The 144,179-nt window shown below is 40.8% G+C and overlaps 1 protein-coding gene and 2 pseudogenes across 1 annotated transcript; 1 reads left to right on the forward strand and 2 right to left on the reverse strand.

Moving 5' to 3' along the window:
• Positions 1-26,064: 26,064 nt before the first annotated feature.
• Positions 26,065-42,039, forward strand: Ptpn20 (protein tyrosine phosphatase non-receptor type 20). Its single transcript, XM_027947913.3, has 4 exons — positions 26,065-26,259; positions 33,061-33,276; positions 40,598-40,660; positions 41,974-42,039. Exons 1-4 carry the CDS (start codon positions 26,065-26,067, stop codon positions 42,037-42,039), a joined length of 540 nt encoding a protein of 179 aa, XP_027803714.3.
• Positions 41,703-41,784, reverse strand: LOC114102475 (U4 spliceosomal RNA; annotated as a pseudogene).
• Positions 42,040-45,441: 3,402 nt separating the features above from the next.
• Positions 45,442-103,080, reverse strand: LOC114102443 (ribonucleoside-diphosphate reductase subunit M2-like; annotated as a pseudogene).
• Positions 103,081-144,179: the final 41,099 nt, after the last annotated feature.

Raw genomic sequence — 144,179 nt, forward strand, 5'->3', positions numbered from 1 at the left:
TACCTTTGGGGCTTATGTCCTGGTGAGGACAGCCCCTTTCTCTGCTTCCTGGTACCATGTCCTGAGCTGCTTTTCTCCACCACACTCTTCTGCCATGATTTTCGGTCTCACCTCACTCCCCAACAAATGGAACTAGACATTTGTGGACTAAGATCTCTGAGACTGTGAACTCAAAAATAATTTTTTTCTCCTCTAAAATTGTTCTTGTCAGGTCTTTTAGTCACAGTGAAAAAGTTGACTAACTTATAAATTGATACTGAGAAGTGGGGTAATTGGTGTGATTAACCTGACGATGTGGTTCTGAAGCCTTTGGAGATTTTTGGAATTTGTGGGAGAAATTTTTGGAAAGTTTAGCTATGTAAGCTTGAAAAACTTTAGAATGTTGTAAGCAGAGCTTAAGGTTTGATTCTGATGGAAGCGCAGAAGACCAGAATGTTTATCTGACTGTGGAAAGTAAAGAGTGGGCTCATGAGATTTCAGAGTGTGAGAAATAGTCTGATGGCCCATTTTCAGAATATAGTATTTATCTTTAATAGGGGTGTAAGATCCAATTGTAGCCATTTTAACTATAGCCCTTCCCTTTGCCTTCCCCAATTTTAAATGAGCCAGTTGCATAGATTGTGACCTTAAAAGCTCCTCCTATCAGAGAAAGGGGCAGTGTTGTGTTAGGGTTATCCCTAACACAGAATGGGCAGACTGCCTGCCCAAGGGTGCTTGTTTGCCAGAATTTGTTCAGTAACACCATGTTTGCAGAAGTAAAGTTTGCCTTGCTGAGCTACTTCTGAGCACATTTGATTTCCTTGTGGCACCCTGGTATTTCTAGCAATTTTGGCACTTAACATGAGGCTATGTGTCATCTAAGGGGTTTTGAGGACTCCCTCTGAGGAGGGAGTCCTCAAAACTTGTTGTGCCTTGTTGTGGTGGCTTAAGAATGAGGGAGGAAACTTGCTATCCTTGAGACCAAAAACAGACCCAAAATCAAAAGTGGATTGGCAACATGGGGAAAGCTCAGTGGCAACCAGGTAACTTTGTGCACAGACGACTAATGTAGGAAAATTTATTCTTGAGAAAGAAGTACTTCCTTGGTAGTTTTGTGTGACTGAGAATCTCTATTCAGAAACACAAGACCACACTCATGGTAGGTGTGAAAGAAATACTGAATAAGGGGAGTTGAGCACATGAAGAACCCAGGGTGTATAAGAAACCTTCAATATGGGGATAAATGAGTATTCATAAATTTAATGAATGGATCCAAATGTCTTTCAGTTCATGTGGCTTAAATAAAACTTTAACAAAAAGGGTCAATCTAAATTGGTAAGACTAAATGTGCTTTTGAAATTTTTAACCGCATGATTTTCCAGGTGACCTGCCAATCAAAAATCAGACTCTTGTTTTCTTTAAAACGTTTAAAGTATAATTTCCATTGCTTCTAAAGATTTTTCTTTGGCACAAATAACTGACTTAAAGTAATAACTAGGCTTATTTGATACCTTGGTTTTCATGAACCTAGGTTAGAAATGGGTATATTGGTTTTAACATTCATCTTCATAAATGTGTTGTTAGAAGAGACATCTGATTAATTTGCAAAATTAAAATACTAAAAAAATCAGCTGGGATGAATTCAAATACTCGTAGCTCCTTGAATTCTATGAGGTAACATATATTTGGGTCTAATAAATATGTCTTTATACATTAGTAAATGAAAAAAGGAAAAGATTTAAATTCCTTAAACTCAGTACCAGGAGTCCCAGCACTCTTTCTCAGCCTGGCCCCATGCAGTTGCAAATCATCTTGCTATGGGGCCAGGGATACCATCCCTGGGCTGGGGGAAAAAGTTCCAGGAAGGTTTCCTGGGCTATAAAGAAATGGGCAAAGAAGATCCAGTCTTGGCCCTGCCTTCCAGCCCCTTTTTGAGAACGGTTCTCAGTTCACCACTTTTGCTGGTGGGTGGGGTCCATATGGGCTATAAGCTTCATTGATTTCTTTCTGGGTTCCTGTCTCATGGGTTCATCCACAGTGCTAGAAGAGGACAAAAATGAAAGGAGTAATATTTATTTGAATGAGAGAAGTTAGAGATCCTGTGATGTGAGAGGGAACGTACAGAGGGCTTTGTCTACTTGGTATACTAGTCTCAGGTCTTATGGCTTCTGGATAATGCTAAATAGATATTGAAAAAAATATTGAGGCTATAAATATACAGGCATTGGGAGGTACCAAGGCTATTGGCTTGGCCCATGACTTTCTAATTGATTACTCCCTTTTAGTCTTTGAATTTGAATTTTTCTGTAACCTGCATTTGGGTCTACCCCCACTTCCATTTCCCTTTGCTGCTCTGGGACAAAGGAGTTGACTAGAATTTTTAACCTCTAGGGATGGTCTTTACATTTGAAAAAAGCCTTAATGGGGACCTTGAGTGCCTGGTGGTTAACTCTTCTATCTCATTCAGGGGGTGAAAGCTGCCAGTCATAAAGGATATAAAGGATATAGCAGTGGGTTCCAGTGCTATTAGATTATAACCTGAGGACAAACATGGTCTGCCCTTTTAATTCCTAATAGGGTACCCATTTGGTCAGGGGATACCCTTGGATGGAATCCTGCCTGTTGTCTACAAAGATAAAATGGGCCTCCTGGAGTTTGGCTTGGACATTATAATTTCTGTATAGAGAGGTCCCTAACAGTCTCTACAGACAATGTGACTTTCAATGGACAGAGGGAGAAAACTGACACAAACCCTCACAACTAGTTGATAGTGCATTTATGATGTATAATGCCTGGGAAGAACAGAAACAAAGACCAAACTATGTTTTGTTGGCAGCCTATGTAAAGGGATCTTTAAGGAAACCTAAAGAAAGGAATGGAAAGGGCCTCCTCCACTGAGTATCAGTATGCTTAGTGTAAGAAAAAAAGTCAAAAAAGACCTTCTGGATATAGTTGACAGGGGGAACTCACTTAAAGTTGATGGCATTATGATAATGATAAGGAATGCAGGTCAGGCTCAATAATATCCTGTGCTCCAACCCCTTGAATGCAACCTGGTAGGGAAAAGATTAAGGCACAGTATCTTTTTTTATATATGTCTGATTGTTCAGTCCCTCTCCTGAGATAAAATTTGTTGTGGTAAGTGTACAGATAACATTCCCACCCCAAAGGTAACAACTTCATTTGCAAGTTCCTCCCAGGAAAAGGAAACAAAGCCTGCTTTGCTGGAGTACAGGAGGTCTACTAAAAGTGAGTAAGGCCCTTTGGACCAAAGGGACCTTGAGAACAGTGGTCAGTGTTATTTTGACCAAGATTTTGTTTAAGGAGGAAAAAAAAAAGGGAGGCATTAGTGGGGATTCATTCTCTTCTGGATAAATTTATTATTATTATTATTTTAATTTTTTATTTGTTTTAATTAGTTATAAATGACACTAGAATACATTTATGCACTTTGATATATCATACATAGATGGGATATAAATTCTCATTTTTCTGAGTATACAGTTGTAGAATCACATTGGTCATGTAGTCTGTCTATATATATATAGTCTGTTTCATTCTGCTATCCTTCCTATTTCTACATCCCGTCCCCTGCCCTCCCTTCACTTCCCTCTACCTAATCTAAGGTGATACTATTCTTCTCTAGTGGCCCCCCATCTTATTGTGAATTAGCTTCTGCATATTAGAGAAAACATTCAGCCTTTGGTTTTTTTGAATTGGCTTATTTTGCTTAGCATGATATTCTACAACTCCATCAATTTACTGACAAATGCCATAATTTCATTTTCTTTAAACTGAGTAGTATTCATATATATATCACATTTTCTTTATCCATTCATCTATTGAAGGACACCTAGATTGGTTCCATCGTTTAGCTATTGTGAATTGAGCTGCTATAAACATTGATGTGGCTGCATCACTGTAGTATGCTGATTTGAAGTCCTCTGGGTATAAACTGAGGAGTGGGATAACTGGGTCAAATGGTGGTTCCATTCCCAATTTTTTGATGAATCTCCATACTGCTTTCCTTAGTGCTTGCACCAGTTTGCAGTCCTGTCAGCAATGTGTGAGTGTACCTTTTCCCCCAAATCTTCACCAGCATTTATTGTTGTCTGTGTTCTTGATGGTTACCATTATGACTGGAGTGAGATGAAATCTCAGTGTAGTTTTGGACAAATTTTTAAAACATGAATTGAGTCAGCTTTGCTAGGTACCCGAAATATATGTGACTAGAGAAATGTGTACATTATATATATATCTGAAAGCTTAGGAGAACAGTTTACCAACCTGGTGTTCTCCAAACTAAACTTGTCTTTAGTGGTAATCTCTTTTAGACTTATATAAAAATGGCAAATTTAATTAATTGGTGATTTATGTATATTATTATGTTCTATAATTGGATAAATCTGACCTTTATCTATAAGCTGTATATAGAATTATCTCTTTACACTAGAATTGGAAGTTAAATGTATTTTATGTATCAGGAGTGCTTATAAATATCACAAAAACTCTGTCACACGTTTGTTTTGAGTCAATTTGAGATCTATGTTTCTTCCCCACCCCCCTCCCTTCTGGTATGATTACTCTGAGCCAATGTTCAGACTCCTATTCTGGAGTTTTCAGTTCATCACTTGCAGCCTGGCAACTTGATTTTAATCAAGATCTGGAAAGAAGGCAAGCTTCAGCTGAACTGGAAAGGACCTTACCAAGTGGTCCTAATCACTGGGATGGCGATCGATTGTAAAAGGGGAGAACTCATTACCATGGGTTCCACCTCAAAAAGTTAATGTATCTAGGATGGTTGGGAATACCAAAGCATACAAGAACAAAAATGAAAATGACATCAAAATGTATAAAAAGAAAAAGGGGCAGGACTACTGAGAAATAGAAAGCCTGATGGTCCATTTTAGAAAATAGTATTTTGCCTTGAGATGTAAGATCCAATCGTAGCCACTTTCCCTTTGCTCTCACCAGTTTTAAAATTAGCCAGTTGGACCCTGAGCTCCTCCTATCAGATCAGTGCTGATTTAGGGATTAAAAACAGGTGGACTGCCTGCCCAAATGTGCTTGCTTATCAGACTTTGTTCAGTAGCACACATTTCTACAGAAATAAAGTTTTCCTTGCTGAGCTACTTCTGAACACATGTTTGATTCTTTGTGGTACCCTGGTATTGATAGACCCAACCTGATCTTTTCTTAAAATTGGGAGCCATCTCACCACAAAGCCATGAAAAGCTAATTTCGACTTTACTATAAATTACTGCAAATTCTGAACCTGCTTGGAATGCCTGCCTGTGCCTTGAACTCACCTATGCCTGGCTCTCTGACCAGATAGCAGCCCTCTCTGAAACCTTAGTGACGCCCCACAAATCTTGGCCTTCCCTGGCCAGATAACGACCCTCTCTGAGGCTCTAATGACCTTCATAAATTCTGATGTCGGGGCCAGCAAAAATGTAAACTACCATTTGTGGTTTGCTTGTCAGAGTTCTGTTATCTGTAACCCCCCTTTTTGTAACTTTCTGGGCTATAAACTGGGCTGCAGAAAGCTGCTGCTGCTGTCTTGTTCCCGAGGTTTTGGGAGTGAGAGGCAGCCCGGCCGGTCGAAATAATAAGCTTGCTTTAATTTGATTTTAATTAGAGTCAGTGGCTTTTCTTGCGTCCTGGTCTAACAGTATTTCTAACAAGAGGAGGAAGACTCTGTTGGAAATTGGACTAGAGGCCATTTGTGTTATAGTCTGGCCAAGAAGTTGTCTACATTTTGCCCATGTCTTGAGACTTTCAGTGAAGTTGAATTTAAAGGTGTTGAACTTCTTAATCTGGTAGAAGAAATTTCTAAGCAGCGTAGCATTCAGGCAGTGTCATGGGTATTGCTGCAGTTTAGCCGTTTATTGTGAAAATTGTGAACAAGAACCAAAGCAGAAAGATTTGAAAAATTAACAATTTGGCCAGAAAACTACGAGTATATTTGGGGCTAAGGAAAGTTGGTTGTTAAAACAATACAGCCACGAAAGACATGCTAAATACTTTCAACAGAGACTATAGGAAAGATAGCTTGAGGGCATCTCAGGAATTGGCAAGACCACTCCCACTTTAGGATTTAGGGTATAAAAGTAAAAAATTTCTTGAGAAGAGTTCAGTGGGATGTCCTGCTTGCATAGGGCACCTCAGAAGTTGTTTCACCATGCTTAGCCACCCAGGCACTCAAAGGCTGCTGGAGGCTTGATTACTTCTTGAGATGGGCGCAGACCTTGGCATCAAACACCAGGTGCTAGTTCTGCAGAAATGCAGAATGTTGGAATTAGGGGATCATGGATGCTTCCACTGATATTTCAAAGGAAGGCCTGGGAGGCCAGGCAAAGTGCAGCTTGTAGTTCCTGTGGGCAGCCCCTGACAGCGGGATGCATGGTGATATGAGAAGGAAGCCAAAGCTGTGTTGGAGACCCCCAAGATTAAGAAATGCCAGTACTGTGGACCTTTCTCTAAGGAAAGCTGCAATGAATGAGTATAGACAAGCCAACAGAAAGAAAGGCCATGTGGGCTGAAATCAGCAAGGCTACAGGGGTAGAGCCGCACAAGCCTTTTTTGGAGAAAACATCATGCCATATGCTCCAGATAGTTTATCCAGCTGGATTTCAGTCTTTCCTTGGTACCATCCCTTTTTTTCTGTGCCCCTGTTTCTTCCTTTTGGAATGGAAATGTTTACTTTGTGCTTTAATGTACTGGATATATATAAAACTTGCTTTTGATTTTAAAGGGGCTCACAACTGAGAGTTTGCCTTGAGTATCAGAAGAGACATTATATGTGGACTTTTGGGCAATCCAGGAACTATTAAGACTATAAGGACTATTGGAAATGAACTAAATGTATTTTGCATGTGAGATAATCCTGAGCTTTTGGGGGCTAGGGGCAGATTGTTATGGTTGAGATATGAGGTGTCCCCAAGTAGATCATGTGTGAGATAGTGCAAGAAAGTTTAGAGGTGAAATGATCAGGTTATGAGAGCCTTAACCTAATTAATGTATTAATCCTCTGATAGGGATTAACTGGGTGGTAACTATAGGTAGGTAGGTCGGATGTGGCTGGAGGAAATGTGTCATTGGGGGCATGCCTTTGGGTTTATATTCTGTCCTGGTGAGGAGAGCTCCCTCTGTTTGCTGGTGCCATATCCTGAGCTACTTTCATATACCACATTCTTCTGCCATATGTTCTGCTTCATTTTGGGCCTCAAACAATGGAGTTGGCTATCTATGGACTAAGACCTCTGAAACCATGTGCTCTAAATTTTTCTTCTAAAATTGTTCTTGTCAGATCTTTTGGTCACAGCAGTGAAAAATCTGACTAAAACATCTATTTATTCAAGCCAGAAAACTTATGTCACCTGTAATAACCAAAAAGTTGTTGCAAATTCCTTTTATTTTACTTCCTTAAGACCTCTATATTCTGCCTCTATCTCTTGATTCCAATTGCTGGCAATTTTAGATTGAGCCCATTTTATCTCTCATCTGCTTGTTTTATTGCCTCCCTTTCCCATCCATTCACAGTAGCTACTGAAGATGTTTGTCCAATGCAAATCAGAGTATGCTGCTCTTCTCATAAAGCTTTTTCTTGGCTCTTTGTTATTGTCATGGTAATGTTCTTTTGCATGGCACAATAATTTTAATTCTCATTGCCTCTGTAACCACTGCAATTCTTCAGAACTTCTTTTGGTTTCTGAAATTTATTTTTCTCTTTTTCTTACCTCCATATTTTTGAACCCATGGTTCATGCAAGAACCACCCATCCTCCCTTCTTTGCTGTGGTAATTCTTTCTTTCATAGCCTCTTCTTGCCCTTTTTTTCCCTCAAAGCTAAGTTTTGTGTTTTTCCAAGTTTCGAAGTATCTTGTAACCATCCCCCTCTAATTACCAAACTCTATTTTGATTTTTTTGTGTATGTGTTTTGCCCACTAGACTTGAGGTAGTTGTGTGGAACACAGTGACAGCCATCATTTTATAACTTCATATTTAGTTGGTTCATTCAGATTAAAAATAGATTTATGATTATAAAAACGAAGAGTACCTTCCCAAGATAGTTAATTTATTCTGCTACAATCAATGGGAGAGTGTGAAAAAGTGCATTGATGAGTAAAAATCTGGGTAATAAACCATTATGAGATATTTTAATAGTTAATGCCAACAATTTGGTACTCTTCTGAGAAGCAAAAGGTCTTTTGTTCAATTATGTAATTTCTATTCCTATGTGTGGTGGCTTGAACTCTTTTCTGGTACAAAGAATGAAAAGTAAAGAGATGCAAATATACAAAAATGTGAAATTAATTTATTGAAACTAAGGGAAATCAGGAAAAAAATTGAACCAAATTGTTTTAAGGGTCACTAATTTATCTTCTTAGTAACATAAAATAATCTATCCTGAAAATCTTTTTACTTAGTGGAAATCATCGAAAATTTTTTGATTTCTTCACACATTTTTTGAATTTATAGAGGTTCCTGAAGATTCCATCAAGGAAGCCAGAGAATTGGGCATAGTGACACATGCAATTCGGGAGGCTGAGGCAGGAGGATTGCAAATTCAAAGTCAACCTTAGCCACTTAGTGAGACCCTCAGCAGGTTAGCAAGACCTTGTCTCAAAATAAAAAAAATAAAAAGGGCTGGGAATGTAGCTCAGTAGTAAAGTGCCTTGGATTCAATTCCTAGTACCACAAATAAAAATAATAAAAGGAAAGAAAAGAAAGAAAGCCAGAAAAATAATTTATTTGCCCTCAACACATAGAGTCTTCACTTTGTGTGGCACAATATGGACAAATATATTGGTTACTGTATTCAATTAAAGAACAGCCATACTGCTTTAATTATCATGATATATTAAATAATTAGTTGCATAAAATAACAAACATCTTTGCTAGCTCCTTAGTCCACAAATCACTATTTAAATAAGAGATTTGCATCGTGACCATGGACTAATCATGTCCTTTCTTTCACAATCTATTGCCAGTTGGCCACCGTGTGTCTGTTATTCCATTTATGCACAGACAGCAAAGTGTATAGTTGTGTTACTTCCTTTTCTTTCAGTGATAAATCCACATGACATTTTGTAAAAATGTGTCATCAAAAGTTAATTGACTGACAAAGGTGAAGCTATAGTAAGAGCATGAAAATTGATAATTTTTGGAATGAAATTCATATTGTACATAAATGGAGTTATAGAAGAAATGGCTGATGAGGAACATGTAACACTGCCACTATTCAAGAGACCCTAGAGGCACAGTCAGAGGAAGTTTTTAAAGGAAGAATTATTAACATTAATGTCATAAAAAGTGTGAAAACCATGTAGGGAAAGCAATGCCAGCAAAAACTTTTATATTAAAGGGACGTAGCAGCTTTTTTACAAAAATGAAAGTACAAAGTCCAAAACGATAGAGAGAGAGATCCAAATTTTGAAGGGAGTATGACAACCGAAACATAGAAAAAATGCTCATTCTGTAAGTTACATGATGAAAGGAGAAAGCAAATACTGTTTCAGCTACTCATTGATAATTTAACAAATTAAATGCTTTAATTCTAAAGTTTTAAAGAGTTTGAGGTAAATATTAATGTTACTACTTTTTACTTTTCTCTATGTTTATAATCAGAAATAAAGGGGTTTTAAGTGTTTTGACAACAATTTTAGGCCTATGAAACAATCATAGGTTTGCCTACTGATTATTAAATATTAAATGTTAAAGTATTTTTGCATAGATTGAATTTGCACACTCATATTTATGGCTCTATACTACCAAATCAAGAAAGGATTTTGTTAAATAGCTCAGATATTTTCAGGACTACAGAAAGACAGGATTTTACATTTATTTAGCATTTTTTCAACCAACAAAGCATTTTAAAAGCTAATAAGGGAGTTAGCTACCCTATATGTAAGATATCTGGCTTTTAGCATGATACAATGTTTTGTTACTTGTCTCTGGATCAGGATCTACTAAACCAATAATTGTGGTGACTTAGATTTCTGTGATTGTTCTCTACAATATGAGGAGGGCAGGGAAGATGATAATATCTGAATTTACTGATGCAGGAAAATGAGGAAAGAATAATCTTTTAACAAATGGTTTGAACAATTGCATGTTTTTATACTAAAAATTAACTTTGATCCTTACCTTAAACCTTCTATAAAAATTTACTCAAAATGGATCATAGACAAAAATATAAAAACTTCTGGAAGAAAATCTAAGAAAAAAATTATAGCTTCATTGAGTTTTGCAAAGTTTTTCCTAATAGGCATGAAAGTTTTACTTTTAAAGTGCTAATTAAGATAAAACAAGATTCTTTGTATATGCCCTTATCCAATTCATCTGGTATCCATATAAGAAACTGACAATAAAACACAAAGAGATACTAGAAATTCAAAAGCATAGAGAAAAGACCATGTGAGGGTACAGCAAGAAAGTAGCTATCTGCCAGCCACAAAGAGTGACCTCAGCAGAAATCAAACCTGCTGCCACCTTTATCTTAGACTTTTAGTATTCCAGAACTATGAGAATAAATTTGCCTTATTTAAGCCACCCAGTTGATGGCATTTTATCGTACCATAACTAGAATACAAATAGCACTATGTGCTTCAATGTATATAAAATTTTAGCTAATCTGCATTGACATAAAGTATATGAGTGGTTGCCTTGTGACAGGATTGGAGTAAGAAGGCTAGATTATAATATGAGATTTTTTTTTGTAGTGATGGAAATATTCAATTATCTTTATTGTTGTGGTGAGTTCATGGGTGTACATGTATGACAATTATACCTCATTAAACTGTTAAAAAGTTGATTTGGAACTGAGTGCAAAGGGTATATTACACTTTTATAAATACTTTGTACAGTTTTCTACTATAGTTTAGATAGCTGGAAAAGCATTAGCTTTTTAAGACAGAGATTAAACCAGCATTTATACCTTAGTGTGGACACTGTATGTTTATTTCTACTACTAGCACTAGTAATATTAATAATAATAGCAGTATAGCAATGGTAGTAATACAGTTACTACTATTTTCTCTTACTGATATAAGTCCATCATATGATGTTGCTACTGTTGATATCCTTGTTTTACAAAAAGGCTAAACAAGATTAAATAAATTTTCTGTTGTCACATTGCAAATAGAAGACAGAGCTGGGATTCAAACTGAAGCTTAATGACCACTCTATCTTAGCATTTATCTTATTTCTTTTTCCAGACCATTCATAAGCTTTCCTGAATGATATATTTCCTTTTCCAGGAAATAATTTTTATCATTAAAAATGATAGATACTCCATCACTTTTTATTTAGGTATTTTGCCAGATGTGTTGCTCTGTTAATTTCATTTTTTTCTTTCTTAATTTAAGATCTCCATCCTAATTCATTAAAACTTCATAATAGTTTGGTTAGGTAAGTTATAAGCAGTTGGGTTTAAATAATCTCAAACTATACCTTCTGCAAAAGTGTCTTCTCTTATCCTTATAAATGAATGTTAATTTTAGGATTCTGGGATTTCATTCCTTTTCTCTAAGTTTTCTTTGACTGTTATTTCACTGACCCTAACTTCCTGGGTTTTAGATGAGAAATATGCTGGTCATATAACTCTTTTTCTTTATAAGAAATCTTTTTTTTTTTTACCTTAGAATTCAGGAATGTTGTCTGAGAACCTGTTAGTAGGTATTTCTTTAGCTGTAAGAAGCTTTTCATTTGTTAGTAATGGCTCTTTCTCAGTGTTTCTTGTCCCTTTTTCTGGAGCTCTTATGATTTGTAGAGTTGTACATGTATGACATGTACATGTATGATTTGTACATGTATGACAATTATACCCCAATAAACTGTTAAAAAGTTGATTTGGTTTTTATATTTCTTCTGATTATTTTTACCTCTGTAGTTTTTTTTATATGTGCTTTCTTTTTTCCTGTTTATGTGCTTTTTATCTTCTTGTTTCTTTCTTTCACTTGTATTATAGGGAATTTATTTAGTTTCAATAAAGACTTTCCTCCTTCATCTTGTCTACTAAAATTTTAGTTTTGTAATGGTTAATTTTATGTATCAAATTGGCTAGGCATGGTATCCAAATAATTTGGTCAAACTACTTAGATGTAGCTATGAAGACATTTTTTAAAAGTATTTTAGATCAGTAGACTTTGAGCAAAGTGGATTATTCCCTACAATGTGATCCTCATCCAATCAGCTGAAGGCATTGAGAGGGGAAAAAACAGGACTGAAGTCCACTGAGCAAGAAGTATTTCTCCCTCCAAATGGCCTTTGGATGCAAGGCTGCACATCAACTTTTCTCTCCAGATTTTGAATTTGCCAGCCCTGTCAATCACATGATCCAGTTCCCTTCAAACAAATCTCTCTTGCTGTATGTATAAACAGCTTATTGATTCTATTTCTCTATTTATAGAGTTTCATACTAAGAATGGTTCTAGAAGAACACAATCTTAAGCATTAGTTTCATATAAATTGGTCTCTAATCTGATAATATTTAAAGGCATTATTGACTTTACTAATAGTAAATAGAATCCTGATAATCCATGGTATGATATGGCAATGGAAATACATAAAATATCACCATTGTTTACTCTTATTCAAATGTTTACTTGTAGGAATCAAGGTTCTGAGTGACTATTTGATAAGTTAGAACATTTTTATTAAACTAATGAGTAGAATGAGATTGGCTAGTTATTCCTAACTGTACTATACAAAATAGAAAAGAAAAAGATGGTTTCTGGAATTCCTTTGCCAGCTCATATTGCACACAAATAATCTGCGGGTTTTATCTGGTCCCAAAGAAGCTATTTATGTCCTGTAATCATAAAGCTGAGATTGCTGAAAACCAAACTCAGCATCTCATCCTGCAGATGGCTGAATTACAATGCAAACTGAATTCCCAACCTTGCAGGTGTCTGCTGTTAAAGTGAGTGCACTGACTGAGAAGGAATGGGATCCTGAAAATTGGGTTGGGGACTTATGAGAAGAGCCTGATGAAGCTGGGCACATCAAGCCCTTTGACTCTAATGAGGCTTCTTTGCCGGTAGATGCACCCTTCCCACCACAAGTCTAAGGAGATTAACCCTACTTTGCCTGCGGAAACTTTTATGACCTCCTCCAAGATTGTTGCCTTGCAAGACAAAATTGATTCTCAGGACTCCAGACAACCACCTCTTCATTGCTTATAGATCTATAACTGGACTTAAGTAGACCCTGAAAAGTAATGTGAAAAGTGTGACTCATAAGGAGGTATACTCTACTCCAAAGGAGCTATGTAATTTTTCCAATTTATACATACAGAAATTAGGGGAATATTTGTGGGAATAGAGATTGAGGGTGTGGACAAAGATAGAAGGGACATAAAGTTGGGTCAGGCTGAATTTATTTTCTGAGTCCACTAAGAAGAGATTCTGAATTTAGTGTTATAGTAGTTTAGAGGATTAGAAAGGATTCTAACAGTTTATTTGGTTGGTGGTCTACTTTAATTGAGTTCTAAATACCAGTACATCCTTAATATAAAACGGAGGAGGGTGTCCAAAGGCTCAGAGAGATAGGAATGTTAGAGTGGATTTATCATGGAAGACATGCTTCACCTACTGTAGGAGGGCCTAGAGGACATAGCTTTCTCATTACTGTGAGAAATGTATTTGTAAGGCAAATTCTGCTATTACTCTTCTCTGTAGGTCAGAAATCACAGTAGAAATTGATGCCACTGCATTGGGAAACCTAAATACAGTGGGTATAATTGGATTCCAGACAGAATTACAGACCCTTAATCATTTCCCAGACTTGAGCCAGGACTCATTTAATGAATTGGAGGTCAGGATAGGTCTGTAAGGAGAGATGCCAGTATATTATCAAAATTATACTGTTAACCTTTCTTCCAACCTCTGAAAGGGACATATAACCTTTTACTAAGGTGACTGTGCATTGGGAAAACGCAAATGATTAGACCTTTTGGAGACTACTGAACTGACACTAATTCCGGGAGACCTAACACATTACTGTGATCTATCAGTCACAATAGGGTATTATGGAAATCTGTGTTCAATGATGTTTTAGTTTAGGTTCATTTCACAGTGGATTCAGTAGGACTTTGAATTCATATTTTGGTTATTTCATGATATATAATCCAAGTATTTGTTCTCTGACCTGTGGAGTGAGGGCTATTATAGTGGGAAAGACTTTTATAGTGAAAGAGTAAATTAAAACAATAGTGTATTTCTAGAAAGGTTGTAGATATTAGTGTCACCATCAAGGACCTAAAGGGTAAAGTGGTGGTGATTTCTACCACATCCCAATTTAACCCCACCCATTAGGCCTATACTAAAAACAGATGGATTTTGGAGATTGACAATGGGTTACTATACGCCTTCTCAGATAGTGACTCTGGTTGCAGCTGCCATACCAGTTGTAGTCTCATTGCTTTTAAAAATTGGCATTATCCTCTTATATCTGGTATGATCTGTCAAGTGCCCTTACCTGCATAGTAGTAAAGAGCATCAGAAATAGTTTGCTTTCAGCTAGAAAAGTCACAATTCACATTTACCATCACATTTGTATGTTAGAGGGTGGGAAGTAAATCCAACTGAAATCCAAAGATCTTATAGCTCAGTGAAGTTTCTAGGGATGCACTTGTGTAGGAAATGTTGAGATAATACCTTCTTAGGTGAATGATTTTATCGGTGAATTGCTATATCTGGCTTTTACAATGAAAAGGGAGGCACAATTCCTAGTGGACCTCTGAATTTTGTGGCAATGTATCACTCATTTTGGATGTGTTTCTCTGGCCCATTTACTAAGTCAATAGAAAATAGCTAGTTTTGAGGAGGTCCTAGAACAAGAGAAGGCTCCGCTGAACAAGTCTAGTATGCTGTGCAAGCTGCTCTGCATAGGACCCAGCAGATTCATCATGCCTAAAGTGGCAGTGGCAGGTGGTAGTGTATCCAGATCCTTTAACAGACCTCTATAGTTGTATCATAGCACAAGTCTTAGAATTTTTTTTTCTCTGCTTTCTTTTTTTTTTAAATTTATTTTTTTATTGGTTGTTCAAAACATTATAAAGCTATTGACATATCATATTTCATACAATAGATTCAAGTTGGTTATGAACTCCCAATTTTACCCCAAATACAGATTGCAGAATCACATCAGTTACACATCCACATTTTTACATAATGCCCTATTAGTAACTGTTGTATTCTGCTACCTTTACTATCCTCTACTATCCCCCCTCCCTCCCCTCCCATCTTCTCTCACTACCCCATCCACTGTAATTCATTTCTCTCCTTGTTTATTTTCCCATTCCCCTCACAACCTCTTATATGTAATTTTGTATAACAGTGAGGGTCTCCCTCCATTACCATGCAATTTCCCTTTCTCTCCCTTTCCATCCCACCTCATGTATCTGTTTAATGTTAATCTTTTCTTCCTGCTCTTCCTCCCTGCTCTGTTCTTAGTTGCTCTCATTATATCAAAGAAGACATTTGGTATTTGTTTTTTAGGGATTGGCTAGCTTCACTAAGCATGATCTGCTCTAGTGCCATCCATTTCCCTGCAAATTCTATGATTTTGTCATTTTTTAGTGCTGCGTAGTATTCCATGGTGTATAAATGCCACATTTTTTTTATCCATTCATCTATTGAAGGGCATCTGGGTTGGTTCCACAGTCTAGCAATTGTGAATTGTGCTGCTATGAACATCGATGTAGCAGTATCCCTGTAGTACGCTCTTTTAAGGTCTTCAGGGAATAGTCCAAGAAGGGCAATAGCTGGGTCAAATGGTGGTTCCATTCCCAGCTTTCCCAGGAATCTCCATACTGCTTTCCAGATTGGCTACACCAGTTTGCAGTCCCACCAGCAATGTACAAGAGTACCCTTTTCCCCACATCGTCTCCAGCACTTGTTGTTTGACTTCATAATGGCTGCCAATCTTACTGGAGTGAGATGGTATCTTAGGGTGGTTTTGATTTGCATTTCTCTGACTGCTAGAGATGGTGAGCATTTTTTCATGTACTTGTTGATTGATTGTATGTCCTCCTCTGAGAAGTGTCTGTTCAGGTCTTTGGCCCATTTGTTGATTGGGTTATTTGTTTTCTTATTGTTTAATTTTTTGAGTTCTTTGTATACTCTGGATATTAGGGCTCTATCTGAAGTGTGAGGAGTAAAAATTTGTTCCCATGATGTAGGCTCCCTATTTACCTCTTTTATTGTTTCTCTTGCTGAGAGAAAACTTTTCAGTTTAAGTAAGTCCCATTGTTGATTCTTGTTATCAACTTTTGTGCTATGGGTGTCCTATTAAGGAATTTGGAGCCCGACCCTACAATATGTAGATCGGCGCCAACTTTTTCTTCTATCAGACGCAGAGTCTCTGATTTGATATCTAGGTCCTTGATCCATTTTGAGTTAACTTTTGTGCATGGCGAGAGGAGGGGATTCAGTTTCATTTTGTTGCATATGGATTTCCAGTTTTCCCAGCACCATTTGTTGAAGATGCTATCCTCCCTCCATTGCATGCTTTTAGCTCCTTTATCAAATATAAGATAGTTGTAGTTTTGTGGATTAGTCTCTGTGTCCTCTATTCTGTACCATTGGTCCACCCTCCTGTTTTGGTACCAGTACCATGCTGTTTTTGTTACTATTGCTCTGTAATATAGTTTTAAGTCTGGTATCGCTATACTGCCTGATTCGCACTTCCTGCTTAGAATTGCTTTTGCTATTCTGGGTCTTTTATTTTTCCATATGAATTTCATGATTGCTTTATCCATTTCTACAAGAAATGCCGTTGGGATTTTGATTGGCATTGCATTAAACCTATAGAGAACTTTTGGTAATATCGCCATTTTGATGATGTTAGTTCTGCCTATCCAAGAACAGGGTACATTTTTCCACCTTCTAAGATCTTCTATCTCTCTCTTTAGGGTTTTGTAGTTTTCATTTTATAAATCTTTCACCTCTTTTGTTAGGTTGATTCCCAAGTATTTTATTTTTTTTGAGGATATTGTGAATGGAGTGTTTTTCCTCATTTCCATTTCAGAGGTTTTGTCGCTGATATACAGAAATGCCTTTGATTTATGCATGTTGATTTTATATCCTGCCACTTTGCTGAATTCATTTATTAGTTCTAGTAGTTTTTTTGTAAACCCTTTTGGGTCTTCTAGGTATAGAATCATGTCATCTGCAAATAGTGATAATTTAAGTTCTTCCTTTCCTATTTTTATGCCTTTAATTTATTTCGTCTGTCTAATTGCTCTGGCCAGTGTTTCGAGAACTATATTGAATAGAAGTGGTGATAGAGGGCATCCCTGTCTTGTTCCAGATTTTAGGGGGAATGCCTTCAATTTTTCTCCATTGAGAATGATGCTAGCCTGAGGCTTAGCATAGATAGCTTTTACAATGTCGAGGTAAGTTCCTGTTATCCCTAGTTTTTCTAATGTTTTGAACATAAAGGGATGCTGTACTTTGTCGAATGCTTTTTCTGCGTCTATTGAGATGATCATATGGTTCTTATTTTTAAGTCTATTGATGTGGTGAATAACATTTATTGATTTCCGTATATTGAACCATCCTTGCATCCCAGGGATGAATCCTACTTGATCATGGTGCACAATTTTTTTGATGTGCCTTTGTATCCGATTCGCCAGAATTTTATTGAGGATTTTTGCATCTAGGTTCATCAGATATTGGTCTGTAGTTTTCTTTCTTTGAGGTGTCTTTGTCTGGTTTCGGAATCAGGGTGATGTTGGCCTCATAGAATGAATTTGGCAGAGCTCCTTCTTTTTCTATTTCCTGAGATAACTTGAAAAGTATTGGTATTAATTCTTCCTTAAAGGTTTTGTAAAACTCCGCTGTATACCCATCCGGTCCTGGGCTTTTCTTGGTTGGAAGTCTTTTGATTGCTTCTTCTATTTCATCTATTGTTATTGGTCTGTTTAAGTTGTGAGTATCCTCCTGACTCAGTCTGGGCAAATCATATGACTTAAGGAATTTATCGATGTCTTCACTATCTTCTATTTTATTGGAATATAGGTTTTCAAAATAATTTCTAATTGTCTTCTGTATTTCTGTAGCATCTGTTGTGATATTGCCTTTTTCATCCCGTATGTTAGTAATTTGAGTTCTCTCTCTTCTTCTCTTCGTTAGCATGGCTAAGGGTCTGTCGATCTTATTTATTTTTTCAAAGAACCAACTTTTAGTTTTGTTAATTTTTTCAATAGTTTCTTTTGTTTCAATTTCGTTGATTTCCGCTCTGATTTTAATTATTTCTTGCCTTCTGCTACATTTGCTGTTGTTTTGCTCTTCCTTTTCTAAGGCTTTGAGATGAAGTGTGAGCTCATTTATTTGTTGGTTTTTCCTTTTTTTGAGGAATGACCTCCAAGCGATGAATTTCCCTCTTAAAACTGCTTTCATTGTGTCCCATAGATTCTGATATGTTGTGTCTGTATTTTCATTTATCTCTAAGAATTGTTTGATTTCCTCCTTTATGTCTTCTGTAACCCATTGGTCATTCAGTAACATATTGTTCATTTTCCATGTGATGTAGGATTTTTCCTTCCTTCTTTTATCATTGATTTCCAGTTTCATTCCATTATGATCAGATAAAATGCATGGTATTATCTCCACCCCTGTATATTTACTGAGGGTTGCCCTATGGCATAATATATGGTCTATTTTTGAGAAGGATCCATGTGCTGCTGAGAAAAAAGTATATCCACTTGATGATGGTTGATATATTCTATATATGTCAGTTAAATCTAGGTTGTTGATTGTGATATTGAGTTCTATAGTTTCTTTATTCAGCTTTTGTTTGGAGGATCTGTCCAATTGTGAGAGAGGTGTGTTGAAGTCACCCATAATTATTGTGTTGTGGTCTATTTGATTCTTGAACTTGAGGAGAATTTGTTTTATGAACGTCGCAGCACCATTAGTTGGTGCATAAATATTGATAATTGTTATGTCTTGTTGGTGAATGGTTCCTTTTAACAGTATATAATGTCCTTCCTTATCCCTTTTGATTAATTTAGTCTTGAAGTCAATTTTATTCGATATGAGGATGGCCACCTCTGCTTGCTTATGAGGACCGTGTGCGTGGTATATTTTTTCCCAACCTTTCACCTTCAGCCTGTGTATGTCTTTTCCAATCAGATGTGTCTCCTGGAGGCAGCATATTGTTGGATTTGTTTTTTTAATCCATGTTACCAGCCTATGTCGCTTTATTGGAGAGTTTAAGCCATTGACGTTTAGAGTTACTATTGATATATGGCTTGTACTTCCAGCCATGTTTGATTATTTATCTTCTTCTTTTTTTTTTTAATTTAGTTTGTTTCTCCATGGTTAGCTTTCCCCCGCCCTCTGTCTTTATAGAGGTACTTCCCACTGATGGTTTTGGTTATTGTTTTTCATTTCTTCCTCGTGTAGTGTTTTGCTCAAGATGCTTTGCAATGCTGGTTTTCTGGCTGCAAATTCTTTTAGCTTTTGTTTATCATGAAAGATTTTTATTTCGTTGTCATACCTGAAGCTTAATTTTGCTGGATACAGAATTCTTGGTTGGCATCCGTTGTCTTTCAGTGTTTGAAATACGTTGTTCCAGGATCTTCTCGCTTTCAGCGTCTGTGATGAAAACTCCGTTGTTAACCTTATTGGTTTACCCCTGAATGTAATCTGCCTCCTTTCTCTTGTAGCTTTTAATATTTTCTCTTTGTTCTGTATATTGGATATCTTCATAACAATGTGTCTTGGCGTTGGTCTACTGTGATTTTGTGTGCTCGGTGTCCTGTATGCATCTACAATTTGTATATCCGTTTCCTTTTTTATTTCTGGAAAGTTTTCTGTAATTATTTCATTCAGCAGGCTACTCATTCCCTTGGTTTGAATCTCTGTACCTTCTTCTATCCCAATGACTCGTAGGTTTGGTTTTTTTATGTTATCCCATATCTCTTGGATGTTTTTCTCGTGGTTTTTAACCAGCCTTTCTGAGTTGGCTAGGCTCTTTTCAAGATGATATATTTTGTCTTCATTATCTGATGTTCTGGCTTCTACTTGCTCCACTCTGTTGGTGATACTCTCAATTGAGTTTTTAATTTGGTTTATCGTTTCCTTCATTTCTAGAATTATTGTTTGGTTTTTTTTTTTATAATCTCTATCTCCTGATAAAGATGCTTAACTTCTTCTTTTATCTGTTTATGTAATTCATTTTCAAAGTGTTCTTTCACTCTTTGGATTTGCTGTCTCGTATCTTCATTAAGGTTCCATTCCATTTGTCTAAGGTATTCCATGAGTTCTTTATATGACCATTTTTCTGCTGACTCTAGGTCCTCCTGAATATTTAGGCTGTCCTTCATTGTTTGTACTCCTTTTCTTCCTTGCTTTTTTATGCTGCTCATGTTACTTCTTGTTCTGTTTGACTGCTGAGTTTCTGTTTACTCTTATAGATTTATTTGATGCTTGGGAGGAAAGATATTAGAAGGGAAGGGAAGAAGTCACTAAAGAGAGTGAGAGTAGGCAGGTAGAATTCAAGGAAGGGGGAATAAGAAAATTGAAAAGAAATGAAAAGACAAAAGGAACAAAAATAACAAAGATTAGATAATAAAGAAAGAAAGAAAAGACGAGAAAAAAAATTTAACAAAAATAATAATGATAATAAAAAAATGAAAATTAAAATTTAAAAAAATAATAATAATAAAATTAAAAAATTAAAAAAATAGAAACATTAAAAAAAGTAAAAGAACATCAACAAATAAAAATTGAAAATGAAAGAAAAAGAAGGAAAAAAAGAAAAAAAAATGATAATAATAATAATAATAATAATAATAATAATAATAATAAATGCAGTCCTAGAGTTCTATTAACTTCTCTTCCAGTTGGTGGAGCTGTGCCCACTGGGCCAAGCTTCTCCTCTCAATAGGTGGGAACCATTCACTGTGCAGCAGCTCTTTCTCCTAGACTGGGCTGGTCTCCAATCCTGAGTGTCTAGGGCCTTCTCTTGTGTTTCCTCAAGCCAGGCCGTGCTCACCTGTGGCGCTCACCACAATACTGTCTACACGCCAGGTCTGCTGCTCCTGGGAGCCCTGTTTTCATGAACACCTGGGCTCACTCTCCCTGTTTGCCTCCCTCAGACCCTAAGTTTGTAGAGCTTGGGGCTGAGATCCCCCAGCGAATTTGCTTGCCCTCCTGTAGCCACGCCCCCGGTAGCTGGTGCAAGAGCCCTCAGTTGTCAGCACTGGTGGGAGCGGTAGCCGGGAGTTCCGCGCCGCGAGTCCCGCACCACTCCTGATTCCCTCGGTCTGGTTATTGCGTTCACAGGAGAGCTGGGAGTGGCCCTTAAGGTTTCCCCGCTGTGTGGAGAGAGATGACTAGGGGATTACACACCTGTCGCGCTGGTTTCAATGCAGTTATCTTCTCCGCCCGTGACGCCATTTCTCTGCCATGGTGGTTTCCCATGCAAATGGTGACCGTTTGTTCCCTTTGCCGGGTGACCAATGCAACGGGTGGGTCCTGACTGTCTCTCCCAATCCCCGTTTCAGTCCTGTGGCCACTGCCTATGAAGGCTCGGTTGGCTTTTACCTCTGTAAGTTCCTAAGGGCCGACCAATTATTTCAGTGGGATCGTTAGTGCTGAGTCACACGAAGCAGGCGAACTGGAGCTTAATTGCCTCCGATTCGGGCTCTGTGTGTGTGCTCTGAGGGGCCCAGCCTGTACACCCCAGATCCACGTCAGCTCAGCATTGCCTAGTGATCCTGAGCAAACAGCATTTAGACAGTTTACGGCTCCCTATGCCCGCGCAGTTGAAGATGTCAGAGACTTGATCTCTCTGCGCCTGCCACCATGTTAGATCTCCTCAGTAATATTCATGTTGCCCTTACAGCTTCCTGGAATAAGCAAGTTCTTGGGATTATACAAACTGCTGCTTCTGTTTCCAGTCCAGATTTCTAGGAATGAAACCCTGCTGCCGTCGCCTCCGTCTCTGGGCCGCGCTCACGGTCGCTGCGCTCGTGTGCGACCGTAGCAGAGCTGCCCTGGCCTCCGCAGCTCTTCAGCCTGGTGCCCGGCCCTTGGGGCCCAAGCGGCTGCCGCCGCGGCTCTCCATCCCCCTCCTCCGGAGCACGGGTCCCCTGGCAGGGGGGTGCAGAACGACCCCAGAGCAGGCTCTGCCCGAAGGTGCAGCGGCGAACAGGCCACCGAGGCTCGAGGCTGCAGTCCAGCCTTCGGAGGACAGGGCTCGGCACGCAGCCCAGCTCCAACCTCTAGGTGCGGCTGCCGGACAATGTATACGGAGCCATCAAGACAGCAAGCAGAAAGCAAATGGCGGCTCCCGTGGAGTGGATTTTCGGCACAGAAACCACAGCCCCGCCAACAATCCCAATCCACAAACTCTCCCTGTATAAAAAATATTCAAAACAAAAAAAAAGAAAAAAAGGCGGGGCGCACTGAGCTTTCTTTGCCTCGGGTACTTACAATCCACTGCTGATTACACACTCAGCTTCTCTGCTCGGAGCGAAGCAAAAGAGGAAGCAGATGGGAGCAAAGCGCCCGCGGCTCTAAGTCTTAGAATTTTGGAGAAAAGTCCTGCCATCTTTTGTGGGTAATTACTCTTCTTTTGAAAAACGGCTTTTAGCCTGCTATTGGGCCTTTGGAGAGACTGCTTAATAGAGAACTAAGTTCCCCACTAAGTGAGGATTGCTTAACCATGACTTACCAAACTATAAAGTTGGTTACACGCACAATAGCACTTAACCATTAAATTAAGTTGGTAAATGTGAGATTTGGTTCACACAGGACTTGAAAGGCCCAAAAAAGTAAGTTATGTGATGAAGCTACCTGAATACCTATTGTCCCCATTCCTGCTACACTCTTTTCTCTCTGCCAGGGTGCGCCTATGGCTTCATGGAAAGTTCCGTATGATCAGTTGACAGAGGAAGTGAAGACATACACTAATTTTAAGATGGTTCTATATGATATGCAGGCACCACAAGAAATGGAAAGCTGCAGCATCACAGCTCCTGTTTTGCAAAATCTCTGAAGGATAATGGGGAAGGGAAATACTTCTAGTGGGCAGATCTTTGAGCAATGTAATTTGTTATTTATTTCAGAGAAATGGCCAGAAGTATAAGTCTATCACTATTCATAGGGTATGGCCAATACCTTACGTAGATGATCAGGGAATTTGAAGGAACATGACTAGAAAATTGGTGACAAGAAGGTCTGGGAAAGGTATGTAGAAAGACCTCTCTGGGCAAAAAACACAAAGATATTTATGTCTTCTGTGAATGCAAAAGTAAGAGAACTTTAATAATCAAGTGTGGTATTTGTTCTGTGGGTATTGATAGTCAGACTGTTTCCCTAGCCACCCTGTCATTGGACAATGGACTTACAAAGCAGGCTTGTCAGCAGGGATGAAGGTTATATATGCACTCAGCAATGTGTAGTTCCATTCACCAAGGCCAACCTGGCTATAGCCACTGCTGAGTTCTCAGTCTGCCAGCAACAGAGACCAACACTGAGTCTCCAGTATGGCACCATTCCCAGGGGTGATCAGCCATAGTGGCAGTTTGATTACAATGGGCTGCTTTTATTATGGAAGAAACAGTGCTTTTTTTCTTATTAAATAGAAAATTACTCTGGATATATATTTGTCTTCCCTGCACACAGTGCTTCAGTGCTTCTGGCAAATTTACCATCCATAGACCTACAAAATACCTTACATGATATTCCACACAGATTGCTTCTGGTTCGGGAACACATTTTTTGGCAAATGGTGTGTAGCAGTGGGTTCATGCTCATGAAATTCACTAGTGTTATATCCCCCACTGTCTTTCAGCTAGCTTGACAGAATGTTGTCCTTTTGAAGACTCAATCACAGTGCCATATTTATGGAAATACCTTGCTGGAATGGGCTGTATTCCCCAGGAAGCTGAATATGCCCCCAGATTAGTACAGTGCTGTTTCTGTCATAACTAATATTCAGGAATCAAGGAGTGGACACAGGAGTGGCACCACTCACCATTATCCTTAGTGATACATCCACTAGCACAATTTTTGTTTCATATCTCTGTGATCTTACACTCTGCTGACCTAGAATCTTAGAAACTCTCTTCATTAATGTTGCCTGACACTCAGTGAGGTCTTTCTTTCTGCATACTTGAGTGAGTCTTCCTTGAGAGTTAGAAAAGAGTGGAATTATTTTGAGACTGTGGATTCTAAAAGAATTGCTGCACAACATGGAACAAACTACTTAGAGTAGGTTCTTTCAAGAATGATAATAGCTCTTCTTCAAAGGATTGTTTGAAATTTATAAGGTGATATGTATAGCATAACTTCCTACTCAGACCCACTCAGCATGTTTGTACTATATTCTGTTTAGGGGACTTTTCTATGATCAGTTGGGTTATTTCCCACTGTGTCTTATAAAATTTTGTTTCTGAAATTTCTTTTATATATCCCCTTTGTTTGCTTGATGTCCTTTTAGCATATTAGTCATTATTGTCATCTTTATCACTTTTTTCTTCAAGTAAATTTTCTAAATTTCTTAATTTGTTTGCTGTTCAAATATAACTTATAAGCTTGAGTTATCATGTTTTTATCTAAAAGCAATCTTTTAATATTTTAGACTGTTTAATTTCAAACATATAATCTCCCTTTTTAAAATTATAAAAATGCATTCATACTATGAGTACATACTCTCTATTTGGATGATAAAATAACTACAGGTATTTTGATTTAATACTTGCTAGACTTCTCATTACATATGCATCATGCATGCATACACATACACATATACATATACACTATGATAAAAGATTTTATATAATGTTGTTACCTGCTATATGATATAATGTAACATTTGTTATTAAACATAGATGTATTTTATCCTTTTAAATAATAAGATAATGTACTCTTGAATTTCATTTGAAAAATAGTAACTTTTTTGAAAGAAGATTATTTACAGTGATTTCATAGAATGGTCTCTTTTTAAAAATACTGTCTATCCAGCAATTGTTTTTCCTATATATACATATTTATAAAAGAAGGATTCTGTGTGTTATGTTGCAGTTTGAGAATAGTCTGTCAGAAATCATGTTAAGTCCCTGTTCAGTTATTGTTGTCATTGCAATATTTGCTAGATCAATAGTCCACATCATTCTGAGGTGATTAATGAAAGCTCTGCATATAAGGAAGGGGCTTTGGTATTATGTACATTTCTACTTCTGTGCTGGAGCAGTAGTGGAATAAGAACTCCAAGTGTCTATGTCAAGTGAAGGAAGAGCTCTTGGGACAATGAAGTTTTATTAATGGGCCAAGCAACTAGGTTTTTACTTTCATATTTCCTACAAAAGACATGTTAGACAAGTCCCATGTTACTTGGAGCAAATGCTACAACATCCTTTTGCCACAAAAAGCTTTGATTAGCATGTTACTTTACCAGTTGAAGACTGAGGATGAATATAAAAGCTGGCTGCCTTTAGTGGAGGGCACAGTGGAATTCCATTAATCCTGTGATTATCTTAAGTCACCTGTCATATTTTCTGGCTCCTGCTGCTCTAGATTTTCAGGCTTCCCAGATTTGTAGGAGAATGTCATTCATTTACTGCTTCAGAGGGCTCCTCCTTTGCTGTGTTCAATTGCAAGCTAGTATATATTTTCTTTGGTCTGATCCTATCTTTACTATATCTAAGAGGAGTTTTTCAAAGTGTCTAGATGCTATAGACATTCTTCTTTGTATATTAAAAACTTAAAAAAATAAAACTCCACTAATTGTATGTTTCTTAGGTCATGCCAGTGTGTTTTATGGGGTAAAGAAAACTTATGAACTCAACCCTTTTGAGAAGAATCTTCTAGGCCATCTTCTCTGTTGGTTGAAGAGATACATGTGTGAAATGCTTTCATGAAGTCTAGGTGTATTGCATCTCCCATTTTTCCTTTATTTACCAAATGTTTCTCTTTCTGTAATAGATGATTCAACACGTGTTCCTCTTGGAGAAAGCATGGACTACATCAATGCTAGTTATATTAGAATAGTCAATCATGGAGAAGAGAATTTTTATATTGCTACCCAAGGACCACTGCCACACACTACAAATGACTTCTGGCAAATGGTTTTGGAAAATAATTCTGATGTTATTGCCATGATAACCAGAGATGTGGAGGATGGAGTTACGAAATGCCACAATTACTGGCCCATTTCACTGAAGACGCCTTTGGAGTTGAAACACCTTCGTATCTTCCAGGAGAAATACCAGATACTTAAATATTTCATCATTCGGATATTTCAAATTGTGGAGAAGTCTGTAAGTTTTTAAAAATAAATATGAAGTGTATGTTGTACTATACTACATAAGCAGATATATTAGGACTAAAAATTAGGATTAAGATGTAATATAGACTGAATAAATACTTTGATAAGTAACCTTTTACTTCCCTTTTGTAGAAGAAACTAACTACCATCACTTTTACTTCTGTATTAACCAAACTTTGAAAAGAAAAGAAAGTTTGAGAGGTGGGATGGAGAGAGTGAGTATTAGAAGTTGTCTGATCCTGGATATTCTTTGGCTGCTTCTGCTGAATGTGGCAGATATGTATTGAGTCTTTGAAGTGCTAACCACCCTGCCAGGCACTACTGATACTTATTAAATAGCACAAGATTAATATACTCACTGATTCTTGAATTATTATCTTCAGTGGTAATATCGAGATCTGTATGGAGGGTCAGAAAGAAGTGCTTAGATTTTCTTGAGGTTTAAGGGAAGATTTACTGGAGGAGGTGACATCTGGATGGAGAATTACCCATGATAAAGATAGAGGAAATAAATGACTCACATATAAAACTGCATGACATGTGTATGTAGAAATATAAATAGTTAAGTATTTCTGTAATGTAAGAGTTCAGTTTCAGGAAATAATGAAAGATAAAATGAAGAGATAGAAAGTAAGCAGGGACTATCCATCTAAAGCATGAAATGTCTTTTTTCACCAAAAGAGTATGAACTTTGTAATAAAAAAACAGTTGGGAGACATTGAAGAATTTTAGTGAGTTGTATGGTCAAATAATGCAGTTGAGTTGAATTGGTAGACTTAAGTGCTTTACGACTTGTGGCTTATAAATGATAAAAGGAAGGATTAGAAGTTAGATTGTTCAACACTGTAGACTGACTATTTAAGTTTAAATTTCTATAAAATGACAAATTCAGTTCCTCATTTGCAGTAGTTACATTTCTAGTGCTTATTAGTCATGTTACTAGTAGCTACTATATGGGGCAGCACAGAAGTAGAACATTTGCATTGTTATAGAATGTTCTGTTAAGAAACAATGGTATTGGGCTGGGGATGTGGCTCAAGCCGTAATGCACTCACCTGGCATGCACGGGGCTCTGGGTTCGATCCTCAGCACCACATAAAAAATAAAGATGTTGTATCCACCGAAAACTAAAAAAATAAATAAATAAATATTAAAAAATTCTCTCTCTCTCTCTCTCTCTCTCTCTCTCTCTCTTTAAAAAAATTAAAGAAACAATGGTGTAGAGTAATTCATGCTTTAATAGATTTGGAAAATAGAAATGGAATGGAGAAAGTGGTAAGTTACATTACTCAAATTGGTTGGATTAACAGGTTAGTGATGGTGTGTTCATCAGGAGTGAAAAGAAGTTGGAGTTGAACAGGAATCTTGAAAAGAACTGTTGAGATTTGGCATCATCACCAAATAAGTTGATTGAAACAGAGACAATGACCAAGAAAGGGTTGATAATGAGTGATGCTAGTGGGTGGACCCATAAATTTGCACAAGCAACAAAACATGCAACTGTGTGATTATTTTCTTCTTAGCTGCATAACTTTGGGATCCCTGAACACAGACTATAGGACTAATTCAGGGTGGAATGCTATCTAGTACATGTGGGAAGAATCAAAGAATTGACAGTTTGGTAAGAGATAATTCAGATAATACACTGTGAAGTGTAAGTTGCTTAGTGATATATGAGGGTTAATAAACAAGGAGTAAATGGAGGACATGAAGACCTCCATTTGGTCATTCAACATTGGAGTTGAAGTGGAGCATATTGAGATAGTAGTGTAGGAGCTTCTGGCCACAACTTGATGTTGGAATTGTAGAACTGCAAATATTCTATACCAGACATTATAGTTTTGGTGGTCATCAATGGGAGTAGAAGAAAGGAAGTGGTCTCCCCTGAAAGACAGAAATAAAAATATTGTGAGGTTATTGTGTTTGTTGTGAAGTTTAGAAATGAATTTACTCTGAATGATGATAGAAGTTATAGAAGGGATAAGATTAGGATTTTCAGTGAATGTGCAAGATTGTGAAATTAAGTCACTGGGTGATAACAATGAGAAGATAAAGCCAATATGTGTGAAACTCAAAAGGAAAAGCATTTTATACAAGGAGAAGGAATAAGGAATTGAGAAAAGAAGTAGACAGTAAGAATTGTTGTAAACACTTTTCCAACTTTCCTGGGTATAGAAGAGAGACACAGTCTTTATTCTTGGAACTTTTATAGTCTAGTGAGGAAGACACTAACAAATCAGTTCCAAATGGTGTATGTGCTTAGAGAAGATAGATCAAAATTCCATTGGGTATATATGCCAATTTTTTTTATCCATTCATCTACTGAAGGGCATCTAGGTTGGCTCCACAGTTTAGCTATTGTGAATTGTGCTGCTATAAACATTGATGTGGCTGTGTCTCTGTAGTATGCTGTTTTTAAGTCCTTTGGGTATAGACAGAGGAGAGGGATAGCTGGGTCAGATGGTGATTCCATTCCCAAATTTCCTTAGGAATCTCCATATTGCTTTCCATAATGGCAGTCCCACCAGCAAAGTTGGAGTATACATTTCCCCCCACATCCTTGCCAACACTTATTGTTGTTTGTCTTCATAATCGCTGCCATTCTGACTGGAGTAAGATAATATATTAGAGTAGTTTTGATTTGCATTTTTCTAATTGCTAGAGATGATGAACATTGTTTCATATATTTGTTGATTGATTGTATATCCGTTTCTGAGAAGTGTCTCTTCAGATCCTTGGCCCATTTATTGATTGGGTTATTTGGGTTTTTTTGTTGTTGTTGTTGCTTAGCTTTTTGAGTTCTTTATATACCCTAGAGATTAGTGCTCTATCTGATGTGTGAGGGGTAAAAATTTGCTCCCAGGATGTAGGCTCTCTGTTCACCTCACAGATTATTTCTTTTGCTGAGAAGAAACTTTTTAGTTTGAATCCATCCTATTTATTGATTGTTGGTTTTAATTATTAAACTCTAGGATAGTCTTATTAAGGAAGTTGGGGCCTAATCCCACATGATGAAGATTAGGGCCTACTTTTTCTTCTATTAGATACAGAGTCTCTGGTTTAATTCCTAGGTCCTTGATCCACTCTGAGTTGAGTTTTGTGCATGGTGAGAGATAGGGGTTTAATTTCATTTTGTTGCATATGGATTTCCAGTTTTCCCAACACCATTTGTTGAAAAGGCTATCTTTTCTCCAGTGCATGTTTTTGGCACCTTTGTCTAATATAGGATGATTGTAGTTTTGTGGTTTAGTCACTGTGTCCTCTATTCTGTACCATTGGTCTACCGGTCTGTTTTGGTGCCAATACCATGGTGTTTTTGTTACTATTGCTCTGTAGTATAGTTTCAGATCTGGTGTAGTGATGCTACCTGCTTCAGTCTTCCTGCTAAGAATTGCTTTAGCTATTCTGAGTCTCTTATTTTTCCAGATGAATTTCATGATTGCTTTTTCTATTTCTATGAGGAATGCCATTGGGATTTTGATCAGAATTGCATTAAATATGTATAGTTTTTTTGGTAGTATAGTCACTTCTGCCTATCCAAGAGCAAGGTAGATCTTTCCATCTTCTAAGGTCTTCTTTGATTTCTTTCTTTAGGGTCCTGTAGTTTTCAAAGATTGCACTATATATGTTTAATAAGAATTTTAATGCACCTCTTTCGTTGATTCCCAAGTATTTTATTTCATTTTTTGAGGTTATTGTAAAGGGGTAGTTTTTCTCATTTCCTTCTCAGAGGATTTGTCATTGATATACAGAAATGCCTTTGATTTATGGGAGTTAATTTTAAATCCTGCTACTTTGCTGAATTCATTTACTAGTTCTAGAAGTTTTCTGGTGGAGCTTTTTGGGTCTTCTAGGTATAGAATCATATCGTCAGCAAATAGTGCTAATTTAAGTTCTTCTTTTTCTATACATATCCCTTTAATTTCTTTTGTCTGTCTAATTGCTCTGGCCAGTGTTTCAAAAACTATGTTGAATAGAAGTGGTGAAAGAGGGCATCCCTCTTCACAGTTTTTAGAGGGAATGCCTTTAATTTTTCTCCATTTAGAATGATGTTGTCCTGAGGCTTAGCGTAGATAGCCTTTAAGATGTTGAGATATGTTCCTGTTATCCCTGAATTTAGTCTTTGTTCTCTAGTTTTTCTAGTGTTCTTAACATGTAAAGGTGCTGTATTTTGTCAAATGCATTTTCTGCATCTATTGAGATGATCATATGATTCTTATATTTGAGTCTATTGATGTGATGAATTACATTTATTAATTTCTGAATGTTGAACCAACCTTGCATCCCTGGGATGAATCCCACTTGATCATGGTACAAGATCTTTTTGATATGTTTTTTCGAATTTTACTCAGCAATAAAAGAGAATAAAATCATGGCATTTGCAGGTAAATGGATGGCATTGGAGATGATAATGCTCAGTGAAGTTAGCTAATCCAAAAAAAACAAATGTCAAGTGTTTTCTCTGATATAAGGAGGCTGATTCATAGTGGAGTAGGGAGGGGGAGCATGGGAGGAATAGACAAACTTTAGATAGGGCAGAGGGATGGGAAGGAAAAAGAGGGGGCAGGAGGTTAGCAAGGATGGTGGAATGTGATAGACATCATTACCCAAAGTACATGCATGAAGACACAAATTGATGTCAACATACTTTATATACAACCAGAGATATGAAAGATTGTGCTGTATATGTTTAATAAGAATTGTAATGCATTCTGCTGTCATTTATTTTTTTCAAAAAATCAATAAAAAATAAACTAGTACCTCAAAAAAGAAAAAAGAGAGAGAGAGAGAGAATATCAAGTGGGAGGCACAGAGTAATAGTCCATTGCAAGGATTCAAATGCTAAGGATATCCTATGAAGCCCTGGCAAGGGGGCCAATGCTTGTGGCCTTTAAGTTGAGGCCCATGGTCGGACAGTCTGCATCAGGAGTTCCATCTACATGGCATTGGATCAGGAAATTAGTGAGGTCCACCTTTGTGCAAGTTCTCAATAGTCAGTGGTACAGAAAAGATCTGATAATAGCAACTCTCAATTTGGTGCCTTCACAAGATTTTGAAGTATTGTTTACATCGTTCAATTTCATACACCAATGATTCAAATGAGTTTTCTATTCAGTATTAAGTTAAAAGTTGTTTTAAATATCATCTCATCTCACTGTCATTTCCAGATCTCAAGTTATTTCTGCCACTGTCAAGTGTTATGTAATATAGAACATATTAATAGTCAAAGTGACTTGGAGGTTTTCTAGATTTATGATTTCAGGTATAAAACTATATTAAATACGTTAATATAGAACATATAACACAGCATTCTTATTATAGTTAGGTTTATCTAGAGAAAGATAACCAACAGGATTTATATGTTTATGGAAAGAGAAAGAAGAGGGAAAAAATATTACTTTTAAGTAACGGGCTTGCATGATTGTGGAGGATTGACACATCTACATAATGGGACAGTAGACTGGAGACCCAGGAAAGAATTCCAGTTTGAGTCCAAAAGCAGTCTGCTGGTAGAATTCCTCTTGTTCATGGGAATTTAGTCTTTGTTCTCTTAATGTCTTCAGCTGACTGAGTGAAGCCTACCCATGTTCTAGAGAGTAATCTGCTTTACTCAAAGTCCACTGATTTAAATTATAATATACTATAATACAAAAATATCTTCACAGAAATATCTAGAATAATGTTTGACCAAATATCCAGGTACTGTGACCCAGCCAAGTAGACATGAAATTAACCATCCCAAATTAGAAGAGGGGTCTGAACATATTAGGGTAAACCAAAGAGGAGGAAAATGGGCTGGGGCTGGGGCTCAGTGGCAGAGCACTTGCCTTACATGTGTGAGGCACTGGGTTTAATCCTCAGCATCACATAAAAATAAACAAATAAAATGAAGGCATGCTGTTCATCTACAACTACCAAAAAAAAAAAAAAAAAGGCGGAGGGGGGGCAGAGAAACCCATTCTGAATTTTCCAAGAGGGACCCTGGTGAGGTAAGACAGTGTTCCCACACTGGGGAAAGAGTGATGATTCCTTTGGATTGAATATGGTAAACTCCAAGTGTTACCTATGTCAATCTTGAGAAGAATTTCATGAGTATACTTCAAGGGTGCTAAGAACAATAGTTGGGACTACAGTCTGCTCTCATGTTCATAAACAACCTGACAATATCACTAGAGGAGTTTGGTTAGGCCCCTGTCAGTTTTTATATTTAGTAATATAAAAGCTAAACTAGATTGCCTTTTATGGTTATATTCCTAATGTATTGGCATATCTTTTACCCTAAATATTTTGAAATCTTGATTTTTCTGCAACCTCATGCAGAATAAAAATAGTGAATTAGGGTTCAGGAGGCCTATGTTAAAGTCCCAATTTAAACATATGGGTCTTGTGACCTAGTATACACCTCCCAATCCCCCTAATCCTAATCTGTAAAAACAAAGGATAAAGTAGGGCTGACTCACAGGAATGTTGTGAAGATTAAATGGATTATTTCTTGGGAAGCCCTTGGTAAGCTCAATTTGTGTTGACTGTTAATATTCTTATTTTCATTGTTTTATTGTGTTCTCCTTTGTAAAATTGAGAAAAAATTCAAACCTGGCAACTTTCAGAATTTTTATAAATCAAGATTAGGTTTGAGTTCTCTTTGAAAGTTTTATATAATATTAGTATAATATGGTATGTCCACTATTATAATGATTGTATTATTATTGGTATATTAGAAATTGAAATTAAATCTCTTGTATAAGAAATCAATAAATCTATCTCTCTCTGTCTCGCTCTCTCTCTCTGACAGACAGGAACTAGCCACTCTGTAAAACACTTGCAGTTCACTAACTGGCCAGACCATGGCACTCCTACTTCAGCAGATGATTTCATAAAATATGTTCGTTATGTAAGGAAGAGCCACCTTACAGGACCTATAGTGGTTCATTGCAGTGCTGGTGTAGGCCGAACAGGGGTATTCATATGTGTGGATGCTGTGTTCTGTGCTATTGAAAAGAACTTTTCAGTAAGTATGTGAATCAAACAGATAAAACAATGCTGTTTATGTAACACTACTTTTAACAGCCTGATAATATTGGAAGACTAATATTTGGCCTTCAGGAGCAACTTACAAATTGAAAGTACATGAGATTTGGATACCTGCTTCTCACCTAACTTACTGCAGGTTCCGGGGGGAGGTGTGTGATTGTGAGGATCTAAGAAATAATATAAATCAATCACTTAGGAATAGTGTCTGAAAATATAGTAGATACACAGTTAATATGAGTTTATCTTCTTTTTTCTTTCCTCTGTAACCCACCATGGTTTTTTAGTATCTAGTATCTTGTAAATGAACTATGCCTGTTTTTAGTACATTTGAACACACTGAAAAAAATATAGACTTCAGAGCTAATGAGAGGTCCCTAGGTTTGACTGTCAATTTTACCACATCAGATTTTGGTGACTTTGTGTAACTTGCTCATTCTCTCTCAAACTCAGTACACTTATATAAAATAAGGGCAATAATATTGTTGGGTTTTAGTCAAGCATTAACAATCCTTTAATTTTCTCCTAAATTTGGAACTAGTAAGAGATAGATACCAGGATCTAATATATGGTGATTAAACTGTTATTGCCTTAACTGATTGGGAATGTGACTTGAGATCTGAGGCTAAAAGGGCTTACTTACTGAACTGTATTCCTATGCTGGAGGAGTGAGGAGAGGAAGACATCTGTTTCTCATTACCTATTTACTGAGCAAACACTAGGGGGAAAGTGGCTGATAGAATGATCACAAGAAATGTGAAAGTGCATACCTCAGCCATAAGGAAAAAGGTTTCTAAACATCTGCCCTGGCAAGCATATTCTGTAAAGTTACGTTTTTGTCAGAACCAGCGTCAAATCCTTGCCCTCTCAGACTTTGCAAAGTCATACTCTAACAGTGAAAGGTCTCCTTGGTAGCAGAAAAATGGCCGTTGTGGTTCCAGCACTCATTCTCAGATAATATCAAATAAGGAGTAAAAATCTAATTCCAATTATTCCTTGGAGGATGGAGGAACATCTGTTTTTCAGAAGTTCAGGCCAAAATCTCCTAGTATGTCCCTTTTCTGACTGAAAATTAGCTTCTTTTATGAAGTAATAACAGAGGGATGTAGTGGTCCATCTACCTCAGTTCATATGGTTGAGAATGAAAGAAATATAGTTTCCCAAAGCAAACTCAGAGTATCATTACCAAAAAGGACATAGACCCAGGCATATGGTACATACCTGTAATTCTAGCTACTTGGGAGGATCACAAGTTTGAGGCCAGCCTGAGCAATTTATCAAGTCTCTGTCTCAAAATAAAAAAGGGGTCAGTGTAAAGTGTGTTTGGGTTCAATCCCTAGTACTAAAAGAAAAGAAAATAATATATACGAGGCGGTCAAAAAATGAAAATGTCCTAAAAATGCTAATATTAGCAGAGTCTGTTATCTTATTTCTATAATTAATATTTTATACTTTTAGTAGAAAATACTTTAGCATGTTTCTTATTTATATATTATCCATTGTAATTTCTTAATTTTGTATTTACCCTTATTTTGTGTCCCTTGTGGCAACTGGAAAAGCTATAAATATTATCTTTCATCATCAAGTCTAAGTAGGGATCATTGCTTCCACTCCACATTATAGCTTCTTTAAACTTTAAAACTTAAAACGTATCTTATAATTAATTTCATGTCATTTACTTGTTAGTATTTTTCTTTCTTAGTGATATATATAAATAATGGTGCATCTTACAATTAAAGATGCTCTGATCTGGTGAAATATATAATGGTTCAAAAATAGGAAATCCATTTATTGTTTCTTTATTGACTTTCCATAGATCATGGAGCTGTTACTTAACATAAATGTTCTTACTGATGCCCTCCTCTACTCTCCTCAGAAATTTTATTCATCAGAGCATGTTTGTTATCTGCAGCAAGTTTAGTATGTAAAAATTAGGAGTAAGCATTTAGAAACTTTCAAAGCAGTTTAAGATATTGATGTGACATCCAAGATTGTGATTAGTGTGTTAGATATGTATTAATCTAATGTTCTGTTGATATAATAGAATACCTAAGACACAGGGTATTTTGTAAAACAAAGGTTTATTATATAAAAGTTCATTTTGTATCATACTTCTGGAACCAGAAACGTTCCAGATCAGACAGTGCATCTTGCAAGGGTCTTGTATTGCTTTAACTCATGGTGGAAATAGTAAGAGAAGCAAGTGTGTACAGAAGAGAATAAACATGAGGGGTGGCCTGTCCAGTGGTAACTAATCCAGTCCCATGAGAGCATGAATTTAATCAAGAAAGTTATTAATCTATTCTCTCTCTCTCTCTCTCTTTTTTTTGTACCAGAGATTGAACCCAGGGTGCTTAATGATTGAGCAACATCCCCAGCCCATTGTTTTATTTTTTGAGAAAGGGTCTTGCTAAGTTGCTACAACCTTACTAAATTGATGTAACTGGCTTTGAACTTAGAATCTTCCTGCCTCAGCCTCCTGAGATGCTGGGTGGGATTACAGGTGTGTGCCATTGCACATAGCACAAACTAGTTCTTGACTTGCAGGATTTCAGATATTCTCAGCAGAACTTTTCCCTTCTTTAACCATCTTCAGCATGCAATAATAATTGTTAATTTTCAGCTAACATAGAGAATGATCATGTAATAAGGAGAATAATCCCAAATTTAACACATTGCCCTATATATAATATATATAATAAAAATTTGTAGTATGGTACTAAGCACACTTTAGTTCATCTGGCAGGTGTTGGTTTTTGCTTTTGTTTTTTTGTTAGCAAGAATCTTTTTGAAGCAGCCTATTGATTTTTCTTCTGGCACAAATTTCTTCATCTGTGTAACTACCTCAACCAACTACATTTATTTTGGTTATTTCATCTTTCCTATCATAATATCATACTACACAAAAAGCGATCTTCAAGTCACTCAAATTTGTTGAAAATATAGTGCTTTGAATTTTTATACAGTTTTAAGCTAGTAGAGTTTATCTGTAATCAAGCTGAGAAAAAATCAGTATATGTTCATGTCACACATATACTGAAAGAATCACTATGTTATCCATATCAGTGACTTCAGAAAATTTCAATAATAAATACTTTTCTACTTATTTTTGTTCCATAAGTTGATACCACTCCCTATCATTAGCCAGTCCCCAAATTTATCTAACTCTGTGATATAATAAGAAAATGATATCTTTTTGACAGGCTTTCCAAGAAAACATCTTTCAAATAGTCTCTTACCATTGTTTTGACAAATGTGTGTGTGTATATTAATCTTAGTAATTCAAATTATTCCTTTATATAGTCTCTAGAACATTAATATGTATGAAACATTCACCATCAGCTTCTGTTAGCTTTTTATCTAATATTCTATAAAATAATTCTTTGTCTTTGGATTCTTTTTTAGTTATTATTATAAATGACAAGTAAGGCTGGGTGTGGTGACACACACTTATAATACCAGCTACTCAGGAGGCTGAGGCAAGAGGATTGCAAATTCAAGGCCAGCCTCAGCAACTTACTGAGACCCTTAGTAATTGAGTGTGACCCTGTCTCAAAAAAAAAAAAAAAAAAAATAGGACTAGGGATGTCACTCAGTGGTATAGCACCCTGGTCTGCTCAATCACCAGTACCTAAATAAATAAATAAATAAATAATAAAAACGAATAAAAAGGACAAGTAAATTAATGATTATTTTGTGAAATAGTATAGTTATAGTCAGTATATCTTTGCAAATAAACACATATGGTCTTAGCACTTCACAATTAATTCTACATAATTCAATTCATGAGGAGTCATAATTCAAGATAAAATTAGTATGAAAACTCTTTTGGTGTTAATTTCTTTTCAGTCACCTCTATTGCCATTTATTTTGACCATTATGGCCTCATTGAGAAAGTTGTGTCTTTTCTTGACCAAAATCCATGTTTATTTCATCATCAGTAAATTAAGGTTAAAGACTGATAATACAGATTTATTTCAATAATTTAGAAATATTAATAAATATAATATGAAGTCACAATTTAAAGCTTTCAAAGAAATAAATTTTTCATTTCAATGAGACCTAAAAATTTTCTTTGTGTGTTGTACTTTTGATGTTAAGTCAAAAAAGTCATTACCTATTTGTATCCTAAAGAATTATTCCCTGTTGTTTTTGAAAAATTCTGTATTTTTATGTTTTAGATTTAAGTCCATTTGAGTTAATTTTTATGTACAGTGTGAGATTTAGGTCAAGGTTCAGTTTTTAAATTTTTAAAAAATTTTCTATTTTTGCCTGGGTGCAGTGATGCATACCTGTAGTCCCAGAGATTTAGGAGACTGAGGAAGGAGGATCACAAATTCGAGGAGGCCAGCCTCAGCAACTTAGGACCTAAGCAGTTTAGTGAGAGACTCTATCTCAAAATAAAAAGGGCTAGGGATATAACTCAGTAGTAAAGCACCCGTGGGTTTAATCCCCAGTACCAAAAAAAAAAAAAAAAAAAAAAAATTCTAGGCTTAAAAGCAATACTGTTGTTCCAGCACTATTTGTGGAAAAGGCTGCTCTTCCTCTATTGATTGCTGTTATACTTTTGTCAAAAATTGTTGGGCATATTTATATGGCTCTATTTATGGTTTTATATTATATTCCTTGGATCTGTATATATGTCCTGCCAATATTACTCTTTGGATTTCTATAGTTATGTACTAAGTTTTAACATCAGATAGAATGATTCCTTCCACTTTTATTATTTGTTTTCAAAGTTGTTTGAGCAGTATAGGGTCTGTGTTTTCTGATACAAATTTTAGAATTAGCTGGATATGTTTACAAAAAGAACTTGATGTGATTTTGTTAGAAATTGCCTTAAATTTATAGATTAATTTGGAAGAATTGACATATTTGCTATGATAAATCATCTAATCCATGAGTGTGGTGATATATCTTTCCTTTCATTTAGGTGGTCTTTGTATTTTTTCATCATTTTGTAATTTTCCGACCCTGTAGATGTTTTGTTAGATTTATCCTATTTCATTTTCTTTAGAGCAAATGTAAATGGTATTGTTTTTCTTTCAATTTCCACATTCCTACTGTATTGAACATGAAATGTAGAAATACAGTTGGTTTTGTATGTTGATCTCATATCCTGTGACCTTTCTTTTTGAATTTTGAATTCACTTATTAATTCTGAAAGATTTTTATTTATTTTTTGTTTCTTTGAAATTTTCTACATATGTGATTTTTGCTATCTGCAAATAGATTTATCTTTTCCTGGCCTAATTTGTTTTGTAATGTACCCTAATAAGATATGAAAAAACAGGTTAAAAATTGGAAGAACTATTTGTAAGCCAAGAAAAGTCTTGCATTTAAAATATATAAAGGATCCTCAAAAATCAGTAGTGAAACAACAACAATAAACAAACCAGTTAGAGATGGGTAAAAGATATGACCAGAGTTTTTAGCAGAGTATACAGATGACAAGTACATGAAAAGATTGTCAGCTTCATTATCTTTTGGGAATCAAATTAAACCTTGATGTGTGTACTACTGTCAGAATAGCTAATATAAAAATAGTGACACCATAAAATACTGGTGCAGATTTGGAGAAATGCTGGCAAAGATTCAGAGAAGCTGGATTACCCTTATATTACCTATACTCATATATTGGGAACTTACAATGGTACAGCTACTCTAGAAAATACTTTTGTAGTTTCCTTAAAGAAACTAAACTTACCATATAATCCATCAGTAGGATTCTTGGGCATTTATCCCATAAATGAAAATTTCATACAAGAATTTGTACAAAGATGTTCCTAGCACATTTATTCATAACATTTCCATACTGGAAACCAGTACACATCCATACCATGGATTACTATTTAGCAATAAAAACAGGAATGAGACCACTAATAAATGGAATAACTTGGATGCATCTCAAGGCAGTTACCCTGAGAGAAAAAAATCAACCTCAAAAAGTTAGATATTGTCATTCAATTCAGTAACTTTCTTGAAATAACACTACTATAAAGATGAAGAAGAGATCACTGGTTGTCAGGGGTTTATGATTGGGTCGCTGGCTGTGAAGGAATAGCACAAGGAAATCTTGTGGTATAAAGGATCAGCTCTGTATTATGATAGTGGTTGTGGTTACATGAATCATCATATGTAATAAAATTGTATAGAAATCCACATAAGTACACGTACATGACTGTATAAAACTAGTGAAATCTGAATAAGCTCTGTGAATTGACCCAGTGACAGCTTCCTGTTTTTTATATTGCACTATAATTATGCTGGATAGTAGTATCATTGAGGGAAGTTGGAAGAAAGAAGGACCTTCCTGTACAACTTCCTGTTTACCTTTGTTACAAAAATAAAAAATATTTAGAAAGCCTTAATTATTATTTTTATTATGAAAATGATAAGAATGACATGTTATAAATATAAAGGAATGCCTATTTTTAATATTTTTTTCAATGTTGGGGATTGAACCAGGGCCTTATACATGCTTGGCAAGTGCTCAGTTCTGCCACTGAGCCACATCCCCTGCACTAAAAAAAAAAAAAAAAAAAAAAACTTTATATTCTTTTGGATTAAAATATTTCACGTTGACATGGCCTTGCAATACATGACTATAATGAGCTTTTATCACATAGGACTCTTCAGGCAAGATCAGCAACTCCTAAGGTGGTCTGCGACTTGTTCAGCTGGTCATACTCCTAATGCTGCTCCAAGATTAGATTGCTATAAGTTTCTAAATACCTCCCAGAAAGTATCTGCTGTCGCTGTGGACTAGCACCCAATGCTTGCAACCTGCACCCACTCAGTAAACACCCCAGGTTGTACCAGTCTCTGCATAAAGCTGCAGAATCTGGTGTTGAACCAACTTTTGTTCAAGTTTCCATTTGAGTTGACAGGGCTGCTTATAGGAGAAACAGTTATGCCACTCTTGAAGGTAGAGAAAATCTTCTGTTTTCCCAGACTTACATTGCTGCTTTCAGTTCTCCCTTTGGATAACACAAAGGTGTATGCAAGGGCAAATATGTTGTTATTTCTTTTGAAGATCATTTGTTTGTTTATTGGAGAACATTTTTTATAATAAATGATTGCTTCCTGCATTTTCCTGAAAACCTATTACAATAAGTCTTTCTTATTTATTGGAGTAAGTTTAAAAAGGCACATTTTCTAGTGACTGGAAATGAGAAATTTCTGGTTATATGTCGACATCTCTTTTGCTAAAAAGAGGTATGTAGTACTCATTTGACAATCCCTGGGGTTGTGCTTTTCCCCCTACATGAATAATACAAAATACTGTCATCTTATTACAGTTCAGCTTTGAGAATATAGTGACCCAAATGAGAGAACAACGTTCTGGCATGATTCAAACGAAGGTAAGTTTTTCGCCATGTAAATTCTAATAAGAATAGTGAACACAAAGGTTAACATTGTATAGCACTTGGTAATTTATAAAGCTCTTTTATACACCTGGTATAACTGAATCCTTACTATTTGAGGTAGACATTAGTAAATATCATTTTGCTATGATACTCTTATGAAGAACTTAAGGCAATGAAGCAATGAAGTCTTCTCCGCTGGGTCACTCAGATAGCAAGGGAAGGAGCTGCCAACATTGTAACTGAAGTCTGATGCCTAAACACATGCCTTTTCCATAATGCCATGCCATTTAAGACTAGTATCAAAAGTTATTTGATTTCTGGATAGCAATTTGAGATACCTACTTGCCAGTAAATATTGTTATTGGCATGTCATAAAAAGAGAAAGTTTTATGTCATAGATTAGTTATTCACTAGGAGAAGAGAGTATTTAAAATGAAAATAATTACCCACAAATTTTTATATATATGGAATTTAGATTTTATATATATAAAGATTAATATAAGAGGCTGTTTAGAATTTTATATAGGATTAGCTCTGTGGATTATCTCAGTAGCAATTTCCTGGTTTTGATATTGTACTAAAATTATGCAGGGTATTATCATTGGGGGGAAGTTGGGAGAAGGACCTTTCTGTACAACTTCCAATTTACTACCTATGCTACAAAATAAAAAATATTTAAAAAGACAATTAAATTTTTTCTTGTAAAGATGCAAAAATGACAAGGTATAAAACAAAAAATTGTGAACCTTTTTTTTTTTAATACTTCTTCTGATACCACTCCATTCTCAGAAAGTATTTGTGGGTGCTGGAAGATATCTCAAATTGCTATCCCTAAGTTTATTAACAAATAATTTTAGATAAGTCACTTAAACAGCATGGCATTATGGAAAAGCCACGTTTTTAGGCATCAGACTTCAGTTTATAAGAACTTCAGATATAAGGAAAATGAGATAGTTTCCCCTTAGTGTAGTTAAGACTTCAACAAACTACGTCTAGACTGAGAACTGTATTATGATCATTTAACTATCTTCCTCATGTTTTGTTAATTTTTTTTCAATTAGCAATAATTACATCTCAGATAAACCTCATTGATTATGACACTACCACTATGAAAAGCTATCTTCTTCATAGTTTAAAATATATACTTGGATAAAGATGTTCTTAAGTTACTTATTTGTAGTTAAGTGTTTGCTCTTTCGGGGAGTTATCCTATGTGGTTGAAAAATTACAAATGTGTTCTCCAAAAGTGGCTATTAGTGTTAATTACTTATTATTGTGTTGTTTTTCATACATATGTATGTATATAGGAGCAGTATCAATTTTGCCATGTAATTGTGCTTGAAGTTCTTCGGAAACTTCTGAGTTTGAATTGAGAAAGACTTCTGTTCCTCTCACTTGAAATTACCAAGTGTCTTGGAGTTCGCGCTGCAGTGAAGAGAGTTGTTAAACATACAATATGCATTTCTGGTATATCAGTCGATTTTTTTTCATTTCCCAGATCTCCCTGAAGGCAGCATCATTTGTTGTGGGGTTAACAGTGTTTACTCATCGACCTTACTGGACATTATCAGGACATTCTTCCATGTTTTTCAGTGAAACAAAAGTTACATAAAAACAACTACAGCTTGGCTATTTGGTTGAAGGGATTACAATGCCCAGTAAACGATAATTAGCCCATATTAATTATGGATTGATGGGTTTTATTGTATACTATTCAAACATATATAAAATATAATTTGATTAATTTTGCTCCCCAATTTCAAGACAAATGTGTATCCATATTCTTTAGCTAGAGTCTGTACTTCCAGCTGGTCTTTGAATGACTCAATTTAAAAGGAGTCCAATGAGGATGGATTAACTTTGACATCAATTACTTCCATTTCCTATACTTCTGTTAGGCTCTAGGATTTGAGAAGGCACTGTTTTTCTAGAGCAGCAAGACAAGGCCTTCTTGCTCTGGGAAGCACCTCATAGGTAGGCAGAGTCCCTCTTCTCTATTACATGGATGCATGGTGAACAGTTCAAATGTAAAATAGATGATTATATAGAAAGCCCAAGAGGAAATGTTTGCCCAGCCCAATTTCTTTCCAATCCCCCTCTAACACTTAACATATTACTCAGGTTGCTTTGTTAAAAAGCAAATCTTACATTTTACTTAGTTCTTACCATTTACTTGACCAACAAACTTTGATATAAGCATCATTATGTAATTCTGAGGCATTCATTATATCTTTTATATAAGATGTATTTTTCAAACTAAGATTTACAATAGTTTTTTTTTTTTCATTCCAGAGGCCCATTCAGTCATTTCTTTCCATTGTTGCCCTACTCTGCTAAAATATTTAGATATTGGATCTTGGAATTAATTTTGGAAAACCAAATTTATTTGTGTTCATAAACCAAATTTATGGACAGAAAATATCCACACTCTAGTTTCAAAAATATTCTGGTCATTATTTCATTAACTTTATTATAGGACTTTGCTTTATACAATTATAATGATATTTTTTTTTGGTCAAGAAGTTTTGGTGACCACATTATAAGCCACAGAACAACTGATAATTGTCTTTGTATAGTATAATTCAGTCGAGATCAAAATATTCTATCATTATATTGAAAAATTTCTAATATTAATCTTTAAGTACTAAATTTCTAAGAGGCTTATTGTTTTGGCTGAATGAAAACAAATTGGCTGGGGGCTGGAGATGTGGCTCAAGTGGTAGCGCGCTCGCCTGGCATGCGCGCGGTGCTGGGTTCGATCCTCAGCACCACATACAAATAAAGATGTTGTGTCCTCCAAAAACTAAAAAATAAACATTAAAAAAATTCTCTCTCTCTCTCTCTCTCTCTTAAAAAAAAGAAAACAAATTGGCTGAATTAAAATTTATAATTCTTATTTTAAAAATAATTCTATAGAAATGTATTTGATATTAAATCAAATTGATGATTCTAGCCATCTACATTGTTTATATAAATAAGTCTATGCTCATCATTAATTTCATTTTAAAAATATTTGAATATGTAATAATTATATCTATAATTTCATTTTCATTGTTAACTGTAGAATAATAGGTATAATGTATAACAGTTTCTGAGAAGGACTCTATGCTGTTATTTAAATGAAAATGTTTACTATGTATTGCCTGAAGTATTTTTATTTTATTTATCTCAGCCTTCAAATGTTTTTGTAAAGAAAAATCTTCTCATCTTGATTTTAAACATGTCCCTTCTTTAATATGTGCCTCATAGTTTTACAGCTGGACTATTTTTAGTTTTGCAGGGAAATTTAATAATTAAATATGGAAATACTGATTACATTTGTTTTCATTTCCTTCTTGGAAGGTGAATTCAAATTAAAAAATTTTGATGAATTGAAATACTAAGTTTTATACTAATAATGAATCATTTTCTGCCTAGGAGATGAATATGAAACTTTCATTGACACCTCTGTGAGTATATGAAAGCCAATTTAAAGGAGGTTTTAAAATATTTAAGTATAAGCATATTATACATTTATTAGCTTTCAACTTGAAATACATATTTTTAATGATGCTTAGGTGTTCAATCAAAGCTTTTCAGAACTGAACATTATAGAATTTACTCTCATATCAGTTTAAATCATTTATTTTTCTTTGGTCTGTTTACTTCTGAATCTTCATAGAATATTATTGAACTTTCAGTAAAGTTTACATTTATTACTCAAAAGTCATTTCAGTGATTTATTTCTATTGAAAAATCTGAAAAGAAAATACCTTGAAAAACTCTAAAACAAGAAAGTTCTGTTTCCTACTTAATTTTTCCAGTCCTTAATAAGAATTAACTTTCTTTTAAGTTGTTTCAAGGTTTGAGTAATTGAACCAGAAGATTTGGAAAGTATCCATTAAGAAAACAGGGCAGTGGAATTCAATGGAGGTGATGGATTGCTTAATGTAGCCCTCATTGGTCTATAGCTATAATCCAAATGTACTAGTAAATGGTGCTTCTATAAATACTGAAATGCATATATACTATAACTATAATGGGCTAATAAAAACATTTTAAAAAAAGTAATAGTAATTACCTCATCATGAATTACAAAGTATCTTAAAAGATATCTAATATAAGTCAGGCACAGTGGTGCTTGGCTGTAACTCAGAAGGCTGGGGTAGGAGGTCAGCCTCAGTAGTTTAGATGGGACCTAAGCAACTTAGTGAGACCCTATCTCAAAATAAAACATGAAAAAACAACTGGAGATATGGCTCAGTTCCCCCTGTACTAAAAAATAAAACACGATGAAGCACATGTTTTAGAAACCAACCACAACATCAGATTTGAGGGTACAAAAATACAGCCTTCCGTTTAACAAAACAGTAGCTCCTGTTAGCACTATAGCTGAGGATTGCTCCAAAGTTATTTTACCAATGCAGTAATGGTACAAAAGAGGAATGATTGGGATAAATATTGAAAAAATAGACCAAAATGATCATTTGTTTATTTGTTAACATAATAATAATAGACTACTGCAAAAATTGGAAAATTCATAAGAAGTCAAGATACATGATAACTATTTAAAATTAATCTTTCTGTACATCTGTTAGTCACTCTGTAGTTAGCACACTATGACTTCTTAGCCATATCTGAGCTGCTGCCTTTTTTTAAAAGTATTTTTTAGAAATTTAAAATTCTTTTTTTAGATATACATGACGGTAAAGTGTTGAATTCATTTTAGCCGATTTTTTTGTGGGGGTAATAAGGGAGGAAAAAATCAGCAAAATAAGATCCCATCTTCTGTTCATTTAGAAATCAGCATCCAAGGTAAAAGAATTCCCTGTTGGATTTGACATCTCTCCCATCCTCTGATACTCACCTACTTTCTTCTCAAAGAAGTTAATCTTGTCTTCTGTGAAATATTCTCCATAAAGTCAGATGGATTTTCTACTCTGAAAACCTTGCTAAAGCCCAGCTTCATCATAAGCCTGTCTGCCACGAATTCAATATACTGCTTCATCAAAGTGCAGTTCATCCCAGTGAACTTCACAGGCAAGGCCTCCATGAGGAACTCCTGTTCTAAGCTGACAGCATTGATAAATATTTCTTTAACTCTCTGCTCCAATGGTTTGTGTAGCAGGTGTTTGAACATCAGGCAGGCAGAGTCACAAAGTAAACCCTCATCTCTGCTAATAAGTTCACTGGAAACTTAGGCCAGGCATCAATCCCCATTTCTTGAACTAGAATATTGATTCAAAAGAAACATAGAAGAAGTTTCCTTCCACAGCGGCAAAGGCTACAACACATTCTCTGTAGGTAGCTTCTTTGTCCCCAATCCAATGCAAGACCTAATTTACTTTCTTCTTTACATAAGGTATTGTTTCAATGGCATTGAAGAGAAATTCCCTTTCTTTGAAATCTTTAAGTGTCAATAAGGAGACTATACATTTCACAATGTAGTTTTCCATGGCAATTTGGAAGTCATAGAAACAGTGAACTTCTGTAATTTGAACTTCCTGGCTTAATCATTCCACCAAATTTTCATTTACTATGCCATCACTTGCTGCAAAGAAATTAATAATTATGAGACATAAAATATCATACCTCAGATTTCAGGGCTTCCTAGTATAGAATGTCCTTGGAAATAGCTACCACCTCTTCTGTCAAAAAGGAACCTTCAGCCTTCTTAGAAATCTGCCAAATATCATGGTATCTGATAGGAAAGAAGACAAAGCAGTGAGGGTTCTCTCTCAGTATAGTGGTTCATCCTCCATGCTGGGTGCGGTACTTTAGTTTTCAGCTCCATGGGCTCCTAGAAGATACTCCTTGCAGTCTTACTGATTAGGATTCAGGTCCCACTGAGGGCTGGGGGCGTATTCTTCTTGTCTGTCAGGCTGAGCCCCTTCAGTGGTAAGAGCTGCAGCTACTGCTGGTCTGAGATGTTGGCGAGTGGTGGCAGTTGCAGACATGGAGGTGACAGTGGACAAAGTGGCTAAGTGGGACCTGCAGCACTCGATATCTGTAATGTTAATTGTCACAATAAACAGAAATGATGAGATCAGTTATTGCGCATCATAAAAACTGCACATTTGCAAAAGGGTTTACAATTTCGAATAGTGAACAGGGAAAGAACAGAAGTGATGTATGATTATGAGGCAGGAGGAGAGAAAATAGAAGTAAAAAGTTAAAGGAAGAGTGAAAGAAAGAACAATAAAGATTGGCTGTTAGCAAAAGAAAAGAGAGAATCTAGGAATCAAGTGAAATAAAAAATATGTATAGTAAAAACGAAAAAAGAATACAAAATAAAACTGATATATACTAATAAACATTCTAGTCCTCAAAATACTGATTCATGAAAAATGCTAGAAATGAGAAAAAAAGAAACAAATATGAATATGTATAAGTGTCCAAAAACCATTTAGGTTACAATTAAACAGAGAAAAGAAAAAAAAAATTAAAAGGGGAAAAAAAAAGAGATCTCAATGAAAGTTGAAGAATTGTTTCTGTTGGAGTTCAAAATATTCTTGACTCCCCTCCTCAGCAGTGTAGGTTGGGTGGACTGGAGTGTGATATCAGCCCCAACCTCAGGGTGGGGTCACTGGTATGTTCTGTGAGTGGAAATCCTGTAGATGGAGCTCCTGGAGGCAGGATTTAGGCTTCGGTATGCTCTAGGTTCCTCATTGAATAGCTGTTGGTCTGAAGATTTTAAATCAGCGCACCTCCAGGGCTTAGCAGTTGCTGGTCCACATTTAGGAGACTCCACCCTAAGGATCTCACCTTGGTTCCACTTGTGCAGTGGAAGAGCTAATTCTTAGTTCCCTCTGACACCTGCAGACCCTATGTTTTGTGGTCTTTGTGGTTCTTGGGTTCAGTCTCTGAACTTAATCAATCCTGCCCCTGCCCTTTCAAATTCCCAACAGGGCCTGTCTCTTCCAGTTGGTCATGCAAGTGGCTGGATTGGAGGGGGAGGGAGAAAACCAAGTGGGTTTCCAAGATCTGTATTCCCCTGTGTAAACCGCTCTCTGTGTTTGATTTTCTCCTGGTCACTTAGGCACACTCTATGTTTGGTGTGGGTTTGCCAGGGCTGTATTTCTGGCTAAGTTTTGGTTTGCCAGGAATCAGCTCCCCCCAGCAGCTGGACCCCATGCAGAGGCTGCAGAATGGTTCCTTCCCTTGTACTCTCCAGGGGGAGAGTATCCCACACAAGGATACTGTGCAAAACACCTTTCAGTTTAGTGGAGCCATGTCTTTGATCTCTGATCTCTCAGTACCCAGACATGCCTCAGGCCTCCCAAAAATATGGGTTCCATTAATTCCCTTATCCCTCCATTTTGCATGGGGGACTACTCTGCCTGCCACCATGGTGGCACTAGGGATTTCTTCCTTATTTTATTATATCCAATCTCCTGTGTCCCGGATCTGCTTTGAATGTCTGGTACTAATTCCCAATAAAGTCCCTTTTTTGTTTTTTTTTCACCCATCTTGCTGAGAAGCTACTTATCTGCTTTCTTGGTTTCATGCCACAGAGCAGCCAGGAAAGCAACTTCCTCTATTCTGCCATCTTGAAAAACACCCTTTTTGGTAAAGTTTAATGCCCATTTGCTGACATTTGTTTCTGGCTGTTTTTGTGTTCTGTTACAGCAGTGGCTGAGTTCATTGCATTGTCAGGGATAATATATCCCAGAAAACCTAAAATACTTAACCACCTGACTCACTAAAGAGAAAATTTGCCAAACCCTGCTCTATATCTTCAATAGGAAACTATGTTTGAGCAACAGGGATATATAAAATACATATATTGTACAAAATATATAAAAGACGTAAAATTAAACATAACAAGAATTGACCAATTGATGCTTACATTCTTCATGAACAATAAATGCATTAAAAGTCCAGTAGATTATACATATACATATATATGGTTAGGGATTGCACCCAGGTGTGCTTAACCACTGAGCAACACCCCCAGTTCTTTTTATTTTTTTATTTTAAGCCAGGATCTTGCTAAGTTGCTGAAACCGGCCTCAAGTTTACAAAAAATGAGCAATAGAAAAGTATACTCAAATCCCATACAAGTTACCACAAGAAAAAATTAAAATTTAGGGAACTTTATAGCATCTCTGTGCACATTGAAGTTACACCAAAAAGATGACACTCAAAAAATAGATAAACTATAACCTATTATTTCAAAGTACATTTAAATACATTAGGAAAGTCAATTGTAAGACATGAAAGAACAGCAATCAAAATTAGAAAAATTCAAAATGGGATGATGAGAAAGAATTAAAAACAAAAAATTTTGAAATGAAAATTACAGAGGGAAAACAAATTCAATAACTGATGAAACACCTTAGGAGGAGGAACTTATAGGAGTTTAGGGTATAAGCATCAAAAATAGGCAAAGTATATAATAGAATTTTTAAAGAAAATCAAAGCAAGTGTTCAGAACAAATAGTGATTCTAGAACAATTTTTAATAATTCAAAGAATATTCCTGAAGTAATTTAAAATTGCATATTGATATAGTATGTCCCTAAGAGTTAAATTAGTATGGCTAATACTTATTCTCTAGTAGAGTTATTGAAGTTTGAAGAAAAAAGTACTTCAGGCATTTCTTCAAAAAGAATACGAGGAAAATAAATTATTAACAGATTTTTTGATGTTAAATACTTTAAGACAAAAAAATAGAATAATATATATATTTACAAAGAAAAATTTTGTGAGCCAAGAATTTTTTATCTAGCAAAACTGACCTTGTTGTACAAAGGGTGCAAATTGAAGAGCTCAGAGAATATTGTTGCCAAAATTGCTCCCTCTGGAAAACTCAACAATGCAGAAAAAATTCTAATCACATGTGTTAGCCATTCTTAATTTTTTGAAAGGAACTGGATATTGAAATGGGGCAAATTATATTCCATGCATCTTTGAACATGTCACAATGAACCCATTCTTATGTATAACTATAATGCACTAATAAAAAATGTGCTGTACTAGTGTTGAAGTATTTATTTACCAGGAATTCTGCCTATCTGAAGCACAACATTAAAGCAATTGGCAACAAAGGGCCACGACATTCTGAGAGATATGGCATTCTCAGAGTCTAAAGCACTACTGGCCTTACAAAGCAAATTGGTGTGGGTTCCCTTAGTGACTCTCCAAACTAACTGCCACTGAGAATGGAGCCATGTTGGGGCCTACCCAGGCTGTAGAGTGTGAATTGTAGGAGCAGCTTGTTTTGATGAGACTTCCAGGGGTCTCTCTGAGAAGACAATGCCTAAGCCTCCTGGCACTGCCATCTCCAGAACCAAGTAGCACCCTACTAGGCCTGACATTTGAGCACAGTGGCCACCAGCATCTCAGGTCAAGTTCTGTTGGGGAGACTGCTCCAAGTGGTGAAGAGAATACCAACGCTCCTGACAGAGCTAAGGGCCATGAATAAAGACTTTAAAGGCAGGCCCAGTGTTAAGCAGCGTTGCTCATGTTTTTTTTTTTTTTTTTCCTGGATCTATACTTCCAAGAAAAATATGTTAAGGAAGAGTAGATAGGATACTAAGGTGTAAAACAAGTAAAATATGAACAGATAGTCTAAGGATATGAGACTGCTGGGGTTCTTTATGTTTTTTGTTTTGTTTTAGAGGTCCTGGGGATGGAACCCATTCCTTGCACATGCTAGGCAAGTACTCTACCATTGAACTATCCCCCAGCCTTCTTCATAGTTTTTAGCGAGAAGAAAAGAAACTCCCACTCATTACTGTAATGAAGAAGAGCACAGGTTTTGTTGCGTTGAGGCCAGGACAGGAGCTGCACCTACAGCCAGGGGTGTCCTACCTAGGAACCAGAGTGTGAAAACTCCAGAGACCCATCTGTCAAGAGAGAAGCTGCCTTGAGAAGACAAGAGGGAACTTCAGAATGGCTGGGTAACATTGGGACATGGGTTTGGAGATCCTAACAATTGTGGGGGTTGGGAAGCTCCTGCATGAGAAGGTTGTGTCTCGAGCTTACGATGATTTAGTAAGGGATTTTTTTTCATGATAATGCAAAAGCAATACATATTCAGTATAAATCATGAATTTTTAATCTGGATCATTTCTAGAGACTAGAAAAATTCTGTATGATCTTTTCTTAAGATGCTTTGCAGCAGCATCAGGCCACAATTCTCAGTCAGCCCCAGGATCAAGAGGTAAAGAGCCATCTACAGTGTACTATACCGCTAAGCTAGGATGTTCAGTAGATTACGTATATCCAATGCATCTTCAACTCAATGATATTTTTAACTTACACTGGGTTGATCAGGTTATAACCCATTGTAAACAGCTATACTGTGACTTCCTACTCCTGGAAAGTCACAAAGGACAGTGCTTTTATTGTTCTCACTTTTTTTTTTATTGGGGATTGAACCCAGGGGCACTTTACCACTGAGCTACATCCCCAGTGCTGAGTAACTGGGATTACAGGAATGCATCACTGCACCCAGCTCCATGGGCGTTCATGCAGGGATATATCTCTTGGCACTACTTTACTTACCCAATGACACATGTGTCTTCTAAGCAGGGCAGGTAGTAACATGTCACATTCCAATCATAAGCCCCCTGCGTTCAAATGTGAATACAGTTATGAAATATGTACAAATTTGGGATGCATCACTCATTTTTTCACTTACCCCTAAAGTCTTACCAGGATTCATTTGTACACCTACTGCAGCAAACATGACATTGCATAATTATTGATTTGACTCTCCCATGAGCTCTTCAATAGTTCACCTGTGCTTTATTCTGCTTTGATTCTCTGTTAACTAGCATGATGGCTAAAATAGGGGTCCTCTGTAAATATTAGATGAATGGAGAAATGATAGCTACTTCCTTGTCATATAATGTCACTGTTATGGAATCTCATTCCTAGCATAGTGGTTTATGACATGAGCACCTGATGCTCAACAGCTAATACTAAGGCTCATTTTACAGACCCAGGTCCATGAGATAGTCAGTAAGAGAAGTGTTCTATGATCATAGGAGTTTTAGGAATATACATTCCACATGGTTTTCTTGAAGTTGCAGAGTGCTATTAGTATATTAACACCAGAGGACCCTAGAGGAGAAGAACTTGTAGAGAGAAAGTGCCATTATTCTAGGCCACTGATTCAAAATTATAAGATTAGGAATAAGGATGAGTTAATTAAATAGCTTATGAGCACAATGTAGTGACAAACTTGATTTTGTCTCAGTAGCTGGTAAATAGAAATTGTGTTATACAAAACCTGATTGATGCGAGTTCATCCTTCAGTAGTTTTTCCAGGCTGTGCTTTCAAGTTGTTTACATGTATGATGTTTTGGCTCTGTATAAGATTCAGATGTCATTCTTTCCTCACTTGGAGGATTGTACAGACAATATTTTACTTACTTTCTCTTAAAATTGAGTGCTCTTTTGTAATGTTTCTAGTTAAAACAGTTCTCAAACAGGGAGCATATTTCATTGACCAGTTTAACCATGAATGACTAAATCAGCTGGAAGACAAAAGAGCTCCATCAGAGGCATTAAGAAATAAAATTTTCTCCCCAAATCTGTCAACTCACTTTTTAAAAATTTAGAGCTTTATAGTTATACATAGTAGTTGGATTAATCCCATCAAATTCTTACATGCATGGAAATCTATTTAAATTCATGATAACCCATTTTCTCTCCTATTTCCTCTCCTATCCCATTCTTCTTCCTCTATTCTACTAGACTTCCTTTTGATCATCTATTTTTTTATGTGAATCTATAATTATTTTTACATAAAAACTTAAGAAAAAATTATGTGGGGCTGGGGTTGTGACTCAGTGGTAGAGTGCTTGCTTAGCACACGTGAGGCACTGGGTCTGATCCTTAGCACCACATAAAAATAAAATAAAGGCATTGTTTCCACCTCCAACTAAAAAAAATTTTTAAAATAGTTTTTTAAAAATTATGTGCCAGGGAAGCATATAAGGTGATAATTCAGCCATTATACCTACTTTCTTTCTTTTTTTTTTTAAATTTTTTATTGTTGGCTGTTCAAAACATTACATAGTTCTTGATATATCATATTTCACACTTTGATTCAAGTGGGTTATGAGCTCCCATTTTTACCCCATATACAGATTGCAGAATCACATCAGTTACATATCCATTGATTTACATATTGCCATACTCGTGTCTGTTGTGTTCTGCTGCCTTTCCTATCCTCTACTATCCCCCCTCCCCTCCCCTCTTCTCTCTCTGCCCCCTCTACTGACATTCATTTGTCCCCCTTGTATTATTTTTCCCTTTCCCCTCACTTCCTCTTGTATGTACTTTTGTATAACTCTGAGGGTCTCCTTCCATTTCCATGCAATTTCCCTTCTCTCTCCCTTTCCCTCCCACCTCTCATCCCTGTTTAATGTTAATCTTCTTCTTATGCTCTTCGACCCTACTCTGTTCTTAGTTACTCTCCTTATATCAAAGAAGACATTTGGCATTTGTTTTTTAGGGATTGGCTAGCTTCACTTAGCATAATCTGCTCTAATGCCATCCATTTCCCTGTAAATTCTATGATTTTGTCATTTTTTAATGCAGAGTAATACTCCATTGTGTATAAATGCCACATTTTTTTTTATCCATTCATCTATTGAAGGGCATCTAGGTTGGTTCCACAGTCTTGCTATTGTGAATTGTGCTGCTATGAACATCGATGTAGCAGTGTCCCTGTAGCATGCTCTTTTTAGGTCTTTAGGGAATAGACCGAGAAGGGGAATAGCTGGGTCAAATGGTGGCTCCATTCCCAGCTTTCCAAGAAATCTCCATACTGCTTTCCGAATTGGCTGCACCAATTTGCAGTCCCACCAGCAATGTACAAGTGTACCCTTTTCCCCACATCCTCGCCAGCACTTGTTGTTGTTTGACTTCATAATGGCTGCCAATCTAACTGGAGTGAGATGGTATCTTAGGGTGGTTTTGATTTGCATTTCTCTGACTGCTAGAGATGGTGAGCATTTTTTCATGTACTTGTTGATTGATTGTATGTCCTCCTCTGAGAAGTGTCTGTTCAGGTCCTTGGCCCATTTGTTGATTGGGTTGTTTGTTCTCTTATTGTCTAATTTTTTGAGTTCTTTGTATACTCTGGATATTAGGGCTCTATCTGAAGTGTGAGGAGTAAAGATTTGTTCCCAGGATGTAGGCTCTCTATTTACCTCTCTTATTGTTTCTTTTGCTGAGAAAAAACTTTTTAGTTTGAGTAAGTCCCATTTGTTGATTCTAGTTATTAACTTTTGTGCTATGGGTGTCCTATTGAGGAATTTGGAGCCCGACCCCACAGTATGTAGATCGTAGCCAACTTTTTCTTCTATCAGACGGCGTGTCTCTGATTTGATATCAAGCTCCTTAATCCATTTTGAATTAACTTTTGTGCATGGCGAGAGAAAGGGATTCAGTTTCATTTTGTTGCATATGGATTTCCAGTTTTCCCAGCACCATTTGTTGAAGATGCTATCCTTCCTCCATTGCATGCTTTTAGCCCCTTTATCAAATATAAGGTAGTTGTAGTTTTGTGGATTGGTTTCTGTGTCCTCTATTCTGTACCATTGGTCCACCTGCCTGTTTTGGTACCAGTAGCATGCTGTTTTTGTTACTATTGCTCTGTAGTATAGTTTGAAGTCTGGTATCGCTATACCGCCTGATTCACACTTCCTGCTTAGCATTGTTTTTGCTATTCTGGGTCGTTTATTTTTCAATATGAATTTCATGATTGCTTTCTCTATTTCTACAAGAAATGCCGTTGCGATTTTGATTGGCATTGCATTAAACCTATAGAGAACTTTTGGTAATATCGCCATTTTGATGATGTTAGTTCTGCCTATCCATGAACAGGGTATATTTTTCCATCTTCTAAGATCTTCTTCTATTTCTCTCTTTAGGGTTCTGTAGTTTTCATTGTATAAGTCTTTCACCTCTTTTGTTAGGTTGATTCCCAAGTATTTTATTTTTTTTGAAGATATTGTGAATGGAGTGGTTGTCCTCATTTCCATTTCAGAGGATTTGTCACTGATATACAGGAATGCCTTTGATTTATGGGTGTTGATTTTATATCCTGCCACTTTGCTGAATTCATTTATTAGCTCTAATAGTTTCTTTGTAGACCCTTTTGGGTCTGCTAGGTATAGAATCATGTCATCTGCAAATAGTGATAATTTAAGTTCTTCTTTTCCTATTTTTATGCCTTTAATTTCTTTCGTCTGTCTAATTGCTCTGGCCAGCGTTTCGAGAACTATGTTGAACAGAAGTGGTGAGAGAGGGCATCCCTGTCTTGTTCCAGATTTTCGAGGGAATTCCTTCAATTTTTCTCCATTCAGAATGATGCTAGCCTGAGGCTTAGCATAGATTGCTTTTACAATATTGAGGTATGTTCCTGTTATCCCTAGTTTTTCTAGAGTTTTGAACATAAAGGGATGCTGTACTTTGTCGAATGCTTTTTCCCCATCTATCGAGATGATCATATGGTTCTTATTTTTAAGTCTATTGATGTGGTGAATAACATTTATTGATTTCTGTATATTGAACCAGCCTTGCATCCCAGGGATGAATCCTACTTGATCATGGTGCACAATTTTTTTTGATATGTTTTTGTATCCGATTCGCCAGAATTTTATTGAGGATTTTTGCATCTAGGTTCATTAGAGATATTGGTCTGTAGTTTTCTTTCTTTGAAGTGTCTTTGTCTGGTTTAGGTATCAGGGTGATGTTGGCCTCGTAGAATGAATTTGGAAGTTCTCCCTCTTTTTCTATTTCCTGAAGTAGCTTGAAAAGTATTGGTATTAGTTCCTCTTTAAAGGTTTTGTAAAACTCTGCTGTATACCCATCCGGTCCTGGGCTTTTCTTAGTTGGTAGTCTTTTGATGGTTTCTTCTATTTCCTCAATTGATATTGGTCTGTTTAGGTTGTCTATATCCTCCTGACTCAATCTGGGCAGATCATATGACTTAAGAAATTTATCGATGCCTTCACTATCTTCTAATTTATTGGAGTATAAGGATTCAAAATAATTTTTGATTATCTTCTGTATTTCTGAAGCATCTGTTGTGATATTGCCTTTTTCATCCCGTATGCTAGTAATTTGAGTTCTCTCTCTTCTTCTCTTTGCTAGCATGGCTAAGGGTCTGTCGATTTTGTTTATTTTTTCAAAGAACCAACTTTTAGTTTTGTCAATTTTTTCAATTGTTTCTTTTGTTTCAATTTCATTAATTTCAGCTCTGATTTTAATTATTTCTTGCCTTCTACTTCTTTTGCTGTTGTTTTGCTCTTCTTTTTCTAGGATTTTGAGATGAAGTATGAGATCATTTGTTTGTTGGTTTTTTCTTTTTTTAAGGAATGAACTCCAAGCAATGAATTTTCCTCTTAGAACTGCTTTCAATGTGTCCCATAGATTCCGATATGTTGTGTCTGTGTTTTCATTAATCTCTAAGAATTTTTTAATTTCCTCCTTGATGTCTTCTATAACCCATTGATCATTCAGTAACCTATTGTTCATTCTCCAAGTGATGTATTCTTTTTCCTTCCTTCTTTTATCGTTGATTTTCAGTTCCATTCCATTATGATCAGATAGGATGCATGGTATTATCTCTACTCCTTTATATTGTCTAAGAGTTTCCCTGTGACATAATATATGATCTATTTTTGAGAAGGATCCATGTGCTGCTGAGAAAAAAGTGTAACTGCTTGATGTTGGGTGGTATATTCTATATATGTCAATTAAGTCTAGGTTATTAATTGTGTTATTGAGTTCTCTAGTTTCCTTATTCAACTTTTGTTTGGAAGATCTGTCCAGTGGCGAGAGAGGTGTGTTGAAGTCTCCCATGATTATTGTATGGTGGTCTATTAGACTCTTGAACTTGAGAAGAGTTTGTTTGATGAACATAGCTGCACCATTGTTTGGGGCATATATATTTATGATTGTTATGTCTTGTTGGTGTATGGTTCCCTTAAGCAGTATGTAGTGTCCCTCTTTATCCCTTTTGATTAACTTTGGCTTGAAATCTATTTTATTTGATATGAGTATGGACACTCCTGCTTGTTTCCGAAGTCCATATGAGTGATATGATTTTTCCCAACCTTTCACCTTCAGCCTATGTATGTCTTTTCCTATCAAATGCGTCTCCTGTAGGCAGCATATTGTTGGGTCTTGTTTTGTGATCCATTCTACTAGCCTGTGTCTCTTGATTGGTGAGTTTAAGCCATTAACATTTAGGGTTATTATTGAGATATGGGTTGTTCTTCCAGCCATATTTGTTTATTTCTGTTACTAAACATGGTTTGTTTTCCTTTTTGATTATTTTTCCCCCCTTTACTGTCCTACCTCCCACTGTTGGTTTTCATTGTTATTTTCCATTTCCTCTTCCTGTAATGTTTTGCCAAGGATGTTTTGAAGAGATGGTTTTCTAGCTGCAAATTCTTTTAACTTTTGTTTATCGTGGAAGGTTTTAATTTCATCTTCCATCCTGAAGCTTAATTTTGCTGGAAACACAATTCTTGGTTGGAACCCATTTTCTTTCAGTGTTTGAAATATGTTATTCCAGGATCTTCTAGCTTTCAGAGTCTGTGTTGAAAGATCAGCTGTTATCCTGATTGGCTTACCCCTAAATGTGATCTGCTTCCTTTCTCTTGTAGCTTTTAAAATTCTCTCCTTATTCTGTATGTTGGGCATCTTCATTATAATGTGTCTAGGTGTGGGTCTCTTATGATTTTGCACATTCGGCGTCCTGTAGGCTTCTAGGATTTGGGGTTCTGTCTCATTCTTCAAGTCTGGGAAGTTTTCTCGTATTATTTCATTGAATAGATTGCTCATTCCTTTGGTTTGAAACTCTGTCCCTTCCTGTATCCCAATGACTCTTAAATTTGGTCTCTTGATGTTATCCCATATTTCTTGGATGTTCTGCTCATGGTTTCTTAACAGTCTTGCTGAGCTGTCTATGTTCTTTTCAAGTTGAAATACTTTATCTTCATTGTCTGATGTTCTATCTTCTAAGTGTTCTACTCTGCTGGTAGTATTCTCAATTGAGTTTTTAAGTTGGTTTATTGCTTCCTGCATTTCTAGGATTTCTGTTTGTTTGTTTTTTATAACCTCTATCTCCCTGTATAGTTGATCTTTTGCTTCTTGGATTTGTTTATGTAATTCATTGTTGAAGTGATCTTTCATTGTCTGATTTTGCTGTCTGATGTCTTCCTTGAGACTCCAGATCATCTGAAGCATGTATATCCTGAATTCTTTATCTGACATTCCATCTGCTGCAGCTATTACCTCTTCTAACGTTGAGTTGACCTGCATTGCTTGTGGTCCTTTCTTTCCTTGTCTCTTCATACTGTTCGCGTTCCTTTCTACTTGGTGAAACTGTTGTGCTATTGAATTTTCCCCCTATATATTTATATTGGTCTTGTATAGTTGCAAAGTCTCCCTCGCAGGCGCGGGCGGCGGCTCTGCCCCTCCTCCAATTGGGGCAATGTGCCTACCACGCCGGCAGGCCGCTGGGCCTGCTCTGCCGATCGGTAGCAGGTCCGCCTACCTTGCGGGCGCGGGCGGCGGCTCTGTCCCTCTGCGGGCCACTAGGCTTGTTCTGTCGGTGGCCGCAGTTCTGCCTACTTTGCAGGCGCAGTCAGCGGCACTGCCCCTCTGCAGGCCTCTGGGGCTGTTCTGCCTGTGGGTCGCAGGTCCTCCTACCTTGCAGGCGCGGGGGGTGGGGCGGCTCTACCCTTCCTCAGGCCACTGGGCCTGTTCTGTCTGTCGGTTGCAGGTCTGGCCTGTTCTGATGGTGGTCACAGTTCTGTCTACCTTGCCGGCGCGGGCGGAGGGGGCGGCTCTGCCTCTCAGCAGGCCGCTGCTCCTCTTCTGCCGGTGGGTCGCAGGCCCGCCTACCTTGCAGGAGTGATTGGAAGCTCTTCCCCTCCGTGGGCCACTGGGCCTTTTCTGTCGGTGGTCACAGTTCTGCCTACCTGGCAGGCGCAGGGGGTGGGGGGCGGCTCTGCCCCTCAGCAGGCCGCTGGGCCTGCTCTGTGGGTGGTCACAGTTCCCTCTACCTTGCTGGCGCAGGGGGAGGGGGCGGCTCTGCCTCTCAGCAGGCCGCTGCTCCTCTTCTGCAGGTGGGTCGCAGGCCCGCCTACCTTGCAGGAGTGATTGGAAGCTCTTCCCCTCCGTGGGCCACTGGGCCTTTTCTGTTGGTGGTCACAGTTCCGCCTACCTGGCAGGCGCGGGTGGTGGGGGGCGGCTCTGCCTCTCAGCAGGCCGCTGCTCCTCTTCTGCCGGTGGGTCGCAGGCCCGCCTACCTTGCAGGAGTGATTGGAAGCTCTGTCCCGCCACGGGCCACTGGGCCTTTTCTGTCGGTGGTCACAGTTCCGCCTACCTGGCAGGCACGGGGGGTGGGGGGCCTTGATCATCTATTAATTTGTATTTGATGGGCTTTTTATGTTATCTTATTCTTCCTCCCACTTTCCTTTATTTTACTCTAGCGTCAACATTTGAAAAAAATGCAACCTTTGAGTTTCTGAGTTCAACTAATTTCACTTAGCATCATAGTCTCCATTTCTATCCATTTGCTGGCAAATGCCATAATTCTTTTTTATGGCTGACTCGAACTCCATTGTTTGTGTGTGTGTGTGTGTGTGTGTGTGTGTGACAGTTTCTTTTATTTATTTATTTATTTATGTATAATTATTTAAAACAGCAGAATGCATTACAATTCTTGGTACATAAATAGAGCTCAAATTTTCATATCTCTGGTTGTATACATAGTATACTCACACCAATTCGTGTCCTCATACATATACTTTGGATAATAATGATCATTGCATCCATCATTAATTACCTCGTGCCCCCCTCCTTTACCCTCCCACCCCTCTGCCCTATCTAGAGTTCATCTGTTCCTCCCATGCTCCCCCTCCCTATCCCTCTATGAATCAGCTTCCTTATATCAAAGAAAACTTCGGCATATGGTTTTTTGGGATTGGCTAACTTCACTTAGCGTTATCTTCTCTAACTCCATCCATTAACCTGCAAATTCCATGATTTTATTCTCTTTTATTGCTGAGTAATATTCCATTGTGTATAAATGCCACATTTTTTTTATCCATTCATCTATTGAAGGGCATCTAGTTTGGTTCCACAATTTAGCTATTGTGAACTGTGCTGCTATAAACATTGAAGTGGCTATAATCCTGTAGTATGCTGTTTTTAAGTCCTTTGGGAATAGACCGAGGAGAGGGATAGCTGGGTCAAATGGTGATTCCATTCCCAATTTTCTAAGAAATCTCCATACTTTCCATATTGGCTTTCCATATTGGCTGCACCAATTTATAGTCCCACCAGCAATGTATGAGTATACCTTTTCCCCCACATCCTCACCAACACTTATTGTTGTTTGTTTTTATAATAGCTGCCATTCTGAATGGAATGAGATGAAATCTTAGAGTGGTTTTGATTTGCATTTCTCTAATTGCTAGAGATGATGAACATTTTCATGTGTTTGTTGATTGTACATCATCTTCTGAGAGGTGTCTCTTCAGGTCCTTGGCCCATTTATTGATTGGGTTATTTGTTTTTTTTTTGCCTCTAGCTTTTTGAGTTCTTTATATACGCTAGTGATTAGTGCTTTATCTGGGGTAAAGATTTGCTCCTAAAATGTAGGTTGTCTATTCGCCTCACAGATTGTTTCTTTTGCTGAGAAGAAACTTTTTGATTTGAGTCCATCCCATTTATTGATTCTTTATTTTAATTCTTGTGCCACAAGAGTCTTATTAAGGAAGTTGGGTCCTAATCCCACATGATGGAGATTAGGGCCTACTTTTTTTTTATTAGATGTAGGGTCTACAGTTTCTTAATCTATTAATCTATTGATAGACATCTGGGTTGATCCCATAATTTCGCAATTGTGAATTTTTCTGCTCTCCACATTGAGGAAGCTATTTTGCTATAGTATGCCAGTTTTAGATCTTTGGGGAAAATACCAAGGGTGGGATAGCTGGGTCATATGGTGGTTTCATTTCTAGTTTTCTGAGGAATTTCTACCCTGCGTTCCAGAGTATTTGTACTAGTTTGCAGTCCCACCAACAAGGTACAAGTGTTACTTTCCCCCCACAACCTCACCAGCATATATTGTTCATGTTCTTGATCATTGCCATTTTGATTGGAGTGAGATGAAATCAATGTAGTTTTGATTTTCATTTTCCTGTTGCTAGAGATGTTGAATATTTTTTATATATTTGTTGGCCATTTGTGTTTCTTCTTTTGAGAAGTTTGTTTAGCTCTTTTGCCCATTTATTGATCATATTAGGTTACTTTTTGGTGTTAAGTTTTTGTATATTCTGGATATTAATCCCATATTGGAGAAGTAGTTGGCTAAGATTTTCTCCCATTCTGTGGCTCTCTCTTCATGCTCTTAATCGTTTCTTGGCTGTGCAGAAGCGTTTCAGTTTAATGGCATCTGACTTATTGATTCTTGGTTTTATTTCTTGTGCTTTAGGGGGCCTTGTAAAGGAATTTGGTGCCCTCAACTATATGATGAGTGTTAATCCTATGTTTTTTTCTAGCAATTACAAGGTTTCTGGTGTAATTTCTAAGTCTCTGATCCATTTCAATTTGAGGTTTGTGCAGGGCAAGAGGAGTCTAATTTCATTTTTATACATACAGCAATCCAGTTTATACAGCACCATTTGTTTAAAAGGGTCCCTTTTCTCCAACATACATTTTTGGTAACTTTGTCAAATATCAGATATGGTTATAGATATGTGGATTTGTCTCTGTGTATTCTATTCTGTCCCATTAGTTTTCATGTCTATTTTGATGCCAATACCATGCTCTTTTTGTTACTATAAATCTGTAGTATAATTTCAGATCAGGTATCGTGATGCCTCCTGCTTCACTTTTCTTGCTTAGTATTGCTTTGGCTATTTTGGGTCTCTTATCCTTCTAAATGAATTTTAAAAAAAAAACTTTTTCTAATTCTGTGAAGAATCGTTGGTATTTTGATGGGGATTGCATTGAATCTGTATATTGCTTTTTGTAGTATGGCTATTTTGACACTTTAATTCTGCCTATCCAATAACATGGGATATTTTTCCATCTTCTAGGGTCGTCTTCTATTTCTTTCTTTAATGTTCTATAATTTTCATTGTATAGCTCTTTTATTTCCTTGGTTAGATTAATTACAAAATATTTATTTTTTTTAGGTTACTGTGAATGGGATGGTTTTGCTGATTGCTTTCTTGGCTGAATCACTGTTGTAGTATAGGAAAGCTACTGATTTCTGGGTGTTGATATTATATCCTGGTACTTCGCTAAACTAATTTATAAGCTTTCTAAAAGTCTTTTAGTGGAGTACTTTGCGTCTCCTAGATAAAGGATCATAGTTGACAGATAGTTTGACTTATTCTTTTCTTATTTGTATCCTTTTGATTTCCTTTTCTTGCCTGATGGCTTTGGCTAATGTTTTGAGGACTATTTTGGGTAGGAGTGGTGAGAGTGGACATTCTTGTCTTGTTCCTGAATTTAGAGGAAATGCTTTTAATTTTTCTCCACTTAGTATGATGTTGGCTTTGGGTTTGTCATAAATGGCCTTTATAATGTTGAGGTAAGTTCCTTCACTATCCACTACTCCAGCATTTTTAACATGCATGTGTGTTGGATTTCATCAGAGGTCTTTTATGAAATGATCATGTGATTTTTGTTCTTAATTTTGTTTAAGTGATGAATTACATTCATTGATTTGCGTATGTTGAACCAACCTTGCGTCCCTAAAATGAAACCCACTTGATCATGGTGTATTATCTTTTTCATGTGTTTTTGAATGCAGTGTGCTAATATTTTATTAAGGATTTAAATTTACTTTTAAATACCTTTTGTTATACCATAATCCTTTGCTGAGGGCATCTTTCTTCTTTAGGTATTGTTTTGTGGAACCATAATTTCCATCTAGTAAATATTCTTTATCTATCTATATTTAATCTGTTTCTTCTAGTATCTTTGACTGGCTTCCTTGAATAGCTTTGTTCCTTTAAAAGGCAGCCTTTCACTCTGTCAGCTATGCTGAAGGGTGGTGTTGAGTTTGGGCTGAGGGCTAGTCAGCAGGCAGCTTTGATTTTCTTTTTCTAGTTCTGGAATGGAACCCAGTGCCTGGTGCATGCAAGGCAAGCACTCTATCACCAAGCTATACCCCAACCCAAGTCAGCTTGAATTTTGCTGTTGTCTATAAACGCATCCTCAGCAATATTGCTTTCCTTGGTTTCAATTAATTTGTAGTTTTAACTGAGTGAATGAATCCAAATAGTGTATTTTCACTATTTCTTTTCCTACAGGCTACCACGAATCCACCTTTGCTTTCAGAAAAACTGAGTACCACTCCAAGGGCCAACAATAAATTGAGTAAACATTGTCATAGAGATGCCCCAAAGAGCTTTCTTTTTTTTTTGTGCATTAAATAGAGACACATTTGAATTTTCATTATGCAGTGACAACCAGAATGGTTAAATAGATAACATTTGACTGATGGAATGGCACCTTGAGTCCCATTCTCTCAGGCCATTTTTAAAGAGAGGCACACTATCCATAATACATAATGGAAGGGGTGACTTTTTGTTTCATGTTGTTGGAGTTAAAATGACAGGAACTTGTTATCACGGGCAGGAACATGGCTACCTGACCCTTACTGTGTGTACCTGTTGTTTATCTGCTGGCACCACTTGCTGACCATATGGCTTCTAGACTGTGACATAGACAGTGGGGACTGGAAATCTCAGACTGCCTCAGAGCTCTCCTTGTTCTCACCCTCCCCAGTCAAGAGGGGACCAGTTATGGGCATCCTCCAAGGTGAAGGGAGTATGCAGTTGAGTTTTCAGAGGGTGGAATATGCACTAACAAGAAGGAAGGAGGAGGCCCTTTGATCAGGCCTCAGCTGGGTCATTCTGATCAACTCTAAAGGGCCTTCCTGCCACAGCCCTGCCTACCTCATTTATTCTCCACTACATTGCTTACTCACGCAGCAGGCATTGTACGTGATCTTCTTCAGAAGGCAATTCTGCTCAACAGGCTGGCATGGCTGACCATCACAGAACCAGGAAGTTGAAGCTGCCTGCCTCCTGTTGAAGGAAGCTGGGGAAGCTGCCCCACATGTAGGTCTGGCAGCTGATGAACAAGACACACAGGCCCTGCTCAGACTGGCCCTACTTACAAAGTTATTGCCCAGGAAACTCTGGGTACCCAGACTTTCTCTGAAACCTCCCAGTGGATCACATCTCTCATGGTGACTGAACACAGCAGGCCACCAGCTCAAAGGGGACATCTCAAACTGGAAGGCCTCCATGGCTGTGGCCCCCACAGTACCGATGCGGTGCCGTAGCAGGCCCCTCACAGGCCCTCTGGTGAGCTGAGCCACTGCTGGCACTCAGCAGGTCATAAATCACCAAACTGGAATGCCTTCAGCTGGAAGAACTCCACAGCTGGAGGAATTATTTTCTTCCCCCAAACTTAACACATCATAAAACATAGCCATTTGGGAATGAGAACAACCAGGAGGTGTTTTCTCCTTGAAGCTCTGTTTGGGAAAGCTTGGAAGGTGAAGTTTGGAGTGCTACAGTCATATACCCCAGTCAACCTTACCAGCAAATGTGAGACACAGCTATGGCCACATGTCCCCACACTCCTCCTTAACTAGCTGGCTGGCTGCTGTAACCCAGTACTATTTAAAACCTATCACACAAAAAGGGCTTGGTTCTCTCTCTTTGGCCACCCTGGAATTGGGACCTTTGGGTTTACTGTAAGCAAGTGTAAGTTTGTCCTGGAATTCAGTGCTGAATCCTCTTGTTCTTATGAGTCTGTCAGCACATGTACCTGGCCCAGGTATGTGTAATGTGCTTCCTGTCTATGACCCACAGGTGTCTTCACTGCCTCATAGTGAGCAGAACATCTCCTAGGAGCCCTTTTCCCAATATAGAACCACCAGTGTAGGTAGAAGATGGTCTCCAGAGATGGCTATCATTAATTCCTCCCCTCCTGATGCATGAACACTGCTTGCTTTTGAGACATAGAGTTTTTCATGCCCTTGAATAAGTGCCAGATCTTTGATGTTCCCCAATCAATAAACTGACTAAAGTGATGATTCTGAGCCAGTGCTAGACCTGGCTCTTAGGAAGACTGGAAGCTTCTGCTTTCTGGAAGCCATTACCATGCTCTAAAAAAGTTTTTACTATAGTAATTCATACTGAGAGGTCACATGAAAAAGAAAGGACAGGCCACTTGGATGGGCATCCAGCCGTGAAACAGGGAACTTGTCAAGAGTGGATGCACCCATATGAATAGAAGACTCAGCATAGAACGAGGCACATAATAGCAACTGAACCAGTGTTCCCGTCCTTACTTTCCCAAATCCCTTTGCTCATCTGATTCTAGAGAAGCCATCTTTTATTCTGGCAGCCCTAGGTCCAACAAGACAAATTTGGATAAATATACATTTTGCTGTGGCATAGTGTGTGGAATGCTGAGCATTCCTCCTGGCAGAAGTGTTGATAACCACTTCAAATCTCGGCTCATGTGTAGGACATTCTTCACATTGTGAGAATCTCTATCTGGCCCTTTACAAAAACCCTTTCTTGGAAGGGCTTGAAGTCATCTCTAGATGACTTATCATACCTAATAAAAAGAAAATATCAAGCTTCATATATATGTACATGTGTATATATTAAATATACTGTGAAGTTAGGTGATTTGCGTATTTTATATGTGTATTTATATATAAAGCATATATATATATATATATATATATATATATATATATATATATATATAAAGCATATATATATATGAGAGAAAGCAGTCAGCAATGTGAAAAATGTTAGGAGTGAGAAACAACTTGCTACATTCAGGAAACCACAGCTGATTAGCAGCTGGCTAGAACCAGGGAGAGGGAGAAGGGTTGGCTTAGCTTATATCCCAGGGGTTACCAAAGAGAAGGAGCAGATGGGACATATTAGTTTTGCAGAGCACCTTAATTGGAGATTTGGGATGACTGCATATCCCTGAAATAGGTCATGGTCTTGTAGGATGCTGTAGGCCTCACAGACTCCTGAAAGTATCTCTCTCAGACTATATTTATAATTTTCAAAACCATAAGTCCCTTAATTCAGAAAAAAGGGTAAGTAAATTACCAAAATAATAATAAAACTTCAAATTTCCCTTTGCTCCCCAAAGAGTCTTATCTTTACTAAAAGCTCCCTGGCATCTAAAACTGAGAAGTTTTGCATTTGGCAAACCTGTAACTTCATAAATACAAAGTCAGGCTTGTTCATTCTGCATGATGCCTGTCTGTATCCCAGGAAGCATGCATTCCCTGTAATATGCTGTGGACAACACCAGCATAAGACATCACATTTCCCAGAGGCTTCTGTTCCCACCAAAATTTGTTGCCCAGGAGTAATGAATTGCACAGTAGCAAGCACACAATTACTCAGGGGGCAAGCAACATCATTTGGTCTAGGAGCTCACTCACCAACAGAAGAAATGGATATGGCTGAAGGTGGGTTGAGGGTGCCAGGAGGGAGCAAAAACTGATGACAGGATACATCCAGGGGGAGAGTTCCTGAGAAAGGTTTCCAGAAACAGCATTTTAGTGGGGCCTTGAAAAGTAGTTGGATTTGAGGAAGAAGGTGTTACAGGTAAAGGAGAAATTGGAGTAAATGTATAATATATAGGAGGATAGGGGAAGACTTTGGTCTAGAAATGGCTTGGAGCCTGAAATTAAGCACACAGACTGGGACTTGAGGTATTAGAGGCGATGTTGGCATCAGCAGAATCAGCAGTGCAACATGCCAAGCAGGGGTGTTCAGTACCCCCTTTCCTAACATGCACATCAGCAGCTCTGATTTACAGAGGCAGTTGTTCTTCCCTGGGGGAATGAGGGGAGTGGAGAATGCATTTTCAAAAAGCTTCTTCAGGGACTCATTCCCTGTATTAAGTGTATTTCATTTTCCATATTCTGATGCTTTAAAACTTGAGGCCTTGCTTTCACTCCCAGGGCTAGAAAATTCCCAGTGATAGTAAACAACTAGCAAAGGCATGATTTTCAAATGCAAACCTACCAGTCCAGAGGGCTCCCATTACTACCTCCTCTATTGGGCCTTTACAAGTTAGACCACTATTTACCTGCTGAATCCCGGCAGGGTCAGGTACCAGATGACTGAGGCTGTCCCTATGCTCCAGAGTCTTCTGAAGTTATTCACATTAGCCAATCCTTTGTCTGCTAACGTTGCCTTGCCCATTTCTTCCAATGAAAACCACAATAAAGCCTCTTGCTTACATTTCTCCCTTTTCTGCCTCCTAAATAACTGCAGTGCTTCCCCATATGGAACTGTATGTGTGTTGTGCCTTCTGTTTTTATGTATCTGAGTGTAACAGAATTCTTCATGACAGTCATTTCTGTGCCTGTATGTCTTCCCACCCATGATTAAAACAAATCCTAGGTAACCCTATGGATAGGGTGACCAGGACAATCACCCTTGATGCCTTTTGCCATACTTAAATATTGATACCTCTTTTACTCCATTGAGTGGTTGGTCAGTTATTTGGTTGATAAGTTATACAGGATATGTCTCCCTGTCAATCATCATAGGTAATGGCAAAAGATATGGGTTAGGGTAGAATTATAGAAATTTCCAGGAAGGAAAATGAGGATCTTTTTCAATCTCATTTGGAAAAGAGTTTTCACTTGTCACATCATAGAAACAGACTGGAAAAATCACAAGCTTATATATGATATTGGAGGCAAACAGAATGGAAGAAATCATTGCACATGGTCTTCAGTGGGTGTAAGGGTTGTGGTGACAGGGCCAAGGCAAATGGAAGTGGCAATTGCACAGTTTTAAAATTTAATATCCAAATATATATAAATATCTTACAACTCAATAGTAAAATTCAAATAAACCAATTAAAAGTGAGCAAAAGCTTGAATAGACATTTTTCCAAAGAAGACTTACAAATGGCTCCAGGCATATGAAAAGATGTACACTGTCACTTATTATGAACATGAAAATCAAAACCATGATGAGATATCACGGTATATCTCTTGGAATGACTAGTAAAAAGTGTTGAAGAGCATGTGGAGAAGTTGGAGCCCTGGTGCTATGTTGTTGGAAAACAGCATGGAGATTACTCAAAAAAATTAAAAATTGAACTACCATGTGATTTAGTCTTCACACTTCTGGGTATTATCTGAAATGATTGAAGTCAGGACCTTGAAGAGATATGTGCACCCCTATGTGCATTGCAGCATTATTCACAATAGCCAAGATATGGAAACAGCCAGATATCCATTGACAGGTGGATAGATAAAGAATTGTGGTTCTTTATTTCCAATGTCATGAATACAATAGAATATTATGCATTATTTAAAAAGAAGAAATCCTGCCCTTTGCAACAGTGTAGATGAAACTAGAGAACATTTTACTAAGTGAAATAAGACAACCACAGAAGGATTAGTAGTGCATAATCTCATCTATAAGAGAGATCAAAAGTAGTCAACCTTGGGCTGGGGTTGTGGCTCAGTGGTAGAGTGCTCGCCTAGCATGCATGAGGCACTGGGTTCGATCCTCAGAACCACATAAAAATAAAATATATTGTGTCCAACTAAAACCGAAAAATATTTTTAAAAAGTAGTCAACCTTTAGCTGGGCATGGCAGTGTACATTTGTAATCCCAGCAATTCTGGAGGCTGAGGCAGGAGGATCAAAAGTTCAAGCACCAGCCTGGGCAACTTGTGAGACCTTGTATCAAATTCAAAAACAAAAACAACAACAACAACAACAAAACAGCGGGGGCCTGGGGATGTAGCTCAATCCCTGGTACTGAAAATAAAAAAAGTAGTTAACTTCATAAAAGCAGAGAATAGATTAGAGGTTATCAGAAGCTTAGGGGAGGGAAAATGGGAAATTACTTTCAAATTGATAGTGTTTCTGTTGTGCATGATGAGATACTTTCTGGAGGTAAGCTTTACAACATAGTATCTGTAGTCAACGATATGGTGTTTTGTACTTTAAAATATGTTGTGTTCTTGCAAAAAAATTAAATAACACACAAAAGACTACAAAGACATTTTTGGAGGTAATGTGCATCTTTAGTGTTTTGGCTGTGGTGATGGCATCATTACCTAAGCTTATCAAGATGTATATATTTAATATGTTCACTTTTTGGTACATCAAATATACTGTAATATAGATATAATAATAAAAAAGTTTTAAAAACAATTTGCAAGACAGAAAAATGAAAAGAGGTCAAGAAGGAATCAGGAAGGTGAGGTATCCAGAGTCCAGGGGGGGAAATTTGTCTTATAAAGAGGAAGGATATTTCTCAGAAAAAGACACACTGGGGGGAGATATAGACATTCCAAGGAGAAAGAGAAAGAAGGTGAGAATGTCATTATTGGATGAAGTTCTCAATAAATTATAAAGTGCATTCATCTGTTAGGAGTTCAGGAAGTGGGGTTGGGCTGTGGATTTGGGAAGAGGAGGAAGATTGGGAACAGCTGCTGGGAAGTCAGCATGGGATGAAGAACTGGACTCTGCAGCAGTGCTGGGGGCAGGTGGAGGTTAGTGAGGACTGGTTTGTCAAGGAGCCAAGGCACACAATTGCACAGCAGCACAAGTCAGGAGGCAGAGAAGGCAGGTGGTGGCTGGTGCAGGCTTGAGGTCTGACAAAGTGGGAGTAGAAAAATGACAGGAGGGTCATGAATTTGGGGCAGTGCATGAGGACAGAGTGCAAAATGGTTTCAGGAGGAAGTTTCAGGATGAAAAAATGGGGAAGATTAAATGGGAATGAAAATCAGGTGAACAAGGCCTGAGGAGAGGTGGAAGGGCAGGTAGATTGTGGTCAAAAAAGGGCAGTATCAGAGGATCTTGGCTTGGGGCTAGAATGATTCTGTAGGCATTAAAAACAACAACAACTACAACAACTAAGGTAAGCATGTTATCATTGTGTGGCTAGAGAGGGTGGAACCCGCAGCCACTAGAGGGGCTGGGAAGCAGAATCAAATAGGGTCATGGCAGGAGGCAAAGGAAAGAGGCTGAGGGGGTCTGGGCACTTATCCTTTGAGAAGGTGGGGAATTTCAGATATGTAGTGGATGGCAGGGAGGCAGGGAGGAGGTGGTGATGTTGGGGCTGGCATTATTTTCCAAATGATGTGGTGAAAACACTGAAATGACCAGAGAGTGTAAAAATGGAAAGGACTATAATTTTAAGACAGGAAGTAGAAGGGTGACATGCTTGATAATTATGTAGCTGTCATCCAGATGGACATATTGAGAGGTCAGGAGTCTGGAGCCTGGGGAGAGTTCAAAACTAGAAATAAAATTTGGCATTGCTAACATCAGGGAAATAGTAAAAGCCACCAGACTTAAGAAGATCACTTGGGATAGTGTACACAAGAGGAAAGTTAAAAACCAAGAATGTATAAGGTGACACTTGGGTATATGATGAAGCACCAGAAAGGAAGACTAAGCAAAGGTGCCCTGTGTACCATAGGAAAACCAGAAGAGGTCTCATCAGAGGAATGGGTCCCAGGTAAGGAGTAGACAATAGTGCCAGAGGCTTCTGTGAAGAAGAGGAATATAAAGACTAGAAACTGGGAATGGAAAGTAGACTGGAGGGGTGGGGAGAGACAGTCTCAGGACAAAGAATTATGTGAAAGATCTAACATTTCACATCATTGAGTTTCAGAAAGAGAAAAAAGATAGGGCTGAAAAAGTATTTCAAGACATAATGGTTGAAAAATTCCCAAATGTGGAAGAAGATAATAAACATACATGTTCAAAAGCTAAGCAAACTCTAGATTGTAGTGATGGTCACACAAATCCTCACAAGTGATAAAATGGCAAAGAACCACACACACACCTTGTGTCAATATCAATTACTGGTTTTGATACTGTACAATAGGTACAGTATCAAACTACTAAACTACTGGGGCCTAATAGAATCTCTCAGTACTATTTGAAAATGTCTTTGAATCTATGGTTATTTCAAAAATAAAAATAAACAATAACTGAATAAAACAAATATGATATAACAGGGGAAAAATACCTTCAAGGGAATGACAGAATGACAACAGAATTCCCATCTGTAGCAAAAAATTCCAGGAGCAAATGGAGTAACAACTTCAGAATACTGTTGAGAAGAAATTATTTCTTGACTTTCATATCAGGCTATATTGATAAGCAAGAGTAAGAATGTAAAGATGCAGAAACTAAAACTTCCAAAGTTATTTCCCTTCAATCTCAGTAAAAGAGATTACTAAACTATGTACTTAGGAAGTCCTTGCTTTTCACAGTAGCCTGAGGATTATAAAGATAATTAATTGCAAGATGAAGTCATGAAAAGCAATTCTAATCAATGTGATAAGCTGCAAATTTTCAGTAATCTTCAATAATTATTGTCAAGACATTAAATACTCTCTAATGGTTAACTATAAGCATTGAGGAAAACAAAAAATACAATAAAGCTCATGTGCTTTATTTTTACGTAAAATACCAGTAACATGGAGAATTAAATAGTTTTATTTCTTTGTAAAGAAACTTGAAAGAGTAGTTTGAATAGTGCCTGCCTATTCAATGTCTTATTGCTTTTTAATTGCTGCATTTTTCATCTTTTCTGAGCTGACCTCCTATTTGTGTAAAATGTTAATGGGAGACAAGGAGACAACACAACTGCATTCTTGAGGTATGTGTGAACTGAATAACAGATCGCTGGTGCCCAATCACTGATGGACTTTGAAAAAAGTGATTGATCAATCCCTGATCATGATTTATGGATAAAAGTGTTAGTAGCAGTTTGTATTTTATGCAGTACTCACAGTTGTTGTCATGGTAACAGAAATTTGAACCAGTTGTTTGAGGACTGGTGTCATCTAATAAAACTGATAACTAAAATTCATGCAATCAGAATTGTGCTAAGCAAGGGCTGCTTGTACTTCCAAAAAAAAAAAAAAATTGGATTGAGAGGAAATTTTTGACAAGCAGAAGCTAAGGTGTACATGTCATATACTATAACTTTTTAATGTAAAATTAAAAGTGATATTTTATATCCAAAGATCAGAAATAAAACTACAAACAAAGCATCATGTTGAGGAAAAAGGATGAAGAGGTAAAGTCTGGAAGAGTCTTTTTTTATACAGGGGAAATGTAAATAATGCATTATTGAGGTCTTCTTAGATAAAAAGGTAAAGTACAGTATGTAGATTTGAAAGGTAAGGCTATCAATTACTAGAAGAGAAAAAACATATAACCCCAAAACCATAGGGAAGCAAACATTTATTAAGCAGAAAAAATTAGGGTGAGGGATTGGGGCAAAGAGATAAGACAAAAATAATTGAAGTAGGTACAAATACATCAGTAATCACAAAAGTAAAGAAATTCACTTGCCTACTAATAGATTAAAAATTTGAAAATCCATCTATCTACAGCTTACAGATGACACAGCTAAACAAAAACATAGAAAAATCTAGAGTAGAAAAAATATACTAGGAAAACACAAACTGAAATAATGATTTTAATAACAGATAAAATAGAATTTAAGGAAAATGGTGTTTTAAGGGTAATATGGAACAATACAGTGACTTAAAAAGGACAGACTGCAATTATGGGTTGTATACATTTAACAATGTGGCCCTAGAATACTAAGAGTGATATTACCTCAACTTACATAAAGAAAAAAACCCATAAATATTATTTAAAAACTTACAAAACTTGATCATAATGGAATCCTTTAATTTACTACTATATAAACTGAAAATCCGCACAGTGGATTAGTAAGGACCATTGATGAGGAGATAGAGAATCAAAATCACATTTCCCTGCTTGGTCTGATAATAACCATGTAGCATTTCCATTATCAAAGCAGTTTTCTTAATGATCTGCTGTATATCAGGCTGTTGCCTCTTCTGAAGGGGATAGTTTCGGAGGTCATGGAAGACAAAAACTGTCCTTAAAAACCTATAAAACATTTGTCAAGACATGAAGTGACCAAAAAATGTTTCACGTTATGTAGTAGTGGCTAAGGATGCTGGGTTTCATGATTCTCATCCAAGAAAATGGGCATGGGATTTCCTGCACTGTCTGCATGCTAGGAGTATGGCCAGGAGTCAAGGAGGGGAAAGGAGGTGAAGAGGCTCTGGGCATGCTAAACACCATCTATATACCAGGGTCAGGGCTTGCCACAAGGGTGCAGTTGAGTTTTAGAGGAATTGAGTGAAGGTTGGGATAGATGGGGAACAGATTAAACTGAACAATTGGGGATTGATTTCTTCAGTAGGAAAGGCTGATATGAACAGAGACAGCTTTTATTGTCCTGGAAATGAGGGAATTGGGAATGCCCAGGTGATTAGAGTCCAGCTAATTAAACCTGGGCTTTGTCACCCTAACGGGAAGTCTGGAGCCTGATAGTTGGAGGCCAATATGGGTTTGATGGAGTCCCCTGAACTCCAAGCTTGGCTGGCACATGATGACTGCCAGGCCTTGGAGGTTCATCCAATGAACACTAAGGCCCATCCTGGGCCCACATTCTGATGCCACAGATGGGCATGACCACTCACTTCCCAGGGAGGCTGTGGATTCCCCACTTCATCCATCACTTTTTACAAAGGCTCTAGCAAAAAAAAAAAAAAAGAAAGATATTTCTGGGGAAGGAAATCTAGAAACAAGAGAATAGTGTTGTATTAATGTTTCTATTACCGTGCAACAAATTATACATTTTGCCACAGACCACCCATTTCTCATTTCAAGGATCTGTAAGCCAGAAGTCTTGGGGGGCTCCACAAAGTTATATTCCCGGGGTCCCCAAGACCTAGAATCAAGGTATGATGGACCAGGCCCTAGACACTCTGGGGAAGCCTACTTCTTAGCTCCATTAGGTTTCTGGTAGAGTTCAGGTCCTTGTGGTTGTGGGCCTGAGGTCCACTTTCTCACTGGCTGATTTCTCTACCTCCTTAAGGCATCCAAAGAGCCTGGCCTTGTGGTCTCCTCTATCTCAGAGGAGAATTCCCAGACCCCTACATTTCACATTTCTCTGACTATCTGGTCTCCCATCACCAGAGAAAATGTTTTGCCTTTTAAAGTCTCCTGAGATGAGGTTAGGTCCAACCAGAAAAATCTCCTTATCAACTGAGTGTTAACCTTAATAGTATGTTCAAAATCTCTTTGCTACGTAAGTAACACAATCATGGAGTGATAACCTATCATAGTTACAGGCTTTACTTACATTGAAGGGAAGAATATTACACAAGGGCAAGGGGTGCAATGGTTTTGATGTGGTTTGTCCCCCAAGGGTTCATGCATTGGAGGCTCAGTTCTCAATGTGATGGTATTAATGGGTGATGGAACCTTTAAGAGGTGGAGCCTAGTGGGAGGTAATTAGGTCATTGCCCTTGGAGGGGATTAATGTGGTTGCCCAGGATGAGTTAGTTCTTGAGGGAATTGGTTGTTATGATAGAACAATCCTGACCCCTGAATCACTCTGACCTCTTATCTCACCTTGGGATCTCCCCTTCTTACACAAGCTCTCATCATAATGCCATGTAGCATGTTGTGATAGAGTCAAGGGTGCCCTTACCAGATGCCAAACAGATGGGACTACTCAATCTTGGGCTTTCAGAATCCAAAAATGTTAAATAAATCTCTTTTCTTTATAAAGTATCTATCTCAGGTATTTTGTTATAGCAATAGAAATACAAGAGTTATTAGGTATCATCTTGGAATTCTACCCTTACTACAGTGGTAGAAGATGAAAGGCAGTAAGGATACACCTAAAGGGATTTTGCTGGTGGGGGCTGGCTCTGGTTGCATGAGGAGTTCAATTTAGGGATCTTTTAAAGGCTGGCACCTCTGTGTCACCCTTAGTAGGCTTTCCAGGTGAAAGTAAAAAGGATCAGAAGGCAGCTATGACTGGAAATCTAAAATAGCATGGACTTTGATTGAATGGTGCTCACCACTTTTTGTTCTATTAGTTATTTACCATCACTAAGTGATTGACCATTTAAAAACATTTGAGTGTATTTAAAAAAAACACATTTATTTAGCTCTTGAAACTGCAATGTGAGAAGGGCTTGGGAGGGAAGGCTTGTCATTGCTTCATGACGTATCATTTAGGCAGCTGGACTCGGGGTAGACGGTTGGCTTCCAAGAGAGTGTACCACATGGCCCAGGGTATTAGTTATCTCTCTATGTAACAAATGACCCTACACTTAGCTGTTTAAAACAACATTTATCATCTTGTAGTTTTGGTGGGTCTGGAATCTGGGCCTGGCTCAGGTCTTTTAAGGATGGCATCTAGGTGTGGACTTTGACTGCCCTTATCTCCAGGTTTTTCTGAGAAGGGTCTATTTCCAAGCATGCTTGAGTGGTTACTGGTAAGATTAGAAATTCTCTTATGTGTTGCTGTTGGCTGAATCCTATCTCAGTTCTTTACCACCTGGGTCTCTCCATGCTAGAGTGTGACAGCTGGCTTCCATCAGAAAATTGAGACAGAAAGCAGGAGAGAACACAAGAGAGAAACCAGCATTTTGTCTGTGGCTTAATCTTTGAAGTGACATCCTATGACTTTTACCATATTTTATTCATTAAAAATGAATTACTAGGAGTGGTCCAGGGTCAAGGTATGAGATTATACACTAACATGCATATCAGGGTGGGATGCCAAGGGCAGAGCTGGAACTTGACCCCATCTCTTTCTGAATGCAGCATCTATGCTGCAAACCACACCTACACATGCACACACACCTCACCACACATCACACCCCAACATAACACAAGTACCACACAATATACTACATACCATACCACAAACACACCAGACATATGTACCACACACACACCACAGCTCACCACACACACTCTACAATGTACCATACCACACACACAATATACCACATACCATATCACACATAGATCTCACCACATACATACTACAAAGTATACTATACACATACCACACCATGCCACATACCTATATACACCACTCTACATGCACCATACCACATATTCATACAAACACATATACATACACATATACACCAACATATACACAAAAGCACCACACCCACATACACCTATATATAAGCATATTTACCACACAGTCTATACATATACATACACATTGAGAGGATAGGGGGACAGAGCAGGTTTGGCACGGCCATTGAGAATCAGAGTTCTGGTGTTACTTAGAAAATCCTCTTGGGTCATAAATAGAATTACAGTCCAAGTTGATTTCATTTCAAATAAAATCCAAGTTCAAGATGGAAGTTTAAGAATTCAGACAAGTAATTTTTACAAATGAAATAATTTGTGGGGCTCGTAGGAACTGAGCTGAGTGAGTGGCTGTGCAGCCTGGGGGTTGGGGTCTCTGGCTGGCTGGGCTTGGGAAAGTGCCTTGACCTGTGAGAGTGACCCTGCCTCATGGCCAAAAGCCTGGCCTGCATTAAGTTGTCCTTAGTAAATGTGACCTCACCTCTTTCCCATTCCATCTGGCTGTCCTCACAGGCTCCAAATGAGCTTTTGGAAAGTGGAGTATGGTTTTATGGCTGCTGATGGTCAGTTCCCAGACGGGTCCCTAAGGGGAGTGGGCTGGAAAATGTTGTATATGGATGAGGTGTGGGTGGGGACATGTGGTGTGTGTCACAGTGCTATGCATTTATTTGTATGTGTACATCTTTGTGATAGGACACCCTTCCTTATCTACCAACATCCAGATTCATCGTGCTAAGTGCATCCACTAGGTGGTGCTGCCTGCCTGGCAGCAGCCACATCTGAGCTGGAGGTGGGTCCTGGAAAGCAGGCTTCCCTGACTCCCCACCCTCACATTTTTCAACCTAAAAGAAGCCACATCCCCTGTTCTGCTCTGTGTCAGAAGTTCATGGTCAGCAGATGAACCTCTGCTGGATACTGCTGCCATCAAACCTGAATCCATATTTGATCATGAACTCAATATTACACTGGACTTTGACGTCCTAGTGCAGTATTTGTTAATTTTAGGGAGGAAGGGAATCCTTCATTTGCTCCATGCAAAGCACTTTATATATATTATTCCTTTGGATTTTCCCAACCACTTGGTGAGTGAGGAAACTGAGGCTGAGAGAGGTTAAGGAATGGCTCAGGGTCAAGTCACATAGATGGGAGGAAGAAAGAATCTTGCCCGACTTTAGAGCTCACTCTTCTTCCATAGCACCCTGCTTGGGCCCTGCTCCAAGAAGCAGCCTCAGAAACTCAGTGGATAAAGTTATGCTGGACATACGGTAGAAAACTTGTAGGTACCTCAGGAAGCAGGGACAGAGAGAAAACAGTCAAGGGAGGGAAAGCAAAGTGTACCTGGCTCCTTCCCCTAGCACTCCCACTGTGAGACTGACATGACTGTAGGGTTTTGCTAACCCAAAGTGTATGAGCTGGAACTGACCACCTGTCAGATGCTGTTCACACAAGTTGGCAGCTTGGTAGCCCATATTTGCTGTTTTAGTCAGCTTTTTCTTCGTTGTGATCAAAAGACCTGAGAAGAACAACTTAGAGTTAGAAAAGTTTATTTTAGCTTATAGTTTCAGAAGTTCAGTCTGTGGTTGGATGACTCCATAACTCTGGGCATAAAGATAAGGCAGAAGAACATCATGGCAGAAGGTCTTGGCAGAGGAAAGAAGCTCAGGGCACATAAACTGAGAGAGAGAGAGACAGAGAGAGAGAGAGAGAGAGAGAGAGAGAGAGGAAGAAGAAGAAGAAGAAGAAGAGGAGGAGGAGGAGGAGGAGGAGGAGGAGGAGGAGGAGGAGGAGGAGGAGGAGAGAAGAGAGAGAGAAAGCTCTGCTCACTAGGGACAAAATAGAAAACCCAAAGGGATGTCCCCAGTGACCTACTTCCTCTAGTCAAACCCTACTGGCCTAGTTATTGCCTATTTAATCCATATCAGAGGATTAATCCACTGATTGGCCATATTTCATAATTTAATCTTTCACCTCTGAAAACTCTTGTATTGTCTTACACGTGAGCTTCTAGGGAATACCTTTTATCTAAATGATAACAGATGCTCATTAATGGCTGCCCACTACATACACAGCTCATGTTCCTTGGGTAGTGAGAGCCCCCACTGGGCCCTTCAGTTTACTTATCCTTGTCTGGTACTTGTAGGAATCTGAATCTGTGACCTATGGACAGATTGGAACTCTGGATCCACCTTCCCTGGGCTGAATCCCTGTAATAAGCCATGGGACAGAAGAGCTGGACTGGGTGGCGGGGCATACCAACTTCCTAAGGAGGATCTCAGCCCACTGCCACTCTGCCCACTGCCTGTGGATCAGAAGATCTGGAGCTGGGAAGGACCAGGTACTAGTGGGTTTCTTATGCTCAGACAGGAGCTTCCACAGCAGGGAGACAGAAGGCAGCAAGAGGTAGCCAAAGTTAGACACCTGACAGGTGTCAGCAATCTCCAATGCTACCTCTGGTTACCATGCCTATCTGTACACAGCTCTGTAGGGCAGCTTGGGGGGGCAGGTACATTCATGTGCTCTGGCCCCATCATACCTGGGTTTAAGCCCTGTTCTACCAGCCATGGGAACTAGGGAACTAACTCATCTCCAAGCTTCTCTTTCCCTTTCCATAAAATAGGGCTCATCAGAGTGCCTACCTCCAGTGATGAGTGTAAAGATTAAGTGGGGTTGGATCTGAAAAGCATGCTTGTCAGGGAACACTTATCACATACTGGCTCTTGCTTTTCTTATTCCTCACCTCTGGGCCTGTGCCCTTTAGAGCATTCTCCTCTTAGGCCCCAGCTGCTTTATGTCCTGTATCATCCAGACATGTGGAAAAAGCAAGGGATGGCCATTTACCACTCCCTTCTTAGGCCGTCACCTTCCATGCATTCAGGGTGGGACATTGTTCTTGCTGGACACTGGACTTCACAGCAGCTCTAAGGAGTAGTTTCCTGGAGCCAGTCAAACACTGGGCAGTTGCCACTCTCTAGACTCAGAGGGTAAGAGTGGGTGGGGAATGTTGTGGTTTGGATGTGAGATGTCTTCTCAAAATTCCTGTGTTACTGCAGTAATGTTCAGAGATGGAATGATTAGATTTTGAGAGCTGTAACCTCGTTACATGCCCATAGGGATTATATCTTGACTCTTCCTTTTCTCTTTCTGCTTTCTGATGATTGCCATGAGTTTAACAGTTTTCTTCCATATTCCTCTTCCACCCTGGTGTCTGCCTCACCTTGGGCCCAGAGGAACAGAGTTGGCTGACCATGAATTGAACCTCTGAAACTATGAGCTAAAAATAAACTTTTCCTCCTCTAAGTTGTCCTTTTTGAGTATTTTGGTCACAGCAAGGAAAAGCTGACTAACATAGGGAGTTAAGCCCTGGAGGAGCCATGCTATTCGATGAGCATGTTCCTAGCCCTTAACTTTCTTCCTTGCCCCTGCTGCAGGGGTTTCTGTGAGCAAGTAGGGAGAGGGGAAAGGGAAAAGGAAGACATTCATATGTACTGAGTGCTGGATGGTGTCTAGTGTCAGGGCAGACAAAATCCCCCATCTCCTTACTCATCACCCTTCCCACAGAGGTGGACATTAACAGTGTCCTTCTTTGCAGAGAAGGGAACTGGGACCAAGCAGAGGTCATGGGGTTGGCCTGAGGCTGCCCAATCTAAATCTAAAACTGCCCCTGTGTGTACCCAACACATACTAACAATTCTCCAGATGCTTTCCTGGGGGCAGGCTCTGTAGGAAGGAGCCCCTGGAGGAGGCAGCAGCCTTCCTGAGTGACACACCTGGGCCATCCTTGGATGCTGAAGCATTGGAACTGGAAGGGAATTAGCTAGAGGAGTTTTATGGGAGATGAAGAAGTGGAGGGCCAGGCTTGTCACTTGCACTTCTGTAAAACTAGAGTAGACCCCTTTCAAGAGCCCATAGTCCAGGTCACCATACTCCAGGAAACCAGATGTCCCATGGCTCACAAAGTTGACCCATTGTGGGAGGTACAACCAGGTCCAGGGCAAGGTGGAGGGGTGGAGAAAGGGAGGGAACAACCACAGCACACTTGCCTCAAAGCCACCTGTCTCTTGAAGTCCTGGAGGAAACCTGGTGGTAGCACCATCTTTGCCCAATAAGGGACAGCACAGTAAGAGCAATGAAGATATGACCAGGCCTACACTGCCAACATTTTGTGGGACACCAAGTCCTAGCTTCCTTTCCTGGGAAGCAGTGATCCAGGGAGAGGGAAAGAGCCTGAGGAGGAGTGCACAGGGGCTCCACGGGAGGATTCTACAGCGAGGCCCCATCATGTCCTCCTCAGCAGCCATAGCATGACTGATCCCAAGTCTGCACCTCTAGGCTTGACTTCTGATATCTGCACAAAGGTGTTGTCCTGTCTGATGGCCCCAACTGCTCAGTCCCCAGTTTTCTCATCCTCAGCATATCTGCAAGGAAGCTACCTCTTCTCCCCTGTCCCGTGACCTCCTGACCTTCTGCATCCCTAAGGCTGTTCACACAGTCAAGGCAGGAAGCTGGGAGCCTCTTCCCTGCCCTCTCATGCCAGTCAGTCAAATAGTTACACCTGATTTTAGGTCTAAAACATATGAGATCCCGCTTTTCTGCTCCTTACTTTTCTGCCTGAATGTAGGAAGACACCCACATGACTGTGCCTGCTTCCAGCCTCACCACCCTAGGCTTCATCCAGCTAATTCAAGAAATAGCTCATGAGAAGCTTTCCCAAGATGGTCACTGTGCTACCATGAGTCTCCATGTGATCACATGGTATTTGTCTCTTGGTGCTGCCACTGTTCCACAGCTCCCCATCACTTGGAAGATAGAGTGGAGGGGCCTTAGCACCAGCTAATGGGCCCTTCCTACCTGTGGAAGGGCCATTGTTGGGTCAGGACCATTGTTGGCAGTGGGAATAGAGGCAGAAACCTTCAGGTAAGGAGTACCCTCACTCAGGATCACTGGAAGGAAGATAAGGTGCTTTGGGCTGAATGTTTGTGTCCTCCTACAAATGCATAAGTTGAAATCCTAAGTCCCAAGGGTGACAGTATTACAAGGTGAGGTATTTGAGAGATAATTTAGGTCAAGAGAATGGAACTCTCATGAATGGGATTAGAGTTCTTATGAAAGAAACCCCAGAGACCTCTCCTATCCTCTTTCTACCATATGAGGACACATCTTCTATGAACCAGTAAGCAGTGCTCACCAAACACGGAAATTACCAGTGCTTTGATCTCGGAATTTCTGGCCTCCAAAACTGTGAATGATTAATTCCTGCTGTTTTATAAGACACCCAGTCTATGGTACTTTGTTATGGCAGCCCAGGTGGATTAAGACAATGGTGGTCATCAGAAAGACTAAGCACTTGATTAGAGGGTCTAACTTTCTGTTCCACTCACTTTTGGACCACTGGGAAGGAAGTGGGTACCTCTACATATGTCTGTTCATTCTCATCCTTTCTAATGAATTATGGTCTTAAATATAGTCTCTTCCTGAACTCAGTGAGTTGTTCTAGAAAATCATCAAACCTGAGGGTGGTTGTTTATGGAAATACTCAAATTTGTAGCTGGCCAAGCAGAAGTGCAGGTAGCCTGGGGATACCTGAGATTTGAGGTTGGCATCTGAAGTAGGGACAGTCTTGTAGAACTGAGCCCTTAACTTGTGGTATCTATACTAACTCCCTGGAGTAAGTGTGTTTGGGCTGAATGTTTGTGTCCTCCTAAAAATGCATAAGTTGAAATCGTAAGTCCCAAGGGTGACAGTATTACAAGGTGAGGCATTTGGGAGATAATTTAGGTCAAGAGGATAGAACTCTCATGAATGGGATTAGTCTCTTCTAATTGAATTGAATTATAGGACACCCAACTAGTGTAGAAGAATTGTGTTTAGCTTCCTTCTCTATCCACACCTCCTACATGGTCTGTTTAATAACAAAGTCTCAGTCTCTCTGTTATGAGATACTGGCGCCTACTCTGAGGCCAGGTGACTGACTCCCTGAGCTCTGTGGGAAGAGAAGAAAGTGCAGAGCAACCGGAGATCCTCTGGGGATCCATTGGAGGCCTGCCATCTTAGAATAATTACCTAAGGGGAAGCACATGGCATTGACCCCCTTGGAGAAGGCTAACACTCAGGCTGACAGAAGGGCTCTTACCGTAATTCTATGAGGCACCCAGGGGGATCAGTGCTGGGTTCACAGCACATCCTCATGGCAGCCTTGGGAAAGGAGCCTGCAGCACTGACATCTTGCTTTGATAATAAGAGTATTGTCGTAAAGACTCGCCTCTATCCCAGGGTTCTTAGTGAGCATATCTGCATTTCAAGAAGCTCATAGTGGGGCATGGAAAGTAAGTTCTGGAGAGAGATATATCCCAAAGTACCCTGGACTGGATCTGAGGGTCCTATTCAGTGGAGGAGTTCAGGTTGTTGGCATAGGTCTCAGGGACACCCCTGACCTCTTGCTCAGAGCCAAGTCATGTTCAGCCTGTGCCCAGCACACAGGGCTGCTCTGGCTGATGCTCCTGAGTATCTGTTTAGTTTGCTCAGGCTGCCCTAACAAAGTACTGCAGAATGAAGGCTTAAACCACAAACGTTTATTTTCTCCCAGTTTTGGGGACTGAATGTCTGAGATCAGCGTGTTGGCAGGGGTGGTCTCTTCTGGGCTTGTATATGGCATCATCTTCCTGTGTCTTCACATGATCTTCCTTCTCAGTGTGTCTGTGTCCTGATCTTCTCTTTTTGTAAGAACACCAGTTATTAGGAGCCACCCTAATGATCTCATTTTACTCTTAATTACCTCCTAAAGGTCCTATCTCCAAGTACAGTCACACTCCGAGGTACTGGGAATTAAGACTTCCACATCTGAATTTTAAGGAGAACACAATTCAGCCTATAATAGCATCCCAAGAGAGAAATGGGTTTCAAAGACTTGGGAGGAATTTCCTCTGTAAAGATGTGTTGGAATTCCCCCTTTCAGCCTGATGGGACTATAACAAGAGATTTAGAAGCTGCTTTTGCTAAATGTACTGCCTGTTCATCTGGGCCTGCAAGATAAAGTTTAGCATCTGTCTTTATTCTTCATTAAGGAGTGTTCATCTAAAAACTAGTAATTCAACATTTATTATCCCCAAATTGGCCTAATCTATCTCAACCATGTCAAGGCTGAAGCAAGCTTTGCAGCATCCTCTTTCAGTCCCCTGGAGTGGTACCTAGAAGTTTTTGGTTATTGTCTTACACCTTACAAGAGGCAGGCACATTACACCACAATGAGACTGCTTCTCCTAAGTAGGAGCCATTATCTCATGGGAACTGACCTGTTCCCTTCCAGGACAACAGGTCTGATAGATAAATTCTGAGCAGCAAGTAGAAATTGCCCCCTCAAGTGATATGGACTTCTCCAGAGCCACCTCACAGAATCAGGAGTAAAATAATAATCAACCAGAACACAGCTTGACCAAGACTACTTAATTATGAGTATGTACTCCTCTTTCCTCCTGCCTCAAATCTTCTTCTATTTAAACCTAAAGCTGATGTCATTTCATGAAGACAGAGATAACACATGATGTCTCTTTACTGTCCTACTATAACCATGGTGATTAAAGTTTCTTTCCTGCATTTCACCATTATTTTTTCCATTTGGTTTTTGAGGTGAGTGGCTGGACCTGATTTTCTTGGACTTCCAGAGTCTTCTGGCCTGGGACTCTGTATGAGGATCCCAAGTGACCATCAGCTCTGTGTTGGATTTGCTCCTGATCCCCATGGGGGAGGGGCATCTAGTGCAGATAAACTAGAGAATGGAATAATAGATATGACACTATTAATTCCACTGTTCAAAGATCAGAGTGGACCTACCTGAGGCTCAGGCTTTAAGGTGGCTGAAGTAGAGTGATCATGGGGCTGGTATAGCTATGCTAGGCACTGGGGTCTTTATGCTGATAACAACTCTGGAAATGAATGGAGTTTCCACAATTGCTACGTGGCCATTGTACACTGGACCTTCTCTGCCCTCTTAACAATCTCACAGAATAACATTTTTGGATCTTTTACACCATATTTTTTTTCCTGAAGTTTCTCTTTGAGAAGGAACATGCTGTATGTTTGAGTGTGGCTGCTGTGCTTGGTGTTGGCCTGGGAACAGGACGTGGTAGTAGGAATCAGGGTATTGGAAAAATCATAAAAACATGTGTTTTGAGGGTGTTATAAACTCTCCAGTTTATTAAAAAAAATTCACATGATGTAACAGGAATGCAGTCAGAGGACTCAGGCCAGGCCCTTCAATTCCCACCTCTGTGCCTGGGAAAGATATTGACCCCTTAAGATGTAAAGCAGGGCCCCAACCATGGAGAGAAACTCATGGGTCCTTGGGACCATGATTATGCAGGATGTCATTTTATCTCTTTTAACTTATTCAGAAATTCCACCAAGACTGCTCATATGCATGAGGCTGACCAACACAGTCATAAGGACTAGTTGAAAATTTTTGGGTGGTAAGAGTGTATACCACCTGTTCACTCATTCACTCAACAGACATTTGTCAAATTCTTTCTGAATACTCACTGAAACCTTGTAGCAATGGTTCTCAAAGTGTGGCCATAAGACCGGGAGTATCAGTGTCATTAAGATTTTTTTTCTTTTTAGATATACATGGCAGTAGAGTGCATTTTGACATATTATACATACATGGAGCATAACTTATTCTAATTAGGATCCAATTCTTATGGTTGAACATGATGTGGAGTTACACTGGTCGGGTATTCATATATGAACATAAGAAAGTTATGTCCAATTCATTTTACTGTCTTCCCTATTTCTATCCTCCCTCCCTTCTCTTCATTTCATTTTGTCTACTTCAATGAACTTCTATTCTTCTCTCCCTTCCCCTTATTGTAGTTTGACATTGGAAATGCAAGACCTCAGGTTCCAACCCCTACTCACCTCTGAGGTGTCCCAGCACTCTGTGCTTCAACCAGTCCTTATAGCCGATTCTGATGCCCTTTCAAGATTGAGAACCACTGCCTATATACTATACCACTGCCTATACTGCTCAGGGATGTGGATAGAGGACTAAGTATATAAGTATAAAGGGGGTAATGGAGAAATAAAAGAAGTGTCAAGTGTGTAGGAGGGAAAGGTGACCAGATAGGGGAGCAACTTGTGAAGTTCTCAAATACTACAGCATGAAGTTTGATGTTCCTTGAGACTCAAAGGAATCCATTTATGGATTTAGGACTAGAATTGGACAATATCATCATACCTCTAGCAAGGTCATCATGAAACCGGTATTGGAAGTGAGTTGAAGAGATCTAGCTTAGAAATACAAAGACAAGTTAGGGGGCTGATGTAGTAACAGTCCAGACTAATGATGATGAATTGGAGAACTAATGGTGGTTGGGGAGGGGGTGAGCTGTATTTGAGCAACATTAGGCAAATACAACCCACTGTGCTAACTGGTGGGGTATAGATGAGGGCAAGGGGACACGCTAAATGATTCCCAGGTTTCTGGCATGGGTACTGGTTGGTGGTGATGTCATTCTTTGGAGCAGGGAATGTAGTTTGGAGGAATCAATAATGAGTTCAGTTTGGGACATTGTGAGTCTGAACTGCTGGTAGAACTTTCAGATGGAAATGCAGGTCCAGTGCAGGGGAGGCCAGGCTGGAGGCTTAGTGGGAGGTGGGAAGGGCTCCCAAGAGAGCAGCAGGAATAATCAGACTCCAGGTCCTGGCTTGGCCTTATATAAGCATAGCCCTTGGATCATTATACTTCACTGAATTAACTCTGGCTTGAGTACAACGGTGGAAGAGAATCAGGGACATTGTGTACAGTGTCCCTCACATGGACAGAGAGTTGGGTGGAGAAGGGCTCAGAGTGGCTGTGGCTGCCAGAAGTGTGTTCTCCATGGGGCCCTCATGGTGGGAGCTGAAACAGTCCTGAGTGGGGCATGAGGACTCCTTTATGCTGCTCAGACCCTAAAATGTCCCTCGGAGAGGATATGTGACTGAGCAGAAGATAAAGGGGCCTTGACTTACACCCAGAAGGGATCACTCTTCCTAAGAGGAGGTAAAGGGAGCAGGTGCATTGTTCCCAGGATCATACTTCATTGAGTGGTTTCCTCACTTCACAATAGAGAGCCAGGGAAGGGAGTGCTTCAAAGACTAAGAGGGCCTTTCTAACTTCCAGAGCTGCTGTTCATCCAAGAAGCCCCCACTGAGATGTCTTAGGGACTACAACTTTGGAGTTCATGCACAAGGGGCCTGTTTTGGTCTGTTTTCTGTTCCTGTAACAGAACATCTAGGACTGGGTAATTTATAAAGAACAGAGGTTTATTTTGGCTTGTGGTTCTGGAGGCTGGAGAGTCCAGCATCATGGTGCCAGCATCTGCTTGACTTCTAGTGAGGGCCTCACGGAAGGACAAGTGGGAGTGTGCAGAAGAGACAAAACATGAAGAGTGGCCTCACTCTATAACATCCCATTCTTTTTGTGTGCACATATGGTACTGAGGATTGAAGCCAGGGAGCTCTACCATTGAACTACATCTCAAGCTCCATTTATTTCTTATTTCGAGACAGGCCTTGCTAAAGCTGGTCTCAAACTTACCGATCCCCCGCCTCAGCCTCTGGAGTAGCTGAGATTACAGGTATGTGTCATTGTGCCTTGTGCATTCTTATGTTCTAATCCAGTACAGCAAGGATGAGAACTCAGGCACTCCCAGTCCCGCAGGAAAGCAATAGATCCTACTTAATGACCTAATCACCCCCAGCACTGACACAGTGGCAGTTCCTTTTCAGCATGGGTTTTGGAGAGACAAACCACATTCAAACCATAGCAGACCCTTCCCATGGGAGCTGAGTCCTACAGGCATCAAGGGTCCCCTCAGAACTGAAGTGGGGTGGTTCTTTGACTCATTCTCCTGGTGATTGTGTCAGGTATTAGCCAGTGAGGGGGATAGGTCATAGCCTATCCTCACCAGACATCACTTTACTGTACAAAGAGCCTGAAAAGGCACTGTGTGAAACCCTCCCTGGATGGTGGGCATGAGGGTTTCAGACTGGATTCTTTTTCTTTCATATTTATGTCATTTTATTAAGTCTCTGGTTCTTTTTTTTTGGGGGGGGATACCTGGGATTGAACTCAGGGACACTCGGCCTCTGAGCCACATTCCCAGCCCTATTTTGTATTTTATTTAGAGACAGGGTCTCCCTGAGTTGCTTAGTGTCTGCTTTTGCTGAGGCTGGCTTTGAACTTGTGATTTTCCTGCTTCAGCCTCCCAAGCCATTGGGATTACAGGCATGTGCCATCCCCCCCCACCCCCAGCTAAGGCTCTGGTTCTTGGCGGTGGTAGTGGGGACTTTCATGAGATGAAATCACAAACTGGGACCATTTGGGTGAATAGGAGGGTGAGCACAGTTTGTGTCAGTCACTCATACAGTTTTGAGGGGAATATGTTGATCAGTAACAGTACATGATACAGTGATGACCCAGGGTGAGGCAGACACCTTCCATGGGAGCCTCCTTGGGACAAGTTTGCTGCTGCATGCAGATGCATTTCCTGATGCAGGCACTTCAGAGTCTAGTGGTGATGAAAGGCAGAAGGACACTAATGACCACCTATGGACAGCGTGGTGTTAGGAATGTGCTGTGAACATGTTCAGGAGAGCTGTCTGAGGGTCCCCAGGTAAAAGATGGAGGAGAGACCTCCGGTGTGGGGAGTGGAGGGTGTTAAGACATGGAGGTGACAGGACCTTCTGGAAAGACTCAAGGAAAGGAGTTTCCTGGGGTTCACCACAATTGGAGAAGTTAAATGGAAGCCAGGAGCCATGAGAGACAGGTTAGGGCTAAGCAAGCTGTGGAGACCGGACACAGTCCCCTCAGGCATGTAGCTCTACTTGGTAGGGGACAAAAGCCCTGACATCATATGTACTCTAGCAAGATCATTCTAGTATCAGCTGTCTGGATGATACAGGATGGGTTGGGAGAGGAAGGAATGGCCATGGAGGTAGTTCAGCAGGGCTCTGGAGCTGACCGGGGAGATTGGAGTTAAGAAGGGAGGTGGTATCCATCAGGAGCATCTCAGACATTGTTGCAGCTTCTCTGACCATCTTATTTTGAAATCAATGAAAATAAATAAACTTAAAATTTTATTGTATTGTTTTTGAAGAGAGACTTAAGAAATTAAGTCACCATTTTTCAGGCCTCCAGTTGTCTTCAAATTCCTATTGAAAACTTGGACAGGGGACTTATAACATCCTTGTCGACTGTCCTTATTAACTCAACGTTTTATTTAAATTGCACTTAGCACCTGCCTCCAATTATTCGGCTCTGTCAGAGAGCAGAGTTCTGATTAAATGCTTTAGCACAGTGTCACCCCAGGCACAGACCATCATCTGTCTTCATCAAACCAGCGTCCTCAGTGGCCTGACAGCAGCATCTGGGAAGGAGCAAGGATGGTTAGTGCTAAGAGACCATGCCGCCCAAGACAGCCTCCATGGAGCTCAGAGAACCATTTATATTCGTTACTGTTCTCCCCAGTCATTGTCCCTGGTTTTCATGGGCCACTGGCGAGCAGACACTGACAGCCTGGCCAGGTTGTAAAATGGAGAAAGTGGGGAGGTTAACAAAGGCGATGATGCTGATGACAGTGACCGTGAGCTAAGGCGGCAGCTGCAGCTTCTTGATGCTGATGAGTCCTGCCATTTTGGGAACACCTGCCATGGTCAGGTACCATACCAACCAAGGACCTAACCCTTCCTGGATATTCTGTGCCCTATAACCACAACCTCTGAGGTCAGTGTACTCAGGGTCTTCTTCCGCTTTATGGATGAGGAGATGGAGACTGGTTCATGACCACTTAACCTGAAAAAACAGGTCTTTCTGCCTTAAAACCACCACATAGCTCTGTTGTTACTTGCAGCCTCTATTCAATGCTTGAGAAAGTGACTCCCCCACCCTGACCACTGGCTTCCAGGAGACAATCCCTGGCCTGCATGGAAGGGGATTCTGTGCTGGATGACTCTGACATCATGAGTTGTCACCAGTGTTGATTTCATTAGAGATGGGTCTCTAATGGAGGGTGTATAGACTGCAGCTGGGGTTCCATGTTTGCGGGGAGGCTATAAAACTCAATGGTTAGAAATGGGACATGGGGAGAACCATGAAATAAATAGGCAACTTCACGATTCCACTGCACGATGAGGAGACTCCCTGGGGCATCAGGTTGAGACTTACCAAATCTGGCTCAGGCCCAAATGAATGATGCTTGGGTCAGAGAGAGGAGGGAGAGGTGTATTGGTTGATTAACTCTTAGGTTCAAACCCAGGGAGGACAGGAAGGAACTAGTTGTCAGGGTGAGTAATTTTGGAAGGTCTTGGGAGGTAATAGAAAAATATGTGATAAGATTGGTGCGAAACATAAGGTTTTGAGTGCCAGGCCTATGTGGGTTTGAGGCTTTCCTCTTCTCCTAACCAGCTTCAGTGTCTATTTGACGTTGCAGGTCTTAGCAGCTTCTTTTCAAATAGAAATCAAGGTTTATTGTGGAGGGACATTATGAAAATAAACCAAAATAATTCTTCAAACCTGATAGGAGACAGGAAACTTTCTCTGTAGAGTCAGATAGTAAATATTTTAGGTTTTTCAGGCCATAAGGTCTATGTCACAACTATTCAACTCTGCTGTTACAGCCTGAGAGCAGCTACGGATAATACATGAATAGATGGACATAATTGTGTTCTCATAAATCTTTATTGACAAAAATAGACAGGAGGCTGGATGAGCAGGGTTACAGGCCTTAGTTCAAAAAGTAGTTGTATAATTACAAAATAGTAGGCGTACCACTAATGTAAGGTCCCCTCTGTCAGAAGCACTGAGGACTGAGTGGTAGAGAAATTGAGGAATATGTTCAATAATGTAAAGATCAGCAGAGGGACTGGGCAAAAGGAGGGAAGGGCTCCTCAGAGAAGTGCTGGATTGCACCATAAAGCATCTGCTGTCACATATGCCACAAGGACATGGGCATGTCTGCTCCAAACACCTTGCCCCCTCATCTGAGGGAGGATGGAAGGTATACTGGACCACTGGGGGCTCTGGCTATATGAATGCATTGTGTGGGGGTGCTGTATAGTCTTGGAATGTGACTAACCAACACCCCAAACTGCATGGCACCTGACACTACAGGGGATCCTCACAGTGGCTAGGGAAGGGATCACTGAACCCCTGTAGAACTGCTGGCCCTGACAGTGGCCACACTTGCTGGGGAAGGGGCTGTGAATACCCAATTCCTCTTCCCTGGACTGTGGGAAGCTGTGGGGCCAGTCCCTGGGTGTAGGAGTACCCCAAGTTCAGTCCCCTATGCCAAACTCTCAGTTGGACCTAATTTGCTGTGTCCTGGTTGCACTTCTACAGGCCTTTACTTTGGATCCAGCAGCAGAATCTCTGAGCCCATCTGTCTACTGGGAGCTGCAAGAAAGGCTTCAGGGAGGCTAGAGGAGGAGGGAGGCTGCTCTGGGTCCCTGGGGATTGTCATGTCACCTCATGTGCAAAATGTGAGTTCTGTCCCTCACACAGGGAGCTCTAGGCCCCTACCTGGCATTTGCTCTGTGGAAAGCATGAGCAGAGAGGATCTTTTTGGTGGATCAGATGCCTTCAGGGAGGCCACAGCCTCCTGGGTTGAGAAGGTTGATAATTACAGAACAACAGTAGAAGCTGTTTGGCATTTACACTTTCTGTTTAGCTATTTTCTAATCAGAATTGTCTTGAATTTTAATCTGTTTTAATGATGGCAATATAGACACTCAGAACTGCTCTAAACTTCCTACTAGGCCATCAATATGTGGCCATCAACTTGAGACATCTGCCCATAAACCCATCTCTCCAGCTCCTGTGACTGACCAGCAACCACACCCCCAGAGACAGGGATGGGTGCAGTTCTGCATCTGCACTTGATTAACAAGACCTGTTTGTCACTGTCCCTCTTTTCCACTCTCTCACAGGCTGCCTGCCGGCAACACTTGTCAGCCTGCAGCCCACACTATGCTTTTCATCGTCCCATTAGCAGAGGGATGTTGAGCAGGAAGAGTCTGTGTCCTCTCCCTTGTGCTTGACCCTGGAGTCTCTAATTAGCTCATGATACCAGCAATCCATAATTTCCGCCCAAGCCCAGCTTTGATTTTTCCAGCACAAACATTGCTTGAGGACCACCGATAAGGCTTGAGGGGACAGCGCAGAGAGCCTGGCAGCTCAGGAGCGCATATCCAATGTCGCTGATCCCTTAATGAGGAATGGGGGCTTTGAGGGCAGGGGCCAGGGGAAGCAAGGGCTGGAGAAGCCCCAGGAATGCCTTACACTAACAAACCAGCCATCCGGCAGGGCAGCTTCTTCCACCCCATCTCGATATTCATGGAAACTTGTGCTAATTATGGACCAAGCAATGTGGCTCTGGAAAAGATGTCCCTTTGTAATCTCATGACCTCTGGTGATGATGCTTTAGAGCTGTGACATTAATATAAACGGTCCACGGTAGGTGGGCAGGATGAGAACATTTCGGTCCCCACAGCCTACCCAGAAGGCATGGTTGCTGGGAGGATGGACCATCCTGTCTTGCATTGTGAATAAGACTGTTCACACCTGTGGTCATTTTCTATCCACTTGTTTCACCATTTAATCAATTCTCACGACAGCCTTTTGAGGCACAAGTTATAGATCAGGAAGTTTTGCCGAAGGTTATTCAGCTAGTGGAGCAAAAAAAAAAAAAAAAAGTGGTAGGACCTAACACCATTTGGTTCCAAATCCCATGTAAAACTCTGTGATGGTGCAGCTTCTTTGAGTCCCAAGAGGTGGCCTCACCAGGGTCAATGGACCAATTTCATGGAGGAATGAGGAAGAAGGAAGGCAAAGGGAAAAGAAGGGAAGAAGAAAGGGCTGTCTCCAAAGGCAGAGGCTACATGCTGTCATTTAGAGGGTCATGTAAGAATCCACAGACATGGACTGACATCCTGGCTTGGGCAGCTGCTGTCCAGGGCTCACCTGGAACGTGGGAGCCCCTGATGAATGTTTGCTAAATGAATGAACAAACACCCTGGAGAGGTAGATGCTGTCATTCCCAATCTTCTGAGCGAGATACCAGGTTGCCAGAAGGTTCCCTGAGGATCTCAGGCCCACCTGGTAAACAGACATGGACTTCACAAGCAAGGAAAGTGCTGTTTTATGCAATCATTACTACATGGTATAATTTAGTTTTTATGAAGATGTTACTTTATTTCTTGTTAACAAGAAGATTAAATGAGACTTTAAAAAGTATATTAAAAATTCCCCATTGCTGAAGCAACACGTTGAGTTCATTGGTGCCTGGATGACGTGTGACTTGGAGTTCTTTATGCGTGAATTTACCACTGAGCTTGAAGAAGATTTTTGGAAATGTGTTTATTTTATCTAAAAATGGCAACAGCAGGTTATTTGTTGAAACATATTTCTTCTTATCAAGATACTCTGGTTTTCTCAAGTGGAGTGGACATCGTGTCCAAACACCAGCTTCCTGATAAAAGAATGTTGTTTTTTTCCCGCAAAGACAACATGTGGATCTCAAATCCTTTATCAAGACGAGAGTCTCCCTTTAGTAAATCCAGACGCCCTCTGGGGTCCAGCTAGTGAATTTTCAAAAGGGATTCCTAACAGCCTTTTCAGCTTTAAAATGGATTTTTATACTGAAAAGCATCTTATGATTTGGAGTGCTGTGTACAAAGCCTGGATTGAAGGTAACTACTGAGAAAGTGGTGAAATAATCAAAACTCTAAGAAGCATGGAAAGATTTTTAAAATGGAGGCTGGATATCTGGCACTGACCTTGTGGCACATGACATAACAGCACCTGGCCTGGGAATGAGCAGACAGGCTTCTGGAGAACAGGGACGAGGTAGACTTTGAACAGGTGAATTTGCTGCTGCCTCTAGGGCAAAACTGGTGCAGTGACCCAGAAAAAGGCCTAGATGATAAGATTATTGATGTGCACATAAATTCTCAGGAAGAAACCCTGATACAGAGAGGCTCCGAGCCCTATCCTGTAGATCTAGAGGTATTTGGGGCTCAGAGAGGTTGGAACACTTGTCCAAGTCACACAGTTTTCACGTGGGAAAGTGGGATTCAACCCCAGTTTTAGCTATATTTACTCCTTCCAACACATTAAGTTCCTAGTCATAAGATGTTGTCTCCTCAGTGGAATCCCTCTTGAGGTTTTCATACTCTTGACTATGCTGGGAAAAGGAGAGATCTGTGGATGGAAGGACAGAGGATTACGAAAGCATCTCCAGACAGATGCTCCAATTCTCTGCTGCTTTACCCAAAGCACGTGCTAACTCACCCAGGGCAGGGGTTGCACTGCTTTCAAGGGACTCAGGGGCTGCCCATATAGCCAGTGGGGACCTTTTAAGGATAAACCCCAACATGCATTTAGTGCTTCCATGGTGACAAGGGTTTGTCACTGTACTGTGTAGGTCGGAGGGTTGTAAGCACAATGTAAACACATCAGGGGCCCAGAGAGATGGTCTAAATTCATTTGACAAATGATTATGAAGCCCTCACTCTGCATCACCTGGCTCTTAGGTTACTTAACATTTTGGAAACACTATGGCCCTGGGATAAACAGTGCAGACCTGCAGGCAGATGGGGCTGGATTGAGTCCTTGCTCTGCCACTGGCCAGCTGGTGGCTTTGGGCCTATGTTTCCCATCAATCAAATGGATATAATGCTAGTACCTGCCTCATGAGAGGTGCTGAATGAACCAAATGAATTATATATGGAAGGAATTTGTAGCAAAGCCAGACAAGGGAAACTCTGTGAATACACAATGTGTTGTCAGCTCAAGGACAGGGACAACATCCACACGAGTGTTTAAACACATGTTGGCTGTGCCATTGATGAGAGGTGCTGTTGAGGAAGTGGAAGAACGGGGAAGGGGACTGGGGCTTTGTCAGGAGAGGTTGTCAGGAGAGGCCTCCATGACCTGTGAGAAGGTCACTCCTGTTAAGACTTGAACAGGTTTTGCACGAGAGCATTCCGAGAAACAGGCAAGACAAGGGTCCCTTGAGCCGCCACCTAATGCCATCTGCATCGTGAAGCTTAGCTGGATCATTTTCTTTCTTTTTAGATTCAAAACATTAGAATCTCCTACATGTCCCATGACCCTGAATTCATTCATGTCCCCTCACCTGTGGAGCATGGGTATCTGAGTGCCGCCCCCTCTTGGAGTCTCCCTGACTCAGCCTGGGTCCAGTTTTCTTCCTCTGGCCACTCCCACCCTGCTTCCCTCACTGTTAAGATGGCTAGTGCCTTGGTCACTCTCTTCGAGCAGACAGGCCCAGGTGACCCTCTTCCCCTGTGCCTCAGTGCATTAGGGGGTCTCCATGCAGGCTCCTTGTGATTTTCCCCCAAAGGTGCCCAGCATGTGGTCCTTCCCTATGGAACAACATTCAAATGTTGCTCTGTGAAAGGGGGTACAGAGGGCTCATGTGCACTGCATAGATGCCTCGGCCATGTGGCTGCCTCCTCTGGAGACAGCAGCTCAGCTTTCCCTTTGCCCTAGAACAACTGCAGCAGCTCCCAGGCTGGTAGGGGATGCTGTGGGTGTTCACAGTAGGACCTGGGCCTAGAGCCAAGCACCCACTCTTCCCTTGGCCCTGGTCGGGGCCAAAGAGCTTAGGATCTGGGAAAAGGGGCCAGTCCAAATCTTCCTGTCCCACTTCATCATTGCGACTCCATGCCCATGGTGGCCCCCACCTTGTGTGACTTCCAGGATACCATCCATACTGTGGTATATCCTGTAGTCCACTGCTGCTGGACTTTAGGACCCCAAGCTGCAGTTTTGTTGTTAATTTCAGAGCCTTGCAGCCATTGGCATGTCTCTTTGTCTTGCTCTGCTCCACAAATTAGTGACAGGTGCATCTGAGTGATTCCCCCAGAGCCCATTACAGCATCCTGGGGAAAAGAAAAAAAAAAATTGTTCCCCTTTCCCAAAAATTGTGTGTTAAAAAACTAGTCTTGGTCTTCGATGTTAGCCAACTCTCTTCAATTTGATCTGTCTCAAAAGAAATGAGAAAGTGCAGGGGCTTCCCCCCTGGGTAGGAATGAAGCATGACAGGAGCCTGGAAACTTGGCAGAGATGCCCTGGATCGAGGTTCTGGCTTTGGGCCCACTTGGCAGAAGAACTGGGAGAAGCTTCCAGTTGTCCCAGTGCAATTCTCTGGGTTGAGGTGAGGCAGGCACACTTGTGGTTTGCTGTGCTGCAGCCTCTGAACAGAAGAGAATCAAATCTGCAAGGGACTCTGTGTGTCCCACTGACCTCAAGTCAGCGAACAGTTACCAGTCTTACGTATCACCTACTGTAAGCTGGGCACATTTCTGCCCTGGAGGAGGACACAAGACGCCTTCATGTTCCCAGGGCCAAGATGAAGGTGGGAGCCCCTGGGCCCCTTGATCCTGCCCCATGTGATTCCTCATCATGGAAATGAGTCCAGATGTGCATAGCCACCCGGGAGGGACATTTCTCACTCTGATAACCTCTGGGACCCTTCCCAGTTTAGAATCTAGAATTTCCCACTTGGGACTTTGGGTTCTTTGGACATTAGGAGACATCCAAATGACTGGAGGCAGTGTTTGGCCCAGATGTTTGGCATTAGGGAAGTGTAACACACAGGCCACTTCATACTGTTTGCAGAGAATTGAGATATTATGTTAAATACTTTTCATATTCTTGAGGAAATTGGAGCTTCTCTGTGCTTTGTGTGGGACAGGGGGAGCCTGGTACAGTGTTAGGGGCTGGAATCCCCAGCAGACTAGCTCCTGCATATCTATGCACCTTTTCTGCTGGGTCTGGTCAGGGTGCTCTGTGACAGTGTGGGCCTTAAGCTCACAGTCTTCTTGGCTTAAAGCAGACCCCAGAGTGAGGGGAAGATAGAGTCTGCCAACCTGAGTACCAGCATCCTGCACACCTCGCTTCCCCTTCTCCTCCAGAACATTTCTCTGTTCAGAGCACTGTCCGCCAAGAATTGGGCCCCGAGAGGCCCAAATAGACACCAGGCAGCCCACCTGAGCAGAAAAGGACAAAGGACCCAATTTAAAATACAATCTTGGGCAAGCCGACAGTCAAGGCCTCTTTTCCCAATCCCAGACTGGAGTCCAGTGGTTTGGAATAAGGAGGAACTTAAGGTTGAGGGAAGCCCCAGTGAGGAGGAGCCTGGTGACCGGCCTTACCATGATCTACCAGCAGGCGGGAACTGTGCGGGCAGGTAGGCTCGAGTAAGAGGTCCTAGGAAGCAGCCATGTGTGTGCAGATGTGTGAAAATGTACTGAGTATCTGGGCCTGGTAGGAGGGACCCTTAGGAAGGAAGCTTCATCAGGCAATACTGAGCTCTTGGCACCTTGTCCTAAGGCTCTGAGGACTATGGCAGGCATGGCCTGTGAATGACAGGGCCTCTATGTGCCCATGGCTCAGGGAGCATGAAGATCAGGTGACAGGAAGCCAGGTTATGGCAGGAGTTGTTGACAGTGTGTAGGGGGGACAAGAGGGGCAGGCTCCTTCCAACCTATGGAGCAAGAAGCCAGGCTGCTAGAGTATCTCCATACTCCCCACAGAGCACCACAGAGAGGACTTGCACATTCAGCAGAGAGGTGTGTCATTCCTGGGTCTCAGAGGATGGGAACCTCAGGCCTCCTTAGGGGAAGGTCAGCATAGTTCAGAATATCCATTTCTGCAGATGCCAAAACTTATGGATACTCAATTCCCTTATATGAGACAGTGTAGCATTTGCATATAACTTATGTATATCTTCCTATGTTCTTTAAATAAATTCTGGGTTACTTATAATACCTAATGCAATGCAAATAGTTGTTAGACTGTATTGTGTAGGGAATAATGACAAGAAAAATATCTGTGCATGTTCACCACAGAAGCAATTGTTTTCTGAGTATTTTCAATTCCTGATCTGTGGATGAAGAACCTGTGGTTATAGAGGCCCACAGGCTGCTCAGGAGACACAGGATGGCATAGTAACTGCAGGCCTAGGGAAAGCAATGGGGCTGGGTCCAACATGACCAGAACCCAGGAAGTTTGAATCTGGAGCAAAAGGCCCCTGGGTGGAAGGCAGCATAGAAGGTTATGTTAAAGGAAACTCACTGGTACCAGGAAATATTTTGAGGCCTATATGTAGGCCTTTCCCCTACACCAGCACTTCAATATGAATTTAGCATGGAGGGCATGAAGAATCCAAGGTTCTACCTCTTGCCTGGAGGCATGCAGCTGCCTGGAAAAGACCCAGTAATATGGACTTGGCTCAAGGGGCCCCAAACCTGATGTAGTCCATGGCAAGCTCTGGCCTTGGAAAGAGATGGTCCAAGGACTCAGAGGGCTCAGCAATTCCCACAGGAAGGGCTGCTGCCATCCAGGAGCCTGGGGTAGCCTGTGCATCGTCTCCGTGCCTTGGCCTCCCTCCCCCTTCCTCAGTTTTCCGCCATGGCCTGGACTGAGACACGGTGCCAAGCGAGGGAGGCTATGGTTGCTGTGGAGGCAGGAAAGCCCAGGGCCTGGCTGGAAGGTCATGTGGGAAACTTCTGCTTGAGGAGAGTTGCTCAAATGGGCCATTGGTCCCCGGGATACAAGGCCTTGTTTTCCAGTCACTTCTTCCAACGGAGAAGGGGGCCCTGGGGCAGGGTCTGCCTGGCTCCAGCAGCAGAGGCATGAACAATGGTCTTGCTGGCTGCCCTGTCTCACTCCCACAGGATGTGTAGCCCTGGCGGCCGGCTGCTGCCCTCTGGGAAGACCAAAGCTGCCATATGAATGTGATTCCTTTGAAGGACTCCTCCTGGGAGACAGGGCAGTGGGGCCTGGTCTTCCTGCTGCCCTGTTTTCTCTTTCTACACAGAGCTCTAGGCTCAGGCATGAGAGTGGGCATCAAAGAGGTTGTCATGGGAGTGGGTAGTTCTAGGTATGGGGGTCTTCTATGGACAGGTTCATGGCAGAAGTGGGTCCATGTGCAATAGGAGAGGGGAATCAGTGTGTCTGTCCATAGGTGTGAGGGGGCTCTGTAAGGTGGGGTGCACTTGTGCAAGTGAGGAGATACGAAGCCACAGGTGAGTGGGATGTCTATAAATGGTGCAGGGCTGCAGTATTTGCTGAGAGGGAGTGCGAATAAGTTGATACTCCTTGGCTCTGATTGACACTGATGATAGGAAAACCCTCCCTTGCTTGATGCCCCCCTAACTCAGCCAAATCCTACTCATCTTTCAGAACTTCAATCAGATGCAGGTAGGGCTGTGCCCTTAGGTTGGGTCTTATCACCCAAGGCTTTAATTGTCACTGTGAGGAAGCCTGCCTGGCTCTTTCTCTAGGAAAGGAAGGCCCTGAAGGTTTTGGCATGCTTGAACTATTTTGACAAGAGAATGGAGTCTGGGGTGGTGCAGAATGGATGAATGAAGGAAAGGAGAGTTGCTCATATGGGTGGTACCTGGTTGGACCCCAGGTCATGTGTCCTAGTGGGGGTATGAGGACTCAGAAGAAGAAAGAGGATCAAATGCTGATTCCATAAAGAAAGGGATGTAGAAATTGAGACAGAAGAACTCTGACATATTGAACTCAGGGAACAAAGGCCAGTGGGCCACCCAGATGAGAAGATTTGGGACAGTATGACACACAGGTGTTTATGAATTTGTTAACTATGTGACTCGTATACAGTGTGTGTGTGTGTGTGTCAGAAAGAGATAGTTAAAAAGAAGAGAAGAGAAGAGAAGAGAAGAGAAGAGAAGAGAAGAGAAGGGAAGAGAAGAGAAAATGGAGCATGCATGCATATTCCTATCTGGTACCTTATCCAGGTCCCTATTGCAGAGCCTGAATGAAGCTGCATCATCAACATGACCAGCAGGGGGCGCTGTGCCGCCAAGCTAATAGAAATGCCCTTTCAACAGCTGGAACACACATTTGTGCATTTTTGGAGCACGTGCCCATCCCTGGCCTGGCTTAGCTGTTGATCTAGCCCTGGCCCTAGCTGACAAACCGTCCTCACCTCATCACCTCCTGTGCTAATAATACCACAGGGTGTCACACTGGGTCAGCCCAGGCTCCTGGAGCCCTCAGCTCTCCTTGGTCCCAAGAAAGATATGCACAGCCTGTGGCAAGAAGGCATCTGGATCCAGGTGTGAAAATAAAGCTGAAGAAAGGGAAGGGGGTCCCAGCTCACAGTCTGGGACCTGTGTCCACACAGGAAGGGCAAAGTGGAGCCTGGAATGCCCCAGCAGAGTGTGGTTTGCTTGGGGTTGGGGAATGGAGGCATGTGGTGGCCCTGGAAATGGCTGTGGTACCCTTAGGGTAAGGTGGAAGCCCCAGAGAGGTTGCCTCATCTCTGCTCAGGTATGTCACTCCCTATGCAGTGATCTCATGCCATGTGAGGACAGCTCCATCAAGGCAAAGATGGGTGCTGGAGTGGCCCGGAGGAAGGTCCAGATCAGATGAAGGGCTAGGGGTTGCTGGGCATAGCCTCCAGTGTGGGTATATCTGAAGTGGGTTCTGAAAGGTGAGTAGGAGTTGGCTGGGCCAAGGAAGCAGGGGACAAAGGAGGGATTTTCCATGATCAGAGTCCACTGATGGCAACGGCAGCTGCCTGCAACAGTGAGGGGAGGGGATCAGCACTCGGTCAGGTGGCCCTTGTTACATCATCAGAAAGTGGGAGCTTGAAGGAAGGGTCAGAAGAGGAGCACTTGTGGAAGGTCGCTGGACCACATTTATAGTAGCAGAGTCTGGGGGAGAGAAATCAGTTCAAGGGCAAGGGAGCTGGATATGGTCACTGTAGCCAGCCAGGGTGATCCCAAATTCTGTCCTCTTGTTTCTAGATTAGACATTAATTCCAACCCAGTTTGAATCTGGGCTCAATAGTTCAACATCTTTGGAGCTTGGGATTCTATCTGTGAAGTGGAAAGGGTGGTGGAGAGGCAGGCAAGGGGGCTATAATGAGCACCATGATCTAAGTGCCTCTCACACAGAAAGGTTCAAAAACATGTGCCCGGAGTTCTGCAGGTAGGGGAAGCTGGGAGGAATTCATGTAATTATCTAATTTTGCTCCTTTTTGTCTAACATGAGGCAGTGTTCCTATTTTACAGATGAAGAAACTAAGGCCTGGAGAGTCAAGTCTCTTGCCCAAGTCCCACAGCTAACCCGTGACAAAGCTGGTCAGTGCCCCAGACATGTCTTCCCCTTGCCATCTGAAGAGCAACCCCATGTGGGAGCTTCTTCAAGGGCTGTGGGACTCATATCCTGACTGGGGTGCCTGAGTGGAAGAAAAATGTAGCTCTGTTTAGACATGGTCCTCAGTAACAACAGAGAAGGGCTGAGAAACCCAAGCAAGCGTCTTCCCTGCAGGTCGGCTCTCCTGGAACTGCTGGGACTTGACCCTTTTGATGGCCTCTGACTCATTTGTGATCAGTTGTGCAGGCTGACAGGTAAGTGGGTGGTCTGGGATCGCCAGCCAAGCAGGGCTGGCCAACCTGGAGGCTTCAGACTGCAGTGGGCCCTTCCAGGGAGGTCATCTGAGTTCTGGGGCAGCTCTGGGGAGGACAAAGGGGCATGACTGTGGTGGGGGGCAGGTGCAAGAGAGCAGTGTGGAACCTCTGAGGAGAGGCTGCCAGTCAGTCCTCAGGGTGGTCAGGGGTTAGGCGTGGGTGTTGGGATACCAAACAGAGGTCATAATCGTGGTGTGCGGGGCAGGTTGGTCCTGTGGACATGTTTTATTTGGCTCACAGAGTGCTTCTCATAAAATCTTGAATCATGTCTTGACATTTTCATATAAAAGTTCAGATCTGCAATGTCTCTTGAAAGTTGAAGGATTTGGCTGCACTGTGTGAAAGGAGAGCAGTGGCCCAGCTGAGCTGGTGGAAGAGTTACTGCAGACCCCACCGTGCTCTACACGGATCCCATTGCTTATATTCCCTGCCTAGACCCCTCTGAGCCCCTCTGTTGTCAGTCCCCTAGCAATGATATGGATGCCCTCCATAGGCCCTTGACTCTTGCCCATGACCTCAGTCTGCCTGTGACCCTCTACTCTGGTCACTCTTCCTAGAGTGGGGAAAGGGGGGTCATGACAAGTATCCAAGGTCATTGGTCTCAAGATTTTGGAGCTGAGTGTGGGGACCAGAAAGAGGCCCCCCTCCCCTATCCTCGGGCCAGTGATCCAGAGGATTTGGGTAAGTGGCTGCCAAGAGCAGCCATCATGGAGCCAGGTGGGGGCAGGGGATGCTTTCTTCTCCCATTACAACAGAGAGAAGGCCAGAAATAATTTCCTCAGCGACACTCTTGACATACAAGAGGGTTCTTTCCACTCAGAATGAGATGAAGGGAAAACAGACATGAGGGTCCTGAGACAGACCTTGCCGGACCGACTCCCCAGATAAGGACGGACAGGAGGGCAATTCTTCTCTACCTCAAGCTGAGGGGGCAGGAACAAGGGGCATGGACAGGAGAGGGTACTGGCTCTGGAAGGAGCAAGGGTGGCTAGCTGGTGTCAGAATACACATGGAGGTAGGGTAGGACAAGCGTGAGGACTGGGTCAGGCACTGCCGGGCAAAGGGCAGGACCAGTTCCAACAATCAGGTCCTTGGGTCTAGAGCATCTGCTGCCAAAGGACGGGAACCTGGAGTAGAAGAGGAGAGGGAAAGAAGAAGACTGAGAGAGGGAAGGAGAGAGGTACAGAGGGAGAAGAGAGGGAGGAAGGGAAAAGGAGAGAGAGAGAGAGAGAAAGATGGAGAAAAGCAGTAGAAACAGAGACAGACACAGAGAGAGACAGCGAAAGGGAGAGAGAGGAAGAGAGTAAAAGAGAGAAAGAGAGGGAGATGGAGACAGAGATACAGATACAGGAGAGCCCAAGAGCAAGAGGGCAAGGAATGCTGAATGGCCAGGAGGAGGCAGCGGGTCCCTGGGGGCTGTGAGTTCTCATCTGGCCTGGAACCAACTGGAGAGTCACTACCTCTAGGGCCTGAATTTTGAGCCTGTGGGGCACTGGGGGACAGAGTCAGGGAGAACACCCTGTGCTGACCATACTGACAGGCCAGGTGCTCAGGGCCTCTGCTATGTTGCCCAGAAGGGATTCCCTTTTATTAGGGACAGCATGGCGAGGAAGGCCTTTGCGCCTATGAAGTGCTGAGAGGACCACTGTGGTGGGTGGGCCTTTTGCAGATAACCAGTGAAAGAGGACAGGGAGGATTGTACTTTTCTCAGCAGCTGGTCATTTCAGGCCCTCTTATAGCCCAGGCCAGCTTGTGCCCTTGTGCCCTGTGCCTTCACTGAGACAGCCCAGCGTCCATGCCCTAGTGCAGCTTCAGCAAGACATGGAGGAGGGCTTTGGGATGCATTGACGATGAAATCAAAACCACATTTTTCCATGTTGGAAGGTGGAGCCGTGATAAATTTGGAAAGTAATAAATATCAGAGCTTTGCAAACCATTTCCCGGCATCTCACAGCAGACTGGCCTCATGCAGCCGAGTGGCGTGCCCCCAAGTGTGTGTGGCCTGGACATGGGGTCTGCTGTGATTGGTAAAGGTGGAGATTTGGTTGGGAATACTGAATGCATTTCATTAGAGGCTGGTGATGGGGCACTTCCAAGTGGATGGTTTGGAAGCCCAGAAACAGGCCATGAGGGGGGACAGAGCCAAGCCATGGTTATTCACAGTGCACTTTTCTAGCTGTTTCCAAATCTGCCTTTGCCAGCTGGAACTAAGCATGATTTAAACTACCCACCCTTGCCCCACAGGCCTCAAGGCATTGGTCATTCTTCTCTGTCCCCTAAATTCTTCAGAGCAAGCTCAAAGGCTACACCCAGAACTGATGGAGGGTCTGTATTAATCAGATGGTTCCTCCAAGTCATAAACTGGTCTGAAGAATGAAAAGGATCAATGACTGAATGGGTTTCCAGATGGGGTCTGCTCTGCCTTATTTCTGTAGTTGTTGGTGGCCTTGGCTGGCTGCATAGACACAGTAAACCTCCATTGGCACAAAAGCCCAAAGAAATAAGAGATCAGAAAGTGTCTGGGGACACTGGGGTCTGTGGGCCTTGCTGTGCTCAGGCACCCAGTTCAGGGGCTGCCTTCCCTACTGGTAGCCCCTGAGGCCTCTTGAGCTCACGCTGCCATTGTGATATTCTGGCCTGCCCCGGGGCAGCCTTCTGCATCACACACAGATCTAATGTCTAGTTTGATCTTTCCTGGTTTTCCTTCTCTAGTGCCCAATCTTTGTTGGCATTGGGCTCCAGCCCCATCACAATGTAGACTCCTTTGTGGTAACAAGTCCCAAGTCAAGGCCTCTACGTGGAGACAGATTATGATAAGGATTACCATAGCTTGAAGAAAGGTTATGCAGGTCAGTGTCATCAGCCTGCCTTTGCTCACCTCACCTCCTGGCTGGAACTTGGTGGTGATGGTCAAGTTCATGGGCATGGTCCACAAGTGTACAGGCTGCTGGATTCCACAAAACAGTATAAACCAGGTACCCAGAAGCCACGTAGTGTTTTTAGTTCCTTCTCCTTTCCTCATCTCTGTTTTAAAAAATTTAATCCCTGCAAAACACGTGTAGTTTATAAATTCACATAGCCCCAGCCTTGCTTCCAAAGGGATGCCAGGAGGCTAGAGCAAGTGGTTTGATTTCGGGATCTATCTACAGTGGAGCAGCAGTGATCATACTAGATAGGGTAAACTCCTTGTTTTCACTGCGTCATTCACATGAGGCACCAGGCCAGGCAACTTCTCTTTTCCTAGGAATACTTGTATGGCAGACCTGGGAAGGTCCCTTGGAGATCACTCAGGGCTAGCTCCTCACTTTGCAGAGAGAACACCAAGGAAGACCAGCAAGGTGAGGTGAATCCATGTGTGTGCACTGCTGTTCTTTTTCTGTTCTGCATCTCTTTCCAAAGTCCAAGGGGCCAGAAGACTAGCATTTCCAAGTTATGGCTTCTTGGATATCCTGGCCCATGCATCTCACTGGCTTTTGTAGAAGTGAGATCCCAGAGACTGCGTAAACACTCTCCCCCACCTTTAGAACACAAGGGATCTCTCAAAGGGCAGCTCCACATTTGCAGGTTAGCATGTTGAAGCAGAGGTTCTGGGGATCCTGGAGAAACGAGGTGGGGTCAGGGTTCAGATTTTAATCTGCTGGATTATGGGTGCTAAGACATTTATGTAAGAGTAGACACAGCAACCTACAGTGCAGATGTCTTGTTGATTTCCTTCTACTAGTTCATTTCAAAGCGCATTTCTTCTGATTGTCAGCTGTCTTTGTGCACACGTGCATGCATGCACGCAAACACACACACACACACACACACACAAGAAATTGCACCCTCAGAAGCATTTTAATAAATATCCTGATAAATTTCTTCTGGTTGTAGATACCCAACTGTAAGGGAGATAAATAACAGGATGGTTATTTATTTTTTGGTTAACACTGTTGCTATCCTATCATTGTTGTGTCTTCAGATGCAGTGGGAACTTCATTTTGCTTACATGTGTATCTGCTTTTCAGATCATTTCCATTCATAGATTCCTGGAAGGAGAACCACTGGGCCAAAAGGTATGAGCACTTCGAAAATTTGTTGCCAACTTGTCCTCTGGAAGGTTTGAGTCACTTATGTGCTCTCAGGGAGGGTGATGGTACCCAGGAACAGTCGTGAAAAAAGAATCAGAGCTGGAAATGACCCAGAAGCTAATCTGGTGATTAGATATTCAATGTCCAGATGCCAGCACACTCCACACTTGAAGTAGAGTCCGCCTGGCATAGATTCCTTCCACTTAGTTAAAGCTTCCAGGACACAGAGCTGCTTCCTGCAGACAAGGCTCATTTCTGCAGGTTGCCAGGTAAGCTCTGAATCCTGAGGCCACCAGAACATTTCCCACCCAAGGCTGCCTGCAGCAACAGAGGGCTTGCATCAGGCTCACCTTTGGCAGCATGTCAGTCACCCCCCACCTAGATTCTCCTCCTCCATGTTCAATTTGGATGACCTTTTGACCAAAAGAATACAAGGTTATGAATAAAAATCTAGGTATGAACATGAATATTTACTTAAAATGATACAGGCTCACAATAAATGACAAAATTTTTAAAAGCTGATAAATAACATAAGCTTCACAAATCTCTTCCAAGACATTATTTTTTCCTAACTTCCGGACATACTTTAGTAATACTTTCCTTGTCATATTTTTGGCTGTGTGCCTTGTGTTCTTTTCTTCATGAGACAATGATTTTCTAGAGTCATAATAGAAAAATAATCCAGTCTCTCCTCTGGCAGGGCTGATCGAGCAATTTTAACAACAATTTGTAGTTTAGAAAGTTTTGTTCAACTTCATAATGAAACAGTAATGTCATATAAACTATAGCATATTATTGATGGATTCAATCATTTTTGAGGCATACAATTTTAGGAGATTTTGAGTTTTTTGCATGGCAATTTACATTATATGTCCTCTGAGAGATGATATTTACATTTATGTTTATGTTCAAATTTATGAATTTTGTTCTGTGTTATTGTTTGGTTAATTTGGCAAAAATTTTAATATCTTCCCAGTATCTTCATGGGACTCATTTCTCTAAATTAATTTGATTACCAACCACTCAAAGAACCCATTTATTTATTTTTTATTAGTGATTCATCTCTTCCTCTTCATGGTAAAATCTTAACATTTAAAATCATAATTTGATTGACAGTCCTTTCTGTTGATTTCATGGCTCATCATTATAACTTACATCCTGTTAATTTTTTTATCCGAAATTATTCTCAGTTCCTTGATTATAAAATAGTTAAGCATGAAAAAATCATATTTCAAAGTGGAATACCATAACTTCTCATTTGTTTTATTGCAACATTTCAAAACATCTTCCCAATGTATAGACTAAATAAAATATTTCCCACTCAACTTCTTATCTGGATCTCCAAATGCCTGAAGCCCTGCCAGTGCCACCTGAAGAGGACAAGGAGTATTATATGAGACAGAAGGGAAGTCCCAGTGCAGTGAGAAGGTGTGCCTCCTACATTGCTAAGGCCTCTCCTGGGGCCTTGGAAGCAGTTCCTGTAATGGAGGGCTGGTCCTGAAGCTTTGCTGGCTTCAAGGTAAATCTATGCTTCAAGGTAAGTCTATCTGATACCAGTCATAGCTTGTACCCTCCCTCCATCTTCCCCATCTGCGAGGCTCCTCCATCCTCATCCCACCCTGCTGTTCCCTGTGTAGTTTCTGGGTGAGGAGGCCCCCTGATCCAGGATACATCATCAGGCAGCTGCTGGAGGTGAAGCCAACAACTTTTGCACAGTTAGACTTTGGCCCCTGAACCATGGCTGCCTGATTTTCCTTTCTTTCCGGATTCCTGGAGATGCCATGCTTGGGCAGGAGCCTTGGACTGGGCCTTAGTTCAGCTGCCACATCCTGCTCCCAGAGTCCTCAGAAGACTCTGTAGCTCTCATATCATCAGGGGCCAAAGGTTGTTTTGGTGCCCCTCTTGTCTCTCTCTCAGCTTGTCCCTACTTCCCTCAGCAACTTGATTTCCATGGTTCACTTTATTCTTGTCCCGTGATTGCTGACAACTGCAGAGGAGGAAGACTTGACAAGAGAATTTCTTCCTCTGCCCATCATAGACCCCTTCCCTCTCTGCAGGCACACTTTATCTGGGCATGTGCTCGGAGCTGGAGGGTCAAGTCCCTGGAAACTGGACTGGTCTTTGGTGGCTTGCTCCAACATGGTGAGTCTCACAGGGCCCCACAATCCCTGGTCTGTATGATCTGGTTGCCCTCAGCAGGGCCATTAGAAGAAGAAAGAGAAGGAAGGGAAAAGAAAAGAAGCGAGGCACATGCTATCTCCTGCACTCTGCTCTGCAGTTGGCTGCGTGGAGAGCCTTCCAGATATGGACTCGCTTCTTTCTTCTCACCCCAGGCAGGGCGTGGTTCCTGCAGGTGCAGTCCTTGCACACCAGCCCTGAACCAGGGTCTCTAGTACTGAGGCAAGCTCTGGCCCTGGCCTCCCAGTAGGGGCATGGGAGGTTGGATGGGCCCTGTCTTTCTCATGTCCCCACCGTTGCAGTCTTGGGCACACAACAAATAGTGAAATGCACAAGTTTAAAAAAACAAAACAAAACAACAACAACCTGGAACAAAGGAGCATAAAACATAGTGGTCTGGGTCCAAAGCACAAGAACCCACTTTTACTCTGTATATTAAGGGGTGTCAAGGGCCCTGACATGGGCATTCCAACTTGCCACTGTCCCTAGTTAGAAGAGGTCTCAGGGGCACCTGCCTTCCTGGCTGCCTCCTGCTTGCACATTCCCACTACCAGAGAGCAGAGTTGTCTTTCCTCTGCCCCAGAATGCTCCAAGTGAGTGAGTGAGTAAGTGAGTCCCTGCACCTCGCCCAGTCTTGTCCTCATGGTCTTGTCCCTTGCTAGGATGACTGAGTGTGGGGATTTCTCTTCTTCCAGACCCTTGCCTTTCACATGGAAGGAGGAGGCCCACCCAGTTGAGTCTCTATTAGAGGGACTTTCAGCCTTTCTACCCCAAAGTGCTAGTCTAGGCACTGACTTCAAGAAGCAGAGCCAGCCAGGAGACTTGAGGGGAGTGGATGGAGCTTATCAAGACAGGAGTGACAGGCTCAACATGTCATTGTTGAGCTTCTTCTCTGTGTTGTTCCCAGCAAACCTGCCGCTATGTGTGGAGGAGGGCCTGTGAAGGAAGCTGTGTTTGTGAGTTCGTTCTAGATCTAGCAAGGCCATGGAATCTGTCTTAGAGAAAACTCTTTAAATTAGCTTCATGTTTATTTTTTTCTTTTAAAGTCAATATAATTTGCTGTCATTTAGATGTTGAATATTCCTTAAAGGCTCATGGGTTAAAAGGTAGGTCTCCAGGGTGCTACTGGAGTTGGAAGGTACAGGAGGTTGGACCTAGGGGTTGTCACTGGGGATGTGCCCTCAGAGGCAACAGTGGGGCCCTATACCCTTCCTCTTGCTCCTTTTGCTCAAGATGGGGCAGGGGCCAGCCCTTCAGGTCCTAGGGGCCAACCCCAGAGAACTGTGTTTCTTTCCAAATGTGTTAGAGAGATTTGAAGGGCACTAAACAAAATGAACAGTTTTGCTTTACATACCTTCCCACCATGATCCACTGCCACAGACTCAAAATAATGGAGTCAGTAGACCATGGACCAGAACTCCAAAACTGTAAACCAAAACTAACCTTTTCTCTTTATAACTTTATAAGTGAGTTATATTAGGTATTTTGTTGTAGTGATGAGAGGCTAACACATAAATTAAGAAAATGAGCAGTCAAGCCATAGAATGTGAGATAATTTTGCACAAGACATACCTAATAAAGACTGCTGTCCAAAATATGAAAAGATCTCTTAACACCTAACAATAAGAGAACAAACAACCTGACTAAAAACAGGCAATCAATCTGAAAAGTCTACATACCGTGTAATTAAAACTCTTTGACATTCTGCTAGATGCAAAACTAGGGAGATGGTAAAAAAAAAACCAATGGTTGCCAGGGATTGCTGGAGTGAATAAGCAGAGCACAGAGGATTTTTAGGGCAATGAAATTATTCTGTGATACTCTGATGCTGGACACATGTCATTAAACATTTGTCCAAACCCACAGAATATACATCAAGAATGGACTCTAATGTAAACTATGAACTCTGGTTGATGGTGATGTGTCCCAGTAGGCTCATCCAATATAACAAATGTATCATTGTGGTGGGGAGTGTTTATGGTGGGGAAGGCTGTGCATGTGTGGAGGTAGGGGAGGGGAAGAGGGAACTCAGTTTTCTGTTGAATTTTACTATGAAAATAAGAAAGCTACTCTAAAAAATAAACTTTATGAAAAACCTTATATTCAGTAATTTTTGTAGCTACTTCCTTGTGATCCACTTGATCGATATTTTTGCACCCCTGGTATACACTGGAAAAGCCCAAGGACCCGAGGATACAGTCAGGAAAGAGGCTGGTGTGGTTCTGGTATTGAAGGTATATGACCCCTTGGGGAAGACAGTCGTTACATAAGTGTAAGTGACAAATTAAAATTAAAATCTCAAAAATGCCTTTTCAGTCACTCTGTATTCTAAGGGAGCAAGGAGTGGGGCTCTCGGACTAGAGTGGAGGGTGAAGGGGCTTCTCAAGGAGGTGTGCTCTAAGACAGAGGGAAATGGAGTGGGGGAAGAGCCAGGCCGAGGACACATGTGGAAGCCCAGAGTGGGAAGGAGCCTAATAGTGTGAGGAGCTGCAAGGAGACTTCTGTGGCTGGAGTTGAAGCCCGAAGACCACCTCAAGATGGGGCAGGGGCCAGCCCTGCAGGTCCTGGGGGCCCACCCCAGAGAGCTGTGTTTTTTTCCAAATGTGTTAGAGAGATTTGAAGGATACAAAGCAAAAGAGTGAAATGATCAGCTTTGTGTTTAAAAAATCTTATATTTTCTAGTAGACAGCATTGATCTTTTTTTCTTGCTTTATTATTTTTTATTGGTGTATATTAATGATACAGAAAAGTGAGTTTCATTGTGGCTTATTTGTGCATACATAAAAACATAAATTTGATCAAGTTCACTTCCCAATACCTACCCCATCTTTCCTTTTCCCTCCCCCCCATCCTCTTTCTCTACCCTACTGGTCTCCATTCAAATTTTATGGAGTCCCTTGTATATTTTGTTTTGTTTTCCTTCTAACTTCCACATATGAAAAGAAACATGATACTTTTCTCTCTGAGTCTAATTTTGCTCAAAATTATGGTCTCCAATTCTACCCATTTTCTTGCAAGGGACATAATTTCATTCATCTATATGGCTGAATAAAACTACATTGTGTATCTATACCATACTTTCTTTATCCATGCATCTGTTGATGGGCTCGTGGGATGACTCCATAACTTGGCTATTGTGAATCGTGTTGCAACAAACAGGGCTATGCATGTGTCTCTAAAATATGCTGGCTAATTATTTTGGATAAGTAATTAGTGGTATAGCTGGACAGTAGATCTGTTTTTTTTTTTTTTTTGAGGAATTCTATACTAATTTCCATAGAGATTCCATCTCACTCTGTTAGAATGGCAAGCATCAAGAATACAAATAACAAATGCTTCTGAGGATGTCGGGGGAAATCCTCATTGTGGTAGGGATGTAAATTAGTACAACTACTATGGAAATCAGTATGGACAGAACGGATTTGATGGGAAAAGAAGTGGATATGAGTGACTAAGTTATGGGACCCAGGCGAGAAATCCCATTAGCCTGAGCAAAGGGAGAGATGTGGATGGAGCCAGGAGACTTTCTCAGGCAATTGGACTCAGTGACGGGTAGATGTGGGGACTGAGAGAGAAGGGGTGGTGGCTGTGGACTGTACACTGTTTTGTCCTGAAACAGTAGACACTGGAGGAGGAGCAGGCTTGGGACAGCAGATGACAACAGGTTAATGGGATCTGCTGAATTTTAGAGGAGAAGGGAGGTGTGCAGGGAGCGGACATATGCATCTGGAGCCCCGGTGCTGCCTGGGCGGGAGACATAAATCTGAGTGGAGAGATCGTAATTGGAGCCATGCGGGCGGATGAAATCATCTAAGGGGAACGTGTGGGCTGAGGAGAGCAGGGAACAGGGCCACGATCCCTGATGCATCTGTGGCCGTGGAGAGACTGAGCCAAGACACTTTGCTGGGATTATCAGCAACGTGATGGACAACATAATCTAGAGCCCAAGTTTTACTTATGCTCTCCAGCTGGCAAAAGCCCCACCACCAATTGAGGTCTCAAGGACTCCTCACCCCAAGCCTGAGAGGGGAGCACATATTTACCCACTGGGGGCTTTACAGTGCAAAGGACAGACACAAGCGTGGGAATCCCAGAGACTATGGCTCAGATTCACAGGGTGATAATCCTCGCCCCAGAGAATTGTGGCTATCAAATGTCATGGCACATTTACCAAGTAACAGGCATGGCGCCTGACACATGGCTGTTGAGGTTTTAAGGGACTCGTAAATAACACCCCATTATTCTCCTCCTCTGTTCACATCCAGCTGAGAAACGAGGAGCAGGAGATAACTGGAGAAAGGACCACAGCTTTACTGCCTTCACTGATGATAGAAGAGCAGGCTCAGCTCTGGGGCCATGTGTTGCTCCCTTCCTGCATCCTGCACATCCTTCCCTGTCAGACTTCGGACAGCCCACCTGAGAGAACATTTTGGTTGGTAGATCAAACTTACCTGAAGCAGAGGGGGAAGACCATAAGGAAATGAATCTTGGGGATGGGGGTGGAAGCTCCCTCACACTGGGACCCTTGGACAGTGCTGTCACCCACCATCAGCTGGGGGCAGGAGGCAGGGAGTTCACTCAGATGGAAGTGTCTCCACATGCTATCATAAAACCTAGGGAGAAAGGATTCACCCTTAACCCACCCCAAATGATAGGAGGCTGCAGATATTGACTCACTCCCTTGCTTAATATGTAAGGCTTCAGAGACCTAGACAGTAAGAGAGGCAGGTGACAAACAGCAGAGGGAGAATTTACACACAGGGCTTCTAAATCTAGGCCAGACTGTAGATGCATGTGGTATCTGGAGTGGTAGCTGGGTTTGGTGCTCACAGCTTTCTTTGAGGGCTCCACCTCCCTAAACCTGGTCAAGTTTTAGTGGGTCCCAAATGCATCTATAGCTAGGATAGTGTGGAGGATGATGGTATCTGCAGGTTTCTGTGCCTACCATAGTTGATTTTCTTTTTGCCTTCTGCTACCGAAGGAGCAGCTCCTGACTACCCCCATGCTCTACTTTAGGCATAGATTTCAGGTTCATGTGGTAGCTCTTTCTGCCCCATTGATCATGTCTTTCAGGTGTGAGTACTGAAGTCTGAGTTACAGCTCTCAGACCCTGCAGACCAGCTTCATTCTACATAGTGTTTGGGCCACAGGAATTTGGCCACAGTGTGTGTGGGATGCACTGACTTGGGGATTCCCAATGTTCATGCTCCCCAGGGAGACAAATAAGGAAGAACCCATCCCCAGCAGGGAGCTCATCTGCCTACTTTGTTTTTTCTACAGCTCAGCAACAATTGGTGGGGCTATCTGCCTCGTGATGTCAGAGCACCCAAGGACATGTGATATGTCTATCTCCAAAGTCTCTTCCTCTTTTCCTTTGCCCTGACTCTGTCCAAGGATCTCCCCCACCCCTTTTCAATCCTCCCAGGGCCACACATCTCAACTTTCATCTCAACTAGTTGTGACAAATGTCTTTGGAATTGGGCATCTAAAACAAGAAAGAAGCAAAACCCCCAAAGAGGTACATGTTCATGTCAGGATGTGGGAATCGCAGGGGCTTCCAGTTAGAGTTCCCCATCTCAGGCTGCGTCAAGCACAGCCTGGAGCAGGAGCATTCTCATCTGCCTTGATATCAGGCCAAGCAGCTACCTCACCTGAAGCACAAGTATCAGTCATTCAAAACAGCAACAAGAATAACTTGGGAAGTTAGCATCAGACTTGATTCCCAAACACTAATTAACACTAATTAACTTTGGAGAAAGTTCTGTCTCAATAACATTAGAGAATCCCTTTGCATCCTAGGCTTATCAGAGTGTTTGGGTCTTATAAGATAAGAGCAGAGGTGAGGTCCTTCGGCCTACCTGTTAAGGCTGCAATGCAGAGGGCCCAGTTGGCAGGTTCTCCTCAAGGCCTGAGGTCATGGCCATCTGTGGAGAGTGAAAAACCCCATGCCTTCCATACAGAGGTCTTGTCACTCCTCTGTGCTGACAGCAAGCCAGGAAGGGTCTCCTCTCCTCTAGAGACCTGTGGACCATGACTCCTCCAGTCTGGACCATCTCTCTTCTTTCTTTCATGGCTTCTGTAGCCAGTTTCTAAAGTCTAGAACAAGGTGGGGACACAGAGCGAACCCACCAGAGACACATCTCAATCACTGTCACCTTGCACCCGTCTGTCCCACAGGAGATTTCATTGTTTTCCATTTGTCATCTCCAGGCTTCTTAAACTGGGTCACTGGTTCAGCAGAACTTGGGGGATTTCAGGCATCAGGATAAAATTTGTATATCAATCACTACAAAGATACCTACCACAATTGAAAACATTGCCTATCTTTTAAACCTCTTGAACTTTAGAGAAACTCCCTGAAAGATGTTTGCTTTAAATGCAACAGTTACACTGACTGTTGGATTCACAAGAGTAACTGGAGCTAGGGGATGGATTCTGCATTGGGTTCCTCAAAGTTCATTTCATTGCTAAAGTGTACTGAGGTACTAGCCTTTGGCGGTACCTCATGGTCTCCCTGATGCTAAGATCAACATGTTTCTTCCTCCTTGAACTCCCTTCTTTTTCTCCAGTTTTGTCTGCCTTTGGTACCCCACCAGGAGGGTCCCACTCTTGCCTCACACTAGGGGGTCAGTCCTTTGGATTCCCAATTCTCAACTGAGAGGCACCAGGCCTAGACTCTGGGGTAAGCAGGTGGGACATGGAAACTTGCTAGTGCTTGCCTTGAGCAACTGAAAAATGATCCTGTGTTCCAACTTCCCCAATGAACAATCCTGCAGGTGTCCCCTGGACCTCGCTGTGCTAGGAGAATGTCTTCTGTCATCCCAGGGGAGTGTGTGACTGAAGAAAGAGAAAGAAAAGGAAAGAAACAACCCAACAACAACAACAACCAAAACCTTTCTGCCACATACTATAAAACAAACAGAGATGTATTATTAAGAAGAGTGAAAACTTTTGCATGAATTTTAAAGATAAATAAGTAAGACTTCAAAGAAATTTCTCAATGGCAGTCCCTCTATGCTCCAAATGTCCCAAGTTACTTATTCACTTGTAGAAGATAAGTTGGTAAGACAGTCAGAGACAGTCTCACTTTACCAACTTAAACTTTTCTTTGTTGTTTCTTTGGTAGTTTTAAAAAAATTTATGTCTATGGAAGTCATACGTGTATATAGTTTAGAAACGTAAATGGTTCTGTGAGGCTTGTAATGAAAAACAGCGATCCCCTTCCCACTCCTAAATCCCACTCCCCAGAGGCAATCACTGTGAATTCTTGCTGTTTCTAAAGTTATTTTCTTCCTTACTTTAAAATAACATGCTTAGATTGCCATTTCTTGATTTTCCAGTTTAAATGTGATTTAATGAATTCCTACAATGGAAGAGGAAGATTTAGCTCTTTAAGCCTCCCTCCCCCTGAGCATATGTGCGTTCTGGTCTCTGCCTCAAACTCGTCATGGTAGTTAAAGTGTAATTTTTGGCCAAATCAATATTCGGTATTTACATAGCTATGACTATGTTTACATTATTCACTGCTAAACCATGTAGTGCACGTTTCCTATTTTGTACAACTTTTTGTTTTACTTGGAATAAACAGTTGCCAACTTTCCCCTTTGTTTTGTGTTCTATTATTCTTCATTCCTAGACTTTAGGCTAGAAAGGGGCTCCCCTTGCAGTTTATGCAGATATATCTGCTAATGGTTAGGCTTTATCCCTCCTGGTGACATCCCTCCTGGGCTTGCCTGTTCCAATGTGGGCTGGTTGCTCTCTAACTGGCTGGTGTCTGAGGGTCCTAAGGGACCCCTTGTCTTCCCTGCAGTGGCTGCCTATCTGCAGACTTACTGGTTGTCCCTTGGTTTTCTCCATAGTTTTGGCAAAGCTTCTCCTCCTACAGCTTTCTGCATGAAATTTTATGCTAGGAAAATGTTTTGAGAGTACATATGTGCAAAAGTTAGATATTCCACCTATACCTTTGATTGGCATTTTGGTTGAAGATTCTTGACCCTCAGACTTGGGGGCCATGCTCCCTAACTTCTGCCTTACAGAGCTCTTATCTAGAGGTTACCGGATGCCATTTTAATCCCTCTTCCTTCATAGGAAGAAACTTCCAATAGTTTTCAAACTTTTCTTCTTATCTTGGAGTGCTCTGGCCTGGGTCTCATTTCAGATGACGGTTCTCAATAGGCCTTTTCAAACTGGAGACTCAGAATCTTTACTATATGGTAAATATTCTTTTATTATTTTCTTTTATTGCTGATCTCCTTTATATATTTTCCCTGATCTCTTTTCTAAAACTTTGTTTTTCCATTATGAACCTCCTGGAATGATCCTCTAATTTTCATAACTTTTCTCTCCTATGTCCCATCTCTTTGTTTGTGTTTTATCTTTTGGAAGATTTCCCTTGATCTTTCTGTTGAATTTTCTTTAATCCTATTGTTTTGGACATTTGCCATTTTAATTTCCAAGAGTACTTTTGAAATTCAGAAGAATCCTTTTAACATTTATTTTATTACTAATTTAAAAGCAACCAGTTCTTATTTCATGAATGTAATATCTTCTTATTTCCTGGAGATATTGCTTGTTATTTATTTATGTATTTAACATTTTTTCTCACTCTTGGAGTTTTCTCTGCTTTCTCCAAATTCTTTTTCTACTCTTTGTTAGTTTCCATCTCTGACTCCATGTGAGGAGTGAAGGCTCTAACAAACTCACATACTGGATATTCTGTGTGCCTGGGAGAACCTTGATTAGGCTGATGATTATCCTGGGGGATTCCTACTGCCCGTGTCCATACAAATTCCATTTGGTTAACCAGTGTCCCAGGGAAAAATTATCCAAGATCTGTCTTAAGGATTATGAGCTTGGCTATTGCTTTTCAGGACAAGGGAGACACAGGGGTTTCATGTCATCTCCATTTTCAGCCTGGTGTCCTCACCTGCGTCTGTGATTCTTGTTCATGAGTCCAGAGTCACCTTGTTTTTTTTTTTCTCCCTAGAAAGTAGGGCTCTGCCTTCCACCAGGATTGTAGAGAGGTAGTTTCTTCACTGTGTACATTGAGAGATGGGATCAGGGGTCAAAACATCCTCCTGCTAGCTTCCAGCCAACCCTTTATTTTCAGTGACATCCACATACCTCTTGCAGAAATACCTGTTGCTTCTAATTCCTCCCCTGTTTTGGGATGGTGGCATACTTTGGTACGTTTCCAGGCTTCCTGACACCTGGGGAGACATCGGCCTTCTCTGTTCTGCTACATCGTGACCACTCACCAGCTGCTCCCACCAAGGTTTTGGTACTGTTCTTTTTCTCCATTCTTTTTGTGTGTAAAAGATGTTGCCTATTTTTACCTCCTTTGTGGTCATATGGGAGGGCTTTAAGGAGAGAAGAGAGGTGAACATTCCAAGGGTGGGCAAGCTTCTGGGGAACCCATATACTGGTCTTCTCATCCCAGTTCTCTTGCCCCTTGGCCAGGCCCTGGGGACCCAGCTGCTATTGTGCCTCATAGGCTCTGTCCTCTTTCTCTGAATTTCTCTCTGACTCTCTCCCTCAGCCTAGCTATGGGCAAAATTTGTTCCCTAGTTCTATCACAGAAAGCTATGTCTCTCCTTCAGAGCTTTCCTTTTGATTGTTGCAGGGACCAAGGGCAGTGACACAGTTTGAAGACTTTCCACATCCTGACAGTTACACCTATGACTGGGCTGATCTAACCCCTCGAGTGAGGGTAACCAGAAGCATATCCTGAGGATAAGATCACCAATTCCCACCCTTCCCTTCTCCAAGAATACTTCCCTTCCCTGAAGAGGCAACCAAGATGGACCAAGAAGGCCTTTCTCTGAGATTACCCAGATGGAAGATCTGTTTTGTTGATGGTCCAGACTTCAAGAAGACTTCCCTGCCTTTTCTATGGGTGGGAGGTGGGGGAATGGGTCAATCCTTTTAGTAAGTCCTGCATTCAGACTGGGGGCTAGTTGGTACCTACTATAGTTTTCTGGACCTTTGGAGTCTCAGGCAATATAAGGCTAAAAGAGTCCCATTTTGGCACTCAACATTATTGTCCAAATCTTCATGGTCCCTTGCAAGTCTTTGCCCATTTTTCTATTGGATTATTTCCTTTTTTATGATTTGTAATATATTTTGGCCTACAAGTTCTTTGTCTATTAGGACATTTCACATTATATCTTTTTTTAACTTTATTATGTGTTTTGATCTATGGAAGTGTTTAATTTTGATGATGTTAATCTGTCAGTTGTTTCCTTTATGGCTTCTGGGTGTTGAATCTTTCTTCCTTGGGAAGGAAATACCCACCCTAAAATTGTAAAAATAATCTTTTTTCCCCTAACGCTTTTATGGTTTTGTTTTTCACTTAGCTCTTTTAAATCTTTATTTTTATTACAAAAATGCATCCTAAAGTGGCAAAAAAGTCAACACAGAATATGTAACTAAATAAGTTAACAATGTCTTCTCTTTCGCCTCCTGGCCAACTTCCTCTGGGAATCAGTTCAAGGTCTACCTATCACACTGCTCTTTATGCACATCCAAATACATTTTCCAGTATATGGGATTTAATTTTGTTTTGTTTTACCAAATAGGAAGGTGATGTTTAAATACTTCTGAAACTATTTTTTACTCTGGTATGGATTTTATTGAAATAAAATATTTTTTATTGGAACACAATGTTTTTCACTTACATGTTTATTGAGATAATAGTAGATTAGTTATAAAACAGATGTAGTTATAAAAAATAGATCTTTTATATCTTTTTACCTAATTTCTTCCAACAGTAACATCTTGCAAAACTATAGTTGTGATAATTCACAACTAGATTAATGATATTGATACAACCCAGTGACCTTATTTCCTATTTTAATTATACTCGTGTGTGTGCTTCTGAATAATTTTATCACCTATGTAGGTTCTTGTGTCCACTACCTTAGTCAAGATAGAGAGCATGTCCATCACTGTACTGATCCCCTGTTGTGCTATTGGAACCACACCCACCTACTTATCCATACTTAAGTCAATCCTTTTAGTAAGGTCAGATTTCATCTCATTCCTGTCAGAATGGCAATCATCAAGAAAACAGGCAACAATAAATGTTGGCAAGAATGTGATGAAAAAGGTACACTCATACATTGCTGGTGGGTCTGCAAATTGGTGCAATCACTATGGAAAGCAGTATGCCCCCTCCCTTATCCATACCTTCATCCATCTTCTCCCATCCCCAACCTCTGGCAGCACTAATATGTCTTCTATTTCTATAATTTTGTCATTTGAAAATGTTATATAAATGAGACATATAATGTATAAACTCTCAGGACTGGATTTTTTCATTCAGCATAATTCTCTGGTGATTCATTCAGATTATTTTATATATATCAATACCAGCTTAGGGCTAAAGAGAGAGGAGGAAAAAACTTATCCCTTTTTGGGATTGGACTGGAATGGTAGTGACACTTTCATCAAACTCTATTGGTCAAAACAATTAAAAATCATTCTGCTCTTATTTCTATGCTACTTCTTTCTTTCTTTCTTTTTTTTTTTTTTACAACAAGTTAACTTTATTCAGTAACATACAAGAACTCTGCTCCTTTAACAGCTCCATCCCCACCCAGTGATTGATGTCACAAAATGACATTTTTATACATTGTATGTATCCGAATATGTAAACTAATAATTAAAAAAAAATTTTTAGTTGTTTTAATTAGTTATACATGACAGTAGAATGCATTTATGCACTTTGATATATCATACATAGATGGGAAATAATTTCTCATTTTTCTGAGTGTACAGGTTGCAGAATCATATTGGTCAAACAGTCACATATATACATACATAAAGTATATAATGTCTGTTTCATTCTACTATCTTTCCTATCCCCACATCTCCTTTTCTTCCCTCCCATCACTTCCCTCTACCTAATCGAAGGTAATGCTATTCCTTCCTAGTGCTCCCCTGCCCCGCCTTATTGTGAATTAGCATTTGCATATTAGAGAAAACATTTGGCCTTTGGTTTCATGGGATTGGCTTATTTTGCTTAGCATGATATTCTCCAACTGCAACCATTTACTGGCAAATGCTATAATTTTACTCTTCTTTAAAGCTGAGTAATATTCCATTGAGTATATATACCGCATTTTCTTTATCCATTCATCTAATGAGGGACACCTAGGTTGGTTCCATACTCTAGCTATTGAGAATTTAGTTGCTATAAACATCAATGTGGCTGCAGCACTATAGTATGCTGATTTTAAGTCCTTTGGGTATAAACCAAGGAGTGGGATAACTGGGTCAAATGGTGGTTCCATTCCCAATTTTCTGAGGAATCTCCATACTGCTTTCCATAGTGGTTGCACCAATTTGCAGACCCATCAGCAATGTGTGAGTGTGTCTTTTTCACCACATTCTTGCCAACATTTATTGTTGCCTGTTTTCTTGATGATTGCCATTCTGATAGGAGTGAGATGAAATCTGGCCATACTACCAAAAGTGTTATACAAATTTAATGAAATTCCTATTAAAATCCCAATGAAATTCTTCATAGAAATAGAAAAAGCAATCATGAAATTTATTTGGAAAAAATAAGAGACCCAGAATAGCTAAAGCAATCCTTAGCAAGAAAAGTGAAGCCGAGCTATAGTAATAAAAACGGCACAGTATTGGCACCAAAATAGACTTGTAGACCAATGGTACAGAATAGAGGACACAGAGACAAACCCACATAAATATTGTTATGTCACACTTGACAAAGGTGCCAAAAACATTCACTAGAGAAAAGATAGCTTAGTCAACAAATGATGCTGGCAAAACTGGAAATCCATATGTAGCAAAATGAAATTAAACCTCTATCTCTCACCCTGCACAAAAATCAACTCAAATGGATTAAAGACTTAGGCACTAGAACAGATAACCTGTGCCTAATAGAAGAAAAAATAGGCCCAAATCTTAACACATTGGCCCAGGATCTGACTTCCTTAACAAGACTCCTGAAGCACAAGAAGTAGAATCAAGAATTAATAAATGGGATGGATTAAAATTAAAAGTTCTTTTCTCAGCAAAGGAAACAATTAATAAAGTGAGGAGAGAGCCTACAGATTGGGAGAAAATCTTTACCACATCCACCTCCAATAAAACATTAATCTCTGGGATATATAAAGAACTCAAAAAACCTAACACCAATAAAACAAATAACCCAATCAATAAATGGGCTAGAAACTGAACAGACACTTCACAGAAGAAGAAATACAGTTGATCAACAAATATATGAAAAAATGTTCAAAATCTCTAGCAATTAGAGAAATGCACTTCTTTCTTTTTTAACTTGTCCCCGATGTGTCTTTCATTCCTACTGCAGCCTAAAGATATGCCACCATTCACAAAGCTGATCTCCAAGTGTCACCCCAGTGTGTGCCCCATCTTCAGCCTGTACCCTCTTTATCACTTCTCCCCCTTTATGACAATAGACCCAAGGTTCTACAGGGTCTGGACCTCAGGAGCTGCTCTCTCTCTCTCTTTTTTTTGTACCTGGGATTGAACTCATCTCCAAACTTTTTTGTATTTTATTTAGAGACAGGGTCTCACTGAGTTGCTTAGTGCCTCGCTCAATTGCTGAGGCTGGTTTTGAACTCAAGATCCTCCTACTTCAGCCTTCCAAGCCTCTCGGATTACAGGTGTGTCCCTCTGTGCCCAGCTGGGAGCTGCTTTTTTTTTTTTTTTTAAAGAGAGAGAGAGAATTTTAATATTTATTTTTTAAATTTCAGCAGACACAACATCTTTGTATGTGGTGCTGAGGATTGAACCCGGGCCGCACGCATGCCAGGCGAGCATGCTACCGCTTGAGCCACATCTTTTTGACAGCAGTGAGCTCTGTTCTCAGGGTGGTGTGGAGGTCACTATCCATGAAAATGGAAGAGAAGTCCACTGAGAAAGAAGTTTTCAGACTTTTATATGAAAAGTCCAAGCTAAAATTGCAAACCATTGTTTCTTTTCTTCAAAGAACTAGTAATTAGCATTGCTTTGGCTTTGATTTTCCATGTGAAAGAAAAGGGCAGACACATTCTGTTTGCTCTGAGAACTCCTTTCCACATCCCAGAAACCTGGGGATAGGGATTAGTGGGAAGATTGAAGTGTGACATTTACCTTTGAGCTTGGGAAGGCATGGTTTATTTTTATAAATTCATTCAATTGCCAATAGTCCCAATTGACATAAATTGGTTACTAGTGATAGTTTAACCATAGGATAACCTCAGGCAAAGTTCCCATCTGCTCCTAAGGAGGAGCCTCTCAACAGGACATAGGACATAGTGGAATTTGCATGTGCGAATTATCTTGAAAGATGAAGGGGAATGAGCTTGCCATTGCCACTGTTTCTAGGAGACAGAAGGGCATGTTATGGTTGCTAACATGGAAAGCAAGTTTCAGCTGCCATCTGTGTAGAACTAAGAGGGCAATAAGTCAAGTCACTCTAGGCCTGTGCTAACTTCCAAGGGGACCAAAAGTTACTGCTTAACTAGTACCAGAAGGAAAGATGGCAAGTCTGCTGACTGTTGAAGGAGGGGATGAGAAGGTCCTATTCTATTGTGCACACTAAACACTGAGCAAAGACAAAGATGTCCCTGCTTTCAGACTTGGTCTTTCCAGGTGGGCTGATCCATCAACTAAGGCAGCTTGGTAGCCATCATTTGCAAAGCTGATGATTTTTAAATTCAGCTTTCATAAACTGGAGAAAGCAATCCTTACCGAGTTATTATGGAGTTAGAGAGATGAAGAGAGATGCAGGTTAAAGGTGATGGCTCTATTAACCTTTGTAGATGTGGTACAATATGCCAGAGCAGCTACGCAGTAGTGACACAACTGGGTTAAATGGGGCACAAACATTTGTTCCCCACGGCTGTGTGCTGAGCTACGGTAGAGCCAGTAGGGCCCATATCATTACATTTTCCAGGATGTGGCTGTGCCTGCTGCGATGAGCCAGCTCAGTGTTTTGGGGTCATGCCCATGCAGAACTTATTATTATAGGATAGAGGGGAGATGATAGGTAGTGGGAAATCCAGTTCTGTTAAATCTATTAGACCCCCTACTTAACCTCTGCAGCCCCCATACTGGTTCTATCTCCTCTGGTGTGGATTCCCTTGCAAAATTCTTCAATTCTAGATTCCAGGTGCACCCCCACTTCTCTTTTACTTAGGAATTAACATAAACACAGCTCCCTCTGCCTACTATGCTCTCCTGATGTTTGACCTGGTGAATGCTTCCCTCCACATCTCACTACATCTAGTACAAGGTCATGGTTGAAAGGTCCAAGCATGACCTGTGTATGCCTTGCTTGCATATGCCGTTTTTTTTGAGCCTCCCCCATTCCTGTCTCCCTGCTGTCAGTCTCAGGCACTTCCTGGGGAATGTTTTCTCCACTCCCCACACCCCACCCACACTCTTCTGTGATTTTAAGACATTGCATTTATGACCATTTTTAATGGTTTGGCTTTAAGGACCATTTAAAAAATTTTTTAATTCTAATTTGCTATATATGATAGCATAATGCATTACAGTTCATATTACACATATAGCACGAGATATTTTTCATATCTCTGGTTGTATACAAGTATATTCACACCATTTGTGTCTTCATATTTGTACTTAGGGTAATGATGTCCATCTCATTCCATCATCTTATTTACACCTCTTGTCCCCTCCCTTCCCCTCCCTCCCCTTTGCCCTATTTATAGTTTGTCTAATCTGGTTGTTCATGGTGAGCATTGCTAGCACAAAAATGATATGTATTTTGCCCACCTCTTTTCTCAGCCCAGAAGCTGTTGCTAGAGTATTCCATCAATGTCAGTTAATTAGTTACTGATGTCTATGCTCTTGAATCGGGTTATGGATTCAAGAATGAAGACTGATGTGTTAATGCCCTTGGGCTATGTAACCATCACAAACTGGGTGATTTAAAACAGAGGAATTTATTTTTTACCAGTTCTGGAGGCCAGAAGTCTGAAATGAAGGTGTAGCCAGCCCCATGCTCTCTCTGAAGTCTCTAGGGGAGGGTTCTTCCTTGTCTCTCTCTCTTAGCTTCTGGTGTTGCTGGCAATCCTTGAATTTCTTTGCTTGTCTGTACTTCAATCCTATTTCTGACTCTGTAGTCACCTGGTGGTCCTCCTGTGTGTGTGTGTGTGTGTGTGTGTGTGTGTGTGTCTGCCTCTTTCTCATCTCCTTTTCTTAAAAGATCACCAGTTTTATTGGATTAAGCCTCCCCTTATTACCTCATCCTAATTAGTTAAACTTAACTAAAACTTAACACTATTTACAAACAAGATCACATTGTGAGGTTCCAGGAAGAATATAAATTTTATGTGTGTGTTTGCGGGGGTGGGGGGTGGTGGTTCAATTCAACCCAGTACAATGGGTAAGTCTCTTTTTTGCCTTTAGCTATTGTTTGGATGATTTTTGGTGCATGACCACCACTATAAGGATGGGTCTGTCTACCATTACCTGTCTTGGGATCTCTAGTTGAAACCTGTGAGGTGTAGAGAAAGTCTGAGGACTCCTGAGAGAGGAAGCTCAGCCTTGTGTCGACCATCAAACATAAGCTGTCGTGACATTTGCAGAGATGGGAAAGCATGGCCTTAGGACCTTGGGGATGACTCTGAGGTCTTCTGTGATCATGATGGGGCATCTTTGTCATGGGATTTTGGCCCTGCTCCTCTGGTCCTTCCTGAGTCATGTGGTTTGAATGGAAGCTATAGGAGCATGTGACCTTGGGCACCAATGTGTGACCTTGGGAAGAGTACAGTGGGCCAGAGTAATGTGATTGAACCTCAGACAGATCTTCATATACTTTGCAAGCAGACATATCAGGGAGACTCTGGAAATCCCCAGCCCTAGCCCCTTACCTCATCATCGCACTGTGCCATTGCCAAGAAGGGTTAGAGTGCTCTTGGTTTCCAGGGAACAGAGAATCAATCATACTAAAGGACACAGGAGGGCCTGAAGGTGGAAAGGGTATTGAGATCTGAGATCTGTTTCCAGATGGTTCCCAAGCACATAAAACCTATAGCAGGCTGCTGGAGTATCTCTTGACAATAAAAGTTTTGTCAAGTAAAACCACAGGTATCTTTTTTTGGAAAAAATCAGTTTTTAAGATATTGAAGGGGAAAAATAATACAAGGGGGACAAACGAATGTCAGTAGAGGGGGCAGAGAGAGAAGAGGGGAGGGGAGGGGAGGGGAGGGGTGATAGTAGAGGATAGGAAAGGCAGCAGAATACAACAGACACTAGTATGGCAATATGTAAATCAATGGATGTGTAACTGATGTGATTCTGCAATCTGTATATGGGGTAAAAATGGGAGCTCATAACCCACTTGAATCAAATTGTGAAATATGATATATCAAGAACTATGTAATGTTTTGAACAGCCAACAATAAAAAATTTAAAAAAAAAAAAAAGATATTAATCATATACCATACAATTCATCCATTTAAAATGTGCACCTCAGTAGGTTTTGGTACACTTAAAGAATTATGCAACCATTGACTCAGTCAATTTTAGAACATTTTTCATCACCCCAAGAGAAACTCATTCCCCTTAGCTATAATTCCCCAGTGTCCCAGTCATAGGAGACCAGTAATCTATCTTTTTCTGTAGATTTGCCAAATTTGAACATTTCATATAAATAAAACTATTTGATCTATAGATTTTTGTCATGTCTTTCACTTAGCATGATGTTCTCAAGGTCATTCATTTGTAGTAAGTATCAGTACTTCATTCCTTTTCATGGTTGAATAATGTTCTATCGAATGGGTGTGCATTTTGTTATTCATTCATCTTTTGAGGAACTTTTGGGTTGTTTCCACTTTTTTTTGCTATTGTGAATAATGCTGTTAACATTCATGCACAAGTTTTGTGTGGGTGTGTTTTTTTTTCTCTTGAGTATGTATACCTAGGGGTAGAATGACTGAGTCACATGAGAATACTGTGTTGAACCTTCTGAGGAAATGTGAGTCTGCGTTCCAAAACCGTGCACCATTCTCTATTCTGACTGGTGTGTATGAGGGTTCTGGTAGTGTTGAAACTGTTATTATCAGTCCTTTTGATTATAGCCATCCTAGAGAATGTGAAGTGCTGTCTCATTATGATTTCAAATTGCATTGTCCCGATGGCTAACAAAGTTAAGCATTTTTTTTTCATGTGCCTTTTAAACATTCGTGTATCTTCTTAAGAGAAAGAAGAGCTATTTACATCTTTTAACAATATTGAGTTATTTGTGTTTTATTATTAAGTTATAATTATTCTTTACATAGTACAAAAATCTGTTACAAGATATATGATTTGCAACAATTTTTTTCCTTTCTGTGGGCTGTTTTTTTCATAGCATTGATGCTGTCATTTGATATATAGATTTTAAATATAATGAATTTAATTTATCTACTTTTTTCTTTTGTTACTTGTATTTTTGGTTTAATCTTATGAATCCTTCATGAAACTCAAGTTCATGAAGATTTGCGCATGTGTTTTCTTCTAAGAGTTCAATGGTTTTAGCTCTTTTATTTAGGGTTTGATGCATTTTGATTTACAAAAACCACAGATATGTTTTAGAACTCTAACATATTTGAAAGGAATGATAAGGACAACTTGTCCAACAACAAATTTATATTATTTAATGGACTTATCTTTTGTAAATTTTCTTTTTATGCACACATTTATTTACCCCCTCATAATAATAGCCATACAACCATAATAGCCATTTTGGCAACTTTTAAATGATTCATGAGAAAGTAACAAACCATTAATTGGAAGCATTACCTGTACATCATAGCATGCCCTGCCTTTTCTCAAGATCCTCCTACATCCTAAATATCAAAAAGAACTCCCAGATTTTTGATTGACAACATCTAAAACTATGATAGAGAAAATGTAAGCCAAGAAATTTATTTTCTTTATAACTTAGGGAAGCTCAGAAACAAAGAGGGTGTGGACCAGCTCTCCATCTGTAGGGGTCTGGGAAGAGCAGTCTTCAAAAAGCATCTGACAGTTGACACTGCTAAATCGGAGGGGGCAGAGACAGCCAGGTGATGGCAGGCAGGAAATGTGGGCCAACTGCTCCTGCAATCTCCCACATAACTTGGAGAAATCAAAGGAGTTCATAAATTTACCACAGGACCAGCTAGATTGTCTCCAGGGGCAAAATGAAAATGCAGAGCCTCTTGTTCAGAAAATAGGAAAAGGGCCACTGAAACAAAATGTGAAGCTTTTTCCATTCTTGTATGACCTTGCCCTCCAAATGGTATTTTCCATGTGTTTACCATATTCTTTTTGGTGTAACAATGCTCAGGAGTGAACACAGAGCCTCAGGGATTGGGTTCCCTCTCACCAGTCATAATGCACTGTGCACTAGTCAGGGGTGGGACATCCAGTCTGACATCATCCTTCCCCATGAGCTTGCTACCCAACCTACAGTGGATAGGAGATCCCAGAGTACCACAGTCTTCACATTGGAACACAATAGTACTACTGGAAGTCAACAAGAGGCTTGCACCCACCTACTGACCATAAATGATGGTTGTGCCAGCCAAAGGTGTGGACAAGCTGGTACGGGGCACCAACAGCTGACCTCCATCCTCCACTTGTCCAAGCTGGGCCTTTGCCTGGCTACTCATGCTGGGTGGGATGGGAAAAGAATATCTGGGTAACATCCAAGTTACTGAGGACAGTAATCAGATGGCCCAGAATCCTGCCTAGGAGGCAGAGGAAGGTTTTAAGAGGTGGCACAGCTTGTGAGCCCAGGTTCTGAGCCCCAGCAAATACTCCACTGTACATCTGACTTCATTAATAAAAACAGACCAGAAGATTATAAAAACTTTGCAAAGTGCAATGAGCAATGACGTGAGAATCCAAGTGTGGGCCCTTCTGAGAGTAGCAGGTCCTGGGACCACATTGGTTGTTCCCACCCTTACTAACCCAGGTCTCGTGTCCCAGAAGGTTTGTTGGAGACAGGCTGAAATGCCAGACCAGAGTCCACCTGGAGAGGTGAGGCACACATACCAACTTCCAGTGGAGAGGAGGGTCACCACCAGACACTCCTGTGATTCATCATACTACAAACCTGCATGGACAAGGGGTTTCCTAGTCCCCAGAAGGCCAAACCCCACAGAACACCTATGTGGAAGCATCTAAGGGGTCAAAAGGAGGTGGGGTCTGGACTCACCTAATTGGAAATGGTCAACCAGACAGAAGTTGACCCCAGTTCCCTTCCCACCAATGGGATGGAAAAAGGGGACAAAAAAGAAGGAAATGCTTCAATTTTCACCAAAGACGTATTTACTCAAAAGAGTGGAGTTTAAAAATGTGTGTGTGTGTGTGTTTATTGTTACAGAACAAACAACAACAAGAAGGACAAAACCAAAACTGGAAGAATCTCAAACAAAGTATTAACAACAGAAGCAGGGCCCTTTTCTATTTTTTCATTCCTGGGACCAAGAGAAGAGTTTTAAACTGTAGTGACTAAGTACTAGTCCATTCATTGTACTAGTCCATTCATTGATCACAAATCTGATCTAAGGACTCTGTTAAAAGCCATTATACAGAGTAGAACATCTCCGTTTGTTTTTACAACTCAGGTCCCTGGGTTTCTGCAACCACCCTGGCACATGTCAGGGCTGATGCTGAGCCAGGCAGGTTTAACATTGCAGCTACTTACAAGTATCCTAACAACAGCGCCCAGCAAGTACAACTTCGTCACCACTTGTGGAAGCAGAAACCAAGATTCAGGGAGGTGGAATATATGGGCTGAGGTTCTAAGATCTGCAATGGAAATGTGGGGAATTAAACATCAATGGCTCTAACCCCTATCCTGCTGGGCTCCATTTCCTTTTTATTCCTAATTTTTTTTTGTGTGTGGGTGTGTGTGTGTGTGTTTGCGTGTGCATGCACACACACACATGTTCCTGCAGGTGTGTGCACACTGTGTCCACATCTTTAAGGAAACACTTTGAGAATGCTGAAAAAGGAGGGAGGACAGCAAGGGTAGGAGTTTGTGTTGCATGGGGGGTGCAGGTAGGAATAGAGACCCTGGAAAAAGTGCCCAAACTGGCCAACTGAGCAAAGGATGGAGAGGAGGGAGATTGTGCTATCTAAGGAGTGAGCTGTGACCCACTTGCCTAAGAAGCAGCCTCAGAGAGGCTTAGGAATCTGTGTCGGGGGTGGGGCCACCTCTTCAGCAGAGGGCAGAGCAAGACCCAGGACCCTGGACTTGGAAAGCAGAGAGCAGGTCGTGGAGGGACAAAACTAGCACATCTGGGAAGCTCTGAGAACTGCATACAGAATAGTGAAGCAGCACAGACTCCTGGTATCTTATGAGTGCAGGAGGTTTCTGTTTTTCAAGGATTCTCCATGTCTGAGTGTGGCCTGTGCCCTTAGTGCTTCATGGCAGGAGGATAACATTTCATTATATCTCCTATCAGAACGCTGTGATAAGAGCACTTGCCCTGTTTGTTGTAGTCCCATTCATACTGGGAACAAGACAGTCCACACTCTATGGAATTGATTGCCAGTGACAGGGCATGACATGGCATGGAGACTCAGGTGGAACATGTGTCCTTCATGTGCGCTGCGTACAGACTCTCTCTGGTCTTTCAACCCAGTCTTTCTTGATACGTCTGTCCTTATAAAGTTACCGACTTACAACCTGTAGACATGACAGCCTTAATTGACATCTATTTCCTAGCTATTGCATTTCATAACCTAGTCAAGGTTCATGGATATTTAAATTACTGGGGGGAAATTGACTATAGGCAAATGCTAATGGCTGTCTCAGGGCAGCTATGATCGACATTCAAATACATCTCTTCAAATTAATTGGGTACAGCACTGGGGCAGTTGGTGGTGGGAGGGAAGAGGGAGCTTCCATCATGCAAAGAGGAAAGGAAAAAGGCCTCCCTGGTTTGGGGGTAATAGGGTATGGGAGGAGATTCGATTTTCATAGGCTTCTGTCCGCTGTTCCAGTTTGCTTCTGATTTTCAAACACACATACACACTCAAAGTCTCACAGACCCACCTCTCTCACACACAGGGATTTTCTTTCAATCATCCACTCAAAATATTTATGCTTCAGATCTTTTCATGGGTCTGCCTTTGTTTTGTTCCTTTCTTCTTCTTATTCTAAGCCAGGCTGAGATAATAGTGGAAATCTCCAAGCCAATAAAATGCTATTCATCAACTTTAGACATGTTTGTTTTTTCTTCCAATATTTTTCTGAATATTTCAAACACATGCAAGGTAAGAAGCATAATACAATGAAACATGTGTATTCTCCACTCAGATTCAACTATTATCTACATTTGGTCCCATTTACGTGTATGTCGCTATCTATTTATTTATTTTGGTGCAACCATTTGAAAGTTGCACAAGCCCCTTTATCCTTGAACACTTCAGTTTGCATTTTCTAAAAATAACATTTTTGTGATATAATTGTCACATCATTTTCACATCTTGAAAGTGAAAAATAAATAGCATCACAATATGGTCTCAACTGCAACTCATTTACAAATATCCCTAGTTATTCCAAAGTGTTTTTTGGTGGAGTATTTTAAACCAGGACATGATCAAGTTTCCCAAACTGCATTGGCTTCTTATGCCTTGTCAGTCTCTTAAGACTCTTAAGCTGTCTTCCCCTTCCTCCCACCATTTTGCTTTTCTGTGATACTGACTTTAAAATAATGTCCAGGCCAGTTGCTTGTACAACAACAAAGTCCAACAACAATAAAGTGTCCATATGATGGACTTGTCTGGAGTGTGCCTGAGCTCTGGACCCAAGTCCCCAGCTGTACTCCTGAAATCTCTCCCAGACCCCTTAGGACTGGGCCACCTTACCAGGCTTGCAGAGAAGAAATATAGGCAACAGTCTTTGTATTTAAACACACTCTCCTTTTCTGGGTGTTATGGTTTAAATGGGTGCCCCCCAAAGCTTGTGTCAGACAACGCAAGAAAGTTTAGAGGTGAAATGCCTGGATTTGAGAGTCTTAACCTAATCAGTACATTAATCCTCTGATAGGGACTAACTGGGTGGTAACTATAGACAGGTTGGATGTGGCTGGAAGAAATGGGTCAATGGGGATGACCTCTTAGGACTTATATTTTGTCAGTGGTGAGGGGAGTTCTCTCTCATTTCTCTGCTTCCTGATGCAATGTCCTGAGCTGCTTTTCTCTGTCATGCCCTTCCGCTTAGATGTACTGCCTCACGTTTTGTCCAGAGCAATGGAGCCAGCTGTCAATAGGTTGAGAACTCTGAAACTGTGAACTCCCAAATAAACTTTCTCCTCTAATTGTTCTTGTCAGGTCTTTTGGTCATAGCAGCAAAAAAGCTGACTAAAACACTAGTGGCTTCTTTCCCCTAGAACCTGTCCCCTTTACCCTGTGTGATTGGCCCCTGGGCTCTAATGGCAGAGGGCCTAAGTAGAAGGGGAAATAGGGTGGATAAAGGATGCTCTGCCTCTCCACCTCCACACAGTGCATGCTTAGAGTCAGGCCACGGAGGGTGGGGTAGTGGCAAGACGAACTCTCGTTTTACATGTCACTTGCTGGGTTCGCTGGACACATTCCCTAAGGCTCCAGGTGGAAGCTGGATTTTAAAGACCAGCTGATATTAGCCCACCCTACAATCCATTTCAATCTGACCACAGTGCCTCATGGTGGGCCTTGGAGATTTCTAGAGCCACCAGGCAGTTGGGGAGGAGGGCCACCTCTGGATCCTCCACTAACTTTTAGAGGGGGAGGGTTGAGGAGCTTGTCAGGAATGCCAAGGGCTCCAACTCTTAGATCATGCTTCCCTCCTGAGACAAAGCATCTCAAATTTAGTGGATCAAATCAATAGTCATTTTATTATGCTTTCAGATTCTATGGGTCAGAAATTAGAATCAGCAGGGTTGATTGGTCTCTGTTTTTTGATATCTGGGACATTATCCAGAAGACACAAAAATCTGGACATGCCTCGAAGGGCTGGGGACCAAACTCATCCCTATATTCTACACCTGGGTTGGGATGACCAGAAAGCTGGGCTTAGTGGGAGGAGGAGCAACCCTCCATGGGATGTGGGATTATGGCTGGTGTTCCAGAGGAAGTGTTCAGGATGGAGCAGGTAGAAAACTAGCATCCCAAGAGAATCAGGCAGAAGCACATGGCCTCACTGATAGTCCTAGGAGTGTTGTTATTAACAATTATTAACACATACATGCATCTTATGCGTAATTCACCCAAAGATGGCCTGCACTTTAAACACATGCAGCTAATTCCCAGGTGCTTAGAAGCCTTATAAGGTTTGTGTATCAGAGATGGTGGGTTCTCTACTCTGTTCTAGGAGCCAGCCAGCTCAGGAGCTCAGCAATTTCCTTAAGGCAGTCACAGGTCTTCATCTATTTTGGGTCATAAACCTGTGAGAATCTGATAATTAACACTTTCACTCTTGAACAGAAAGTGTTATAGTTTTGCACATAATTTCAAGGCTTCACACATACCCTATCTAAATTGATCTCACATTTTGCTGCATGTCTGTAGGAAGTGGGAGGAATACCTATTCTCATCACACACCTGTTAATCAGAGAGCAAAGGATCTCCACAATCAGGAAGGCTTTGACCTGCAGAGCAAGTTTGAGAAGCCTTTTGGAGCTACATTAAGGATAGAGAGATGGCTGGGAATATTGTAGAGGAACTTGGCAGGATCAAGAGCCTGCATGGGGGGGCTTGTGACTTGTGACTTTCTTCACAGTTGAGTGGAGCCTCACCTGGTGGCCCCAGAGGCTGAATTTCCTTGTAATACCAGCACCTATGAGGAAAGAATTATATGTAGTGACCAGGGTAATCCCAAAGATTTTTGTATTCTGCATATATTTGATTTTCAGTGAGGGAGACCTGGCTTCTCTCCCTATGGGACAGAGTGCTGCAGGTTAATTTAAAGAAGGTCCTTGCCCTATTTGTCTAGAGCCAGTGTCCTTGGTGCCTGAATCTGAGGTTCGCATGTGTGAAATTTTACTGAGGATGACTTGAATTGTCCAGAACAATTAATGTGAAAAGCTATGGAGGCAGATTTAGGTAGGGAGAGAGGTGTTAGGCCAGAAGGCAAGAGGTACCTCAGATAATCACACAGAAAAGATAGTGCTGCCCTGTGGATCAAGACAGGGGACCTGGGCATTTGTCTTCTTCCCTGACCACTTGTTGAATATCCCCAGGAAGGTAATGTGGTATCATTTTAGTTGAGAGCTGTCAACAGCCATCATTGCCAGCAGTTGAGGGAAGCAGACCACAGGGGGAGGTTGGAACTTAGTCTTGAAGGAATGGGGCCTACCAAACCCTTCTAGTGTGACACTCTGACCTTGGGAAAAGGAACCATATTTTTCAGCCCAATAAAATGGCATGGCTGTTCTTATGTTTTCAGTCTCTCTTAATGGTCAGGTGGATCCAACTGAGGAGTGGTACTGGTCTGGAACTCTCCAGAATGACTGTTGTGATTTCTCCTATTCCCTGACAAGGGAATATTTCAAAACAAGGGAAGACAGTGCTAGAGTCATGCCATCCAGGGAGGTCTTCTCACTCTGTAGTCATGGTGGAGATAAGAGCCCTATATGCTGGTCTTGCTGGGCTATCTGCAGGTGGACAAAGCAGACAGAAGAAGGGCTGGGCTCCTTTTTGGTGTTCAACAAGCCTATGAAGATGAGCCCCGGGCAAGAGCTTTTCCTGGTTACTAGTGTTGGGGCCAACAGAAGCCTGGAGGAGTTGCCACATGTGGACCGTGCTAGGCCAGGCTCTTTTTGGCAGCTCTGCAGGTCCAGAAACTGGACTTCTCAGTGTACCTGGAACCTACCTGGCATAAGGGATTGACTTGAAATGAAAAAAACTAAGATATTGATCATAAAGACACATTGATGTCAATGATAATAACTAACCTTTATTTTGGAGCTCCTTTGTGCCAGAGTTTGGGTTAAGCATTCTGCAAGGATTATCTCTATTAGTCCTCTTGAGGGCCCCATAAAGTTGAACCTGTTTTTATCTTCAGTGTCCAGATAAGAAAACTTCCAATGAAAAAGCTAGTTAGTTGCTCAAGTTCTGTAGCTAATATGTGATGTGGCCAGTCTTATTAGACCCTGAGCTCCTTGCCCGGTCTCCTGTTTCTCATTAATTATTACCATTGTTTTCCCACTTGCTCAGGCCTAATTCCCTAGGAGTCATCCTCTATTTTATTCTCAAACACCCTGCAACTAATTCATCAGTAAATCCCATGAACCTTACCATGAAAATTTAAACTCACCATGGTCACTTATTGTCATCTCCCAACCTACCAGTGTAGTTACAACCAGTGACATGATGCCCTGGAGGTAAACAGCTCTCAACTCTTAGTGGATTAAAACAGCAAGTTATTCCTTGCTTTTACTACATGTGTATTATAGCTCAGTGGGGTTTTCTGCTCCATGTTATCCTTACTCAAGAACTCAATTTGGCAGTTGAAGAATTTATAACGTTACCATGGTAGAGGAAAGAAAGAGCAAATCATGCTCTAGCACTCAGAAGTTTTCTACTTTTTAATATTTTCTTGACTGACACTAATCACATGGCTACATCTAAATCCATTGGGGTAGGAAGTGCAATTCTGTCAAGGACCTGGGGATATCTAAAAACACAGGTGAGTAACCACCTTAGGTCTAGTCTCTATCCTTTCTTGCCCACAGAACTTTAACTTTCTTGAATTGGATTCCCTACTTTGTCCTGAAATCTCTTCTCCAGTTAACAGCCAGATTTGATCTTCTAAAACATAAGTCATATCGCTTTACTCCAATGCATAACATCCTCAAATGATTTCTACCCAATTAACAGTGAAAATAAAAATCCTCACTCTAGTCTACAAAGTTACAAAATAAAGGTCAACAAACTATACTCCTCTGGTCAAATCTGGCCCTCAGCTTATCTTTGCTAATAAAGTTTTATTAGAGTATAGTCCCATTCATTCATTTACCTATTGCCCACAGCTGCTTTCATTCTACAATGACAAAGCTGCGTAGAGATAGCAGACTTTAAAACCACAAATGTTAAATGTACCAACTGGCCATTTACAGAGAAGGTTTACTGATTCCTTCCCTAACCTACCTAGACTCAGTTTTCCCTCAGACCTACCTCATCTCCCTCCTCATGACCATATCTCATCTTCTCTCTTCTTCCACTTTTCAGTACCACCCATTTCCTCCTGTCTTTCTCCCCTTTTCTCTAAGGACACCTCCTTAGCGGCTTTTCTGTCCTCCTACAGTGGCAACCCCTTGGCCTTGTCACTCTAATCTCTTCTCTGTAGCTCTTCCCTTTACTTGAAATTACATGGCAGACTTTATTCATGTATCTCCAGTCTTCTCCCATGTTAAAGGCTGAGAGACCTGGAGTGATCTCAGTACATTGACAATCTCGTCTTATAATCTGCCTTTCAGGTCTCTCATTCCAAGTTGACCAGTGCCCTCTTAGGGAGGACAATTTTAGTTTATGACCTCAGCTCTCTAGAAATCATAAGATTTAATAAAATTGCTCCATGTCTGAGGATTTTAATTTTTGCATCTGAGGGTTAAGAACAATTGTGATATTATGCTGTGTGTGTGTGTGTGTGTGTGTTCTGAACACTTCCAACATATTATGATCATCTCTGGGTGGCAAACTTTGAACATCTCTCAGTCCCTGGGGAGAACAATCTTCTGTAGCTTTGAAGCCAAATAGGATTTCTGAAAAGGAAGTTCCAGTCAATTGAGAAGTCTCAGTGAAGCATGAAGAGCAGAGGGTTCCCTGTGGCGAGGCTGCAGCTGGGCCTGCCCAGGCTAGAAGGCTGTCCCGACTGCAGCAAGACCGCACAGGCAGCACAGTGGGCAGCAGAGGCTGGCTGGGCGTCAGGCACCGCCATGTGCTCTGAGACCACAGCTTGGAAGATGAAGGCATTCTTCTCATCCTTCCTGTGGGCTTGGCCTCTTTCAAATGAATTTAGGTGAGTACAGCAGAGAAGACGGGCAAAGTGAAATTACAGTGGGATCCCTTGCCTTTTGCTTTTTCTTCTTTATTATTTTTTTTAAATTTTGAGACAGAGTCTTGCTAAGTTGCACAGGCTGGCCTTGAACTTGCAGTCCTGCTGCCTCCACCTCCCAAGTTGCTGGGATTACAGGAGTGAGCTATTGTGCCTGGTTTCACTCACCTTTTTCTTAACAGAGATGTTCTGGATTGTGGCAGAAACAAAGGCAAGGCAGAGAGTGGTTGAGGTTAGGTCTCTGGGAGGGTGTGGTCCCAGAGCCACATGTACATTGAAGTAATTCCCTGGTTCCTCCCTACCCTGCCTGGCTGTGTGCCAAGAAGGCCTGCTACCCTGTCTGGCTGCTTTGGACTTGGTCTTCTCCCACTAGCACCATTGGTTGCCTGCTCAGGTGCTGCTTCTCTGGGATTTTCCTGAAGTGTCCTGTGCTCTGACCTGCTCCACACCCATGACCTCTTTCTGTTCCCAGCTGATGAAGTCTCAGCCTCACTTAGCATTCCAGGGCATTTGTAGTCTATGTCCGGGATCCGCTGCCTTCCCTTCCTACAGAATCCTACCCTGTATCTAACCAAAGGACATTCTTTCTTTCTCAAAGTTCAGTACTTTCTGACTCCCAGCTTTGGTATATGCTTCCCATCTCATCTTCCCAGGCCTGATTCCTTGTTATCTCACCCATAGTGTTCCTTTAAGTCCCTCTGAGCAGGCATTAGCATCTCCATGATAAATCACACTTGGAACTGTAGCTGCATGTAGCTTCTCCCTCCCTAGAGGCTCTTTGCGACCAGGGGTGTGGCTTGTTTATCTTTATTCCACAGCACTCTGCTGGCTCCATCACAGTGCCTGGGAACATGGATGGATTAGTGTTTATCAAATGAATAAATGCTCTTAGAACAAAACTGGCACTCTAATTCATGCTGAGATGTAATGACTAATAAGAGCTGGAGGTGAAGGTGGTATAGAATAGAATGTGGTGGAAAGAGGTGAGAAATCTAAGCTGGAGAATGTATTCTCATGATGGTTCCTGGGCAAACTCGACTGAGCAGAGTCACTGGGGTTATTGATGGGGGTCACTTATGGGGGTCACTGATTGGAGTTATCTTCCTGAGCACTGTGCTGGGAGACTGGGCAGCTCTGATGGGCTTGCCCTGTGGGCTGATTGGGGAACTGCGTCTGCTAGTAGCCAAGAACAGCACTCATCCCTGGCAAAGGACTGAGCCACAGAGAGGAGAGAGGAGGATAGATCCCAGCTCTGGGGGTAAGGCAAGTGAAGCCTTTGGAGAGGACAAGAGCACCTCCCTATGCCCTGGAGAGTTCTCCTTCTGTCGTCCTCTGATAATCTTGGGTGTTCCTGCAGGCTAGTGACTCTGACCTCTCACTTTGGCCACTTGTGCTACATGTGGGAAGTCCATGACCTTGCTGCAGTTTCTGTGACCTTTCTATGTGTGATCGTGAAGCATGTTCCTTATCTTGTCAAGTGGGACAGGAGTTGGTCACAGCTCCTTTATGTGTCCTGTTAACTGGGCCCTTGGCCATGCTAGTACATGCCCAGACTCAGGCCAGTGTGGGGGTCCTCCTCTGCTCCAGCCTCTCTCTTGGGGAAGCTCAAAGCAGAAAACCCCATGGCCTCTGTTTGTTTCCTGGAAAGATTCCTTGGACTTGGTTCTGACGGGCAAGCCGGGCAGTTGGCAGGTTGCCTGGGTCCTCTTCCCAGTGCAGGCTGCCCCTTTGCCAAGCACCTTGCCCACTGGTGTTTGTAAAGAAAGGCCCAGCAGGTCTCTGGATGCTCTCAAAGACTGCTGTTCCCATCTAGTGAATGAACAGAACAGTTTCATCCTTGAAGTTCTATTTAACTTTAGGAGCCAGCTGTGCCAAGGGAAGAAAAGAATTGCCATTAAAATCAGAGGGGGTAAAATAGCAGGGAGGAAGGGATCAGAGGAAAGAGAGGAGCCATAGCAACCAGGTGTGGTGTGCGGCAGATCAGGGAGGACTGAGTCCATCGCCCCCACTGATTGGGCTTCAAATAATCAGCTTCCCATTTCAAGCATGCCCAGTGTCCGGTGCTACCCCCAGACTGCCTCTAAAGTAGGAAAAGAAGGCAAGGAAGAGTAAGGGGCCTGCAAGAGCCGGGTGCATGTGAGAGGAGACAGAAACATCACAACAGGCACAGTCAGCCCTCCCTATTTCTCTCTCTCTCTCTCTCTCTCTCTTCTTCCCCCCCCCTCCTCCTCTTCCTTCTCCTCCTCCTCCTCTTTTGCATTGGGGATTTAACCCAAGGGTGTTTTACCACTGAGTCATATACCCAGCTCCCCTCCTTTTTATTTTGAGATGGAGTCTCACTAAGTTGATTAAGGCCTAAGTTGCTGACGCTGGCTTTGAACTCGTGATGCTCCTGCCTCAGCCTCCTGAGCTGCTGGGATGAGAGGCATGCCCAGCAGCCTTCCCCATTTCTATTAGCAAATGTGCACACTTGTTCCTGTGCATTTTGGGAATGGTCTTGGTGGGGGGCAGGATGCAGTCATTGTGGAAGAGTGTTCATGGATCCCTAAGAAATGGAGAGAAGCCATCTCTTGCTTTCCATTCTTTCTCACTGCTACGGAATCCTGTAGCCCCAGCTTGGGGTCCCTCTAAGTTCACCCCAACCCACACAGCTATCAACCTCACCTTTTGGTGGGTGACTCCTGAGGTCAGCTTTGGTGACTTCTTCTTCTCAGCCTCTCTTTGAGTCTCCTCATTTCTCACTGCCTCTCTCAAGAACTTCCCCTGATTCCTGGCCTTTGCCATTTTCCTTCATGAATATATCCCCCCATATGGCTGCCAGCAAGGTTTTAAGGTGGGAATCAACTCACTTCTCTCTCTTCACCATTCACCAGAACTCTTGCCTGTCTATGGCAGCAGACTACAGCCATTAACTGAGTGAACTTATAGCCTCATTCCCATCATACCAAACTCCTCCCCACTCTGGGAACAGACTGCCCTTTCACAACTTTTGTTCATCCTTTGCCTACATTGTTTCCTCTTACTGAAATATACTTCCAATCTTCTGCCTTGGGCCAGGGTTGGGGTGTTGGGGAGGACATTTGGCTCTCCAATGAAGGAGTTTGGACTGGATCCTGCTGGCCAGCAATTCTCAGACTTACTTGTATAGCAAAACTTCTGGAAGATATGAGCTCTTTGCAGAATTCCATGGACCACTGGTCAACTTTATTCCATTCTGACAACTGGAACATATTAATTAGATGGTCCTCTTTTATACAGGATAGTCAGGTCATTTGCTTGCAGGTCTTGGCACATATAGAATGTTTTAAATGAAACACATTTCCAAGTTTTTCACATAATGTGCTATTTTATTCACTATCATTTTTAATTGATTTTTTAAGAAAATAAACGACAGCAGAATGCATTACAATTCTTATTACATGTATACAGCACAATTTTCATATCTCTGTATATAAAGTATGTTGACACCAATTTGTGTCTTCATACATGTACTTTGGATAATGATGTCTATCACATTCTACCATCATTGCTAATCCCTTGCCCCCTCCCTTTCCCTCTCACCCCTCTAGTTTCATAAAGGGTGTCATGTATTTGTATGTATCTCTTCATTTTGGTGAGTCCTGAATTTCTTTTCCTGTAAGTTAAGGATAGCAACATCACTGACATAAGATTTGAGTGGATTTAAGCCATGGGAACACACAGTAATCCAGCAGCTTCTCTCCTCATCCCTTTCCCATATCCATCCTACTGGAACCTCCATTTGACATATACTATAGCCATGGCTCCTAGCTGGGACTCTGGTCTGTTTCCATTGCACATACTGTATTTATTTATTTTTTCTTACATAGCATTAACTTCCTTTTCTGCCTCAATGTATTCATGGGTAATTCTTCCCTCTGGGTGGAAGCTGGAAGGAGATCAATGCCAGGCATCTGCTTCCCACCAGGGCAATAGCAGAACATTCTACACACTTCTAATTGAGGTTTTTGGGGGAGCCATAGTTATTTCCAAAATTGTCATCATAGATGATTCTCAGATGAATTTTCTTCCTTTTCTGTAGGAAAAAAAAGTTGTGGCACCATCCGTAGCAATGTGGAAATAGCTGAGAATTGGAAAGTTCTATGAGTATGTGTTCTCTTGGTCACCTTGACCCTGCCAAGGAGGTCTTGTAGAAAAGTGGTGAATAACCTCTGGATTCTCACAGGTCACAAGGAGGCAGGCAGGTAAAAGGTCTAGAAGGTTTAGCAAACAGGGACTTATTTTGGTCCTGAGTGGCTGGGCTCTTTGCTGTCACTCAGGGAGAAAGCCCACTTCTGTGATCTATGTATATAATGCTTCCCTAATGAACATGGATAACAATTCCTATCAAGATAAAGAGCCAGCCCTTCAAAAACCACATGAAGAAAGTCCATAGCATGCAGGTCTAGGGCCCTAGAGATGGAGGAGCTATAGCCACATAGGGTAGAAAGAGAACAGGTGACTTGGGAACATTAGTGTCAATCCACCCATGGGCAAGGTGTGTCATCTGGCTCTACCACCATGTTACAATTTTAATCTTAAATGTCCCCCAAAAGTTCATGTGGAAAGTGGTGGAACTTTTAACAGGTGAGGCTTAGTTACAGAAAGTCAGATGGTTGAGGGTTTGCCTTTGAAGGGGGTATTAAGACCCCACCCTCTTCCTGTCTCTCTCTTTTCTTCTTGGATGCCACAAGGTGACCAGCTTTGCTCCACTACATGCTCCCACCGTAATGTACTGCCTTACCACAGGTCCCAAAGCAACGGGCCAGCCAACCATGGACTGAGACCTCTGAAACCACAGGCCAGAATAAACCTTTCCTTCTAAGTTAATTATCTCAGATATTTTGTCCCAGTATCAGAACACTGACTAATACACACCACTAAACATGTCTATGAGCCTCTCCTCTTATCTGGAAAGTGGGCATAATATGCCCCATAGGATTATCAGAGAGATTAAATGAAAGGGTGTGAAATATTATATCAGAAGTTCCTGGGATACTGTGAGCAGTTGATAAATGTGATCTTCTCAGGGCAGATACCAGCAGGGTAAGAGATAGAAAGGCTTCAGCATGGAGGAGGTTCATGGTATCTGCCTGACCAGGGAACAGAAATTGTAGCAGAGAGAAAAAGTTTTGTGAAAAGGATCATAATGAGAGCAGTCCACTCAGCGGTAGAAGAACAAGAATTTGAGCCACAACAGAGGACCACAGACACAGGACCCAGGACCAGATCTGAGCATCTGGTATAGTCCCCGTCTCCATCCCCATCTTAGGGGCTCTGATCCCCACTGCTGATGACTGTGTGTAGGAGGATTGTACATTGTGTATATGTGAAGGTGGATAGTCAAAACAATGTATGCTGGAAAACTTTTCTGCTTATTAGTTGCTTCTCTGGAACTTAACTGCCCAGAAAATCAAATTTTGAAGTTTCTCCATGGTGTGATTGTGTTATTCTCAAACGTTCTCTTTCTGAGCACCCCCATGAAAGAAGTCTAATTGGATACAGTTGTTTACAGCAAGAATGCTCAAAAACAGGTGGAAACTTCTACTCCCCTATGTGGGCCCTGGCAAAGACGGCCATCCATGGTGGGTGTAGAGTGCTGTGCCTGCCCCAGGGAGAGGAAGGGCACCTGTCCAGGTCCTGAGGGACCAGGTCCAGATGCCCAAGTTCCAAGGATGCAGTTGGCAGGCCCCTCCTCTTGCTTATGCTCTGCCCTCCTCCTGGGAAGCAGTGATGACCCTCAGCAGTCTTTGGCCTCATTCTCTGTATTTCCATTTCTTCTTCTGAAGACACAGGCCTAATGTAAAACATAATTGGTGGAACCAAGCTCAGAATGGCTTTCCAGTTCCTGTCTTTCGTCAACTATGTGAAGTGCTTCCACATCAGGGGACAATAAGGGGTGCTGGGCTCAGGTAGGGCTGAGTTCTCCACAGGTCAAATGGGAAGGCTTAGGAGGGAGCATTGATGAATGGTGGGGCTGCTGGAGGAAACTGGCGAGGATGCAACCTTTAACCTTCATGCCTGCCCTCCTTTCCTCTCTCTGATCCCCTTTCTTCCTTCTAGAGCTCTGCTTATCTGCCAACACTGAGTGGGAGCATGATGGTCTCCAGAATGCCATCCTAGATTAGAGTTGCCATTCAGCTCCAAAGACAGGCTGTGGGGACATGGGCAGATCCTTTCCACCCACTTGAGAACCAGTCTTAATCCAGGAACACAGAAGAGAAGGAGGCTATGAGGATATCAGACTGAAAGAAATACCAATGAAGATCTGCCACAGGTGACACAAACCTGTGCCCAAGGACACACCATCCTCCTTCTTGCAGCTTTTCTACAGAGAGGAAGAATGGCCAATATTGCCAGTGCCCAGAGCCTTGCTGGGAGGAAGGCAGGAAAGGTAAGCCCAAGCAGAGTGTGCATAGATACCAATGCTCAATTTCTCTAGCAAGGAAGACAGACTCAGTCAAGGTGACGAGAGAACACTCAGAAGTTGAGCTCCCTAGTGGGGCAGTGAGGGTTGGCAAAGCAGAGAGTAGAACCCATGCCCTGAGTTCTCCATGCATGTCTGCTAAGAACTTGCTGAATTGAGGGAGACATCTGAATGAAGTTCAAAGGTCTCCCTACACTGGAGGAGATGGGGTGAGTCCAGGCTCAATATCTCAAGAAATCTATAAGAGAATGAGTAACTGTCTCTGCAGAGGCCACACACTGGACTAGCTTCAGCCCTCACTTTGCAAATCTGTAGAAAATCTAGCCCTCCAAATTTTTAACTCAGAGGAAAAGAAAAGAGGCCTCAAATTCTGTTGGGAAAAACCTCAGGGAAGTTTACTTATACTATATCAGGACAAATGGAGGACCTAGACAAAGCCATTTATATGAAGCATGTGCAGATTTAAAAAATGGCAAGGTATCCATATTAACTAAAGATGGATGGAAGGGAGGAAAAGAGGGAAGATAGCTTGCAAGAGACAAATGAAAATGATATTTGGAAAGAAAATGCAGCCCAAGAATAAGGAAGAAATTTACATCAAACACATTTTTTGTTTAGTGGTTATTAAGCATCCTATGTACCAGCCCTGTATCTAGGCACTCCAACATTTTACTTCATTTAATTCTCTCAGCAGCCCTGTGGAGGTAGATACCACCATAAGCTCCATTTTGTAGATGAGAAAACAGACATAAAAGGTAATTAGCTTGCTTAAGTGGTAGATCCAGGGTTCAAAACTAAAAAAAATTGGATCTGCTAGTTTATACTATCTCTTGTTATATAAATTAATGATAGAAAATCTAGAAAAATATATAAATCCATAAATCTACTACCTGGAAGCAACTACTTTTAACTTGTTATTATGTTTTCTTTCAATTGTTTGTCTTCTCTACTTAGTTTGTTTTTGTGGCAGTTATTGGTTTATTATAAAGAAGTTTAAAAAAGAAAATTTAAAACAACTCCAAATCATGTGAACCACATTCCATTCATTAGTTATGCACATATTTATTTCTATTCTTACTGGGAAAAAGAAAAGAAGCACTATAAGGTTTACAGACACATTAACAGAGATACAGAAATATATGCACACATTGATATATCCACACAGAGATAGATAAACATAGACACAGATACAAGCAGACATATGTCACACATAGATACAAACATATGCAGAAAGCATACACACATAATCACACTCATTTACATACTGTTTTAGTTAGCTTTTTTACCGCTGTGACTAAAGACCTTACAAGAATAATTTTAGAGGAGGAAAAGTTTACTTGGGTCTCAGTTTCAGAGGTCTCAGTCCTTAGACGGCTGACTCCATGGCTCAGGTGTGGTAGAACATCATGGAGGAAGAGTCTGGTGGAGGAAAGTGGCTCAGGACATAGCAACAGGAAGCAGAAAGAAAGTTCTCCATCAGGGACAATATACACACCAAAGACACACCCCCAGTGACCCACCTCCTCCAACCACTACCTGCCCAGTTAATCTCTATCAGAAGGTGTATGCACTGATTATGTCAAACCTCTCATAACCCAATCATTACACCTCTAAACTTTCTTGCATTGTCTCACACATGAGCTTTTGGGGGATGCCTCACATCTAAATCATCATACACACAGATGTTATGGCTACAAATATATATGTTAAAATATATTATATAAATATAAATATTACATATATTAAAATGTACATATATTTATTATCCACACACATACAACACAGATACATACAAATGCTTAGGTACATACAAACATAGATATTTACCTTCAGACACCTGTAGCTTGCTCTACCTAGCTACTTACCTTCCTACTAAACAGCTTAGAAATACAGAACAATAAAAGTGAGTATCTCCCCCTCCTTCATCTTTATATTTCTCTTTTTCAAATATCACCACTGTTAAGTTTTCTATAATTCCTTTTAGAAAACGTTTAATATCAGCACACGGAATTTTTTATTTTCATTAGATTGCTTGTATGTGTGTTTGCTTATTCTGATTATTAAGTTTATAACTTTAAAATTTTAATCAATTTGTTATTTCAATGAAATTCCACCTTTAGCAATATCTAGTTATACTCTTGATTTTATATTAATAGAGAGGAAATTAGTTTTTGCTATTTATTCTCATCTTTTCTTCTTCCCAAATTTTATCTGATTGTCATTTTATATTGTCAAAAATTGATACTACTAAATTTCCCACAATTTTTTTCAGACTTACTTTTGTATTTAAAAGGATATAACATCCACCAAAGAATCCTTAGTGTGTTTGTGTATTTTCTTTCTTTTCTTTTATTTATTTTTCTCCAGGCTGAGAAGTTTGGTTCCTTCTTCCTAGAAATGTTTATAAAGATGAGACAGTAACTGTGGAAAATAGCAATAAGAATGAGTGTTGGAACAGAATAGGGAAAAGCAGGCACCTAATTGCAGTGATAGGAAATAAACTGGTCAAGCAGGGCCATAACCTAGAAGTCCAGATTGACACCAGCAAATCATACATACCTATCCTACATCAAATTATGGTTCCTTGGGACCTGTCAAATGAAAAATGCTTATGAAGGCAATGATGTGGACCTTATTGACAGTAGAGGTGAGAGTAGTGAAGAAGGAAGCAACAGTGGATGTGAACCCCAGGAATGGCTAAGCAACTATAAATGAAAAAAAAACTTTGGAAATACAAAAGGCATGGCAATTATAGGAAATGTAAGACTGAGGAAGTTCAGTAACACAAAATTCGTTATAAATTAGTTAGGAATCTGATACTGATTATAAGATATCGATTATATTTCAAGAACCAAGAAATAGAATGGATAATATAAATTAAAACAAATATGTACAGATATAAATATTGAGAACTGAATTTTCACCATAAGAAGGATATATGAATACAAATTAAAATAAAAAATTTTGTTCAATTAAATATTAATTTGACATCTAATTGTAAATTAATAATTTTATGTATATACCCTTGTCTATTCATCCATCCTTCCTAACTCTAGCTACTGAAAGGAAAATGTGCCACAAACAGCAAATCTATCTAGTGAACCAGCTCTTGGTTTCTAAATAACTAATCTCTGCTGAAATGAACCAGGTATCCTTGGAGAATTTTTGATTCCAGGTCTGGAGCAGAAAAATTATAAGATGACTCTGGAACATCCTATTATGTCAAGAAGCTAAGGAGGAAGCCGGGCACAGTGGCTTTAACCTGTAATCCTAGTGGCTTGGGAGACTGAGGCAGGAGGATCTCAAGTTTAAAA

Source organism: Marmota flaviventris, chromosome 4 (genome assembly GCF_047511675.1).
Source record: "Marmota flaviventris isolate mMarFla1 chromosome 4, mMarFla1.hap1, whole genome shotgun sequence".
Lineage (NCBI taxonomy): Eukaryota > Metazoa > Chordata > Mammalia > Rodentia > Sciuridae > Marmota > Marmota flaviventris.

Coding starts and splice junctions, on each gene's coding strand:
- Ptpn20 (XM_027947913.3), top strand. CDS start 26,065: ATGGTTTTGGAAAATAATTCTGATGTTATTGCCATGATAACCAGAGAT. Junction 26,260..33,060: donor TTCAAATTGTGGAGAAGTCT/GTAAGTTTTTAA, acceptor TCTCTCTGACAG/ACAGGAACTAGCCACTCTGT. Junction 33,277..40,597: donor CTATTGAAAAGAACTTTTCA/GTAAGTATGTGA, acceptor ATCTTATTACAG/TTCAGCTTTGAGAATATAGT.